This window comes from Dreissena polymorpha, chromosome 9, assembly GCF_020536995.1.
Source record: "Dreissena polymorpha isolate Duluth1 chromosome 9, UMN_Dpol_1.0, whole genome shotgun sequence".
NCBI classification, from domain to species: domain Eukaryota; kingdom Metazoa; phylum Mollusca; class Bivalvia; order Myida; family Dreissenidae; genus Dreissena; species Dreissena polymorpha.
Window position 1 is genome coordinate 97,684,152 of NC_068363.1, and position 126,532 is coordinate 97,810,683.

At 36.0% G+C, this 126,532-nt stretch overlaps 5 protein-coding genes and 2 long non-coding RNA genes across 13 annotated transcripts; 2 read left to right on the forward strand and 5 right to left on the reverse strand.

Moving 5' to 3' along the window:
• Nucleotides 1-1,920: 1,920 nt before the first annotated feature.
• LOC127845765 (casein kinase I-like) lies at nucleotides 1,921-4,287 on the reverse strand. The gene has a single exon (XM_052376894.1). The coding sequence runs from the start codon at nucleotides 4,152-4,154 to the stop codon at nucleotides 3,177-3,179; it is 978 nt and encodes a 325-aa protein (XP_052232854.1). The 5' UTR covers nucleotides 4,155-4,287; the 3' UTR covers nucleotides 1,921-3,176.
• Nucleotides 4,288-4,320: 33 nt separating this feature from the next.
• On the forward strand, nucleotides 4,321-108,115 carry LOC127845763 (lysophosphatidylcholine acyltransferase 2-like). 5 transcript variants are annotated; one of them, XR_008033381.1, is made up of 14 exons: nucleotides 4,321-4,500; nucleotides 6,542-6,684; nucleotides 20,060-20,280; nucleotides 30,972-31,145; nucleotides 37,389-37,447; nucleotides 39,150-39,184; nucleotides 46,502-46,556; nucleotides 47,077-47,159; nucleotides 48,065-48,190; nucleotides 53,083-53,236; nucleotides 57,024-57,122; nucleotides 58,381-58,522; nucleotides 59,559-64,725; nucleotides 106,922-108,115. XR_008033381.1 is itself a non-coding variant. In XM_052376890.1 (13 exons), the coding sequence occupies exons 1-13, from the start codon at nucleotides 4,402-4,404 to the stop codon at nucleotides 59,726-59,728; spliced, it is 1,560 nt and encodes a 519-aa protein (XP_052232850.1). In that variant the 5' UTR covers nucleotides 4,321-4,401; the 3' UTR covers nucleotides 59,729-66,628. The 5 variants fall into 5 exon arrangements, 2 of the variants coding, with proteins under 2 accessions (XP_052232850.1, XP_052232851.1); XR_008033380.1 differs by lacking the exon at nucleotides 106,922-108,115 and adding an exon at nucleotides 65,928-66,628 and having other exon boundaries at nucleotides 59,559-65,893; XR_008033379.1 differs by lacking the exon at nucleotides 106,922-108,115 and adding an exon at nucleotides 65,217-66,628 and having other exon boundaries at nucleotides 59,559-65,069.
• LOC127845769 (uncharacterized) lies at nucleotides 41,542-42,895 on the reverse strand. The gene is made up of 3 exons (XR_008033385.1): nucleotides 42,435-42,895; nucleotides 42,100-42,274; nucleotides 41,542-41,706 (listed from the first exon to the last, which is right to left on the reverse strand). It is a non-coding gene; the product is annotated as an uncharacterized LOC127845769 (long non-coding RNA).
• On the reverse strand, nucleotides 68,693-89,782 carry LOC127845762 (nudC domain-containing protein 1-like). The gene is made up of 9 exons (XM_052376888.1): nucleotides 89,624-89,782; nucleotides 86,356-86,507; nucleotides 84,358-84,549; nucleotides 83,186-83,375; nucleotides 82,308-82,490; nucleotides 81,506-81,722; nucleotides 78,867-79,008; nucleotides 76,594-76,722; nucleotides 68,693-72,722 (listed from the first exon to the last, which is right to left on the reverse strand). The coding sequence occupies exons 1-9, from the start codon at nucleotides 89,733-89,735 to the stop codon at nucleotides 72,276-72,278; spliced, it is 1,764 nt and encodes a 587-aa protein (XP_052232848.1). The 5' UTR covers nucleotides 89,736-89,782; the 3' UTR covers nucleotides 68,693-72,275.
• Nucleotides 75,199-76,133, reverse strand: LOC127845770 (uncharacterized). The gene is made up of 3 exons (XR_008033386.1): nucleotides 76,088-76,133; nucleotides 75,876-75,943; nucleotides 75,199-75,245 (listed from the first exon to the last, which is right to left on the reverse strand). It is a non-coding gene; the product is annotated as an uncharacterized LOC127845770 (long non-coding RNA).
• On the reverse strand, nucleotides 90,409-94,479 carry LOC127846300 (uncharacterized). Its single transcript, XM_052377468.1, has 4 exons — nucleotides 94,218-94,479; nucleotides 91,713-91,954; nucleotides 91,366-91,559; nucleotides 90,409-90,421 (listed from the first exon to the last, which is right to left on the reverse strand). The coding sequence occupies exons 1-4, from the start codon at nucleotides 94,477-94,479 to the stop codon at nucleotides 90,409-90,411; spliced, it is 711 nt and encodes a 236-aa protein (XP_052233428.1).
• On the forward strand, nucleotides 93,009-119,499 carry LOC127845761 (receptor-interacting serine/threonine-protein kinase 1-like). Of its 3 annotated transcripts, none has more exons than XM_052376887.1 (15): nucleotides 93,028-93,137; nucleotides 94,031-94,365; nucleotides 101,396-101,633; nucleotides 101,813-101,976; nucleotides 102,816-102,952; nucleotides 103,789-103,987; nucleotides 104,820-104,969; nucleotides 105,330-105,439; nucleotides 108,212-108,603; nucleotides 108,858-108,948; nucleotides 111,561-111,962; nucleotides 112,202-112,274; nucleotides 112,748-112,912; nucleotides 113,042-113,193; nucleotides 116,718-119,499. In XM_052376887.1, exons 3-15 carry the CDS (start codon nucleotides 101,434-101,436, stop codon nucleotides 116,835-116,837), a joined length of 2,355 nt encoding a protein of 784 aa, XP_052232847.1. In that variant the 5' UTR covers nucleotides 93,028-93,137; nucleotides 94,031-94,365; nucleotides 101,396-101,433; the 3' UTR covers nucleotides 116,838-119,499. The 3 variants fall into 3 exon arrangements, with proteins under 3 accessions (XP_052232845.1, XP_052232847.1, XP_052232846.1); XM_052376886.1 differs by lacking the exon at nucleotides 94,031-94,365 and adding an exon at nucleotides 99,270-99,371 and having other exon boundaries at nucleotides 93,041-93,137; XM_052376885.1 differs by lacking the exon at nucleotides 94,031-94,365 and having other exon boundaries at nucleotides 93,009-93,137.
• Nucleotides 119,500-126,532: the final 7,033 nt, after the last annotated feature.

The window sequence follows — 126,532 nt, forward strand, 5'->3', positions numbered from 1 at the left end:
CAACGCCAAGGTGATGACAATAGCTCATCATTTTTTTTCAAAAAATAGATGAGCTAAAAATGAATTTTGCATCAAGACAATTACTGACTGGTTGTTCCTTAAAGCAGCCATGTAGTTGAACTCGGCCAAGATATCATTAGGACAACATCTTCTGACAATGTTTCATGAGGATTGGACTTAACATAAGACTTCTAGGGTTAAGAAGGTTTTACTTTATCCTTACAAGGTAAACTGGAGATTGACATCACTTTACTAAATTTCAGGATTGTACTCTATTTACTTTACAAGTTATTCAATTTTCTGCACAAACTTTAAATGACAACCGTGACCTTTACATTTAATCAATTGTTGCGTGTTTAACATGACATGTTGTCTAGATATGATTTATACTTATGCTTATTTATATCAAAACCCCCTAATACATGACAAAGTTTTTGACCAGACAAGAACATGTGTTTTGACTATAGCTGTATAAATATTATGAACCAAAGTCCTGAGTGATTTTGAGAGAGTAACATGGTTGTTGTACGCACCTTGTCACCCTGATATAATTTGTTCCAATTTAATTTAAAATCCCATATTGCACAAACAAATGTTAAAACAAATAAACACATTGACAGGGATAAAACTGTCAGCCCTTCTGCCAGTATTAGGGAGGGGCTTAAAAAGAAGCCTGTGCAATCCGAACATTATCCTTTTTAAATTTACTCTGTATTATACAATTATCTAACATAACCTATAACAAGAGCACCGCATAACGGGTTCTAACGCTAGGCTGCGGGTGCAGTTTTGAATAAATGAAAGGTTGTCAGAATTATATTTTTTTTAATGAGGTCAGTGACCTTGACCTTTGACCTAGTGACCCCGGCATTTAGAACTCATCAAGGTGCATCTACATATGAAGTTTCAAAGTTGTAGGCGGAAGCACTTTGATTTTAGAGCCAATGTGTAGGTTTAAACCAGCCGACGCGGGAAGACAAGCTGGCTTTGACAATTCCTTAGGGTTTTTTCCAAAAACAGCCGAGCTAAAAACAAAATGCCAACAAACCAAAATGTTGGAGGGTAAACCTGTAGTCGCTTTCAGTGAAACCAAAATGGGACTAATACAACTCATTTGTTTACTCAATGTGTGCAGTGTTGTTCCTTCAGCATATGCTTATAACTGCTACAAATTTTAGATCTTTATACAGACTTAAAAATCCCAATCATGTCATCTGGAATTCTGTATTACAATTTTTCTTCAAGAAAAAACTGTATAATTTAATATTTAATTGCATAGCAACCAGTGAAATTTTAAAATTGCAATAATAGAATTTACTTAAAAACTAGTGACCTGAAAATCAATAGGGGTCATCTGCCAGTCATGATCAATGTACCTATGCAGTTTCATGAACCTAGGCCAAAGCGATCTTGAGTAATCATCTGAAACCATTTGGCGAATGGACTGACCGACCAACAGACCGACCGACATGTGCAAAACTCTTCAAAGAGGGGCACAATTATATTCTGGTTTTATATTGTTTACAGCTTTATATTAACGCATTTAATAGCAAGATTAGGATTATAATGGGTTAAATTTTACAGTTATTTTGAAGTTTTGCCTGTGTGTCTTTTTTTAAAATAACTGTGACAAGAATCTAGTCTCATGTTACTTGTATAAAACTCTAAACAAGATGTTTGAAAAAATGAACTGTTAAGATATGAACATAAAATAACAATTAACATGATTTAAAAAACTTAGAAATAGCATAAACACTTTATCCCATCAAATTTTTTGTTTCAATCTGATCTACCCTGGCAAAGGTGACCATATTTAATGAACCAGTTAAGGTAATTACCATTTATATTAATATGATGATTAAATCTTTAAACAGATGCATGACTTATGACATTACTTTTAATATGTAAAAGGCAATTGAGTTAACATTTTGACTTTTATTTCCAGCTTCAGCTAATTTACATTCTGTACCACTTGCAAACATATACAGAAAACATTTGTCTCAAATATGTCTCAACAAACACAAACATGATGTTTACAAGTTCAAACCTTCTCTACATACAAATATCTGTTTCTCTACGACACTGCATTAGTTTAGATGTACACTGCTTGCTTATTATGGTTTACATGTATACCATTTACGTTATAACCATGGTATATGGAAAAATACTGCAATACATTCGATATAGAATTCCATTTAAATCAGTTCTCAATTAAATTAAGATGTTATACTTTTCTCAAGTATCCATGAAAATTTAGGGATAAAAAAAAAATATTCAGATAATTTATCATGGAGGCAGATTATACATTACAACAAATTAAGTATTACCATTATTAAACTAGTGGATTGCAAGCGTGTCAGAAAATGATATTGCTAAAACCTGTTTAATAACCAACATTCAAAATATTTATTTAAAAAAAAACACTATCATAAAGAAGTTAATCAATACAAGTTATAATACATTCATAACCAGTAACAGCATTAACTGTTATAAACCACCAAGTTAAACACAAACTTATCCTTACAAATGCCAATCTGTTAGCAAAACACTATAATCTGACTATTTACACAACAATAATAAAATGAAGATACTGATCACAAAATAATTCAGAAATAGTGACATGTAATAAAGCATTTTATAACATTTTGGTGTTAAGAATTTCGTACTGACAGCAATTTAATGAAATATACAATGACAAGAGCACTAGTTTAAATGTGAACATTCTTAACAACATCAACAAGTTCATCTTTTTTTTTTTTTAATATAGGCTACATTTGTGTAGTTGATCACCTGTTTTTAAGTCAAATAAAGTTACTGACATTTCTGTAGCTTGTGCATGTGAATCAGTGATCACCTAACCGAGCTTTGAAGACTGTCTTACCATTATAACCAGTATTGATTTTTTTTATAATATACCATTTTTAATCAAAGTAACCTGGCAAAGTGCTTATGACAATATGTCTTTCACAACAGAAATTCGGTACAATCTTCTCTCATATATTGTAAATGAGCAGGAAATACAGACATAATAACTGCATTACTCACATAAAGCAATATAAGACATACAATAAATATTTGTACATTTATTACAAAAAGGTTAATGAAAATTTCGCACAGAATTTCTGCTGATGTTCATTTTTACCAAATCATGCTTCAACAATTGTTCAATGAAATTTTCAACGGGCCCCAGTGGTCCCTTGTGTGACCGGATTACTGGTTGACTGAGCAACAGCTGCTGCTTTCTGCTTCAGCATTGTCCAGTCAAATGTGTAGTCGTATTGGTAGTTCAGTGTGCGGAAAAGAATTCTGAAGAGCTGGCGTAGGTACATGTAATCTGGAGCCTCCTCAAAGCGTAATCCTCGACAATAATTGAGGTACATGGCAAACTCGGCAGGAAAACCTTTGCAGAGCACCTCAACTGGAGTGGACATTTTCTTTTCACTGATTTTCTCATACTTCTGCTTCTTTGTATTGGCTTTCAGACCTTGCCATGGCAGACTTCCCCTGTTGAAGTACATCAGGACATATCCAAGGGATTCCATGTCATCCCTCCGACTCTGTTCGATACCCAAATGAGCATTGATACTGGCGTAGCGTGCTGTGCCTGTCAGATTCTTGTCTTCTCGGTAAGCTATATGTTGTCTTGTACGACTGTCCCGGTACTTTTTCGCCAACCCGAAGTCGATCAAAAAAACTTTGTTGCAATGGCGACCAATACCCATGAGAAAGTTGTCAGGCTTCACATCCCTATGAATAAAGTTTTTGTTGTGTACGTACTCAATGCGACCTATCATTTGGTCTGCAAGCATGAGTACCGTTTTCATTGTGAATCTTCTTGAACAGAAGTTGAACAGGTCTTCCAAACTTGGTCCTAATAGGTCCATTACAAGAACATTGTACTCTTTCTCATTTCCATAGTAACGTATGTGAGGTATTCCCACTCCACCCTGGAGGATTTTATACAACTTACTCTCATACAAAAGCTGCGGATGCCTGGCCTTTGTTGATTCTAATTTCACAGCAACTTCCTCGCCGTTGGTGATGTTGATACCAAGATAAATGTCACCAAACGAACCACTTCCGATTTTTCTCACCAGACGATACTTCCCACCGACCAAAAAGTCTCCTGATTCTCTTTTCGCTGCGCTGTCCATTTTGTGAAGTTATAAGGTCTAAAATTGATGGCGGAAACTTTAATGGTCGATGAAACCTGTTGAAAAACCAGTTTCTACTTGGTTGCCATCTTGGGTGGTTGCATCGCAATATATTACCCACAAAGCTATAACAGAGTTGCGCGCGCTTCAAAACAGCTCCATTTCCTGTTCCATTTTTGGATACGTATGAAGTGGAAGGAGTAGCACTTTAAAATTAAAAGTTGCTGAAACACAACTCTGCCAAAATATGAATAGAATTATACCAAGACAGCAATCGTTGATTGCTCCAGAAATACTGAACCCGTTTGTCCACAAATTACATCTGGGATATTTAGACATGATAAAGGTTTGCATTTGTATTTTTGCTCAAATTATCAATTGCATAGATCTCGGACAGTTAAAGTGCATGTATAAGTACGGATATATCGGTATAAGTCTATAAATAGTCGAAATACCTACAGGATTTACTGTTTGCATATGTGATCTCCATGTCTCAGTCTGCAAAATTAACTATTTGGTCATTATCGCCTTAGTGGCAAGAAACGTTTAACTTATTTTCCAGAGTTCTGCATCAATGTAGTATTTTTTTAAATCTAAATTCAGTCATTATCATCACTGGCATCATCTGCGAAATCGCCAGTCTCAAGAACTACGTCATGATCTTCTTATACTCCCTCACCCATTTTCAAATAAACTGCCTTGTAAACAGTTGCAGTTCCCGTGTTCCTTAAGAAATATTGATTGGGTCTGAAGTACATCATTCAGTGCAGTTCAGTTATCATAAGCATTTGAAAATCAAGCTCGGTACAGTACACTGTCTATAACATCTGCGGAAAGAAAATTATCACTCTGGATCACAAGACAGAGGTTGCGGAGATAGTCGATGTATCACAGTTGTAAAAATATATACTAAACGTAGCTAAGCGGTGTCACTGTCAACATTTTTATTGAAATGTGTAAATCCCATATTTTTTAGTGTACTTTTCAACTTTTGGGGTTCATTTTCTGTCTTTCTGGTTTCTTTGTCAGCGTTAATTATATGCGATCTGAGAGCTGAGATTTCATCGCATTAGTGATCAGGGGTTGGGTTAATTTTGAAGACTGATGTCTGAAAATATATGTAATGAAAGAACAAGTTTCACTGTCAAAACGAAGTTAATTTATTTACACCATAAAAAATATCCTCCAGTTACCACGTATCCAGTGGTAAAGGAAAATATGTAACATAATAAGAATTTTTCTGAATTAATGCAAACAAATCAGCAAAAACGATTTGACTTCAAAGATGTATTTATTTCGGTTAAATCCATGTCAATTTTTTTGTTTAATCACACAAATCAATAGTTCTTATTCACCTATTAAAAGATAGGTGCAATTAACATCCAATAAGAACAGGGGTATTCCCACTGAACACACGTATATTGCCTAACTTAATATGTTTGCACTGCTCTCATGCTAAAATTAACGACGATTTCATGCAACATTTTCTGAAAATGAAGAGAAAGTGAAAGTAATTGTTTTGAAATGTTGTGTTGCCAATGCAGTAGTGCAGTCAGAAGATCCACTTTGCAATTTATGTGGAAATCTAATTAAGAGGAAAATAAGTTAAATAACATGTATGGAATATGGTAAAAGTGGATTATTTTGATTATTTTGAATTTTAAAATGCAACTATACCTGTTTTTCTTCATTTTGATTGTGTTTGTATTTATTTTCAAGCGTAGTACTCTTTAAGTGTTAGTGACGTGAAATACTCTTAGGGCATGCATATGACGTCATCACTAGAGCCTTGTTTGTAATGATAACAAAATGATCGATACCATGAGATGCTCTATACTAGGAAATCATATGATATGATATTTGCTGTACAATATTGAATGGATCAGATTTAAAATCCAGCATGTCAGTGAATCCAATGGGACAGTATGCCCCCGGTAGGGTGGCATATAGCAGCTGAAGTGTCCGTCAGTACATCTTTCCGTCTCTCCGAAAACTTTAACATTTGCCATAACTTTTTGCAATTTTGAAGATAGCAACTTGATATTTTGCATGCATTTGTATCTCATGAAGCTGCACATTTTGAGTGGTGAAAGGTCAAGGTCATCCTTCAAGGTCAAAAGTCAATAAATACAATCCAAGGGAAGTTATAAGCTTTTAAAAGGAGATCATTTCTAAACCTGCCAAATGATAAATTCAAATTTTATTTTAAAGCAGTACAATAGGGGGAATTGTGTTTCTGACAAACACATCTCTTGTTGAAATTGCTTTGCACAAATTTAAACCTATATATGAGATGGTCAGGTGTATTATGTTATACTCTAAACTTGCTGGGTACCTGAAAAGGGGCAATGTCAAAATATTTCATGCTATGTGTCTTCTGTTCACAGATTGGTGTGATGTCAGTGACAGTGGCTCCACTGCGCCTATTCATGGTGGGGTTGTGTCTGGTGCTGGCGTGGCCCTTAGCAGCCCTTTGTGTGCTAGGGAGGACTCCAGAAGAGGCCAAGCAGCCCCTGTCCGGATGGAGAAAGTAAGGACCTGTCTAGCAAGCAGCTCCCTTCTCAATCTTTCCATATTTAGCCATCGTATCATACCATGTTGAAACCTAACTGATTCTATCATTTAATGGTTCTTAAGGTCGTAGTGGTGTAGTTGATATTGTTTCCAAAAATGGATCTCGGCTCTGAGAGCTTTCTTCTCTGAAGTCAACAAGTACTGGTTCTACCCAGAAAAAGAACTAAATAGTGTTTCAATAAGCTTTGTGCAATCAAGCTGAAATAAATAGGTAGTATATTACTTCTTCTTACTTAAATATTCACAAAATATGTGTCCTGGCTGGGGATTAAATCAGCAATCTTCAGATTTTTTGTCAAGGTGTCTACCAACTGAGCTTGCTGTCTCTGTTTAATGTTTTACATGGGTTAACTCTTTCATTGCTGGAACCGAATTTTGAAGGCCTTTGCAAACAGTTTGGTTCCTTATGAGACGCCACAAAACGTGGCGTCTCATCAGGATCCAAACTGTTTGCTATTCTGATAGTATTCTTTGAAAAAAAAATCAAAGAAAATTCTAATTTTAGAAATTCAGCAGACAAAATTTTAGCAGACTACATATTTCCCAGCATGCAAATGGTTAAGAAAGTCATCAGCTGGGAACTTGGGTTAGTCTGATGTTCTTTTAAGTATCTATACCAAGGTTTTAATGTGAACATGTTGTATCTGATTATGGAAACCGCTCCACCTTAAACCATTGATTTATTAATTGGGTGTATGAAGAATTGAGTCTATGTATTGCAAATATCTGTCTTAGCACTGTTTTATTAGGAAAATGTTTAAAGTGTGTGTGTGTGTGTGTGTGTGTGTGAGATATACTTCAATACAATAGTTTTTCTTACTCGCCTGTATATCGGGAACTCACAATGATAAGAATTGTCTAGGGTGGACTATGGTGGACTTCTACCTGTAGTTTTTTACAAGTTGGAAGTATTTTCTGCTTTCCTTAGTTTAAAGAAGGACAAGTACATGTTATTGTCCTTAAAATTTGCAGACTGTTTCGGTTTACATTCTTGCATTCTCTGTACTTGGCATTTTAAGTGTCTGTTATTGTTTAATGTTTTTTCAGAAGCATACAGGATTCTCATACTTGAGAATAAGAGCTCAGAGTCTGATGAAATGTCCACATTTAAAGCAATGTAGTTGACCGTTAATAACATGTTTATGACTGTCTCAGTGTTTTATTGCCTATTTTTAGCTCACCTGAGCGTAACATGCTCATGGAAGCTTTTGAGAGATCGCCTTTAGTCTGTAGTGTGTTGTCCTTCTGGCATATTGCGTTGTCAACATAAAGTTTTGTTAACACGGCAGAGGCCACATTTATTGTCAGATCTTTATTTAACTTTTGCAGAAACTTTTTTCCATTGATATCTTGGCACTGGTTGGCAGAGATTGCAAATGGGTCACATGAAGTTTTAAAAAAACTAGGTCACTGGGTTAAATTTAAGAAAAACCTTGTCAACACTCTAGAAGTCACAATTTTTGTCAATTGGTCAGATGATTTGTTCTAATGACATCTTGGCCGAGTTTTAAAATGGTTCTGGTAAGATTTTAAACATATCCCCAACAGGGTGGTGCAGTCTTCCTTATATTGCTGTCCCTTATATTGCTGTAGTTAAACTCCAGAAGTCACGTTAATATCCAATCTTCATGAAACTTGGTCTGAAAATTTGTTCTTCTGATCAGTGCTTTCCACAGGATTTTTGTCAGGCGCCCCGGGGCTGATAGGGGTGGTTCAGGAGGGGTGTCCCTTCCCGACGTTGATTTTTTAAATTTAACATGTCAATTAACGCTCTGTGGTGCGTTTTAACTCAAAGAAAAACAGCGTCGAAAGACGTCATTTGGTGCGCTATGACTCTTCAAAAAATCCCACTGTCATTTAAAAATATATATACTTTTTTATATTGTTTAATTGTTTTAAAATTTTCCCGTACTGACAGTAAAATCCTGACTCGAACGATTCTCCAATACATCCGTTTCAACCTGACTATTACTGCATACTTACTACTATTCAAGTTTCTATTTATTATCCGATAATCCCGTTTATTCCGTTTTTATAAATCACTTTCTGGTAAATGTTTACGATAAAAGCTCTCAATTATTTCTTTTGAACAAACCTTGCCATTTTTCTATAGTATCAAATAAATTTTAAGTGACTATTTATAGATTTGATGAAATATTGCCTCTGAACATGCGTCAATCCTCTGACATGTTGTGTGCTTGTTAAAACAATACACGCGACGTTGTACATGTTGCATAATTTTCGCGCTCTTTTTAATTGAGAAAAAGATTCGACAGAAAATAAATTTGCACTACTAATTTGAAGCAAGAATATTTTAAAGTTGCGGTAACATTAACATTCGGAAGCGTGTTTCGGATTAAAAACGCGTTAACGTCGACATACGGGAAAGGGTTTCGGATGACAAATTTAATTATTCCCATTTGAGATTTTAATAAATATTAACAGTTGCGTTATGAATTTAACGATAATTTGTTTTAACACTTAAGTCGAATACATGTTTTGACGGAATTATGCATGAAATTCACGAGGATTACGGCCGGTTGCCATCATCAGTCTTCTAACTATCGATTATCGGACAAAAAATTTACTAGTGTGCGTAATTAATTTAACGAAAATTTGTTAACGCATTACGTGTCGAACAAATGCCAGAAAAACGTTATAAATGGACATGATGAAATATACATGTACTGGAATTAAATTGTTATCGCATAATTGTAACCGGGAGTTATTTGCACAACTTACTCGCTATAAGAAATTATTTCTTTACCTCTTTCAGTTAATTTCTTGTATTAAATACAAAAGTCATAGGTAACACTTGTTTACAGTAAAAAGGTGTGATGATGATGCCCGAAACCGTCTTTAATGTACTTTTTTATTACGTAAATGGTACAAATTCTTGCTAATCAAGCTGCAATAAACTTTTACATCGTGCCCGACGTCAATAAAAAATAATGGTCGATAGTTAACCCCGCCCTCATAAGCATTCGCGTAACCGATTGGACAATGAACATCACAGTTTGACGACTGGAAAGTTACCTGATACATCATTGTCAGCATTTAAATGACTGTGTAATGTGGCTAGAATAATCTATACCCGCGTCATGCTATTCTCTTATCAGTTGATTATCCATTACCCCATGTGGTGTTTATGGCGATTACTTGTGAAAGTAGGTACCGTGTGCTCTTTTAAAACAGGGAATATTGATACACTGATAGAGAAACCTTTGTTTTTTTTTACAATCTCCACTTTCTTTCACTGAAAAACACACAGGTCGGAAAATTTCAAGCGCCCCGGGGACTCTGATTTCGAAATTCAAGCGCCCTGGCAAGGGGCGCTTAAACGGCCTGGGGAAAACCCTGCTTCTGATATATTGGCTCATTTTGAATAATATTAGGTTATATTAAAAACATGTCCATCAGAGGCTGAGCAAAAGAGCAGCTTTCCTTATATGGCTTTAGGGAGACTTTTTAACATATTTAGGTTGAATCGTTATGAAACATTTGTTCTTATGGTATCTCAACTTAGTATGAAAATGGTTCTGGTCTATTGAAAAATATTGCAACCAGGAGGCAGGGCAATTTTCTTTATATGACAAGATTGAAACCTTGTGAACAATGTATTTCATAATTTGTCACATTTTATATCCACTTTTCCTGAAACTTGCTCAGAATATTTGTTCTAATGATATCTCATGTAGGGTCAAAAATGATTCATGTCCATTGAAAAACATGGCTGCTATGCGGCCATGCAGTTATCCTTATGTGGCAATAGTTTATCACTGTGAACACTCTAAAAGTTTAATTTAATCTTCAGGAAAATTGCCCAGAATCTTTGTTCTAATGATATCTTGGCTGAGTTCAGGTCCCTGGGAAAACAGGACCTCCAGGGTGTGGGGAAAAAGTCACATTTTTTGTTTAATCTTCATGAAACTTGCCTAGAACATTGAATTTTGCTATTACGATATCACTGCCAAGTTTTAAAATGGTTCTGGTCAATTGAAATACATGGTGGATGGGGCATATGTTTTGGCCCTAAATGTTTTGTAAAAAAATTATTCTAATGATATCTCAGCCCCTTTCAAAAATGGTTTCAGGTAAAAAGCAAGGACTTAAAACACATTTACTACACATTTATCACAGAGTTGCTTGAATTTGTTTAATTTCTAAGGTTCTCAGGTGAGGGACTTAGGGCCACTAGCCCTCTTGTTTTACTTGTATTTGTATTGGTCAACTATTTTCATTCAAATTAAAGTCAGCAGTTAAATAAGTTTTATTTGTTTGATGTGTAATTCTGATTGGATACTTGGGTATAAATACTTTGAATTGCAGCTAAAAAATTTTTAATTGTATTTTATCAGTGAAAAAATCATAGAAAACTTTAGCCATACACTTTGTGCCTATTTTCGTCAACTATTCAAGGCTGACTGGACAGAGGGATGTATTTTGTTGCATATTTTTTTGTCTGAATGGGTTTCTATCTATAAATAGCTTTTAAAAATTGAAATCACAAAAGGTGAAATGTTTATGGGTTAAGGAAATGTTGAATGTGGACAAAACTCACAACTTCACTTGGAATTTCTATTATTTTTAGAGACGTATCAAAAACATTGTAAAATAAATCATCTGTGGAAATTAATTTCCTGAATAGCTACTTTAAAATAACATTTAACCCTTTACTTCATGAGAAGCAAAGTGAAAATGGCTATGTGCAAACAGCATAAAGGCAGAACAGCCTGCAAGTGACGAGCAGTCTGTTCAGGTTTTATGCTGTTTGCTGCTCATCATAATCTAAGGGTTGTAAACGAAGCCTTAAAAACTTGAACCTGGTAAGAAAGGTCTTTAATTCAATGTAACTTTCTAAGGGACTACAAATGCGTTAAGATATGTATCTACTGTGAAACCATTTATTTTCGTCAGCACGAAATTTCGTCCTTTTTAAAAAAAAATGACTATTTCGTCAGCACTTAAATTCGTCCATTTCTGGTTTTGAAAAAAAAAGCGTCCGATTTGTTTGTAATGTTGGTAATACATGTAATACGCGGTTGCGAAAAAATCGTGCTGGGGAAAGAGGGGTGACACTTGGTAGTCACTTGCAGGAGGTGGGCCTTGTTTGGCATATGCCAATTAACAAGTCTGTTATTTCAGGTGATAGTAACTGTTCTTTATTATTTTATGTCATAAATTGACACGTTCTTTGTTATGATTAGCGGATAAGTGGGACTGAATAACCTTTAACAAGTGTTCTTTATTAATTTGTAATAAAAGCGCAGAATATATTTCATATATATATATATATGATCACACATCGTCATATTTTAATTGCGTTAAATAGTATTGTCTTTAATCCGCATTCACTGCGTGTTGGCTGTATAATCTGCAACACCCCTGAAAAACACAATACACACAATGGGTAATAAAGTTGTTAACAATTAGCGCTAATCAACACTATTCTACCTAAACGAAGTCGACGCATTCGATACAGCCTTATTGCATTCGCGTTTTACAGGAAATGTCAGTTGTCAGTACACTGTATAATGTACACCCCTTTGTGTCAAAACCGGATTTAATTTGAGTGTGAATAGTCGACTGTTTCATGTTCTTTGTATCAATACAATCCGGGTATCTGTACTATAAGTATACCAGTCTACAAACAAGGTGCGCGCTTCCGCATATGGGTATTCGGACGTTCAAAAAATTGACCTACTGTTTAGAGTTCACGCCGTCGAACGCATTAAGCAATATAACTCGTTTTTTTCACTATTTCTTACATGCAAAAAATACTAGTGGCTTATAACTTACCTTGCAATCTTTTTTTACTCGCATTTTGCGAGTGTGCGAGTGTTAATTTCGAGCCCTGTGTATATGCGTGGATTACGCTGGATTTAAATGCCTCATGCCTACGGTAATTCAGTCTTATTTGTTTCAAATATGGGACATGATTGTTCGTTAGGATCTTGAATTCGTCCATCGGTCGAAGGACCAAAAAGACGAAAATTAATAATGGTTTCGCAGTATGTGGTAAAGGGTTAAACATTTCAGATATTTAAAAAATGGCACATCACAAAACTGCACTGAGTTTAAATGTTTAAACATGAGGCACTTACTGCATTCATTACAGCACAAATGCACATGTTTCTGTGGTTTTAAATGTTTTATGTATTTTATTTTATAAATGTTCATTACGTTGGAGATTATCAGTTTTTATGTGACGACCAAATGCATGGTTTGAGTTGCACATTAAGTTTTACCCAGTATTCAGAAGCATTCTAACTTATTTGTTAAATTGGTATGTACAAATTGCAGACTTGATTCAATTTAAATCAGAACAAACAATCAGACAGCTTGGTTTGTGCTGACTAACACAAATCATAATAAATTATTGATTTATGACATATTCTATGTTTTATTTATCATGATCATGCTTTCAAGCACCATTAAATTGCAGGAACAGTAAGTACAGCTTAAAGTTGAGTTTATACTAATTTTATTGTTCATACAGTACAACATGTCTGATTGTTGCTTTTAATATTTCTCAATGTCTGTGTTTGTACTTTATATGGTGTGTTAATAAATTGTTACTTTTCATGTACATGCACTTTTACAGTTGTCTTCCCGGCTGTTATCATTTATAATAATCTAATGTTTGTTTCTGGCATTTTAGCACCCTGTTGAGGCCCGTTATTGTGTTTTTATCCCGCTGTGTGTTTTTCGCGGGTGGATTTCATCACGTAAAAGTGAAGGGAAAGCGAGCCCCTGTCCAAGAGGCTCCCATTCTGGCTATGGCTCCTCATTCATCATATATGGATGCTCTGCCTGTTGTGTTCCTAGACCTTACCAGCACTGTTGCTAAGAGTGCAAATGGGGAGGTGCCCGTGTTTGGAAGTATGACATAACAAGGCTTTTTTACCCCTTTTTTATCGGGAATGCAGTCCTCCTTGTTTGGTGAATGTTTTTTTTTATTTGTTACCGTAGTTTTAAATCATTGTTTAAAGTGGAAAGAGCATTCATTATGCAGTCCATTGTTAAGCATTGATTTGAAATCTATGAGCATGATTGTTTTGTGATGTCTTCATAATGAACACATTGGTTTTTGAAGTACTTGTAATAAGAATGGGATACTGATAAATGTACCCATTGTTTCCTAGAACATGAAATTTATAAAGGCATTTACAATAGTTATTAGCCACACATTTATAATCAACTACAGGCCTTTGATGGAATAAATAAAAAACCAATGTAACAATAGATATTGTAATGATAATTTCTTTCTGTTGGTGCATGTTGAGCCATTGTTTGCTTTTATTTGAATGCTGTATGGTTTGGTATAGGATTTCATTTAGTGACAATTTGAAATAGTGTGAATGATCCAGCTTTCCCATCAAACCAGATCAATACTGTACCATACAAGTAATTTGGGAAACCAGTTGTTTGCATACCACTAATCGTCAAGAAATCTGAAGTTATTCATTGTATCCTTTTAGCTCTTGTACCTACCTTATAAGAATTTCATGCACAATCTCCCCATAACTTTTCTATCCCTGAATGTTGAACAACACACAATGTTTTTGTAGCTTGCTTAACATAAAAAATGCTGCTTCCGAAGTGCTTATTGATCAGCCATGCTGATTAATTTTGCCAGTTTTGTATAAGAAATAACCAGCTTCTCATCGTGTCAAGTGTCTACATTATTTCTGATCAGATATGTTCCTGTTGGTGACTTTTTACAAGTATTTTGATGTTTTGATTGAGTTCAATCTTGGTTAACCATAAATAATTGCTGTTTGTGTTGTTAACTTCATATTTTCATAGGACATTGACCTGGAACTTGCAAAACTTACAATTAACATAGCTGAAAATCAATGTATACATGTACAGTATATTAAGTGAAAAAACATTTATATCCACCCACTAGGATATTATTTTCATAAGTTAGACCCAGCTTTTGATCCACAGCCTGTTCCATTCAGTCATTAAATTATGACAGGATAACATGTAGCCGGTTTTATTCAGTTATTTAATTATCACATGATAACATGTAGTCTGTTCCATTCAGCCATTTAATTATGACAGGCCAGAAAGTTACATGTATTTCATGACCAAAGGTCCTGTTACCGATGAACGTATAAAGACATAATTAGATACCTGGTACTTCCAGACCTCATTAAATAGTATTCTTATGGACTATTCACTTAATTGGCTGTTTACAATTATCCATGTAAGTTTAGGGGAAGAAAAAGCAAACAGAAAAATGCTTACTTTCCCCCCAATAATTTATAGTGATAATTACAACATTATAATCCGAACAATAATCTTATGTGCTTGTAAGCTAAATTTTTCAATCTATTTTTATGCCCCCGGATCGAATGATCGGGGGTACATGTATATTGTTTTTGGCCTGTATGTCTGTGTGTCTGTCACTAAACTTTAACATTGGCCATAACTTTTGCAATATTGAAGATAGCAACTTCATATTTGGCATGCACGTGTATCTCATGAAGCTGCACATTTTGAGTGGTGAAAGGTCAAGGTCATCCTTCAAGGTCAAAGGTCAAATAATAATTTAGCTTCAAAGCAGCGCAAAAGGGGCATTGTGTTTTTGACAAACACATATCTTATTTTCTTATTTTCACTGTTGTTATGGAGGTACATGTAGTTTTGACTCATAAAACTTGTTTATCAGACTGAATTTGTTTAACAGACAGAAGATCCTGCAATGTTGGAAATGTTATTGAAACTGGACAATTTTTTCAGATTTGTCTGAGGTTCGATGTCCTTTGCATGGGTTGTTTTTAATTAGGTTGAAAACTTTGGTTTTAGACTGGTGTTGTTTGTTTGGCAGATAGTGGCATCAAACTTTAGGTATTAGGTCAATCACTTTGATCACTAAAGTGCGTGATGATCTTGATGAACCTTTTGATATAGCAAGCCTGAATTGAAACTGACAGTATTGTTCACATTTCTAAATGTTCAGGTAAGCCAATGGGCCACAAGAGTCGTAACATTTTCAAGGACTAATGATGGCATACCACTGAATTGTCAAGAAAATGTCATATTTTATGCAAATTTACCTAAATAATTGACAGTCTCTCCAACCTCAACTGTTTACAGTCTCTTAATTATTCCTTAACTCTTATACTTATGCAAATAAATTTGTCACCACTAATCAGTGTGAGTGTTTAACAGCTCTTAAATGGACTCAAATTGATATATTTCCCTTGTGCATGTGCTTCGTTTGGCTTCCATAGTAATTTTGTGACAATCGTTTTTGCAAAGAAGGTGTTACAAAGTCTAAAACAAAGGCATCCAAAATCAGATTCATGATGTCATAGCACTTGTTGAATACTGAGCAATCATGGTTCATTGTATTTATAGGAGGGTTGAAGTTTTTGTGTATGATCAATCACTGATTAGAAACATCAATTAATCAATCAATTGGATTACAATCCATTTCAGGGTCATTGATCCAAGGTAAATCTGTCATTATACTTGGCTTTCAATGATTGTGATTAGCAGACACCCATTGGCGCATGGAAGTTTCTATAGCACAACTGAAAATGGTGATTTTGGTGTGAGCCCCCAGGCTGCAGGTCATGTATTTGTCCCACACATGACCTACTGCTAGTTGGGGATAACATAACATGACAGGCTGGTCAAGGTCAATGTAATGTTGAAAAATTACCCCTTCTCAATTACTCTAATTAGGATATGGTCATCAGAGATAGAGTGACTTTTTGAAGGTACATGCAGACCTAGCTTGGGATTAAATTTGGTCAAGGTCAGTTTAAATTGGGTCAAGGTCAGTCTTCCTTAAAAATAAAATAATGTGTATTTGGCTTTAGATAGGGGAAAATTGTTGCTCTATAAATAACTTTAGTTTGGATGGAGGTATTGCTCTGAAAGTATGTGTGCAGGTAGCATAGTTGCAGATCTACCTTGGCAGGGGCGGATCCAGGATTTCTGGTAAGGGGGGGGGGGGGGGGCGGGATATTGAAAGCTTTGCTGGGGACAAGGGGGCCCCTATTGGGTGCAGGGCAAACCCCTGCTGGGTGTCCAGTATGGCACAGCCCCCCGGAAGCATCCATCTTTGTTGACATAAAATGCAGCAAAAAGAGAATCAATGTGCAAAAAGAGGGATACATCAGAATCGCAAAGTTCAACTTGAAAATTCAGGTGATAAAGAGTCTGAAGTTGAAAAAATTAGCCATTGTCTGTGATTAGTGGGAAATGTTGTGTACAGAAAAGAAGAAAAATAAGTTTAAATAGAATAGGTGATTTAGATCTAGTTAGCTTGAGATTGCACAATTGATTAATGAAAAAAAAAATGTAAATGCTTAAATCCATGTTAGGTGGCATTGAGACATTTCTAGTTAAATTATATAAATGATGTAGTTTTAAGCAAGTTTAATTTTTCTGTTTCACTGAGTGATGGACTTAAATTAAGAAGCTGTTTAATGAAAATGTGGAAGCAACAGATTTTATCCAATAGGGCATCTTCAGAGATTTAAGTATTGGCAGGAAGTCAACTTACGTTATTGTTTTCTCATCACTGGTACATGTATGCGGTGACTTTAGCCTCACGTTTAACACTATGTGAATTTGTTACCAATATAGATATACTGTCAGCTTTATTAGGTTTAGCAAGCTACATGTATTCTACTTGCCAAAGGGTCTCTGTTGTAGCTAGTTTTCATAAGATAGTTACTCACTGGAATCGCTTTAGGGATTTCCTGTAACTTTATAATGTGTATTCAACTCATTAAAATAGGCCAAGATTAGAAACTCTTGTTTAATTTTTTTCTAAATTAAGGACTATTTCACACACAATATATACATTAATATAATAAGGTACACGTTTGCACTATAAAGGAAGTTTTTTTTCAGTAAGCTTCTGTCTCTGTTATGGCTTAACCCTTTCCAACTTAAATAAGTATTTTCAATCATCTTTAGTCCCATAGAAAGTTAAATTGAATTTTAGACCTTTCTTACTAGATACATGTTTTTAAGGCTTCAACTCCAAACCTTAGATACTGATGAGCAGCAAACAGCATAAAACCTGAACAGACTGAGGTTCTTGCAGGCTTTTCTGGTTTTATGCTGTTTGCATATAGCCATTTTCACTTTGCTTCTAAGCAGGAAAGGGTTAAAACTAAAAGATGTACATTTGTATCCTCCATATGACAATGGACCAAGGCAACATTTGCAACTCATTTCGAGGAGGCATTGTAAAAATTTGGGACTTTTTAAACTAATATTTAGTAAATACACCATATAGGATGTTTTTTGGTAAACTCGTTGCTACATGTATTAAATGGCGTGAAGGATATTGTTTAAGCTTAAAACATGTATTCCTCATGTTAAAATGACCCAATACGCCACGTTTGGCAACTACTATTTGAAGTGTCATCGCTCAGGGCCTTGTTACGCAATAAAATTTTACATATATTTTACATGTATGATATAGAAACAGGTTAGATCTCATAAATCTTATCCATTTCCATCAAACTTCATATGTGCATAGTTTGCAAAAGGACCTTTCCGCGTTTAGCTTGTGCATTGGATGGGTAGAGGTCAAGGTCAATTTACTAAAAATAACAAAAGGAGGACTCCACTTAATTTCTAAGTATCAAATAGATTTTCTGTAATGAAACTTCAAACATTAATATTTGTTTATCATATGGGTCAAGGTTGTCACTGTTTGTAAATATAGAAAAATGGTTTCAAGTTAAAATTTTAGTTTATATCTAATAGGATATTTTGATTATATGAATAATAATTACTTGTTAGATAATATAGGTTACTTATTTCTTGACAAAGCACATTTAAGTCAGTTTTATTGATATACTTGTTTTAACGTTAAAGTACTGCCCTTAAAGCAAACAATTTGAAAATATAAGTCAGAAACGATTCTAACCAGGGCCTTTTTCAGTATGGTACGTAATTTTTCCCTAATTCTTATAGCATAAAATTTATTTCCATGCTGATGCAGTTATGAGTTTCTATGTACATGTATGTGCAGTATAGATCATAGATGCTTCAAGCAAACTAAGGTCTCTTTATATTGATGGGTTTCCTTTTCCCCAGACAGTCAGGTGCATGTGCAGGATGGGACTATATATGCAGCCTTGCTTTCAGCGATTTTTTTCCTTCTTTATAAAGTACACGTTAAAGGTACTTTCCCAATTGAAGAAAAAATACAAAATTCCCAGTTGCCGTTTGAAAATTTCCAAAAGGAAGGCAAATTTTGTTCAGTCTTCAGAAAAACATTATCTATGAATTTTTCAAGCCAAAATGCATGTAAATGAATATTTTAATTTGTATGTGTAATTTATGCCGAGCAATTAAAAAAATCCATAATTCCCAATTGGAAGATTTCGCAACGCCAATAATCCCAATGTCAAGGTTTTTCGTGCTTATTATCCCCCACCAGAGGCGGAGGGATATTGTTTTGGCGTTGTCCGTCCGTCCGGCACTTTTGTGTCCGGAGCCATATCTTGGAAGTTCTTTGGTGGATTTCATTTAAACTTGGTATGAGTATATATATGCATAAGAGGATGATGCATGCCAAATGGCATTGTACACCAGCTGTTAAAAACAGACTTATGGCCCTTTGTATCTTGAAAAAATGCTGTTAGTGTCCGGAGCCAAATCTTGGAAGTTCTTTGGCGGATTTCATTGAAACTTGGTATGAGTATATATATGCATAAGAGGATGATGCACGCCAAATGGCATTGTACACCATCTGTTAAAAACAGACTTATGGCCCTTTGTATCTTGAAAAAATGCTTTTTACTATAGGCACTTTTGTGTCCGGAGCCATATCTTGGAAGTGCTTTGGCGGATTTCATTTAAACTTTGTATGAGTATATATATGCATAAGAGGATGATGCACGCCAAATGGCATTGTACACCATCTGTTAAAAACAGACTTATGGCCCTTTGTATCTTGAAAAAATGCTTTTTACCATAGGCATTTTTGTGTCCGGAGCCATATCTTGGAAGCGCGTTTTTGTGAAAACACACGACTTATTAATTCACCTAAATAAATTGTGAAGGCTTAAGAACCTTCCTTTGTCTTAGTTTTGTGTTATTGTCCTCCGTCCGTCCATCTATCATTATGTTCATCCGTCCAATTTGCACCCATCCTCAAACAAAGCATATGTTGCGGGGGATACCTTGGGCCTTTCAGGCCCTCTTGTTTTTCCCAATAGGTAGGGTACAGGTACTTGTTCCGATTGGACAAAAAATCGCTGGCTTTAGTTAAGTGCATCAAGCATGCCTAGCAATTCAAAATCCAGCATTTGTCGACATTTTTTGCTTTGCATTATTCGTAGGTGCTTTGACCGGCCTCTGATGACCCTTGGAAGAGTCATGATGTTCTTCTGGGGTTTCCAGAACGTGAAAGTGCGTGGAACCCCCTCAGAGTCGCAAGAGGCCTCTGTGCTAGTGGTGGCCCCACACTCCTCCATATTTGACCCTTTAGTTCTTTTCTACTGCTCTTGCGTGCCCAGTGCCATATCAAAGGCTGAAAATAGCAAATTACCCATTGTTTCAGGTACTTAGCTGTGCTTATAGTTGCATAGATATAACTGTATTCATTCACTGATTTTCTGCATTAATTCAACTTGCTCACTTTTGCTGTTTTGATTGTTTTTTTAACATTTTCTGCCAATGAATTGTTGTTCTTAATCAATTTTGTTTTGGAGTTATTACTTTCTTCTTCTATTAAAATCATTATTTTTAACCAGGTTTTCGGAAGGAAAAAACTGGTTATTAGATTGGCGAATGCGGGCGGGCTGGCTGGCTGGCGGGCGGGCGGAACAAGCTTGTCCGGGCCATAACTATGTCGTTCATTGTCAGATTTTAAAATCATTTGGCACATTTGTTCACCATCATTGGACGGTGTGTCGCGCGAAATAATTATGTCGATATCTCCGAGGTCAAGGTCACACTTTGAGTTCAAAGGTCAAAAATGGCCATAAATGAGCTTGTCCTGGCCATAACTATGTCATTCATTGTGAGATTTTAAAATCATTTGGCACATTTGTTCACCATCATGGGACTGTGTGTCGCACGAAAGAATCACGTCAATATCTCCAATGTCAAGGTCGCCACGACTAAAAATAGATATTTTTAAAAAACAAACTTACAAAGGGGGTTAATTTTGTTTGTTCATTTCAAAAGTTCAGTTTGAGTTTTCTCCCTTTATCAGATTTTTTTTTCACAATGAAAACCTGGTTTTGTGACAATTTTGTCCCTTGTTAAATAGTTCTGTGGCAATAAAAATTTAATCAATATACAGATACATGTAGTTAATGAAGTTGAATTATTGAAAAGAATAGAAAAGTTCATGTAAAAGCTTTTGATTGAAAGCAATAAATAGGGATAAAATAGTTCACGTAAAAGCTTTAGATTGAAAGCAAAATATAGCAGCAGTCAGATGTGGATGCTGTCAATTATAACTGTTGACACGCATCATGCAAAAATAGGTCTTCGGCTACATGCACCCAGCGTAGCTCCAGACCAGCCTGTGCATTGAGCGCAGTCTAGTCAGGAGATACCCTGTCTGTGAATGATACCAGTAACCCTTTGGTAACTTAACAGCAGATAATGTAGCTCATTACTGAATTTCAGTTTATGCACAGGCTGGTCAAAAGCTACCATTTCAAGATATGGTATAAGACCCATTTTTGCACGATGCAGGTCTATAAAAGGTGGTTTATGACCAGCGTGTTAACTGCATCATAAGTATTTGTAAAAATACAATTTTCGGACATGAAAGCACTACTGACACATGATACATGCTATCATTTCTATGAATGCTATAGGCAGTAAAGGCCAAACAGTTGAGATGTGCCAATCACGTTAACTGCAAACAATGGCACCAATCTTTCCACTATTGATCTGTTGCACCATGTATACTTTTGCATAATAACATAAAAAATAATCAAAAACTCTTATGATACAAATTCCCATATTTACCTTATTTTACTTGAGAATTTTCTCAGAAATGAATAATGCAATCTCAGTTAAATGTCATTCTGTCTTGTCTGTTTTCTTATGTGTATGTGGTTTATACTCATTTGGAACAGATTGACATGTATTGATAGTGTTCTTGTCTTATTTGATGGTATTTACCTGGAATATTATGAACTGCAAGAGTCATATATGTGTATTTCAATCTTAAAACATGCTGTACTTTATTTATGCATTATTTAAGTTCTTGTTAATCATCCTGATATTTATATTTGATATACCAACAGAACAAGGGACATGAACATCACTAAAAAAGAAAGCCTGAATGTTTGTGCTGAAAATACTTAATACTTGTGACTGCAAGATGATGATAGTAAACCCTTTCCCACTCAGAAGCGAAGTGAAAATGTTTATGTGCATACAGCATAAAGACATTAAAACTGGAATCTATTAAGAAAGGTCGTAAATTAAATTTAACTTCCTAAGGGACTACAAATGTGTCAAAATGCGTATCTAAGTGGTTAAAGGTTATATTACAAAAATTGTTGTGTTTAGATCATATTGTTAAACTGTTTTTAAAAGAATTAACCTTGTGAAGTAAAATAAAATGGTTTAATTTTGCTCTTTGGAGATCCTGTCTTTAAGCATTACCCTATTTCTCAATAATAAGGAACACAGAAATATGAAAAAACGTATTTTGTAATATGTTTCGTACACACAGTTCTATTTTATTTTCACACAATATAATACTTTTGGCGTCTTATAATGCAATTTGAGCCGCATCAATTTTATGAACACGCTTGAGCTGTTTTATAAAAGACGAAGAAAAATCAACAATATTTACGTTACCTACTCGCTATGGCCATGTTTAATCAATTTATTTTATTTGCTTCTTTTGTATTCTTGAAAAGTTTTTATCAAAATGATTTATAATGCATCGGCTGATACATCTGCCAAATTTCATATAAGCAAGTCAAAAACCTATTCGCTTATTGTTTGCGCAAAAGTTTTGTTAACAAAAAAAAATGTGTTTGAACATTAACATCTTTAAATCGAATATTTGTCAATACACTTAATATATTAGACATTCATTATAGGACTATTTCAGATGTATGTTCAATAAATTGCATACTTATCGTTAAAAAATAACACATATTAACACCATTAAAAACTATTTTATTTGTTATGTTTTAACATCACAACATAAGAGTAACGTAACGTATGTATCCAACACAAAAATCATGGTAACTTAAATCCAATCAAATCAAAGTAAACGACAACATAAACTCACAAACATACAACTGTTAAACATTTAAACAATGCAAATGGTTTAAATGGTAAATAAAAATATCGAGAATTTTTTGCACTTTTCGTAAAGCTAAAACCTGATAACGTAAATTATATAGCTTAATAACTTTAGAATATCTAGCGGTATGTTTTGCCACTTAAAGTCTGGACATAATGTGCTTAAAATATGTCATTTAGAATAACAATACATCTTTATACAGTCTCCAAGGATGATGAATACATTCCAAAATTGTAAATTCATATGCAAATATGCTATAAAATGTATGGTAACGTAGGTATGAAGTAGTAAGTAACGCATATATCTTTATTCTGTCATTTCTGGTTTTCTTGTACTAACTGATACCAGCTGTTCTCACCATGTACATTCTTACACAGTTCAGCCATTTATGATGTTTTTTTCGTTGTCACGGATACTAAACAGTCGTTTCGATCTTCTGGTTGATTTTGGTGTTTCCAGCATCATTATTATATCTTCGTTTTTTACCCATATAATGTCAACCGATTTTGGCCACCTATAACATTCTTCGTTGGCCTTTTCCATGAAGGTAACTTTACAGTCTTGGTCCACCTTATCAATCACAAGCACCTTTCCAACATACGCACTCCCTTCATACCAAGCTGCTACAAAATCTCCAACCTTCAATCCATGTATAATGTCACTTGCTTCATGTTCTGTTCTATTTTTTTTGTCACCATTTTCTTTTTTTTCGCCAACTTTGATCGCATTATCTTCTGCCGATTTTGCATTACATTTAGCATTCTCACTTACTTCAACAGGAGTAACCTGTTGCTCCTGCATTTTGTTTTTGCAAACTTTGATCACATTATTTTCTGCCGATTTTGCATTACACACAGCATTCTCACTTACTTCAACAGGAGTAACCTGTTGCTCCTGCATTTCGATATCACTTCGACTTTGGACATCAACCCATTCACATTTTTCTTCAATCCATGATTCACAGAAACGACCAGAAATACACGTTGTGTAGTAACAAGATGTCGTCCTTGTCTTGAACACCTTGTCAGTTGCACATAGAGCAATAGCATGCAATTTCATGGTGTTCTTCACTGGTTTTATGTTCAGCTTTGAGAATAGTTCTTGTTTGGCTTCACACTTTGCTTTGTCGACATACAAGAATTTTATGTCTTTCATAGTTGAGTTTCGGGCCCAATTGTAAAAGTCATCTGCGCCTTGGATGAGTGACTTACCCTGACGTGAAGCCTCGTCTGCCATGCGTTTAGTTGTTCCGCCAATCCCATCGCATGCACTTTTGCCATGCCCAGCCTCAAAGAAATTCATTTGAGCGTCGCAGCCGTACATTTTTTTGTGATTAGCCATGGTATAAAACATGAATCGATTCCTGTATGGGCTCGACGGACTGTCTGTCCAATAATGAATACGCTCCAGGTTTGGACAAATTCGTTTTATTTCTGGAACAGTTGTGTCCATGAACGCAACAACAGTACTTGCTGAGTGGGTCAGAGTGTTTGAGATGACAACGTAACTTTGATGTTTCAGCATGCCGTTTTCTTTGTAGTACACTACTGTCACCAGGGTGCAATGTGACATATGTTAAACTCCAATATGCTGTTTGAACTTCATCAGGAGTTCGGCAAGTGTAATTTTCAGCGAAATCCATCTGGACGATTACTTGGTTATCTGGCAGGTTTTCCTTATTTGTTTTCAGTTGTTTGTATTGAGTTCGCAATCTTGTAACATGTTCGCAAAAGTCGGCCACTTCATTTTTGATCATCGTAATGAAGTTTGTTTTCTCTAATTCAGATTCTACAACCATCATCTTCGATTTTTTGTCTAGTTCTACCCTTTTCCATTGCCGATAGCGTATTTTGGTTATTGAAATGTCTACTGAATTGAACAGAACTTCAACAGTTCCCTTGTGTACACATAGATTTTCAGGATTTTCACTTATCTTAACACCTACTTTCCGCATCGCCTGGACTTTCAGTGCCATGTTTTGATGTTTAAGACATTGACATGCATTTCTAGTAATGAATCTGGCTAGCAATATTTCTCGCGGTCTGAGACGGCAAAATGTCGCCAATGACACTTTCTCTTCTGGGTTTTCGGCGGTGTACTTTTGCCAAAGGTTACGCATGTAATCAGTGAGTACTTTCGTCTGTTTTCTGTTTTTCACATCAGCTTTTCCTGGTTGAACACGGCAATTATCTTCTCTACTTAGATATTCTTCCACTTTTATAGCTAGTCTCTTGGCAATGCTCTTTCTCTGTTCTTTCTTATGACGTAGTGTTTTGGAATTGCTCGAACCTAGTGACCTTCTGGACAATCCAGTTTCATCACTTATAAATTTTATACATCGATATTTCTTTGCTATTCGTCCAGCAACAACTTCATGCAAAATGTTGCGTTTCTTCTTAGTGCATGACTCCCTTGTCTTCTGTATTTCAGCAACCAACACGTTCTTGAGCAAGAGTTTTCTTGCTACCTGTTTTCTCCTCTTTGGTGTAAGTCTTAACATCTGTAATTCATGGTTTGTTTTGGATTTTGGTGAAGAATACATCGGATCATGTATTGCAGGTGATTCTTCTGTTCTTGGGTTTTTTATTTTCATCATTCTCTTTCGGAACCTTTCAAGCTGCTTAGACTTGGTTTTCAATTTTCTTTCTAATTCCCTTTTCTGCTTTTGAAGTGAAGTTATTGACCTGTGCGCTTTTGCCAAGGCTCTTGCCCTTATTTTTCTAGTCCCATTGCCTCTTGCAGCAACTGTTACAGCGGGCAGGCATACAATCATCTTGTCTCTGCTCACTACAGCAGCTCCTGTGTTGCAGTCACTGAGGCTACCATAACCACTTTCACTTGTAATGTCGGGGATAGGCAGTAGTTCTTGTTTTTCTTTTTGTCTTGCTCTACACAATCTATTACGTAATTTAACCCTTTCATTCCTCTCTTTTCTTTTCTTGTTACTAAGTTCGCTTGCTGGAATGTAATATTTTCTAACTCGCTCACGCTCTGCTTTGTGATAGTCTTCACCCAACTTAGCTTTTTTTCGTTCACGGTATTCTCATTGTATTTCCGCTCGTGATTTCCCCATCTAAAACAATAACATAATTATGTAACGTATGAATGATACCTACGTTACAAATTTAAGTATGTGTTTATATGTACAGTCATGCGTAAAAGAATCAACTTGTAAAATGGAAATTGTTGATAATGAATATTTTATAAAGTATTTGTTTCTATTTTGAACTTTTTTTAAAGACTATAGTTGTGTACTTGAAAGCAAATGGTGTAAATATCCCAAATGGTTTTCATGGTAGAACAGAAATGGGGGTTATTTCTGTATATAATAAAAACAACCATCCGTTCAAAATCAATGATCAATATTTTGCGGGTTTAATGATTAACTGTGGAATGATTAATGACATTTTATTTTTTTCTGCATTGAAAGTGATTTATTCACATAAAAAAATATATCCTAATAAAATGATTCCTACATTACTACTAAGTAACGTAGGTATCGTTTTATGTAAGGCATACTACGTGTTTATTGTAGGTCTAAATTACAAACTTATTGCAATTAGGCCACGACTTTTTTTTTTATTGGTTTACAAAAATTATTTTGAAAATGGTCCATAGGGCGGTCGAAAAAAAAAAAAAAAAAAAAAAACATCATTGGAAAAAAAAGTTAATACTAATAACATCAGAACAAAGACAACATATCTTTTATAACCTTAACACAGAGACAAAAAATCAAATTATGCAATGAAACACGTCTATATCTTCAAATGAAATGGGTCCTAACAGCACCTTATGTAACATCAGGCAATTTTAAACACTCCATTACATGACATGCGTTCTTCTCCCATTAAAACGAAAAACTGCGCTTCATTTCCATAATTGGATGCGCACCATTACGCAATGCGATGCCCGTTGCATAAATCTTATATAAGATAAACTACTCATACACAAATTACCCGGTATGTGTTTGCTCTTACTCGCCTTATGAGATCGTACATGAAAAAAAAATCGAGGTAGATCGATCCATGCGTCGTCGCGGTAATGTTTGTCAAAGTTGTTGTTGTCATGAAAACTCGTTGATTTACAACGCAAAACGTCTTATTTGAACTGACGCGAATTAATTTAATCATATTTGTTAACTTCGCTTGCTTTATTTTGATAATTTAATCCAAAGTTTAATGTTAGCAAGTGTTTTTTTTACTGGAATTGTAAACAAGGAGTCAGTTAAAGTCTTCCGAAAATGTGCAGTCTGTGTGAATTGACAGTTTGACGTCATCAAAGGAAAGCCGCTTTCTGTCGGAAGCAATAAAGCGACAAATTTCGCGCCGAAAAAATTGGCTTCCTTTGTCTAGCAATCAACATGCAGAACCAATCGTGTGTTTGTTTCTCAATTGCAATCCTCCAATTTAATAAAAGCACGTGCATAGCTCCGCCTTCGAATCTTTTGCAGAGAACGGAGGCGGAGTTTAACGGTTAATTGAGCTAGTGTTTTACACAAGTTGAGTTCCGATTTGCCGAAATTACTCAACCCTAAGCATTGAAACGACAAATACATTTATCAATGATTTTCCAAGATATACCGATTTGTTCCGATTTCCAAACTTTCTGTACAGTTCCTATAAACTATGGCGGACGTGTTTACAAAATTCCTAAACACATATATCGTAAATAATGGCAGTGTTTTATTGGATTATTTATACATATTATCAAATACTATCGGGTTTGTTTAATATAATTAACATGTTAAACAATATAGTTGCGTCACAGACACGGAAATAAATTTTGATGGGGTCGACATTTGACTGACGCTGATTTTCTTATTGTCTGTAATTTTTACCCGAAATAAATTTTGAGAAGTGCCCATAAAAGGACTGGTACATAATGTGTCACATTGAAAAATATCCCGATCTCTGCAATATATGTAAACCAATCGTTGATTGTACTTACTTGATTTTATTCGCAACCGTACTCAAACCGGATCGTTTTTTTTCTCATTTCGCTCATTTTGCAGTGCGGTCGGGAATAAAATATTTAAAAAAAAGACGATTTTCCGATTTTATTTTTTTTCCCATTTTCCAAAAATTAGGGTCGGCGGTTTTGTAAACCAAGAAATATAAAAGTCGTGGCCTTAATAAAGAAAAAATATTTCGGGAAGTGATTTTCTTAAACAATTTTTCTTCAAAATAATAAAATACAAATCTTACCTTAAGATCCAGTGGCTAGGGAAAACTCCTTGTTTTTGTTCAATAGTTTATATAGGGACAACTTTGAAATAACTTTTCTCAAAAATCAACTACAAGGAATTTGTGGACTTGATGACGTTTTACTAAAATGATGACGCATTAACTACGTAATCAACACTTAAACCGATTGCGAAATTATGTAGTAACGTATGTATTGGTAACGTATGTATTTCAAATGATAATAATGAACTATCAGATCATAAATGAAACATCAATTTTAGATGTTTGCACTGTTTTAGAAATATAGTTATATATTAAGGCATTTTTCTTACTAAATTTCAGTTTATGTTTATATCAATTTGTCATAAACCCGGTCACGTTTGTATTGAGCTTAAATATACGATTCCAGATAATGAGTGTTATTGGCTTATTTATCTGGAAAAAATAAATCAACGGCGTTGATTTGTGCATTTATTTTATTTATAAGTCTTTATTGTCAGTATGAAACACTTTTATGTGAAGTTTATAATGCAGATAAATGTGATTATTGAAAGAACTAAGACTCAGTAACGTTGGTATCATACTTTTAGCGACACTATAAAACATAAAATATAAACTGACAGTAATGCATGCACCAAGTTTATAGTTTTATAAAAGGTATATTTCATTGTAACCTAGGTTAGAATGTGTTATATCCGATTCCATCAGTCCTTGTTAAGTATTGAGTACACCTGATTCGACCGGCGACAAGTAACGAAAGTATCATTGTTATTAACATTCGCAGTTAGTTCACTAACATAAAATAGACGTATAACATTTGAAACTGTTTGTTTTTTTCCAATACATATGGTTATACTATTATATCAATAGAACATCTCTCAAGTGAAAGCAAGTTTGGTTTCATTCTACAGCGACATCGAAAATAAAATATGTTCCTTATTACTGAGAATTGGCGATTATGTTAATAATGACCTGAACTTGAATGTCTCCTCCCACTGTATGATGAGTGCCCCCTATGGTTGTATGAAATACCACTTTTGTAATATGTTAACTTGTGCTTGTAATTTTGATATCCGTTGATATAATATGTTTGCAGTTTTGTGAATAACATTTCTACATTATACTTCTGTTTTTGTGTTTTTTGGATATCTAATTATCAAATAATATCCATAAATTCTAGTAATTTTGGCATAGAACTTTATATTGTGAAGTTAGAATAAGGCATCAATATTGAAATAAACTTTGCTTTTTCAACAATTCATTAAATGCAGTTTTATCTGTTGGATTTATAAATTTTGATAAGTTAAATGTTGAATAGACACTTGCATATATAAATGCAATTTATTATAAAATTGATTCTACTTCCAAACTGGATGCTTTATTGTACATGTACCCATGTATGAATGGAGTTTAAAAATACAGTCAACATTATAACAAAAAACCATCCATGTTAATGAAAAATGTGAAAAACAAGTTCGACAAGTATACACATAATATTACAAAATACATCCAGAACATTAAATGAACACTTTTGGATGAGAAAACCGCCAAAATTATATGGGCTGTGCTCTCTGAAAAGGGGGTTTAATGCATGTGCGTAAAGTGTTGTTCCAGATTGTCCCAGATTAGCCTGTGTAGTCATCATAGGCTAATCAGGGATGACACTTTCCGCTTGTATGGTATTTTTCGTTTACAGAAAGTCACTTCCTAGAAAGATCCACCAGTTTAGGTGGAAAGGGTCATCCCTGATTAGCCTATGCGGACCGCAAACTAAGGCTAATCCGGGACAATACTTTACGCACATGCATTAAACCCCTTTTCACAGAGCATAGCCCATATCTATTTAATGTTTGATGTCTTATTCCAAATTCACATAATACAACACTGTTGCATGGTGTTTGGGTGTAATGCAATTGTTAATTTACATAAATATTGTAATTTGATCCATATAGTACTAGGTTGCAGTGTTGTCAGGATATCGGTCTGTTTTGAAACAACCATCGGGGGACATCCATGATAGATGTCTGGTTATGTATCATGAGTGGTGTGTGTGAAACTGTTATAACTTATCCCTGAATATGCGCATTTATATAAAAATGACAAATTATATCAGAAACAATAAAATAACCATATCAGTAACTCTTTTAATGTTTAATTGTTCCAATTGCAGTTTTATGATTATATTCTCTAAGTTTTGCAATCACTCATTTTACTTTAATCTTTCTGTTGCGTACATTATTTGCTTGCTGGGAATGGTGGCTTGATGCATGTTGTATTTTGGCATGGTGCCTTTGTTATAATCATTCATGTACATGTATTAACAGTCAAAAAAAATAATCATGTAATCCTTAAAGTTGCAAACAGTGACTTAATTTGAAGTTGTTATCAAAATTAATATTTTGCTCAGTCTGTAATTTGCATGAATAACCGTAAATTGAATTACATTTTAGCTGAACTAACTTTTGAAATTTCAATATATAAAAGTCATTATACGCATTAAATTTATAAATTAAAGTTATATTTTTTATGAACGTGGAATAAATAAACAGCTTCCTACTGAAAAGGTGAATTCTTAAACAATTGCAGCTTGTTCTGGCAAAAAAGGGCTTAATGTATGCGCAAAAAGACTTTCTTAAAATACAGTTAAATATAGCTGAAAATGTCCCACCTGATTTGCCTGTGTGGCTTATCTTGGATGCAACTTTATGCACATGCATTGAACCCAGTTTTTCAAGGTTCAAGGAAGCTGCTCATACATAAACAATTGTTGGCGTGTTTCAGCTTTACTTGCGTTTACCCAGCCAGTGTTGGTACAGAGAGAAGATCCCAATTCACGTCAGAATACGATAGCTGAGATCCAGCGGAGAGCAAAAGAGTGCGGGAAGTGGCCCCAGATTATCATTTTTCCCGAGGGCACTTGCACTAACAGATCATGCCTTATATCATACAAGCTAGGTAATAACAATTGATAGTCATTTTTGTAGAAAGTTTCTTTAAGTTAATTAAGTAAATATTTGATTTTTTGTGTTTGGACTGCAGTAGATGTTATTTTTTAGCATAGTGATAAAACTTACTTTATTCATAAGAGCATTTCTTACTGCTTTATTATGCCCCCCGGGGGTATATTGTTTGCAGATGTGGGTCGGTCCGTCCGTCTGTCGGTCCGTCCGTCCACCAGATGGTTTCCGGATGATAACTCAAAAACGCTTAGGCCTAGGATCATGAAACTTCATAGGTACATTGATCATGACTGGCAGATGACCCCTATAGATTTTCAGGTCACTAGGTCAAAGGTCAAGGTCACAGTGACTCGAAACAGTAAAATGGTTTCCGGATGATGACTCAAAAATGCTTACGCCTAGGATCATGAAACTTCATACACTACGCGGCCCGCGATTTTTGCCTAAATCACCGACACGCGGTGGTCATTATTTATTTTGGGTGAAAAATCACAACAATCTCGCGCGTTTCATCACGCTAGGTCGAGCATGATCACCGCGAATGCGATAAATATAATCTCCGCGGTGATTCACCGCGATTCACCACATTCCCGGTCAACGTGGTGAAGAACGATTTTCCTATGTTACATGTACATATATAATCTTTACAGAGATTATAGCAATATGGAGTTATTAGCATTGTTGGCAGATATAATCAAGTATCCTTTTTAAAATTTCAACATGTATATCACACCCATGTTCCTGACAGTTTTTTTTGTCTTTTTAAATGCTGCGTATAAAACAAAACAGTGTTCGCACCTAGCTGTATGATACCGCACCCGGAGGAGTAATAATTGCGTTTTTGATTATGCAATTAACAGTTTGAAGCCATAGAGAACTCATAACTGATTGTAATGTAATTGTCGTATTTTTCCGAGTCTCTCGATTCCCCGATACATACGTTTCAACTGTCTCAATCACATACATGCAACTTCTTCCGTCTTTATCCATAACTCGATAATCCCGCGTATGCCCAATTTCCATTTTAAAAGCGAATTCTGGTTAATATTGACAATAAGAGTCCCAAAGAATGTCATACACAAGCGTTCGAAATTTTCAAAGAATTTCGGCATATGTTTCTATTTAAAGATTTGATGAAATAAGCGCGCAATCAGATCAGTTGTATTGTACATGCGTAAATCACCTGACACGGTTTGCACGCGTCGTGTACAGCTATTTTCGGTTACAAATTCTAGCGACAAATACATAGTGCAAATGAATTAAATTAATTTCTTTGTTCTGATAAAAAGCGCGCGAAAATTGGCGTGTGTGTATTTATTTGTAAATAAACATTTCATAGTGGGTAAAACATTGATATCATTAATTTTAATTTCCATTAAAAGTTTCGTTGTGAATTTAAACTTAATTACCGGGGTACCTCGCGAAAAACTTGGCATTGACATTTCCTCTAAATAAAATATAATTAAAACACGCTGTATTGTAACCGTCACGCTGTTTCAGTTCCTTAATTATTGAAACGCATTGTATACTGACTACACACAAATGTCGTGTACAGATCATAATATTCTTCAACGACCAATAAACAAATTAATTAAAGTTAAGATTTAATGCAACATGTACACGTCATTTTCGAATCGAGAAAGGGAGTTAATATTGTGAAAATAAACCAATATCTGTTTATTGAAATTGTCAAACTTATAATATATATATATATATATATATATATATATATTAGCAATTCTTATGAAAATAAATATCGTTATTTTAAATGTTTTACGAAAGTCTGTTTCCGAGAGCATATATGGGAAGTAACTGAGTGAGCAGTTCAATATGTTAACAGCTATACATTCATTGTTTTGACAGACGACACATGCTTATCTGGTTTCTGGTAATACACAGGATATTGGATGTTCAGGGCTTGATTGGATAATAAAACAAAGACGCAGTCGGCGGTTTTCAATAGAACTTTTGTACTTACCAACTCAATCGATAGTGCACATGCTTATCTAACATTTAGAGATCATCAACACGGGTCCTAGCAACTTCCACGTACCATAATACACAGCCCGATGGTAACTTTCAGTAGCACACGTGGTCAGAAACTAACAAGTTCGAGTAATAAAGCACAGAGATTATGATCTGAACAATTGCACGAGGTCCGAAATTAAACAGAATGCCACCAAATCAAACGATTCACCGCCTAATTGTACGTGAAACAAGGGCTGTTTGTAAAACATGCATGCCCCCCATATGGGCTCTCCCTTGTAGTGACAGCCATTGTGTGAGTATGTTTTTGTCACTGTGACCTTGACCTTTGACCTAGTGACCTGAAAATCAATAGGGGTCATCTGCGAGTCATGATCAATCTACCTATCAAGTTTCATGATCCTAGGAATAAGCGTTCTTGAGTTATCATCCGGAAACCATTTTACTATTTCGGGTCACTGTGACCTTGGCCCTTGACCTAGTGACCTGAAAATCAATAGGGGTCATCTGCGAGTCATGATCAACATACCTATCAAGTTTCATGATCCTAGGCCTAAGCGTTCTTGAGTTATCATCCGGAAACCATTTTACTATTTCGGGTCACCGTGACCTTGACCTTTGACCTAGTGACCTCAAAATCAATAGGGGTCATCTGCGAGTCATGATCAATGTACCTATGAAGTTTCATGATCCTAGGCCCAAGTGTTCTTGAGTTATCATCCGGAAACCATCTGGTGGACGGACCGACCGACAGACCGACCAACAGACTGACATGTGCAAAGCAATATACCCCCTCTTGTTCGAAGCTGGGCATAACAAACTATGTTTGAAACATTTAAAATAACAATGATTCCGAATGATCACGGCTTCCATTTTCAAAAGTATATGCCGTTCAACATTGCTCGAGAAATAGTAAAGACAAACGTTTGCTATTGTTCCATCAAATGAATTTTACACGCTACTATTTTATTAAATAGATCTAGCAGCCCAGTCGGAATTGGAGACGCGTACATCATCTGAAGCAATGTGTAAATTTAAATTTAGATGCACATGTAAAAGTCATTTTCTGAAAATCGGGACGAAGTGAAAGTATTCATTTTACCAATGAACCATTTGATTTTATTCAAATGGTCTACATTTTATATATTTTTGTCGTCTGTGTATTTTAGCAAGTTTTATGCAAATATATATCGTTAATTTCAACGTTTAAAGCAATTCTCGTCTCCGAGATTAAACTATGTAAATTTCTTCGATATGGTTACTGACCTACACAATCATTGACAGATGACATCCGATGGTAATTGTATGAAGAATGCAGAGAAGCTGACGAAATGTTAAAACAATCGCGTAGAAGTAAAAATATCAGGTTATTTTCTGTACCTGTTTCTTATATCTGCGAATTATCGCCGACGGCCTCGGCATGATTCGGAGTGAATACTCGTTGTGGCTGCGGAGAAACTTCAAGAACAAAAGAATCTGTAGCCGCTAACTTTGTTGGTTTTGCGTGAGCCGTACTGTACAATTGTTATTTTAACAAATAAAGATATTGTTTGGAATCAGGATTCGACATTCAGCAAGTACGGTGTTTACTTTCATATTGGAATACATTTTCGCGATATAATGTGATCGTCAATAATAATGACATAAGTTAATAAGTTGAAATTTAAATACCGTAAAAAGTTGTGTATAAGGCGCATTTTTTTACCCCAAAATTTCATTTTAAAAACTTGATGCGCGTTATTCACAACTACAGCCATGCCAAGACATTTTTCGCTGTCAGTTACCCAGTAGCGGTAATTCGCATCATTCTGTTTTCCGGTGTTTTAACTGTAACTATGTTAATAATAGTGTTATATTGACGATCTGAATAAGATGAACAAACATTATAAAGTTAACATATATATTTGCTATCTTTTTCAGGTACGTACAGAGCATTGAAATCAAATAAATTTGAAGAAGAGAATGAAAAACGAGGAAGCCATTTTTATTTAAATGTTATTGTTTACTTTTCCCACAATATTATACCCTACTGCACTAGGGTTACACAATTTATTCGGGGCAACTTATCGATTTACAATTGTATGTCGGCAAGGTATTTCCCGATATATTTAAGATTATTTTTCTTGCTTTTCAAATGTGTTAATAAAATTGATGCTGTGTTTGTTTACACATTTTCATACGTCTTGTCAAGATTGAGGATGTGATTATTGAGCAATTTGCGTCACCTGTCAAGTTTTGTGTAGCTGGGCTATTATCAAAACATGCGAACCGGCAAACGGCTTCACACCTCCATTGTTTGTTTATCGCCGGTAATGTCGTGATGGTGTTGAGAAGTTTGAGTCGTTAAAGTCTCCTGTCAATTTTAGACACTCGAAAAGAACGCATGATATCGGCATTGTAAATAAAACGCGCGGTTGTGAATTAGTCATGCATGAATAACCAGGTGACAATACCAATCAATAATGTCAGTTTCTTAGTTATAACTAATCCATCCGTTATGTGTACTTGACGATAAAATCGTGGACAGTTACTTCGGAGACATATGATAAAAACCTTGATGGTATCCTCGTGGAAAGTGTGCATTTCATGCATAATTCATTTAAATCCAAACATTTATTTTTACGCATAATATGATTAAAAAAAAACACCAACTAGTTGTATTGTTATCGTTTTAAAAATAATTTATAATTGAAGCAATAAAAGAATAAGTAAGATCGGCAATGTAAATATAACGATTTTCAGTTAGCCTGCGGTACGGAATTTTTCCCCCGATTTTTTTGCTTCAAAAACTTTTTTTCCCGATTTTTTAGCTTTAAAAAGTAGATGCGCGTTATACATAAATGCGCGTTATACACAACGTTTTACGGTATAGTAGTCAACGTCAATCACTGCGATTTGCAGTGTTTTGCGATGATTCAACAGCTGATCTTTATCGCGAGATGGTCGCAGTGAAATCACGGCGGAATCACCCGTAGAGTGTCATAACGGTGAATCACCGCGATTTGTGGCGAATCACCGCGATTTGCCACATTGGCCCAAACGCGGTGATTGGTGATTTAGGCAAAAATCGCGGCCGCGTAGTGTAGGAACATTGAGCATGACTGGCAGATGACCCCTATTGATTTTCAGGTCACTAGGTCAAAGGTCAAGGTCACAGTGACTCGAAACAGATGACTCAAGAATGCTTACGCCTAGGATCATGAAACTTCATAGGTACATTGATAATGACTGGCAGATGACCCCTTTTGATTTTCAGGTCACTAGGTCAAAGGTCAAGGTCTCAGTGACTCGAAACAGTAAAATGGTTCCCGGATGATAACTCAAGAATGCTTACGCCTAAGATCATGAAACTCCATAGGTACATTGATAATGACTGGCAGATGACCCCTATTGATTTTCAGGTCACTAGGTCAACGGTCAAGGTCACAGTGACTCGAAATAGTAAAATGGTTTCCGGAAGATAACTCAAGAATGCTTACGCCTAGGATCATGATACTTCATAGGTACATTTATCATGACTGGCAGATGACCCCTATTGATTTTAAGGTCACTAGGTCAAAGATCATGGTCACAGTGACTCGAAACAGTAAAATGGTTTCCTGATGATAACTCGAGAATAATTAGGCCTAGGATCATGAAACTTCATAGGTACATTGATCATGACTGGCAGACGACCCCTATTGATTTTAAGGTCACTAGGTCAAAGGTCAAGGTCACAGTGACAAAAAACATATTCACACAATGGCTGCCCCTACAACTGACAGCCCATATGGGGGGCATGCATGTTTTACAAACAGCCCTTGTTACAATTAATTTTAATAAATTCTTGTCAATCAGTAGAACCATATCAATGACACAGTCATAGAAAAGGGGTATGAACAATTAAATGAATCTAGTGTTTGTTTTTTCCTTTAAATTTGGGGCTGGTAAAGGCCCCGATTCCCATGGAAAAAAGTATATATTTTTCCAAAATGGGGCCTTAAAATTCCGATTTAAGGTTTCCCCAAACCTGGACCCATTCCCAAATGGTGAAAAAAAAACACACTGGTTTAGTCATCATTTTTATTCAGAAGAAAATCATTTGATTTTTTTGGATCGGTAATGTTGCATGTGAAGCCCTAGTCAACCTTGTTACTTTGATAATGATTACCTGGAAACAACAGTTGTTCATTTTTTTTTTGGATATGTATTCTTTGTTCCATGTTTTACTGTAACCTCAATAACAGGCAGTTTTATGTTGATTGTATTGCAGGTGCATTTCACCCTGGTGTGCCTGTACAGCCAGTGTGTCTACGTTATCCAAACAAACTGGTACGCCTTGTATTCCATCCAGATTTAGAAAATTTGAAAATACAGTCTTCATAAACTTTGTCTTCAATACTATTTCACTAAATTCAACAACACAACTTTTGTTGAAATGAAAAAACACCGGGTACTTTTTACCTTTATTTGACATTTAATACTTCATATCTTTTTCCATGAAGTATTCCTTAGGTTATACAAACTCTATTTCATTTAACATTAATACATATTTCATAGACATTATATACCAACGCAAACAAAAAAATTGAAGGTTATATTGAGTCACTCTGTTGGTTGGTTTGTCCACAGTATGTCTGCATTTTGTTTTAAACATTTGTGGAGCAAACAACTTATACATTTCTTAAGGGATTTAATTGAAATGTAAAAAATGACCTTTACCATGATGTGTAGAATTACACGACACTTTTTTTAGGCCAATGATCCTGAAGCTCTTGTTTTATGTGGCCTTGGCCTTGTAATTCTACCTTTCCCTTGCAATGGAATTAAAACTTGAAAATGTCGCCACCATTTAATACGTATCTTAGTGGTAAAGGGTCGAATAGGTATCTAAGTGGATAAGGGTTAAATACGTATCTAAGTGGTAAAGGGTGAAATAGGTATCTAAGTGGTCAAGGGTTAAATACGTATCTAAGTGGTAAAGGGTTAAATATGTATCTAAGTGGTAAAGGGTTAAATACCTATCTAAGTGGTAAAGGGTTAAATACGTATCTAAGTGGTAAAGGGTTAAATATGTATTTAAGTGGTAAAGGGTGAAATATGTATCTAAGTGGTAAAGGGTTAAATACGTATCTAAGTGGTAAAGGGTTAAATACGTATCTAAGTGGTAAAGGGTTAAATACGTATCTAAGTGGTAAAGGGTTAAATACGTATCTAAGTGGTAAAGGGTCAAATATGTATTTAAGTGGTAAAGGGTGAAATATGTATCTAAGTGGTAAAGGGTTAAATACGTATCTAAGCGGTAAAGGGTTAAAATTGTATCTACATTGTAAGTGGTAAAGGGTTAATTACATATCTAAGTGGTAAATCTGCAAGACTCTTTTCATCTATAGTGATCCTCATTTTCCTGGGTTATGTGCCCTTGAACTTAGCCCATTGTATGACAGAAGCATTAACCCTTTACCGCTTAGATGCATATTTTGACCCATTTGTTGTCCCTACGAAAGTGAAATTAAAAATAAAGGCCTTTCTTACTAGATTCAAGTTTTAAAGGTTTCAGTTCCAACCCTTAGATACTGATGAGCAGCAAACAGCATGAAACCTGAACAGACTGTGAGTAACTTGCAGGCTGTTCTGGTTTTATGCTGGTTGCAAAAGCCATTTTCACTTTGCTTGTAATGGGGGAAAGGGTAAAATGTTCTCAGTAAGTGGAGCAAAGTAAGACACTTTTCTCAAGTGATTGAGTTGAAACTTGAAATATGTCATCACAATTTTTCTATAGCAGTGATATGTATTTTTGTGAAGCATGTTCCCATGAACCAAGCCATGTGCCTGTAATAAAGCAGTGCAGGGGTATTTTTAGTCAGGTTTTGACAAAGCTCTAGTTATTTGTAAGTGTAAAAAAAAGAAGAAGTTTGTGGTGTTCAACAAAATCCTTTTCAATAAGTTTGTGAAGAGAATAGAAATGCTGTGTGTGTTTTCTCCTTTTAAAACATGTAATTCATTTACTGATATCTCTCTTTTGTTATTCCAGGACACTGTGACATGGACATGGGAAGGCCCTGGCGCGTAAGTTCCAATACTTTATATGAGCTGTGCTCTGTGAAAAAGGGTTTTAATGCATGTGCGTAAAGTGTTGTCCTAGAATAGCCTGTGCACTCCGCACAGGCCAATCAGGGCCAACACTTTCCGTTTTTATGATATTTTTCGTTTCAATAAAGTCTCTTATTAGCAAAATTCAAGTTAAGGCGGAAAGTGTCGTCCCTGATTATCCTTGCAGACTGCACAGGCTAATCTGGTATGACATTTTACGCACATGCTTTTAACCCCCTTTTCACAGGGCACGGCCAAAATCAATACATTTTAAGGATTATGATCTTCATGGATGTAGTTGAGCAAAGAAGGTCAACACATATTACAATTATACAATAAATAAGGAATATTACGCTAGTCAATTGTTCCAAGAGTTTGTATCACTTGAGTGGCTTGTGTGATGACTTATCACACAAGAGGCGGATTTGATGCGAAATTGCACAAGCCACGAGAGTGATACAAACTCTTGGAACAATCGACTAGCGTAATATTTGTTTTATTATATACAACAACTAACGAAAACAGTTAACAAGTGTATTTTTACTTCAACAAAACTGACAAAACAATGACTAAAACGGTACGCCATAGTTTATTTAAGACGCGTATGAATGCAGTTTATGTAAATTAACGTGCAAACATTCGAACCGGGAAAACACAGGTTTCCGATACGCTTACCTTAATGCCATTGTTAATCCAATGTTTATAACAATTAAGTCGACAACTATTATCCGATGTTTATAACAAAAACGTTGGAATGATATGCACTTCCACTTCTATTCTTCTATGTCCTTATCGAAACTTAGTTTTAACCACACTATTTTAATGTATTCCTATCGAAATACATTTATGCATAATAAACACACACTCCAAAATATGTTTTGAATTTGTTTTAACAAAAAGTTTACTGTTAAAAGACACCACGTCCGACATGTCCTTAAATTACCCTTGTCAAAAAAGTGGGCAAAACCCGGTTTTAATCCGTGTTAAAACCGTGTTAAACCCTGCGGTATTGGCACCGGGTTAAAGCGTGTCTTTTAAACACACTTTTTGCTTACCGACTTGGTTTTTTGTAGGTAAAACCTGGATTTCACTCACATAAACCAACACGCTTATACCTTCTTATACCAACTAAAACTAACTTAAACCAACTTAAGTGGGTTAAAAGTGAGTGTGTTTTCCTTCTCTTTGTTGGCTTTTAAACCCGCTTCTACACATCAAGTTGGTTTTTCCTGTTCTAAAGCGAGTGAAAAGTGGGTTTTTGTTTGAGCGTTAAGTGAGCTAAATGTGTGCTTTTCACAGATTAAGCGCAGTTTAAACTTACTTTAAAACCGTCTTATACCAACTTAAGTTGGTTAAAGTGAGTGTGTTTTCCTTCTTTATGTTGGCTTTTAAACCTGCTTCTTCATATCAAGTCGGTTTTTCCTGTTCTTAAGCGAGTTAGAAGTGGGGATTTGTTTGAGTGTTAAGTGAGCTAAATGTGTGCTTAACTCAGATTAAACGCAGTTAAAACACGCTTTAAAACCGAGTTTTACCAACTTAAGTTGGTTAAAAGATAGTGTGTTTTCCTTCTTTATGTTGGCTTTTACACCCGCTTCTACACATCAAGTCGGTTTTTCCTGTTGTAAGCGAGTTTAAAGTGGGTTTTTATTTGAGCATTAAGTGAGCTAAATGTGTGTTTTTCACAGATTAAACGCAGTTAAAACTAGCTTTAAAACCTGTTAAATGCTCAGTAAAAACCCACTTTTCACCCACTTGAAAACTGAACAACTTTATTATGAACAAAAATATCATAAATTATATTCTAATTACTTTTTTAAACGCTAAAACATAAAACTTTACATATATATCCATATACACAATATGATAAAACTATTTTGACAGACATGGCATTGTTATAATAAAATATAATAGTGTTATAACATAACATTGAACACAAAGAAAGAACTGAAAAAAGTAAGATTGTATGGAATAAATACAAACAAGAGATGTGTTGGTCAGAAACACAATGCCCCCTACTGCGCCGCTTTGAAATAAAATTTCTATTTATCATTTGGCAGGTATAGAAATTTTCTCTCTTTGCTTATTACTTACATTGGATTTTGACCTCTGACCTTGAAGGATGAACGTGACCTTGCACCACTCAAAATGTGCAGCTCAATGAGATACACATGCATGCTAAATATCAAGTTGCTTTCTTCAATATTGCAAAAGTTATGACCAATGCTAAGTTTTCGGACGGAAAGACAGACAGATTAAGGATCAGACAGATCAACTGCTATATGAGACCCTACCGGGAGCATAAAAATATGTTAATGTTGTTGAAACAGGTGCAAATCTATATAACAAAGTGAAAACAATGGTTAAATAATCATTTTAACAGCACATTTTATTTACAAAGACTTCAGTCTAGTTGTTCATCAGCCGCAGATGCCTTAAACAACCTCTCATCTTTTCTTCAACATCAACCAGAGGCTTGTCAACGGTTTTGGCTATGACATCTGAAAAAATATAATAGACTATTCATTTTAAAAACATGCAAAAAAACAACAAAATCTGATCTTAAATAGAAAATACTCTAGCCAGAAAAAGAGGTTAAATATTTGCATATTAAGGAAGTCAACACAAATGGGTTTATTACCGATTGTCCTGGAGACAGTGACTAGAGACACGGACAAAGTTTTTCAATCCCTGTCTTCATGAATAAAAAAAAACCTATTGTTAACTGTCACTTGGATTATAAAAACTCCCCCTTTTCACAAAATTTAATGATGTAATATAATGATCATTTATGCGACTGTAAACAGTAAGTGATCTGAAAAATATTTGTAGAATGTGTATTTAATTTCTATATGGTTAACTGGTACTTCAAATTTTTATGATGAAGAAAATACCAATGATTGCATTTCTCTCAGCAGCGGGGAGGCTTGGTCTTGGTGATCCAGTTGTAGTTGTTGCTCCCTTCATGGAGCAAGTCACAAGCTGGTGGAAAGTGAATAGTTGGCACATGGCCTGTGCGATGGCCATCACCTCCCTGGTTTCATGCTGGATTTCAGCTTAAATGATACTCTGGAACCAAAAAAAGAAAAGGAGTTTTGACAAAATATTTACGATTGGTAATTTTCCAAAGCTTGTAATTTACTTTCATCACATTTCAAACTCTAAAAATATTTGTCACATTGGTCAGAATTGTGACGCTTTTAAAATGCAATAACCTGTATAGTTTTACCTCTCAACAAATCCAGCTTTCTTGTTCAAGGACATGGCGAGGTTTGCCCACTTCAGTTCCCCTCAAGTTGGCCAGCTCGTGCAGGGTAAAAGCCTGGTGTAAAAGTCCATACATCAGGTAGTATGATTACCCCTTTTGCTCTTGGGGCAAGAGTTTAACCTTCAAAATTAAAATATGAGGGAAAGAAATCTGTTCAGTAATAACCAGAAATATCTATAAATAACAATAAAGATGAAAATAATCATAAAACACAACCACAATAATTCACTGTACACAACATTTACACTTTGTCATGTGTATGTTCATCTATTTTTGCATCAAATTGTGTTGTTTTTCCTTTAAGTTGCAATACATTAACTTATCAATTTACATTTCCCAGTGACAATACATAAATATAATAATGATCATAATTAATTCAGTAAACTTAATAAAAAAGGATGAAGAAATGACAATACAAACCTGTTAAAACTGTTCTTCAGTATTCCAAAAAAAAAACAGTTGAACTTCTTTTCCAACAAACTTATTGTTGATTTCCATATTGTAGTAAATACACATTGTTTTCATCACACAATACTTCATGCTGACAGTATTTCAATACATTTTACAGAACAATTATAAGTCTTAATGTTAATTTAATTTAGCTCAATTCAATTGCTGGAACCAGCTTGTTTTTCAAAAGTTGTTGTTTTCAAATAATTTCCTGTGCAAAAAATTGAACCAATCAGAAGTCTTATACCTCATTCCAGCCTTATGTCTGGGCAAACCCTATCAGTAGCCTTATCTGCCCCTGATAATCAGTACCCTGTTTAGCTCTGAATGCCTGACAGATTGTTATCTGTTTATTGTTGGTGGTGTGAAAAGGGGTGTTTTTAGGTATTGTCTTGTTATTTTGTTGACTGTTTATGTAACACAGGTCATGTTTGGCATCTTATTATTTTATTGCAAATTAAGAAAATGGATATATTGGTATCATATGAAAATATCAAAATCTTGCATAACTTATGAACACAAATTAATAGATTATTTCCAAAATAATGTTTCCAATACCATAATTATTTAAATATGCAGAACAAGTAAATACTGTTTTAAACAAATATAAACAATCATATAAGATTGTTTTAAAAATTAAAAAAAATAAAATAATTTTAAGACATAAAGCAATCATTAGATATTGTTTATAATAAAAACAAATATAAAGAAAAAAATCTAAGCGAAAACACAAACTCTTTCATTTTCAGGTATAAAACTAAGTTTTATCATTTTTATAGTTTTTGGCAGTGATACTTGTTGTCCATCTGTGAACCTGTGATGTTCTGAAAGAGCCATTTTCATCCAATATTCACTAAAAAATTATGGGGAGCACACACATTTACAATAGGGACAATGGCAAACAAGCTGTAAAAAAGCACCTTTACAATTGACTTGTATTATATATGGCTATAAACATGAAACAAAGACCTATTTGAAGAATTATTGTTTTATTGATCAGTATTATTTATAAACAAAAGACCAACTTATTGAAAAGTGTGTTAAAGTGAGTCTTTTAGCCTGGTTTCAGCTCTCAAATTATTTACAAAAAAACCAATTTAAACTCGCTTAAACCCACTTCTGTTTAAAAAGGATCAGCTCCTGTTGTAAAAGACTCGCTTATAAAACAAAAAGACACACTTAAACACACAAAAACCAACTCATAAATAAAAAGGCTCACTTTTGACACACAAAAAACTGACTCCTTACAGAAAAAAACTCGCTTAAACACACATCTTCTTAAAATAACCAACTTTAAACTCAGTTAAGCACAGTTTAGCGCACATAAAACTCGCTTTTAATAGCAAAAACCAACTTCCTCTGAGAAAAACTCAGAATAAACACAGTTTTATGTTGGTTTAAGTGTGTTTTGGTATGAAAGTGGGTTATTTTTTTGACAAGGGTACAGAGAGTTTAGATAAAAATATTGTGTTTCGTCACAGAAATGACGTCACACGATGTACTACGTAATATATTTCGTAATATAAAATATTTCTATTTTGGGTGCGCGTAATGTGACGTCAATAAATGGGTCGAAGTAGTCCGGCTAGTATGGTAATACGGAATTGGAAACAGCGGGATTTTTTATTTCAACAATTGATACAACCCGTGTTTTGTTAAAAGCATTAAACAGGTATATAATAAAGAGAAATAACATTAAGTTGGAACTGATGTAGAGATGGACTGAGCAAGCAACATAACACATCACAACCTTTTGGCTAAGAACATGCATCATCAATGTACAATATTTATATCCAAAAATTCGATGTCTTCAAAGTATTCAGTTTTGTAAATTATCAAACGCAATAGGACAATTGTTGCAAGTAATCACTGAAAATCTACATAAAACATGTAATTTCTCACCAACAATTTTCCTATTGAGCCACAACAATACAATATCGGCTTGGGTCATTAATAGTTGGTGATTTATTGTTGAAATATTTGTGATGGAAGGCTGGGAAACAGACTAATCTTGTTGCCTCTGGTAGCCCAAATCAAGGAGCACACTGTTAACCCATTTATGCCTAGTGGACTCTCTCATCCTTCTAAATTGGATCAATTTATTTCCAAAATAAGGGATGTCTAGTATATTTATTTCTATATTTAGAATATTTCTTACAGAAATTCCATTAAGCAAACTGCGCAGACCCAGATGAAGTGCCGCATCATGCGGCGTTTCATCTGGGTCTACGCTGTTTGCAAAGGCCTTTTTTCTTGACGCTAGGCATAAATGGGTTAATGTAATATACATCTGTATACAATCGATTTACGTATAACAGATACTAATAAAATATATATGATGGACAGAATGTCACAGAAATCAATATTTCAGTGTTAGCTCTCAGAAATTTGCAGGTTATTACATATAATTTTGTAATATAAGAAGTGATAATAATAAGTACAATTGTTGAGTTACTGGTCTTTTCATTGGTTTCTTGATATTTTTTGCTTATTAGATAATAACCCAGAAATTAGTGAATGATCAGTAAATTTTAGAATTTCTGTAGAGTTTTCTTGTGTTCATATTTACATATTTGCCAGTTTGTTCCATAAATCCCGTTTAGTTATATAATTTTGTAACAGTTTTATTAAATTCATTACATTTATACTGATATGAATCTAAAAACATAATTACATGTCTATCAAGAGGAAACATTTAAATGCAATCATAAATTCGGGAAATATGGTGCTCATTTCAGTTCATTATGGTAGGTGCTTGGTTCTATACTAATTATAGAAGGTGCGCAACAGTTACCTTTAATTATAAAATGTTCTAAGCCACTACCTTATTATAGTAGGTGCACAGTCCTTAACCAATTGAAGTAAGTGCTCAGCCCTTAAGTAATTATAGTAGGTGCTCAGCCCTTAACTTATTATAGTAGGTACTCAGCCCTTAACTAATTTTAGTAGATACTCAGCCCTAAACTAATTATCGATCAGTTTTTAGCATGAACATGGTATTTCTAGTCATTTTTAGCGAGGCTGTTTTCAGAGAAAACCCGAGCTATTGTCATAGCCAGCTCATCCGCCGTCCGCCGTAGGTGTCATGCTAAAACCTTAACATTGGCTCTAAAATCAAAGTACTTCCACCTACAACTTTGAAACTGCATATGTAGATGCACCTTGATGAGTTCTACACGCCACACCCATTTTTGGGTCACTAGGTCAAAGGTCAAGGTCACTGTGACCTCTAATATCAAACTTTAACATAGGCTCTAAAATCAAAGTGCTTCCACCTACACCTTTGAAACTTCATATGTAGTTGCACCTTGATGAGTTCTACATGCCGTACCCATTTTTGTGTCACTAGGTCAGAGGTCAAGGTCACTGTGACCTCTAATATAAAACTTTAACAAAAACCTTAACATTGCCTCTAAAATCAAAGTGCTTCCACCTACAACTTTGAAACTTTATATGTAGATGCACCTTGATGAGTTCTACACGCCACACAGTGTACAGTTGCAACTATGCATGAACATGTTTAGAAGCTACTTATACTGTTTAGCTGATATTTTAAACAGTTCTTTGATACCTTACAGATTGGCAGTGCTATGGCTTACTTTGTGCCAGTTTAATACCAGTCTAGAAATAGAGGTAAGTGAGATACCAGTCTAGAACAAGGGTTAAGGTAGGAAGAGAGAGAGCAGTTTAATACCAGTTTAGAATAAGAGGTAAGGGAGAAAGAGAGATGCTAGTCTAGAAATAAAATTAAGAGGAAAAGAGAAATACCAGGCTAGAACTAGAGGTAATAGAGAAAGAGAGATAATACCTGTCTAAAAATAGAGGTAAGGGAGAAAGAGATACTGGTTTAATACCAGTCTAGAAATGAAGGTAAGGGAGAAAGAGAGATAATACCAGTCTAGAAATAGAGGTAAGAGAGAAAGAGAGGTACCAATTTAATACCAGTCTACAAATAGTGGTAAGGGAGAAAGAGAGATATATGTTGCTCATTTGTGATACAAAACATTTTGCACAAGGTTAAGACTCAAGGGAAATTCTTGTTTCACATGTTAAGTCTCAATTAAAACAATAAAAAATTAAATGAAATTTCCTTAGAGAGAAATGTAACCTATGGTTGTATGCACACATGCATTTTACAGACCCATGTTTTCAGTTCCTGCCAGTGTACAGGCCAAGTGCTGAAGAAATTGCTGATCCTAAACTGTTTGCTCACAATGTACGGGAGGTGATGGCTAGGTAAGATGGTTTTGAGATTGTTAAACAAACATAGAGGTACATTTCAGCCCCTTGTTCATAGGAAAACAGATTTTTAGAGAACTTTCTTCCAAGGTTGAACTTGAATGCTGGTTTCTATCATTAAGTACTAGATACACATAAATAGGCTTGTTCAATTGTAACAAGTTATCACACATTGGAGGTACTTTAAATTATAACTATTATTATGTCCCATTCCGTTGACAGTATATCTAAAGGCACTGGAATGATAAATTACATATTATTTCTCTTTCTGTTGGTAATTATAAAGCATATTAATTATTTAAAAAAGCCTTTTGACAGCTATGTCAGGACCCTGGAATATAATATAACCTAGTATGTCTCTTTCTGTTGATCATTATGTAGCATATTGATTGTGACTCTTACATCAGGGCTATCCAATTACAAATTAATTATTATATGTCTCTATCTGGTGACATTAGAATGCATAAATATAGGATCTGGCACGAGTTATCATATCATACCATATTTTATTAAACGAGTTCAGGAATTTTGTTAGTAGCCTTTGGCTCGCTTACTAACAAATTTCCTGGACGAGTTTAATGAAATATGGTATGATATGACGAGTGTCAGATATTTTTTATCACATGCTTTTAAATGAGCAAATTAAATAAACATTTACGCAAACATAATGATAAATCCCGAATGTTGTTTACATTTCATGACGTCATTTAATGTTGCAACGTCAGTTCAGCAAAATAACCAAATGCGATTGGTCGGTAAACAAAAACTAAGCCAATGAAAACGCTTAAAAATGTTGTATTACACATGTGTAATATGAAAAATATGTAATGGTTGTATTACATGGGAAACAGGTTATAGCATGTGATAATAATTTTTAACATGCATTTTGTCTGCTTCCACAGGGCGCTGGATGTACCAGTGACAGACCACACATTTGATGACTGTCGTCTGATGGAGAAGGCTCGCCTGCTCAACCTGCCCATGGAGACGGGGCTTGTGGAGTTCCAGAAGCTGCACAAGAAACTTGGGTAAGACTGGCAACGATTGTTACTCAGGCAACAAAGTGATTGAAATGGAGACGGTAAACACATGGGGGATCTCGGTGTGAAAAATGTGATATTTTACATGCTGGAGACTTATTACATGTTACTATAGCCTGGCAAGAAAGTGTTTGACAAAGATTGGAGGTGATCTGTGTGTAAAATGTGATAAACTGTATAGACTGGAGAATGATTAGTCTGAACAGAGACTTATCAGCGTGGTTGGCAGTCTTTTGCCAAGGTTCATTTTGCTGGACTTAAGTTGTTTAACAGATCATTTTCATTAGTGCTATACAAATAGAACCATTTTTTAGATGAAAATCTTGTTATTCAAGGTGCCACATTTTATAAGATCACTTATGTGCTAAGAAGTGCTTAAGGTGAGCAATTGTGATTGCCATATGTAAGGCATCGTGCTGTGTGTGGTGTGTGTCGTCAACTTTTAGCACTCTAGAGGCCACTTTTTTTCATCCATTGAAACTTGTTTAGAATGTTAATTTCAACAATATTCAGGCCAAGTTCCACTCTGAGTCATGTGCATCAAAAGACTAAGTAACCACATTAAATCTTAGAAAAACCTTGTTTATGACTCAATGTTTATAATTGTTAAAATGTTTTATCTTTACCTAATCTACTCTGATCTGGAATAGGGGTTACATGTGTCTATGAAACACTTCACCTGGTCAAATGTTCAAAAAGTTTATCACTCTAGAGGCCAGATTTATGAATCAATCTTAATAAAACTTGGTAAGAATTGTTATTGAGACAATATCTAGTTCAAATCTGAATCATTTGCATCCAAACACAAGTTCACACTTTCAGATCTTAGAGAAAACTTGTTACCATTCTAGAGGTCACATTTATGAATCAATCTTTATGAAACATGATTTAAATGATTATATTGACTAAATTTTGAATGAGTATGAATCTGTCCAAAAAGTTTACTAGGTCAAATCATATAAAAAAAACTTGTTAGCACTTTAGATGCCACATTAATGAGTTAATATTTAAGAAACTTAGTCAGAAAGTTTATCTTGACAATATCTAAGCAGGTTCAAATTTGGTCTTGTGTTTTCAAAAACTTGGTCACCAGTTCAAATATTAGAAAAGTCTTGTTAGCACTCTGAAAAAAACAACTTTGTCATCATGACAATACCTATTCAAAGTTTAAATATTGGTGACGTGCGTTTAAACACTTGGTCATCCTGGTCATATCTTAGAAAAACCTTGTTATAACTTTAGAGAAAACATTTATGACTGGATCTTGATGAAATGTTTATCTCAATATTTTTAAAAGGCTGAGATAGAATCTGAGTCAAGTGGGTCTAAAACCTAGATCATCAGGTCAAATCATAGAGCAACCTTGTAATCACTCTTTTATTTTCATAAAACTTGGTAAGAATGTTCATTTTGGCAATATCTAGGCTTTATTCAAGTCTGGGTCATGCGCACAATAAACAAGGTAACCAGGTCAAATCGTAGAAAAGCCTTGTTACCACTATCGGGGCAACATTAATGACTCGAGTTTGATGAAACTTGGTCACATTGTTATGTTCAATTTCTAAGCCAAGTTTTTATCTGGGTCAGATGCATCGAAAACAAGGTCACTAGGTCAAATCATTACCAAAAAATTGATATTACCACTCAAGGCCAAATTAATTGTCTTGATTAAAATTGTTCAGAATGTTTATCTTGACAATATGAAGGCCATGCTTGAATCTGGGTCAAGTTTTGTCAAAAAATAGATCCCCTGATCAAGTCTGTAGAAATGAGTGTCCTGAAATCAGGTGTGCGCTAACTGGGCCTTCATGGCCCTGTTGTTTTATTATATTGTCAATCTGTATTGTATATGTTCAATGAAAGAAGAGTTCTGAAAATGAATGAATTGATATGTGAGTGCCTGAGGTTATATACAACTTTATTTAGAGAGAATGAAAGTTGCGTACAAAATTGGAATATTGTTGTTGTTTTTTCAAGTCTTTATTCCAAAAATATGTTGTATTTAATGGTTATGGTAAAAACAAAGACTGTTCATGTCAATTTGACTTTATAATTTAAGACATAGACACTTATGATTTTACAAGAATACAGACTAGAATAATGTCAAAAACAGAAAGCCAGTTAATTATTAAGTTTTCCGGTTAATATGCCATCAAAGTTTTAATCATCACTTAATACTTGTTTGTTTTATCGTTATGTTTTATAATGAAATAGGTTATTGCCTGATTGTTAACGATGTTGTTTTTCAACATTGCAGTAGCACTGTTATTATGAATGAGGCTGATTGTAAATTGAAAGTAAGTAAATACTCCTGAACACCCATGATATGTTTTCCCAAATGCACAAATTCCAGGGTTCTCCTTGCAAAACAAACAATAATGCAAATTAATTAGCTTTCATGTGCATATTTTCTTAGCCGTTTTAGCTTCCCTAAGCATGAAATGCTCAAGGTGAGCTATTTAATCACCTTTTTGTCCAGGGTCCATTGTGAAATGTGTGTTTTAAAGCGCTCTAAAGCCCCATTTTGTCCAATCTTTATGCTTCTTGGTCAGAATGTTTAGCTGGACAATGTTTAGGCCTAGTAGGAGTCATTTGCATTTTCAAAACTAGATGACCAGCTCAATTCAAAGAAAACTCTACAAAGCCATATTTTGAGTCAATATTGATGAAATTTTGTCTGAGAATGTTTATTTAAAAAATATATACCACGGTAGGCCGAGTTCGAATCTGGGTTCGGTGGTTTACAAACTAGGAGACAGTACATCTTAGACAAACCTTACAACCACTCTAGAAGCCACATTTATGACTCAATCTTATGTTTATCTTGACTAAATCTAGAGCAAGTTTGAATCTATGTCTATTGCATCCAACACTGGGTCACCAGGTCAATTCATAAAAAATATTGACATCACTCTAGAGGCCACATTTATGACTCAAACTGTACGAAACTTTGTGATAATGTTAACCTTGACAATGTGAAGGCCATGTTTTAATTTGTGTCAGTGTGCTCAAAAACTACATCACCTGGTCAAGTCTTCAGCTATTGTTTTACATGAACTAAGGTGAGCACTTAATTGTCATATTGTATTGCCCTCTTGATGTATTAATAAGCTCAAACCATGAACTGTTTTGCTAGATTTAAGTTGATGCACATTTGGTCCATTTTCATTTTTAAAATCTAGTATTGTCTTACAAAACATCCGATCCTTTCTGCATATTTTGCACTTTCAAAATCACAACTGTGTGTTCAATTTTTTATGCCTTCGGTAGGGTGGCATATAGCAGTTGAATTGTCCGTCAGTCAGTATGTCAGTCTGTCCCTCCGTCCGAAAAAACTTTAACATTGGCCATAACTTTTTAAATATTGAAGATAGCACCTTAATATTTGGCATGCATGTGTATCTTATGGAGCTGCACATTTTGAGTGGTAAAATTTCAAGGTTTACATCATCCTTCAAGGTCTAGGGTCGAAAAAACAAAGTCAAGGGAAGTAATAAGCTTTAAATGGACATAGTTATCTGACCTACCCATGTATATATTTTTGTTAAATAAATCAAAGCGGCGCAGTAGGCGGCATTGTGTTTCTGACAAACACATAGTGGTAAAAGGTCAAGGTCATCCTTTACGGTCTACGGTAAAAAATACAGATTTAAGGGCAGTAATAAGCTTTAAAAAGGGAGAAAATTATTCAATATTGAACATAGCCACTTTATTTATTTGGCATGCATGTGTATCCCATGGAGCTGCACATTTTGAGTGGTGAATCTACAGTCACGGTAGTGGCTTTTAATTATTTGCTACTAAAAATAGAGATTTGTTAGAGACAATTATTTTCAAGGGAAGTAATTTATATAATTATAAATCGCATATTATATATTTCCTTACCAAAAATTGAAGTTCTTTTCACAGTTACTGTACAGATTTATTATTTTGATTATTTATAACCCAAATGATTAATTGTTCAAAGTTTTTTTTAAATGATATAATTATAATTTCTTTGATGTTCATTACATATCTGTGGACTTGTGTCCATAGATACAGGATCAACTCTGGCTATGATCTTTTTTAAACCACAGGCCTTGGTTGTCAGTGATGTCTGACCCCACCCCAACCCCCCTACCCAACTCCCCCCCCCCCCCCTCCCGGTTTTATTGGACAAAATTCAAGGGAAGTAATAACCTTTAAAGATGATTTCTATACCTGCCAAATGATAATAATTATTTTATTTCAATGCAGCGCAGTAGGGGGCATTGTGTTTCCGACAAACACATCTCTTGTTTGTGTTATAAAATAATATTGCACATTTAATAATCTAATGGTAATAATATGTGTGTTTTTTAAGACACTGATCATAATAGTTGCTAATGAAGATGTGTTACGTTGTTTTGTTTTTTAAGATATAATTAAAAAATCACACAAAAAAAGAGAGACCTTGCTGATACCTTCTAAAATCACACAAACACCAATTACAATTAGACCTTACTCAGTGCTCCAGCTAAGCCTTAATCGAAGGGCACCGCGCCCTGCCCTCCCGAACCTCCGCCCTGCCCCCCCGAACCTCCGCCCTGCCCTCCCCCCCCCTCAATTTTTTTTTTTTTTTTTTTCATAAATCTCTTATTACATTGTAATTAGTTTAATCCTCATTGTAGACATTATATTTAAATGGTTTAATAATAATGGGAATAATACAATTATTTATATCATATAAATTAACATGCAATAGGAAGCATTCCAGAAACACCCGCCCGCGTCGAAAGTGCCCTTTTGACAAAATACTGCGCGTCGAAAGTGCCCTTTTGAAAAAAAAGCCCCCCTGCCCTTTTCAAATCCTAGCTGGAGCACTGCTTACTAATACCATCTATGATTGTGGCCAATTGCAGGGTGAGTCTGGACCAGATGCAGACAATGTTGGAGAAGTTCAGTAGTATCGCCATGGGGACCAATAATGGGCAAGTAAGCCTGCACAAGTTCTCGAAGTACCTCCAACTGCCAGAGTCGTCAGCCTTGAGGGATGTGTTTGCACTCTATGACAGGGTAAGGGCAATGTTCCAATTTCCAAAAAAATGATCCCTTTTTCCCCTACATTCATAAATCCATAAGGTCTGAAGTGTGAAAATTAAATGTGTCATGCTCTGTGAAAAGGGGATTTAATGCATGTGCGTAAAGTGTAATCCCAGACTTGCCTGTGCAGTCCCCACAGACTAATCAGGGACTACACTTTAAAGGCTCTTTTATATGTTTTAAATAACTTTTTACAAGATTTTTGACTTGTTTGTGTCATAAATTGATAAATTTAAGCTTTGAAAATATATAGTCCAAGCACTAGAAGATCAGTAGTAAAAAAAAGTTGCTCCCGCTAGGATTGGAACCCAGGTCTCCTCAATCAAAAGTAAGTCACCAATTGTTCCGAGCCTTAATTGCATTTTTTTTTCCATTTATTTATTTATTTGCCAATATCAGGGCTCGAAATTAACTTTTTTTTCTACTTGCAAAACATTGCGAGCAGCTTTAATACCAACTCGCAAAATCAAAAACAGTCTTGCAAATTTTGCAGGAAACATAAAAAAATTTGGACATTAATTTAGTACTATTAAAACAAAATAAAAAGTACTTAACATACACATTTTATTTCGGCAATCATACAAAGATATCAGTTCCTTGGACCATAAGCGTATTGTTTTCAAATATAAGTGTGTCGTGTTCACTCAGAAAACAAAGTTTAAGTGTCAGTTTGGGATATTTTTAATGGGTTTTCAAATATGGAAAAAAATCAGCTATGATATCGTGTGTTGAGTGCAACGTCACCAAAATACAAATCAACGGTTAACTTTGCTTTATCTTTCATATTTTTATTTCCTTCTGTAGGCAAAAAGAAACTAATTATGTTTTGCTTCGACGCCATGTCTGTTCAAGTTCAATTAACAAATGTGAATAGTCGACTGTTTCACGTTCTTTGTACCAATACTATCCGCGTATCTGAACTATAACTATACCAGTCTACATACAAGGTGCGCGCTTCCGCATACAGGTATTCAGACGTTCTATAAATTGACCTACGGTTTAGCATTCATGACGTCGAGTGCATTTATATTACTAATTTTTTTCCCACTACTCGCACAAAAATACTAGTGGCTTAAAACTTAACTCGCAATCAGTATTTTTGTGAGTGTTAATTTCGAGCCCTGCAATATGAATTTTACAGTTAAATACAAACAATGGAATAATAATAAATTGAATTACGGTACAATCAGTCATGTTACAATAATGTATGCCAATTCTATAAAAATACAACACAAAAATACTAATAATTATGAAGGTAAATTAGTATTACAAAGTGATTCGAAAAATACCCACGAACTTTTATAACTATTGGCTAAATGCGTGTTTTGTATAACTGCAGAGGCTATTTTGCAGCTACTTCGGAGACCATGAATTGTAGGGGGTTACCATTCTACGTCTACAGTTATAAATAAAGCGTTTTATTTCGAAACATAAAACTTTATACTTTTCTAATTGGTTACCAACTGATCCCAGTATAAATGTTTTACAAACAAAACTAAAATTGGTATCAATGTTTTTAATAGCAGATGTGATGTGATGTAAAAACGTTTGTATGACATTACAACTCCAAAATAAATGGACGAGAGTCTCTGTTTCTCTTTTACAACAAGAACATTTGTCTGAGTCACTTATTTTACATTTCGTTTAACAAATTATTTGTGGCTAGTATGTTGTGAGTCATTCTCACTTCGAACCATTAGTTGTATGAATCTTTTGTGGTTTTAAATACCCATGCATAAAGACTTCTCCATTCTGAGCTTTCAATTCTGAAAAGGCTGTTCCATTTTACTTGGCCTGTTGGAATTTCATTGTTGTGTATTAATACGTTATATATATGTGGGTTATTTTTGTTGTGTAATAATATAGGCTTAATATATCCCGGGATGATTGGGAAACAATAATCATTATTCATTGTTGAGATTGTATCAAGTTTAAGCAATCCTAAGTATTTTTTAATCGCCTGTAGTATTCCTTCAAATTGTAGAAAGTTCACACTAGCGCCTAGTTTTTGTTCAAATTCCGTTTTAGTTAAAAGTGTTCCATTGTAATTCATGATATCTTTAACAAATCGTATTCCTTTATTATACCAACTAGGAACATAAAAATGTCCGTGTCCAATTGAAAACTTATGGTTAAAGTATAATGTAAGTTCTTGAAATTTCGTGATATTGTCTATTGGAAAATGGTCGATAAAATCTGCGAAAGATTCTAATACGTCTTTCCAAAAAAGAACATCTGTCTTAAACATAACTCAATATACTTTTTCCGAAGTTAACTATTTGTTCTAATACAAGTATATTTTTAAGTGCAAATCCATAGCATGTACTACTATAACATGAAATAAGTCTGTTTAACCATAGAATTTTTAACTTTTTAACAAACGAAAAGACATTCATCATTTTTAAACCTCCATTGTCATAATCTTTAATAAGTACTTTACTTTTTATTCTTGGCTGGCCTTGCCAAACAAATTCTTAAAACATGCTATTTATTTTATTTAATATTTGTTGATTTGGGGTTGGTAATGTAGAAAATAAATTTGTTAGCAGCGGTAATAAAAGAGATTTGACAACTGTTATTCTACCAATTGGAGTTAGCGCTCTTCTATTCCATTATTTGATGCAATTTGCAATGCTTTGTATTTTATCATTAAAATTTAACGGCACCATTTTTTCCAAGTCAATATGAAACTGTATGCCAAGTAGTTTAAAGTTATTGTTACCCCAATCCAACTTCCATTTCGTTTTTATCTGCTATATTTTAAGGAACCTATCCAAATAACATGGGTTTTCTTAAAGTTAATTTTTAAACCTGAAAATTTAGAAAAGTGATAAAGGATATCGAGGGTTTTATTAACTGTGTCCTAACTTCCATCTAGCAGTAGTGTTGTATCATCTGCAAATTGTGAAATTTCATATTCTATGCGATTGATACAAATACCTTTGATATTCCTGTTATTTCTTATTTTAATTGATAAAATTTGAGCACATAAAATGAATATTATGGACTTATGGGATCCCCCTGTCTACAGCCACGACCTATGTTAAAGAATTTGGAAAGAAAACCATTCAACTGCACAGCAGTAAAAGTATTATGATAAAAAAGTTATATCCATTTAATGAAACTGGGACCGAACTTTTAAAAAGTTAGCGTTTTAAAAATAAAATCAAATGAGAGAGAGTTAAATGCTTTTTCAAAGTCTATCATCATTAATAGTCCAGGTATATGATGTTTTTCAGTAAAATTCATAATATACGGGGCGAATGTTTTCTCCTATAAATCTACCCTTAACAAAACCTGTTTGATCTTTGTTTATCAGATGCTCTTAAACTGTCTTTAGTCTTGCAGCAATAGTACCAGAGGCTAATTTATTAACAATATTAAATTGCAGTTTTACTATTCAAGGATGCTACCCGGACTGCCAATAGACACTTAAAAATGTGATTTGCTTTAAGTAACCATTTACCACTTAGATTCGTGCTTTGACGGGTTTGTAGTTCCTTAGAAAGTTAAGTTTAACACATGACCTTTCTTACTAGATTCAAGGTTTAAAGGCTTCATTTCCAAGCTTAAATTATTATGAGCAGCAAACAGCATACAACCTGAACAGACTGCAAGTTATTTGCATGCTGTTCTGGTTTCATGCTGTTTGGCCATTTTTAATTTGCTTCAGAGTGGGAAAGGGTTACCCAGTAAATAGAGCAAAGCATATTTACCAACAAAACATCATTTTCCACATGTATATGTATTGGTGTTTCAGGATGGTTCTGGGACCATTGACTTTCGTGAGTATGTGATAGGCCTTTCCCTGGTGTCAACACCTGCAAACACAGACAGCACGATCTCACTGGCCTTTCAGGTAAGGCTACACACCAGTCAGTCCGCACAGGCTTATCAGCTACAACACTGTACGCTTATACACCAGTCAGTCCACACAGGCTAATCAGGGACAATACTGTACGCTTATACACCAGTCAGTCCACACAGGCTAATCAGGGACAACACTGTACGCTTATACACCAGTCAGTCCACACAGGCTGATCAGAGACAACACTGTACGCTTATACACCAGTCAGTCCACACAGGCTAATCAGGGACAATACTGTACACTTATACACCAGTCAGTCCACACAGGCTAATCAGGGACAACACTGTACGCTTATACACCAGTCAGTCCACACAGGCTGATCAGAGACAACACTGTACGCTTATACACCAGTCAGTCCACACAGGCTAATCAGGGACAATACTGAACACTTATACACCAGTCAGTCCACACAGGCTGATCAGGGACAATACTGTACACTTATACACCAGTCAGTCCACACAGGCTAAACAGGGACAATACTGTACACTTATACACCAGTCAGTCCACACAGACTGATCAGGGACAATACTGTACGCTTATACACCAGTCAGTCCACACAGGCTTATCAGCTACAACACTGTACACTTATACACCAGTCAGTCCACACAGGCTAATCAGGGACAACACTGTAAACTTAGACACCAGTCAGTCCACACAGGCTAATCAGGGACAACACTGTAATCTTATACACCAGTCAGTCCACACAGGCTAATCAGGGACAATACTGTACGCTTATACACCAGTCAGTCCACACAGACTGATCAGGGACAATACTGTACGCTTATACACCAGTCAGTCCACACTGGCTAATCAGGGACAATACTGTACACTTATACACCAGTCAGTCCACACAGGCTGATCAGGGAAAATACTGTACGCTTATACACCAGTCAGTCCACACAGGCTAATCAGGGACAATACTGTACACTTATACACCAGTCAGTCCACACAGGCTAATCAGGGACAATACTGTACGCTTATACACCAGTCAGTCCACACAGGCTGATCAGGGACAATACTGTACGCTTATACACCAGTAAGTCCACACAGGCTAATCAGGGACAACACTGTACACTTATTGTATTTTTCATTTGAAGTTAGTCTCTTAATAATAATCCAGTTTAAGCATCAACTGTTGTCCTTGATTAGAGGCTAATCTGGGACAACACTTAACGCTCATGCATTTAAGCCTGTTTTTGAAAAGGGAGGCTAATGTTAAAGTCTAATCAATTTTCTGTGTGTTTGCCAGCTGTTTGACTCAAGTCATCGCGGGTACATCAGTCGTGATGACCTGTGCCTCATCCTGCACAACGCCTTCAACATGACACAGGTGGATGTAGACAATCTGTTTGAGGAGATTGATGCTGACAAGGATGGCAAAATCACTTTCGGTAAGCACGTTGTATTTTGTACCTGTACAGACACACACACACAAAAGAAAAATGCTGGATAAATAATGTAAAAGAGTAGACATCCCTTCCAATGGATGAATTACTCTCAACAGCACACACTAGACCTGACTGGAGGAGGATTTTTGTATTGTTGTGCCTCATTTCCCCTCGACCACCAAACCGCTCAAGAGATTGATGATGATGACACCCACAATTTACTTATCCCTTTACTTCTCAGATACACATTTTAACCTGTTTTAAGTCCATAAGAAAATCAAATTAAATGATATACTTTATCTTAAGAGATTTAAGTTTTAAAAGATTCATTTCCAACCTTAAGATACCGGTACTAATGAACAGCAAACGGCGTATAAACTTAACAGCCTGCTATTACTGGTCAGAGTATTAATTTTGTCCAAATCAAATCTTGTCTGTGTTTGGGACGTCATCATTTGAGGTAAAAAAAAGGTCACTAGGTCAAATAAATAAAGCTTAATACTCTAGAAGTCCCATATAAATTCAAATCATCCTGAAACTTTGTTTCAGCCGAGTTTGAAAATAAAAAAAAATAAATATGTATGTGTCACAAAGTACCTTTATTTTTTAAGTCCCCCACCACTATTGTGGGGGACATATTGTTTTTGCCCTGTCTGTTGGTTTGTTCAAACTTTAACATTTGCCATAACTTTTGCAATATAGAAGATAGCAACTTCATATTTGGCATGAATGTGTATCTCATGGAACTGCACATTTTGAGTGGTGGAAGGTCAAGGTCATCCTTCAAGGTCAAAGGTCAAAAAAAAAGTCAAAGAGGCGCAGAAGGGGACATAGTGGTTCTGACAAACACATTTCTTGTCTTTAATTCAACCTTCTTATAATTATTTAGTTCTTTCGGGTCTTAGGTGAGCGCCCTAGGGCCCATGGTCCTCTTGTCTTGTTTAAGATGTTATATAACAATGGAGATAAAAATATTGGCATAGAATGAAAACAATATTTTTAGAATTATAAATTATGATGTGATCTCTTGTGATTTCAGAGGAGTTTCAGAGCTTTGCCAATGACAGACCGGAGTATGCTCCCCTGTTTGTTGCCTTTCAAACTCACCAATCTGAAAACATCAGCAGCAAGCCCTCCGTCACAGTAACCAAGACTAATGGCACCACCTTACCCACCAAAAATGACCAGGAGCATGTGAAATCAGAGTGAAGGAACAGTTTCCTTGTGGTGTCAGATGTTAAATAGTTAAAAGTTATAAATGTAATCATTTTAGCCTGGCTCTTGGGAAATGATGCTTAACCCTTTGCATGCTGGGAAATTTGTCGTCTGCTCAAATGTTGTCTGCTAAATTTTTAAAATTAGCATTTTCTTCGATTTTTTTCAAAGAACACCATCAGAATAGCAAACAGTTTGGATCCTGATGAGATGCCACGTTCTGTGGCGTCTCATCTGGATCCAAACTGTTTGCAAAGACCTTCAAAATTCGGTTCCCGCACTGAAAGGGTTAAAACATTTGCGCAAAGTGTCATCCAAGGTAAGCCTTTGCAGTCCACACAGGCTAATCAAGGTAAGCACTTTGCTCTTTTATGGGATTTTTCGTGAAAGGAATTCTCTTTTAAACAAGAATTCAGTCAAGGCAGAAAGTGTCTTCCTCAATTTGCCTGTGCAGACTGCGCAGACTTATTTGGGACAAAACTTGATGAATGTGCACTAAGCCCTGTTTTTGAAGAACAAGGGTTATATTTTATATATTATTATTATGTTTCATTATTTTTAGAACAGACAAATGTAGCATAGATTGGCCTTGGCAATACTATTATAAATTGGGAACTAGATTCTAGATACTTTTCTTTAGGGACCATTGCTGTAGGTTTTACAGCTTCAGTAGGTGTTTTCTCTCATCTGTTGTTAGGTGTATGTGAGAGTACCATAAAGATTTGTTTAATTCTCGGTCTTCCGTTAAACATGGAATGACTATAATTAATAAAGCTTGTGAAACAATTTGTAAGTTTTTGGAGATATTCATTTTATTGGTTAGGTGCAATATATATTATTATTTTAAGTTTGTTTGCCCACTTATTTTCATTTGTAGGACTTGTCCAACCCAATCTAAGTTTGCTAGTTAGTCAGTTTTTATTTATTTCGATGCTTTTGTATGATGTGGTCATTGACTTAGTATGAAAACAAACATTTAAGTATGGTCTCTTAACCCACCTTTGGCCTCCTCCTTTAATGTATTTTGATCTTTAAGGATAACAATTACTGCTGGCTGCATTCAGTATTGGATGAGCATAATTGTGTTATAAGCATTCATTATGTTAAGTGTATATGCATGGCATGTATGATTTGCATGTATTATCATATGTTCTATATGTGTCAGTATGCAGTGTATGTAAAATCTCGATCTATCTGTTTAAGCATCTAAGCTGGTAAATCCAATATCAAGTACTTGCTGACAGAATTGCCTTTGTAATTTAATGGGATCAGCGTCATATAATATAAAAGACCAATTGATATGGGCCATGCTCTGTGAAAAGGGGCTTTAATGCATGTGCGTAAAGTATCGTCCCAGATTAGCCTGTGCAGTCCACACAGGCTAATCAGGGACGACACTTTCCGCTTTTATGATATTTATTGTTTAAAGAAAGTCTCTTCTTAGCAAAATCCAGTTTAGGTGTAAAGTGTTGTCCCTGATAAGCCTGTGCGCACAGGCTAATCTTGGACGACACTTTAAGCACATGCAATAAACCCCATTTTCACAGAGCACATTGTATTGTTTTTAGGATAAACAACTGTTTTGTTTTGATTGTCTGGGTTGGTTCCTTGCGTAAGGTTAAATACTGACAACACAACAATATTTAGTACACAACAAAGTTGATTTTGAAAGGTGTTGTTTTTTTTTAAAAGAATTTTGTTTTCATAAAGAAGTTTTGGTGCTTACTTCTTTATTGTAGTTGGCTTGCTTTTTTTTAGAAATCCCACATGGTTTCTTTAACGTTTTCAATAGCACCCAATCCCCACGATTCTTGTGATATTTAATATTTTGTTTTGTCGGTAAATTTTTTTGCCTTTATTGTGTTACTTGTTTTATTTTAAATTATTTTGAAGAAATTTTGCGTGCCTTTTATTGGTACTTTGTATGTTTTTATTTTTTGCCAGTATGAGTTGAAATGTTGTCTGTTCATTTGCATGTTTCTACTTAAAGTTAATTTGTACTGTTGCATCATTGAAATGTCGAGAAAAAAACCCCCGATATTTATACACTTATTTTCCAGTTACTTCCTTTACAAATGCTAAAATATAATGCTTATTCAGTAATTGTAAAGCACATTTGATGTGTTTTTTTCTCCCATGAATCTCGAAATGTTCTTAACCATGCATTTGTCAGACCTGTGTTTATTAGCATTGCAGACATAAATTTATCACTTATTCAAACTTGATTACCAGCCTGATAAAGATTTCTTACAAGTCATAAGTGATAGGCAACAGTCTTTTCTGTTGTGTTTAACCTTTTTGATATGCTTTGAGTTACTTTTTCAAATATTCCACATGTAGATTTTTGTTTCCAAAAGCAGTCTTTGAAACGCAATTTTTGTATCATCTGGTCTGGTGTTATTGAAAGAACAGAAAAATAATTGGTAATGTCGCATGTGGTACGCTTTGAGGCATATTGCAATAAAATTACTTTTAATTTTCATTTGTATTTTTCCAGTCAGTTTTTGACGTGATCATGTTGAAACTGAGATTATTGCAGAATGATAGAAGAAGACTATCACAAGAAGGTCAGCTGAAACTAGCTCAAACTTTATCACTATGAGCCGTGCTCTGTGAAAAGAGAGATTAATGCAGGTGGGATAAGTGTTGTGTCAGAGTCCGCACTAGCTAATCAGGGACCACACTTTCTGCCTATACTTTTTTTTTTTACTCACAAGAGACTTTCTTGAAACGAAATATAAAAGCGGAAAGTGTTGTCGCTGCGGACTGCACAGACTAATCTGGGACAACACTTTATGCGAATGCCGGACGAAACCCCTCCCGGATAAAAACCCTCCCGTCAGTTTAATAGGGGCCGGACGAAAACCCTCCCATGAATAAACGGGGACGGACAAAAACCCTCCCATGAAAAAAACGGGGGAGGACAAAAACCCTCCCATGAAAAAACGGGACCGGACAAAAACCCTCCCGTGAAATCCGAGCCACGAATTCAACTATCAACAATTATTTATGAATTTTTAATCCGAAATCGGTCATTTCCGAATGTCATTTCCGACATTTGTATTTTGTTGTCGGTTATCGGAGATATTTATTTTTTGTAATAGTGACTTCACTTCAGTAGGTAACATTACACTATATATTGACTAATTAAAATATTTCCGAATTAAAATGTTGTTATTTTACACCCATTTGACGTCAATTATATATGTTTGAACTAAGATTTGTATTATTACTTAGTACTACGATATTCATGATAACTTAGTATGAATAACAAGTAGGGTGTTTATATAAAATATATAAAATATCAATTGTGCGCCGGCCAGTGCATTTAGAACATCAAAGTCGTGTTTCTTGATTAGTCATCATCGCAAAAATAACAGAGGCGGAAACAGGCTTCCCAAGACATTATTTATTTCGTTTTATAACAAGTATTATGAAGTCTAGACAGTATAATGTTACGTACATTGACAAATAAGCATAATCAATTGATAAACAAAAACCAACATTGTAGACACGTGTGTGCCTTTACACAAACAAATTGCTTTTTATATGTTGCCGATTTACAGTATGATATTTTGAACAAATGTTGTCAGCATTGAGTGATTATTTCGGAGTTATGAAAGCAACATTGTGTGAAGCAAATACATTTGTCGGCGTTTAATTGCTTTTAATTGATTCTGTGATTAAACTACTTAAAAACTAAAAGTAGTTGCAGATTCACAGTTTGCTATTTTGAGTAAATTTTGCGGATTAATGAATGCAACAATGTGTGAAGCAATCAAATTTTCGGTGTTTAATTGCTTTCACGGGAGGGTTTTTGTCCGCAGTTGCAGATTCACAGTTTGCTATTTTGATACATATTATTGTATGCCATTAACTAGTTAATTGTAATGATTAGCTGATTAGTGGGCCTAAATCACCGAATCATTGACATATTTGACAATACAGTATGCTTTATATATTGTCTGCAAAAATGCAATTGACAGTCAAAGGTAAATTAAATAAGTAATTAAGACAAATTATTTACATGCTAACGAATTGTTAGTTGTTAACAGAATTTAACTTTCATTTTCGCAAAGTTTTCAGAAACTTCCCGGAAAGCACGTTTTTTGCATGAATGAGCGTATGACGCGATTAAACGTTGCACCGTATCGTATTGCATTCTATCTAAATTTAAATTCACTTGTCTATAAATGGCCTCATGTTTTAATTGATGTTGTTATTATGTTGGATTATCGGACATATATGCACATTAGAAAGCGGTATGTTTACAGTTAATGGATACACATTTTCTTTCAATTTCACACCCCTTAAAACACAATACACAATACACACAATGGGTAATTTTATCGGATTAATGAATGCAACACTTAGTGTTTCTTTTACGGGAGGGTTTTTGTCCGGTCCCGTTTTTTCATGGGAGGGTTTTTGTCCGGTCCCGTTTTTTTCATGGGAGGGTTTTTGTCCGCCCATGTTTATTCATGGGAGGGTTTTCGTCCGCCCCCTATGAAAATGACGGGAGGGTTTTTATCCGGGAGGGGTTTTGTCCGTATTCCACTTTATGCACATGCATTAAACTCCTTTTTCACATAGCACGGCCTTGCAAATCCATATTAAGTTGTTTTGATGTGTGCTGGGAAATGGTACCTAAGTATTATGTATGTCAATCTAAAGAAAAACAGTAGATTTGATTTAATCTGTAAAATAATTTTTAGTAAAAATAAAAAATTGTTTATTGTACATACTTTATGCGTATCCGAGACAGCACTTTTCACCTACGTTCACTTTCCTTCTAGGTTAAGTCCAGTTTTCTCTGCATGCCTTATGTCATAAAAGTTTATGCAATTTATTCTGTTAATTTATTTGCTTATTTGATACTTTTGGTTTCTCACTGTTGCGTCAAATCCGATGGATGATTGTTGTTCATAACATGTTTGTATATGTTAAACTTATTTCTGTAAATATAAAGTCTCAAGGTCTGTTTTAACCAGGTTTTCCGAAGGAAAAAATTGGTAATTAGATTGGTGATGTCGGCGGGCGGGCTGGCGGGCGAAACAAGCTTGTTGGAGCCATAACTTTGTTGTTCATTGTCAGATTTTAAAATCATTTGGCGCATTTGTTCACCATCATTAGACGGTGTGTCCCCCGAAAGAATTACGCCAATATCTCCAAGGTCAAGGTCACAATTTGAGTTTGAAGGTCAAAAATGGCCATAAATGAGCTTGTCCGGGCCATAACTTTGTCGTTCATTGTCAGATTTAAAAATCATTTGGCACATTTGTTCACCATAATTAGACCGTGTGTCGCGCGAAAGAATTACGTCGATATCTCCAAGGTCAAGGTCACAATTTGAGTTTGAAGGTCAAAAATGGCCATAAATGAGCTTGTCCGGGCTATTACTTTGTGATTTATTGTGAGATTTTAAAATCATTTGGCACATTTGTTCACCATCATTAGAAAGAATCACGTCAATATCTCCAAGGTCAAGGTCGCCACAACTAAAAATAGATTGATTTTGAAACAACTATGTAACTATGAACAATCAGTAACAATGCACATTTTGATTTTGAGTTGTCTCTCTTTATCAGACTTTTTTTTCTAATTGAAATCAAGGTCAGTTTTACACGAGGGGGTTAACAATACACATTTTGAATTGTCTCCCTTTATCAGACTTTTTTTAACTGAAAACCTGGTTTTGTGACAATTTTATCCCTTGTTTGTAGTTGTGTAGAGGCAGGGTCCTCAAGTTGATGTTTTGTTTGTAGCCCTAAAAGCAATCCTGTTTGCACATGTACTTTTGATTAAAATGTATCAACAACATTTTTTTAATCATTAACAAATTCTGTTCACTTTGTCCACATTTTTTTCAGTTGACAGTCATATTTTATAAATAATTTGGAAATAACAGCCAACAGTTGATCTGCAAAGACCAGAGTGCTATAGATCTATAGGACATAGATTGAACCTTTATCCAAGGTGTTACTTTTTTCACTGAGCAACTTTTATTTCTAAGTCAAAACAATCTGTGAATATTATCGCTATTTTTATTGTTGGAGTTTCATTACTTTGCATATGTATAGGTTATTAGACGTTTCACTGTACAATACGGAAATATATCTGGACTCACACACAGTTTGAAGTCATATTGGACGAGCCGTTGTGTGCGAGTCCAAATATATCACGTATTGTACAGTTTAAACGTCTAATAAGCTTTTTATTCTATATCCCTTTCTTAAGCTCTTTGTTTCATTTTAATTTTGATTTTAAAATGCTTCATTTGCATCTATGCTACTTTCAAACAAGCGCCCTTGTGAATTGATTATTGCACGTTCTGACTTTTTCTCGGTAACGGCTTTTGTCTTTATAAAACATTTGCTTAGTGCACTTGTACTAAACTGTCCAATATGGAAAAAATACAGACTTTTTGGATCCAATACCGGAATATATTGGACGGTCACGTGGTACATACGAAGAATGCCCATTGGGTGAATTTATTGGATTTAGAATAAAAGTAGTATTAAAACTGAATTTAACAAGATCATGCAAGTATAACTGTTAAAACCTAAAATGCTTATAGTGTGTCTCATTGGAAGGATTGCTCAATCACCAAACAAGATGCAAATATATACACACATTTTACTGCTCAGATCTGTTAATAGATTTTTAGATAATTGAAAATATCAGCTATAATACATGTAATTATTTTTTAATATTTAGATTATGCTTGACTCTGTGAATATATAACTTTCTTTCTATTTGTATTTAGCAAAATATTTTATCTTTTGTATAGTACATTTTGTTGCACTTATATGTATACATGTATTTTTATGGCAAATATTTTTGTGTTTGGATCTATTATGTATGTGTATAATAAATCATACATTTTAGATATAAGTATTTGTATATTGTGCTTCTAAATCGTGGGATATTGAATCCCAGCTATTTCTCTATCCATAATCCAGTGAATTTGGCGCTGAGAAAGTCTATAAAGGTACTTCAGATGATGAATCTTTAGATTGGGATTTGCTCACCAAGAATTGAGCTGTGCTCTGTGAAAAGGAGCTTTAATGCATGTGCGTTATGTGTCATCCAAGATGAGCATGTTCAGTCAGCAATCTAATCTGGTACGACACTTTCCGCATAAACTGGATTTTTGCTAAGAAGAGATTTTCTTGAAATGAAAAATATAAAAGCTGAAAGTGGACTGAACAGGCTTATCTGGGACGACAATACGCACATTCATTAAACCACCTTTTCACAGAGCGCGGCCCAAATATTGTCCCCTACCGGTTTCACTGAAGGGGACTTATGGTTTGCGCTCTGTGTGTCTGTCTGTCAGTCTGTCACACTTTTCTGGATCCTGCGATAACTTTAGAAGTTCTTTATATTTTTTCATGAAACTTGAAACATGGATAGATGGCAATATGGACATTATGCATGTCATTTCATTTTGTTTCTACATCAAAAATTCTGGTTGCTATGGGGAAAAAAAAATTCTGACAATGGTGGAGCCGGTGGGGGACATATATTGCTTGGCAATAGTCTTGTTGTTTCTGCTATTAAAACTGTGACAGTATTTTTTTGCTGAACTCTTCATGAACTAGTTTGAGCTATACTACGCTCTTATGCTCCAATTAGGGTGAATATGAAACTTCTCCGTTACACTGTTTCTACATATTCAATTAAAACAAAATACATGTGTTTAGGATCATAGTGAGGTCACTTAAAAAGTTCAATATTTCAGACCTGCAATTTAACAGAATTATGCCCCTTTTTGTAATTACAAAATTTTGGTTTACTTCTGCGCGCAACTACTTCATACCTCCATATCTACTACAGAAATTGAAATAAAATTGTACATATGAAATCAAACTAACTTCCCATGCAATAGCAGTAGAGTTCCACCATCAACGGTTTTAACAATTAGAATTTCGCTTCCTCTCATGGTAAGCCTTACTGAATAAGTAATCTTAAAAAGATGAAAGTTTGGTTTTGATCAATTTTAGCGGGTGTTTGCACAAATGTGATGTAAAAAATACGTGTCTGTTGTACATCTACCGTATATGTCCGTATTGACGCACACTGCGCGTGTTTTTTCAAGACCAATGCGCGTTAAATTCAAACCACTATTACCTATTTCTCACATTTGAACAGTGTATCATTTTCATTACATGCAGCTCACAACATTGTTTAATCCAATCGTATGTCATAGTCTGCTGCAGACCTGCTACATTGTGAGGTCCAATTTAACGCAAATTGGCCGTGGATGCCATTTTATTTTTCATCACCCTAAATATTTCCCCATTAAGAGACGCTCACCATTAAATCCTGGTCTCGTGTTCACAAAACATTTTTTGCAATCGAAAATCAATTTTTTACTGACATCGATTTTCATTTTTGCCTAACAACGACAATGGAAAGCCATTTTCAATGACATCAAAATCTATTTTCAATTGAAAAAACTGTTTTGTGAACATGGGGCCAGTTTGACCCTGTATTTCACGCCTTCACTGCGTTTAGTTGATAAGTATTTATAGTGTGAAAAAAAAAAATACACCCGAGCGCTCAATACCATACAGTTGGTGTCATCGGCGTAAAGCGCACGTGCCGACTATGACAACGTTCTTTCACTGCTGCCTAGTACCCGAGTTACACGCAGTCCTCTAGGAATATACACCTGTGCTGATGACAATAATTATTATTATTGTTCGTTTGTAACCTACGTAGTATACTCGCATATTTACGATGTCACCGTGTTGCAAACAACATGGCCGCAAAAACGATGTTTTCATTCAGATGTTATGTGCCACTCTTTAATGGATTATGGGCTACATAGATAAGACAGCCTGCGCGTCTATTAGGGCAGGAGGGTCAATAAGGACATATACGGTATTTATGAACTTGATGTATTGCTGTAAACAGGAGTATTCCAAGGTCTGCAATTAAATATAACAATAATAAAATTCACCATGATTTGTATTTGTGGATTTCGGCAATAATTAGAAATTAAAATGGATAAATAACCACAACATAATTTTGATGATCCTAACACTGTGCTATGAAAAAATGCCAGTCTTTAACATGAAGTAAATGAAAATGAAGTAGTTCTTAGAACTTGGTATGTCTGAAAACAGACATTGTTCAAATTCTTAAACAAGAGGGCCATGATGGCCCTGTATCGCTCCACTGTTTTTTTTATGCGAAAAAAGCGTGCAATGCGCATGGGTTGAAATGTACTCAAGCATGTGACTTTCTCTTTCTATCCCTCGTCCCAATGGGCCCTCAAAGTTGGGAGGGTGAGCATTTTTATATATGAAAAACGTTACTACGGTGTTAACTAAACAGACTAAAAAGCCCGGGAATTGTCGCACAGGTCCTTTGCTTAAAACGTAGGTACATTTATCTCTCCAAAAGATATTGTCGTTCTTTCTATTTCACATATTTTTAGATGCTGAAGATCAAATCTACGCATGTTCTACAAGATTAATAAAAGTTCCTTCATTCAATCATGAATCTTTTTCCAAAATTCCAAAAAGTGTTTGTAGGTTTCAAAGTTTCTGTTACTTATATAGTTAATGACATATATTTATCTCTTACAGGGCTCGACATTAACGGTAGTCCAACTGTCTGGGACAACCAAATTGTTAGTCCGGACAAGTAAATAAAGAATTTGTTAGTCCGACGGGACAAGTGGTCATTATAATTTAATTACCTAGAAAAAATGCCCTTAAATCCGTTATTTCTGTGGAGTTACCACAAAACTTTTTCGATTATATTTTGTTTACGTTTAAACGACAAAGCACGAGATATTCCGATAGTTCCATGTGACACTACACCGTACTGTTCACAAGGGAAGCAACCCTTAACATTTTTCTTTGCCAAGATTATAACAATATTCTCCTTGTAAAGAATATGCATTTTACGACACCGGTACACACCGATCTTACATACAATTAACGTAGTGACGTCATCTCTATGTATAGAATGATTTTACAACATCATTCCCATTTGTGGTTTGTTCTCATTCGTACAAAGTCGTCTGCTTAAAAATTTTTAATCTGCTTTCCTTTGGTTTTTCGTCTTCAAAATCACAAGTTTTTGTCAGGTATTATGGCTTTGTATGTTTAAAAATCAATAATCTCGAGTTTTCCTGTTATTCTAGTCAGTTCTTTTTGTATTGAAATTGCCTACAATTATGTTAACATGTATTTTGAACGATTAAAGTCTTCATGATTTGAGCATTTTGTATAATTTCATTATTTTGCAAAGTACTGAGCAGAATAAGATATAATGGTTAGGACAAGTGAAATTTTGGTCTACTTGTCCGACCGGACAAGTGGCTTCAAAAGTTAATGTCGAGCCCTGTCTTATAGTTAAAAAGTTATTTCATGTGTTTTTTGATAAACTTTTAGTTTGAGAAGAAAATAGTTTATTCATCTCATAATTAATAAATAGCAAAAACGCATAAACATGCAAAGTTCAACGACTTCCTGTGGGCATGTTTTTTGACAAATCAAATTTTCTTGAACAACTTTTTAATGGGAGCCTTCAAGGGATCAATTTGGCCCCAGGGGCATAATTGGAACAAACTTGGTAGAAAACTATAAGATGTCACTACATACCAAATTTGGTAGCCCTAGGCCCAATGGTTATGGACAGGAAGATTTTTAAAGTTTGCACAAAGGAGGCTTTATATAAGCATATGTTCTGTTTTGTGACCCCCTGGGCAGGGTCAAATTTGAGCCCAGGGGAATAATTTGAACAAATTTGGTAGAAGACTATTAGATGTCACTACATACCAAATTTAGTAGCCCTAGGCTCTATAATTATGAACAAGATTTTTAAAGTTTGCACAAAATAGGCCTTTTTTAAGCATATATTCATTTTTGTGACCCCGGGGCATGGTCAAATTTGACCCCAGGGGCATAATTTGAAAAAACTTGGTAGAGAACTTTAAGATTTTAATACATACCAAATTTGGTAGAAATAGGCCCAATGGTTATTGACAGAAATTTTTTTAAAGTCTGCACAAAATAGGCCCAATATAAGCATATGTTCAATTTTGTGACCCCTGGGGAACGGTCAAATTTGATCCCAGGGGCTTAATTTGAACAAACTTGGTAGAGGACTATTAGATGTCACCACATACCAAATTTGGTAGCCCTATGCCATGTGGTTATGGACAAGAGATTTTTAAAGTTTACACAAAATAGGCCTTATTTAAGCGTATGTTCATTTTTGTGACCCCCGGGGCAGGGTCAAATTTGACCCCAGGGGCATAATTGGAACAAACTAAAATAAGTAGAGAACTATTAGATGTCACTACATACCAAATTTGGTAGCCCTAGGCCCTACGGTTATTGACATAAAGATTTTTAAAGTTTGCACAAAAGAGGCTTTATATAAGCATATGTTCAGTTTTGTGACCCCCGGGGCAGGGCCAAATTTAAGCCCAGGGTAATAATTTGAACAAATTTGGTAGAGGACTATTAGATGTCACTACATACCAAATTTAGTAGCCCTAGGCTCTATAATTATGAATAAGAAAGATTTTTAAAGTTTGCACAAAATAGGCCCAATATAAGCATATGTTCAATTTTGTGACCCCCGGGGCAGGGTCAAATTTGACCCCAGGGGCATAATTTGAACAAACTAAGTAGAGAACTATCAGATGTCTTTTTTTTTTTTTTTTTTTTTGGTAGCCCTAGGCCCTACGGTTATGGACAGAAAGATTTTTTAAGTTTGCACAAAATAGGCTTTATATAAGCATATGTTCATTTCTGTGACCCCCGGGGCAGGGTCAAATTTGACCCCAGGGGCATAATTTGAACAAACAAAGTAGAGAACTATTAAATGTCACTACATACCAAATGTGGTAGAACTAGGCCAAATGGTTATGGACAAAAAGATTTTGAAAGTTTGCACAAAATAGGTTTTATATTAGCATATGTTTAATTTATTGAACCCCAGGGGCATAATTTGAACAAATTTGAAAGAGGTTCACCCCAGGAACATTTTTTAGAAGTTTTATCAGAATTGGAGTTGTAGTTTAGGAGAAGAAGATGTTTAAAGAAAAAGTTAACGCACGGACGCACACACGACGGACACAGGACCATGACATAAGCCCCGCTGGCCTCTGGCCAGTGGAGCTAAAAATAATGAAATGCAAATTAACAAGCTCACAGAATTCAGGCATACAATAACACTGTATGTGCACCTGATTAATGTTATTGTTAGTACAAATGAGTGTAATAAAACACCAATTAACGCACATTGTTAATTGCTGAAAGTTAAGTGTGCCACACTGAAACTGCACTTCATGTTCAGAACACTTTTTACTAAGTTAGTACTATTTATACTAACTCTTCAAGTTGCAGTTTATTATAGGTCATATTGGTGCAGTAATCATCTTTTATATACCCACACAAATATGTAGCATTTTAGCATAAAACACTGTAGTATACAAACAATGCAGCTTATCAGATATAGTATTTGATACTACATTTAATACAAATGTTCACATTGCACCAGTTTGTCACGCCTATGAAGAAATCTTTACCATAAAAAGTTTATTCAATGTGGTGACATAGATTCTCTCATTGTTTGCTACCACTCCCAGAATATTATCATTGGTATCCAAGGCAACCACCTGCTGCTTAGCAACGACCTTCACCTCTTGACCAGTCTTCCTGTTGCGTAGTGGGGTCGACACTGTGAAAGCCTGCCTGTACAAGTACAAATGTCGCGAGTTGTCACATATCACAACATAGGATCTGTCGGGTGGACACAAGGAAAACTTTCTCTGCTGCTTTGAGGCCTGCACATATCCGAATGCGTTGAACGTGCTGGTGTGTTTGAATTGCATGTCACCTGACCCCTGCTCTTGTTCCCATAGCAACCCATCCACGTCGTGTCTCAGGCAGATCTGGGGCGAGGAGTTGAGGGGACCAGAGACGTTGAACAACCACTGGTGGCTGCCTAGCCCTGCCTACAATGTAAGTCAGCCACTTGAAACATATTTTGAGGAGAAATGTCACAACTTGAGGAACACTACCATAGTGGCTATCAATCATAGAATTTCTTAAATTGGGATGGAATCTACACTTAAATGAATGTTGAATTGACAACCAAGTGACAGAATGTTTACATAATGTAAATTTTGAGTCGTCTAAAATGTTGTATCTGAAAAAGTATGTTGTGGAGGTATACTGATTTTAAACTTGAGCCCTACTTACTACTGATAGAACAGCCTTGTTCTTGGAAAACTGGGCCTAATGCATGTGTGGCCATCCCTGATAAGCCTCTGAAGTCTGCATGAGCTAAAATTTCATTGAATTTTTGTTTAAAGGAAGTCTATCCTAAAATACAGTTTAGGCGGAATGTGTCTTCCCTGATTAGCCTGTGTGGACTGCACAGGCTTATCTGGTCTGACACTTAATGCAAATGCATTAAGCCCAGTGATCGTAGCATGAGGCTCACATACATATGCATGCCTGTGCACACCAAACTTATGTGTGACTTTGTGTGTGTTGCTATACCAAACCTTATGTGTGACCTTGACGGTCTTGCAATGCATACTGGCCTTATGTGAGACCTTGTGCGTGTCGCCATAATTACAGACCTTATGTGTGACCTTGTGTGTGTCGCTATAATTACAGACCTTATGTGTGACCTTGTGTGTGTTGCCATAATTACAGACCTTATGTGTGACCTTGTGTGTTTAGCCATACTGACCTTATGTGTGACCTTTTGTGTGTCGCCATGAATACTGCCATTATGTATGACCTTGTGTGTGTCGCCATAATTACAGACCTTATGTGTGACCTTGTGTGTATAGCCATACTGACCTTATGTGTGACCTTGTGTGTGTCGCCATGAATACTGCCATTATGTGTGACCTTGTGTGTGTCGCCATAATTACAGACCTTATGTGTGACCTTGTGTGTATAGCCATACTGACCTTATGTTTAACCTTGTGTGTGTCGCCATGAATACTGCCATTATGTGTGACCTTGTGTGTATGGCCATACTGACCTTGTGTGTGTCGCCATGAATACTGCCATTATGTGTGACCTTGTGTGTGTCACCATAATTACAGACCTTATGTGTGACCTTGTGTGTATAGCCATACTGACCTTATGTGTGACCTTGTGTGTGTTGTCATGAATACTGCCATTATGTGTGACCTTGTGTGTATAGCCATTGACCTTGTGTGTGTCGCCATACTGACCTTGTGTGTGTCATGAATACAGACCTTATGTGTGTGACCTTGTGTGTATAGCCATACTGACCTTATGTGTGACCTTTTGTGTCGCCATGAATACTGCCATTATGTATGACCTTGTGTGTGTCGCCATAATTACAGACCTTATGTGTGACCTTGTGTGTTTAGCCATACTGACCTTATGTGTGACCTTGTGTGTGTCGCCATGAATTTCTGCCATTATGTGTGACCTTGTGTGTGTCGCCATAATTACAGACCTTATGTGTGACCTTGTTTGTATAGCCATACTGACCTTATGTGTGACCTTGTGTGTGTCGCCATAATTACAGACCTTATGTGTGACCTTGTGTGTATAGCCATACTGACCTTATGTGTGACTTTGTGTGTGTCACCATGAATACTGCCATTATGTATGACCATGTGTGTATAGCCATACTGACCTTGTGTGTGTCGCCATGAATACTGCCATTATGTGTGACCTTGTGTGTGTCGCCATAATTACAGTCTTTATGTGTGACCTTGTGTGTATAGCCATACTGACCTTATGTGTGACCGTGTATGTATAGCCATACTGACCTTATGTGTGACTTTGTGTTCATAGCCATACTGACCTTGTGTGTGTCGCCATACTGACCTTGTGTGTGTCACCATGAATACAGACCTCATGCCTGACCTTGTGTGTATAGCCATACTGACCTTATGTGTGACTGTGTGTATAGCTATACTGACCTTATGTGTGACTTTGTGTGTATAGCCATACTGACCTTATGTGTGACCTTGTGTGTGTCGCCATGAATACTGCCATTATGTATGACCTTGTGTGTGTCGCCATAATTACAGACCTTATGTGTGACCTTGTGTGTATAGCCATACTGACCTTATGTGTGACATTGTGTGTGTCGCCATGAATACTGCCATTATGTGTGACCTTGTGTGTGTCGCCATAATTACAGACCTTATGTGTGACCTTGTGTGTATAGCCATACTGACCTTATGTGTGACCTTGTGTGTGTCGCCATGAAAACTGCCATTATGTGTGACCTTGTGTGTATAGCCATACTGACCTTGTGTGTGTCACCATGAATACTGCCATTATGTGTGACCTTGTGTGTGTCACCATAATTACAGACCTTATGTGTGACCTTGTGTGTATAGCCATACTGACCTTATGTGTGACCTTGTGTGTGTTGCCATGAATACTGCCATTATGTGTGACCTTGTGTGTATAGCCATTGACCTTGTGTGTGTCGCCATACTGACCTTGTGTGTGTCGCCATGAATACAGACCTTATGTGTGTGACCTTGTGTGTATAGCCATACTGACCTTATGTGTGACCTTTTGTGTGTCGCCATGAATACTGCCATTATGTATGACCTTGTGTGTGTCGCCATAATTACAGACCTTATGTGTGACCTTGTGTGTTTAGCCATACTGACCTTATGTGTGACCTTGTGTGTGTCGCCATGAATACTGCCATTATGTGTGACCTTGTGTGTGTCGCCATAATGACAGACCTTATGTGTGACCTTGTGTGTATAGCCATACTGACCTTATGTGTGACCTTGTGTGTGTCGCCATAATTACAGACCTTATGTGTGACCTTGTGTGTATAGCCATACTGACCTTATGTGTGACCTTGTGTGTGTCGCCATGAATACTGCCATTATGTATGACCTTGTGTGTATAGCCATACTGACCTTGTGTGTGTCGCCATGAATACTGCCATTATGTGTGACCTTGTGTGTGTCGCCATAATTACAGACTTTATGTGTGACCTTGTGTGTATAGCCATACTGACCTTATGTGTGACCGTGTATGTATAGCCATACTGACCTTATGTGTGACTGTGTGCATAGCCATACTGACCATGTGTGTGTCGCCATACTGACCTTGTGTGTGTCACCATGAATACATACCTCATGTGTGACCTTGTGTGTATAGCCATACTGACCTTATGTGTGACTGTGTGTATAGCTATACTGACCTTATGTTTGACTTTGTGTGTATAGCCATACTGACCTTATGTGTGACCTTGTGTGTATAGCCATTCTGACCTTATGTGTGACCTTGTGTGTGTCGCCATAATTACAGACCTTATGTGTGACCTTGTGTGTATAGCTATACTGACCTTATGTGTGACTTTGTGTGTATAGCCATACTGACCTTATGTGTGAACTTGTGTGTATAGCCATACTGACCTTATGTGTGACTTTGTGTGTATAGCCATACTGACCTTATGTGTGACTGTGTGTATAGCCATACTGACCTTATGTGTGACCTTGTGTGTATAGCCATACTGACCTTATGTGTGACCTTGTGTGTGTTTCCAAACTAACCATATGTGTGTGTTGCCATACTGACCTTATGTGTGACTGTGTGTGTGTTGCCATACCGACCTTATGTGTTGTCATGCATACTGACATATGTGTAACATTGTGTGTGTTGCCATACTTACTTTATGTGTGACTGTGTGTGTGTTGCCATACTAACCTCATGTGTGACCTTTTGTGTGTTGACATACTGACCTTATGTGTGACTTTGTGTGTGTTGCCATACTTACCCTATGTGTGACCTTTTGTGTGTTGCCATGCATACTTACCTTATGTGTGACCTTGTGTGTGTTGCTATACTGACCTTATGTGTGACCTTGTGTGTGTTGCCATGGAGGCGGACAAGGGTGGAGTCGTCGTCAGGGTACATGTCACACTCCTCCAGCTGCTGGGTGTTGAAAGGGCGATTACCAGCCTTTTCTGGGCATGGATTCTGAAAATATCAGGAAACATTTCAATGATGCATAACCAGGTTTTCAACATATAAGAAGTTAATTTAAATAATTGTGCAATGCCATGCTTGGTCTGCATGTAAGTTACCTACACACAAACTTAAGGCAAAATTCCTCCATCCAATCTTAAGTAATTTCGAGGAAAAAAGTTTGTTTTATTTAACGTTACAGTGACGTTAACCTTGATCCAACTGGTCCAACATGCAATGCCATTATAGGTTGCATATAAGCTACCAATATAAAAAAGTTTATAGCAATACCCTCATAAACAAGGGCTGTTTGTAAAACATGCATGCCCCCCATATGGGCTCTACGTTGTATTGACAGCCATTGTGTGAATATGTTTTTTTGTCACTGTGACCTTGACCTTTGACCTAGTGACCTGAAAATCAATAGGGGTCATCTGCGAGTCCTGATCAATCTACCTATCAAGTTTCATGATCCCAGGCATAAGCGTTCTTCAGTTATCATCCAGAAACCATGTTACTATTTCGGGTCACCGTGACCTTGACCTTTGAACTAGTGACCTGGAAATCAATAGGGTTCATATGCGAGTCATGATCAATGTACCTATGAAGTTTCATGGTCCTAGGCATAAGCGTTCTTGAGTTATCATCCGGAAACCATTTTACTATTTCAGGTCACTGTGACCTTGACCTTTGATATAGTGACCTGAAAATCAATAAGGGTCAACTGCGAGTCATGATCAATCTACCTATCAAGTTTCATGATCCTAGGCATAAGCGTTATTGAGTCATCCTCCGGAAACCATTTTACTATTTCGAGTCACCGTGACCTTGACCTTTGACCTTGTGACCTGAAAATCAAAAGGGGTCATCTACGAGTCATTATCAATCTACCTATCAAGTTTCATGATCCTAGGCATAAGCGTTCTTGAGTTATCATCCGGAAACCATTTTACTATTTCAGGTCACCGTGACCTTGACCTTTGACCTAGTGACCTGAAAATCAATAGGGGTCATCTGCCAGTCATTATCAATCTACCTATGAAGTTTCATGATTCTTGGCATAAGTGTCTTGAGTTATCATCCGGAAACCATTTTACTATTTCGGGTCACCTTGACCTTTGACCTAGTGACCTCAAAATCAATAGGGGTCATCTGCCAGTCATTATCAATCTACCTATGAAGTTTCATGATTCTAGGCATAAGCGTTCTTGAGTTATCATCCGGAAACATTTTACTATTTCGAGTCACCGTGACCTTGACCTTTGACCTCGTGACCTGAAAATCAATGGGGGTCATCTGCGAGTCCTGATCAATCTACCTATCAAGTTTCATGATCCTAGGCATAAGCGTTCTTGAGTTATCATCCGGAAACCATTTTACTATTTCGGGTCACCGTGACCTTGACCTTTGACCTGGTGACCTCAAAATCAATAGGGGTCATCTGCGAGTCATTATCAATGTTCCTATGAAGTTTCATGATCCTAGGCCCAAGCGTTCTTGAGTTATCATCCGGAAACCACCTGGTGGATCGACCGACCAACAGACAGACCGACATGAGCAAAGCAATATACCCCCTCTTCTTCGAAGGGGGGCATAAAAAACCAAGCTATTGAGAGGAATAGGTTTTCCTACTGTGAGAAACAGTGACCTTTATCTAGACCCCAAACTGGTTGATAATCCAATCCCAAGCTAGGTAGACATGTAAGCCACCTGCACAAACAATGTCAGCACAATATCGGCATCTTAACTCAAACTCATCCAAACTCAAGTTTATTTTTATTTTCAGTAGAAGTTACCTTGACCTTAACCCAACTAGTCTCAAACGATCTCACAAGATATGTCTGCATATAAGTACACACACAATGTCAGTGCAGGAACCGTTATTTATTTTAGTAACAGTGACCTTCATCCTGACCTGACTGGCCCAAAATGCAATCAAAGCAAGGTATTTGGAAATCTACATACCATCCAAACTCAAGTTATTTTTCTATTCATTACAACAGTGATCTTTACGTGTAACTAACATATCCAAAATACAAACTTAAGCTAGAGCTCTGCGCAAGCTTGTGACAACACTTTAAGCACATGCATTTCGCCCAGTTTTCTTATAACAGTGCTTAATTATTGATTTACCCATAACTACCGCAAGTACCTACCCATTGGTCGGAGGTGAGGTGTGCCAGTCTCTCATGTATGGACGCCACGTCTTCAGGGTTGAGCACCATCTCCCCCCGCGTGTCACCCTTGACAACCAGGGGCCAGGGGCCACTAGATTTCTTAATCAGATACAGGTCCACCCTGCAGGATAAAAAACAGAAACATTTCTGTTCAGTTCATTTCTACAGGTACATGTTGATTTGGGTATATTTACAGTCATGGTAAAACATGTTCAGAAGATATTATAGGACATGCATTGCTGGATATTAAACAGGAATACAGAACAACAATGAGCATGCAATATAAGGATTCTTATAGACAATTTGTTTTTCTTTGTATTTTTCAGCCTGAGCCTTTTCGAGTGGGATAAATAGTGTGCTAAAACATAGAGATGGGGAAAGTGAAACATTATTAATATGATTATAATTGACAGTGTTCCAATCGTTTATACGTGCATGTTTAACTGCATTTCTAAATTTATATTATAAGTTCTAAGGAATCATATAGCTGTATAATAAACTCAATAAACAAATTATTGAAAGTATTGGACAAGTTTGGCATGCTTTGGCAGCGTTCTCAATAAGAGCCGGCTGCCGGCCAAATCAGCCGTTTGAAATCAGATTTTGGCCGGTTGAAAATCGTTCAGATTCTAAAAATCGGCAATTGACTTTTCGAAATTTGCGTGTCTTTCGGTAATTTTGCTCCTTTTTGCTATTAAGCTAAGACGTCACTTGATTATCTCTCTTAACGCATTACAACAACAACAACAATGAAAAGGCGCAAATTGGAATCGGTCAAAAAGCAGTCTAATATAAAGCTTGTATTCGTACCCCCACAGGTAGAGGGTCAGTCAGTTGTTCTCTCCATCGATTGAACAGAGCTGCTAGTGGTGGGGTGGCACTTTTTATGTCCCCCAGTACATATTGTTTTTGCCCTGTTTGTTGGTTTGCGTCAAACTTTAACATTGGCCATAACTTTTGCAATATTGAAGATAGCAAATTGATATTTGGCATGCATGTGTATCTCATGGAGCTGCGCATTTTGAGTGGTGAAAGGTCAAGGTCATCCGTCAAGGTCAAAGGTAAAAATATATGGAGGGGGACATGTTTCACAAACACATCTTATTCTTATGTGGCAATTGTAAATATTACCAGCTTAGAACTGGTAACTTACTCAGATGAGCGCCTTAGGGCCTGAGTGTCTCTTGTTGAAATGTGATTTTTTTAAACCTTCAGCATGTACCCGGTATGCAGGGTGAAAGCTGATAAAAATAATTCTTAGCCCTTTTCCTAAAACAGTACATATTATTATAAAGCATTCATTTTATTAATCTAAAAAATGGACCTGTCATCTATCAGTAATTGATTTTGCCTTAAATTACAGCCCCTAACTGGCTGTTTCCAACTGCAAAAAGTAAAAAAAAATTCCCGAAAATCTGACCAAAATTTCCCCCAAACAGGGTTCTCAATAACTTTTGAGCCAAAAGGCCAAAATGTGAAACCAACAGGCCTTCTAGGGGGATCCGCATGCTCCCCCGTAAATTTTTTAAATTGAGCACTTGATTTTCTGCATTTTACCACTTACCTAACAAAAATTGATGAAATATAAACAACTTTCAGAATTTCAGTGTGCTTAAAAATTTAAAACATTTATTCCATCAATATGGAATGAGTGATGTATTGGACGTCATCATTGATGACGTTCGATTGAACGAATGATAAAGGGGGCTAAGTTTCATTAAGCTGAGGCAAATCACTGCGATTTGAGGGTGTTGAAAACTGGTCCAACACGTTTGCTGAAATTTGACATGTATATGAACCAGAATGGGATCTACCTGTTGGCGTAGGTGTTATATCTGGGAAAAATCAAGTTTTGGAGTATTTTGTGTTTAAATTTTTTTTATGGGAAACCACACGAGCGAAGATCAACATTGTGACGTCACGTCATGAAAAGCGCTTAGGCTAGCTTTCATCTTGTTACGAAACAAAGAAACTGACGTTACGCGTTATTAATTCAATATACAGTTAGGTGTTAAATAGATAAACAACGACGAAATAATTGTGTGTGAATATCAATACAAAGTACAAATGCATATCTTTTGTGCAGAGTGTGGTTGTTTAGATATGCATGACATAAATCTATGTGTTATTGTGTACCTGTCCGACGAGTTGAAGAAACGTTTACATGGCAAGGCTTTCCGATACGTGTTGGATAAATGTAAGTACACACTGGTATTAACGATGGTATTCTATTTATCTGATAATATCTTTAATATAAATGATAATGAGACAATATTAGGGTTAAATTATTAAATCGATAAATAAAAACAGCCATAACATTTGAGCTGCGCTCTGTGAAAACGGGTTCAGTGCATGTGCAAAAAAATGTCATCCCAGATTAGCCTGTGCAGTCCCAAATGCTAATCAGGTCATTTCCGTCTAAATTGGATTCTAGCTACAAAGAGACTTTCGTATCAAGATAAATATTATAAAAGCAGAAGGTGTCATCTCTGATAAGCCTGTGCGGGACAACACTTTACGCACATGCATAAAACTCTTTTTCACAGAGCACTGCCCATTGCAAGTAAACTATATCTTTTGTACTCTAATATAATTTGTATTGGAGTACATGTTTATACCTCCTTCCCTCCATGGTCCATGTTGAGCCTTCCACGTCCACCTCACCACAGAGATCCCCCACCAGTAGTTCCGGCGCCCTGTTCTTGACCCCGAACTCCACGTGGTTGAAGGTCAAGGTCATGTAGATGTCCTTGTTGGACACGCCCTCTGGAACAGTGAACTGCACGTTGACGTCCTCGTCTGTCTGATACCATGTGTAGTCTGGAGGCTTGATGACTGCAGACAAAGTACTACTTGTGTACATAGTGTAACTATCAATTTTACCAAAGACATGACCAGTCATGAAAAATATAATTTTTTCCCAATAAACCTTCCAGGCTTAATGAAATTTTTGTAATACAAAAATTTGAATAGATTGAAAAGATTAATCTCTTCTTCAAAGGCTTTGGAGTCTTGATGACTGCAGACATAGTCGGCTAGGTATAAGGAGCACTTATACTGCCTTGCTATATAAGCTAGCTTTTATAGCCACGCAGTAGTGTCTGCTTTTGGTACCTGGAGGACCTGGGCTCAATCCCCATTTTGGCTGTTGACAATAATACTTGACAATACAACAATAAATTTTTACCAAACTCATGACCAATCATTAAAAATTTATATAATTTGTTCCCCAATAAGCCTTTCATAGAAGCTTAATGCTACTATGCAGCAGTACATTATAAGACAATTTTGCACTGCTGAAAAGATTAATTTAAAAAAATAAATGTGAAGCAAACTTTTCATTTAATTACAACAGAGTTTTCTGACATGGACAATTGACAACAGAAACCCGTTCAAAACCAACATGGGACTCTTCCATACCCGGTTTCTCCACCTCTTTCTCTTCATCGCTGACCACCGGCTGCTCCGAATCAATGGTGAACACAAAGTCCGCTTCCCCGGCTATGGTAATGGACTGACCCTCCCTACCCAGGGCCACATAATGGAATGGTTTCCTGCTCAGCAGCTGTCTGGTGCGCTCCAGGCACCAACTCTTCCTGTCCACTGACAAACACAATACAGATAAATAGGACAGCATAATTATTTATGTACTGTAATTAATCATAAATTAACAACGATTTTAAGTTGTTCATTAATAGACAGTGATAATAAAAACAAAAAATTTGGTTCAAACATGTTTTGAAACCTTTTTTTGCAATTAAACATGATACACTTATTCTATTATGCTGCACTGAGAAAGGAACATTGCTTTTGTTTGGTTTATTTGGGATTAATATTAATTAATATTAATTAATATTTATTTTGAATACAGATAAATCAGTGAGTATCATTTTAGAATTCAAAAGTAATATCAATCAAACATCAGTGTTTTTTCCACCATTTTGGGAATGGGGCCAGGTCCCTTTGGATTGGGAAAATGTGCGGCATTTAGACTAATATTGGAAAATTAGTGTTGTTGTTATTTTGCTAATAAATACTTCAAATTGAGAATACAAGTGTTTTCAGTATTATATTTACTGATAGGTAAGGTTGAACTTATATGGATGGGAGATGAACAAAATATTGAGATCTATAAAAAAAAACATTTGGTCCCATTTGGGAAATATATATACTTTTTTCCATTGGGAATGTGGACGATTACTGGACCAGATTTTGAAAGAAAAAAACACACTGTACATGGAAACAAATCGTTCATTTTGGCCAATTATTATATTTTCAACCCACTCTTCAAGTCTCACCTGAAGTGAAGGTGGCCCACTCAATCATGGTGAGATACTGGCTCTCATATTTGTCCTTCTGCTCAGCCGTTGCCTCGGTAACATGAGAGAGGATACACTCCACTCTGTGAGCTTCATTCTCAATCCAGTACACCCCGTCCACCAACAGAGAGGGCGTTCCTTCTCCCGGAATAGTCTTCGTCAAAAGCGTCTGATAAAAAATGAGAGCAATGGCACTGTATTCCCGAGAAAAAACCATCAAACCATGTTTATGTTTAAAGAAATTATTTGCTTTAACAAAGGTTACCATTGTGCATATATATCAAGGTTTGACATCAATGTGTGACCTTGACCTTGCCTCAAGTGTTATGGGTCTAGCATGTGACTCAGCCTCAGATGATTGAGAACAACTGTGGTAAGTTACATGGTTGTGGCTAATATGTTATTGGAGAAACAGCTGAAGACGGGAAAAATCCAATTAAAAAATGGAATGTTCAAGTCAAAAAGGGCCATAACTACGATATTGAAAAATGTTTTGCGTCACAATTTGAAGTGCATCATCCTCCAATACTTATAGTGTCCTACCAAGTTTCAATGACATCTGCCCAAGAGTTCCAAGATGTGGCTCCAGACAAAAATGTGTCCTTATTTTCAAGTCAGAAAGGGTAAAAACTCTATTATTTGCGAATGGATTGAAACAGCATTTGACCAGCATAATTCTCTTATCCATATCTACACTCATACCAAGTTTTAATGAATCCGCCCAGGCAGTTCTGAAGTATGGCTCCAGACACAAAAGTGTCCCAGACAGATGGAAGGACAGTGGGAAGGTCAAGGCCAAAACAACTGAGGGGATAATAACACATAGTGACGGCTATGTGTCATGAAGTACATACCATTACAATGAAAATGAATTGATTTATACAGATTTATGAGTAAGAATTGTTTAACAAAAGGCCCCATAAAAGGTTTATAGCATCTTTAAATATGATGAAGTGTGGTTTGGTTACTTAAAAAGATCACCACGAATAATGTATTTTATTACAAAGGACAAAATAATTTTACCACCGAAAATATCATCTGTTTGTAATGTTTGCTTATTTCTTATCCCTTTTATAATACTACTCAACAAGTGTAATTTCACAGTAATTATTTTATCAGATATCAATCAAGTTATTACTAGAAATAGCAACCTTCCAAGGAACATCGTTCCCGGTCTGTCGGTCCCCTGTCTCTATAATGTGTACCCGCCCTGCACCGTCGCCTATGACAACCAGGTCAGCTGACAGGAAGTGAACACGCACTGCGTAGTGGCTGGGGACCAGCTGTCTGTCGTCTGCATCAGGAATCCTATACACAGGTGGGCTGACACTGACAGAAGTGTCCTGGAATGGATGAAAACAGTTGGTTTTACCCCTTTCCCACAAAGATACGCATTATGACAGGTTTATAGTCCCTGAGAAAATCAAATTAAAGTAAAGACCTTTCTTACTAGATTCAAGTTTTAAAGGCTTCATTTCCAACACTAACAAACTGATGAGCAGCAAACAGAATATCAAACGTTAACAAACTGCGAGTTCCTCGCAGGCTGTTTTGGTTTTGTACTTCCGGTAATTGCATAAGCCATTTTCACTGCATCTGAGTGTGAATGGGCAGGGCTTAACACTAAGGCACGTCCGAACGACATTCACTGCCTGAACCAAGGTCCAGGCTAGCTAATGTCCCAGTAACATTCCCGACCAGTCGTGTGTATTTTGGGTGGGATTATGTGTTCTATATCAATAAACTGCGTTTTAAATAAGCTTTTGAAAGATGCAGAAATCTTAATACAGTATGATCAGATGACAATTAAATCCCAGAGTGAAGTCGGAGACTACAAACAGATCGTAACTCGAAATAGATTTGGAACCCCCTGATTGCAATTAAAAAGAGGCTGACAATTCAGAAAAACCCCGGAGGTTTTCCTGGTAAAACACGTCAGTTCCTATTTTTAAACAGAATTCCGATAGATACGGTTTTGATTGGTTTCCTCGAAGGGATTTTCTCGATAAAAATAGGTTTTAAACTAAAAGCCGGGATCGCCCAGGATTGTCCGGGATCGATGAAGGTATACAACTCGACATTAACACAAAGTTAATATAAAATTATTATTTATTTATCAATTTTAAATAATTTTAATTTGATTGATCAATTAGAAGTGTTTTGAAATCTTTTTTACGCAATTCAATTAGCAAAACTAATATTAATGGTCAATCCCGGCTTTTAGGAGAGAGTTAACCTTGTACAATTGTTACTACTACTTTAACACTTTATTTGTTATTTTGCGACACCTAAGATTCACTTACCATTTGTTATCAGACGGCAACCGCGGCAATCTATGTAAAAAGGTTTTAACGTTCATGTTGTTGTTTAAGTTTGGCTTTACGGGTGGGGATGGGGTTTCCTTGGATAAGAAAAGAAAAGGGAAGGAGGAAGGTAAGAGAAAGTATGAGGGAAAAAAAACAAGAAAATTTCTCCCGAAATGGCGTGAAGATTACAAAATAGATGTCTTAAATAGATGAATATTGAATTCATTAGCATTAGTAAGGCAAGCTAATAAGAATGATTGAATCATAATTGCATATCTCCACGCACAAGAAAATACAAGTTAAATGATAAGTATAAAGGTTTTGATAATACTTTGGTCGGGGCACATGAAAGATTGGTCAGGGCTAGTAGGTTCTGCATTCCCTAGCCCGAATGGGCTAGCTGAAAAAAAAGTTAGTGTTAAGCCCTGATGGGTTACTTGTTTTTTTATCAGTTTGATAAGTCAAAAAACATTAATCAAATCAAGAAAATAATTACACCATTTGTTATCAATTTTTACAAGATTGCAAGTATTTGAAGTCAAACACAAATGTTAACTGGTATTATTCATTAATTTCTAAGTATGTAATGAAAAATAAAACAATTTGCTAAAATCAGGTTAAGAGTAAATTTTATTGGCATCTTTATTTGACAAATACACTGTCTCTGTGTATACATTAGAACTTAATTGGTTCACTGTGTGTATATGGAGATTACTGTTTTGGGAAGAGATCCACTGTGTGGGGCCTAGGATTGACTGTGGGGGAAAGAGGGTTGACTAAAAATCCTCAGTGTGATACAGTTTACAGTGTGTCTGAGATAGCAGAGATCTTGAGGTAACTTACTGTTGTCAGGCTGTGTCTCACATTCCAGAGCTTGTCCACCAAGTAGACATTGTCTCTGACCCAGGGGTCCACCATCAGGTGGTTATGGTTCCCCAACAGCTTGGCATGGTGGTAGGAGAACTGGTCGTCTTGAAGCTCCACAGCATACAGAACTGGCAAGAAAATTACAGAGTATTAACAGTATATTATACTTGCAATCAACATAATGTAATACACTGTAGTTTCACAACAGGCTTTATATTTAACAAAATAAAGTTTAAACATAAAAAACAAATGTTTCTTATAGCAATAGTCAAAATTTCAACGCTAGATGTGGTCTGGTAACATAGATTTTACAAGATACAAAATGCTCTTTTTTGTATTTTGCTGGACAATATATTCAAAACATGTCAGTGTTTTTTTTTGTGGAAACAGAGTCTTGTCATATTGGGATTTTTTTCAATCGCTAAAAGTGGCAAATTTGGGAAACTGTTATCTACAAAAATGACCTAATTGGGATTTTTGTATCAACAAAAACAGGTCCTGGCCATTTTGGGATTTTTTTTATAGATTATAGTTATATATTATGTAGGATGTTTAAAAAATAAATTTGAGATAAAGAGTCTAATAATCATAAGACACTTCTTTCTAAAAAAAAAATTAAAAAAAATTGCTTTTTATTTATTTTTTTGGTGCATGCACAGCATGTTGTCATTCAGGTAAGTTGAATGCGTTTTTGAAGTTCATTCATTCAAAAGACCTCTGATTAGGGATGCATACTGATCAGCTGCGTTTATGAAAGGTACATATGGACTCTCAGAGCCATCACAGCAAAAATTATCTAAGGCTCTGGGCGTCCGTATAAATGGATTAAGGAGTAGTTGCAATAATTCAACTCTCAGCTTTTGTAACCCAAAGGGTTTCTGAGAGTTGCAATGTGCTGTCTTTTGTCCAAAGGTGCACAATTTTATCACCACTGAAAATGCTAAGGAATACTAATACTGCTAAATCTTATCAACGTTTACCTGTCTAAAGCACAAACTAATGGTACCATTAAAGCAAGAAATAATTGCTTTTTATTAACTTTGTTATCCTTTCAAACGTTTTTGCCACCTTATTTGGAAACAGTTGTAATGTTGCCGACTAAAATATAAAATATAGCTACAGGTTAAGTCGGAGTACATCAATCTTTTGCGCATTGTGATATTCGATGTAACCTAAGTCAATAACAATGTCGAACAGATGTTGAATATTTCAGTGTCCGACAAATCCATTGCCCGGAGCCCGGGGGCTACCGAAATTTTTCATCAGGCTACTGAAATTTTCCAGCTGACGCCCGCCGGGCTACTATAAATCTATAAGAGCGGTAGCCCGGTTTATTGACAGACATACGTAGAATAAACACGCTGACCATGTGTTTGTACACTGTGTATTGCTTATAATCCGATAACAAAGTGCAATCAATTATCTAATCAGTCACCGATCTCTTGCGGTAATGTCTTAAACAGTAACAGTGTATTTTAATCATCCAATCAGAATCAACATTTGTCGTCTGCTAATAATATAATGAGAGCCAGTTGGATAGTTGGCGCACATGATGCAACATCATTTCGCAGTTTGATATTCTTTGTTCACCGCAACAATGAGTAATGGCGACAACGTTTTTGATGTCGTTAAATATCCAAGGACGCCAAACATTAAATAAATCAAAACAATAGCGGATTCTTCAAAACGGTAACGAAACCGAAAATGAATATTAATGACAACTTTGTGAACGCGGTTAACACCTGCTAATTAGTTTGCATTGTCAATTAATAATTGGATTAATCGACTGTTAATCAATAATCCCATAGGCATATATGCCCTATTTATATTTTTAAAACCAAATTATGAATGGGTAATATAGACGATAAGAGTCATAAACACAAACGTTTGAAATTTTCTAAAGTGTCAAATGAATTTCGGCATATGGTTCTATTTAAAGATATGATGAAATAAGCTCCCAATCAGGACCGTTGTATTGCAACATGCGTAAATAACCTGCCACGGTTTACACGCGTTATGTACAGCTATTTTAGGTTACAAAATTCTACATTTAAGAAATGAATTTCTTTGTCCTGATAAAAAGCGCGCGAAAATTGGCGTGGGTGTATTTATTTGTAAATAAAAATTTCGTAGCGGGTACAACATTGAGATCATTTAATTTCCATTAAAAGTTTCGTTGTGAATTTCAACTAAAGTACCGGGGTATCTCGCGAATTATTTGGCATTGACATTTTCTCTTAATAAAATATCATGTAAACACGCTGTATCGTTACCGTTACGCTGTATCAGTTCCTTCAATATTGAAACAATTATTTATTGTATACTGACTGCACACAAGTGTCGTAACATACGGATGCAATACGTAAATTCGGACAGTACTTAAAGTTGGACACAAGTAAATAAATGATTTAATACTCTTGATTTCTTGAAACTCGGTATCTGTTGTTAAAAAGGGCAATTGCATTGATTAACACCATACGAGTCAATCGTATTGATCATCTAAACGCTTTATTTACGTTTACGACTTAACGTGCTGTCCGAATTTAAGTACACGTACATGTGCACATACATGTAATATCTACATGTAGTATATGATTTTCTTTGGTACATTTACATTTAAGTACACGGTGCCTGTACTGTAACATTAATTTACGATATTGACTGTGTACATCAGACTACTTGCTGTTTAATGTATATGTATGTATACATATTATGGATATGTAAATGCAGAAATAAAATAAATATGAAAACCTGCCTCTTATCATTTTGTAGGAAAATTTTATGGGCTACCAAATATTTTTATTGGTAGCCCAGTGGGCTACCTGAAAAATAAGAAATTTGTCGGACACTGATATTTACACTGTTGCAAATTTCTAAATGAAAATGTCAGCAAGTTTTGTCATGTTTATAGGTGGGTTGCCATTCAGGTAAATTGAATGTGTTTTTTAAGTTTATTCATCGCTTTCCTTGATTGGTAACAGCGATGTGTCGTCAAACAGTGATGCACACGAAATCTGTGCACAGAACTGCGATTATGTTTATGAAGGCATGCATATGTACTCCCAGAGCCGCCATAGGAAAGTTTATCACAGGCTCTGGGAGTACGTTTATATGACAGATGGACTAATTAGGGGTAGGAAAAATGTTCCTACTAATGTTCAATTTGATAAAATTTCTCTAAAAACATGTGCAATATAACGGCTTTAAACATACATGACATAAGCTAAATCTGATTATAACCAACCATTTTCTAAATTCGATGTATATATTGGCTGTTTGTCCAATGACAGTTTGTAACCCTCGAAATTCGGATTTAACAAATCTCGGTCCGGCTTAAGTTCCATGGAGGCTTTCATGTTTCTTGATGAATAAAAAACGCCACCGTACTGTCTAGTATTTTTCTCGTTTGGTACCTGGCATGTCATTCACGTCCAATTTCAAATCGAAAACCAGTCTATGATGGTTTAGGTCCAGAAAGGCCGAAAACCAAAAAGGCCGCATACCAAAAAGGTCGAATACCAAAAAGGCCCCAAAGCGTACCAAAAAGGCCAAAAATGAACCAATAAGGCCTTAAAGCAATTATTGTTATTTTAGGTTTCAGATTGTGTTTACAAAGAAATACACATAAATCAAAATGGAATAGGACATTTTTGTAAAATAATATTGTTAAAAATGTGAATTCTCTTTTTTATTAAATCAAAATGGAGTACGACATAAAACATGGAAGAAGCTTTTTATTTTCTTTATAACAAAATTTACATAACTTAAATTAATTTCAATTACACAATAATATTTTAAAACGTTTTTATTACAAAATATACATAATTTATTACAAAATATGCATTATTTCCATTAATTTCAATTACATAATAATATTGTGAAACATGTGCATTCTTTTTTCTATTAAATCAAAATGGAGTACGCTATAAAACATATATGAGCTTTGTTTGTCCTCTATATAGAGAAATTAGAAAGGAACATTTAAAACCATATGTTCAAAGGTTGCCGACGTTTAATAAATTTGACATTCTAATGCAGTCGGCTAATAAAAAGACATAATAAACTTTGCAAAATATATTTTTAATGCTAATGAAATGCGTAATTATATAGACAATCAGTGATATTTTGTCTATAATATCACATAGAATAAAGCATGTTTATTTCTTTCGGTTTAATTCTTCCGAATGTAATGTAGCTAGTTTTATATCGTTAAACGTTTTAAAATGCGCAAGTAATTATCAAAAGGTGCCAGGTGTCATTTTACACTATACGTGGGCTTTATACTAATCCGTTATCAAAACAGATGACGCAAACTGTGAATGACTCTTGACACTTGGATACCCGGTCTGATTAACGACTTTGTTTGTACATGAAAAGCGCCCCCCCGGAGAACTGCCCCCCGGAGAACTGCCCCCTTATTTTAAAGGTGGCGGAGAGGTGCCCCCCCATCAAATCGGTAGGGGCGGAGAACTGCCCCCCTGTCAGAATTTAGTAGGCGGATATCTGCCCCCCCCCCATCAAATCTGTAGGGGCGGAGAACTGCCCCCCCGGTGTCATATTAGTTATTAGTTACGTAGTGAAAACAATACGTAACAGTACACATTTTATCCGGTAACAATTTAATTTCATTGCAAGTATATTACCATTTATCGAACTGAATAACACAAATTGTCTAGAGGCATATGATAATACTGTTTAATGCCCTTGGTACGCATCTGCACCACTCACTATACATGAATGCCTTGTAAAAGTCGTGTTTTAATAAGAGCGCGAAACATAGTCGAGATCCACACAGGAAACGCGTGCGTGTTAATATTGGCAATGTGTTGCAACTAAATATAGACGTGCAACTCGGTACTTATGGAGGAAAAGTTACATCGGAATTAATTCACAGTATAAAGATAGTACTGACCCATGGAAAAAAACGTAAATTGACATATAAAAAAGTAAATTAATAGGCAAGGCAAAGGCAATAATTTAGCCGACTTGAAGAAAAACGTTGAAGGGGCCGTGTCCTTTAAGATGGCCATGCCTTCTAGCACCTTATCCGTCGGCAGCAACGCCAGACCGTCGAGTCGTCCGCAGAACTGTCTTATTTCTTCATCCTCTCTGTATAGGACCTGCAGGCCGTCCCCCTGTATACGACGCCATGTACTCTGCGTAAGGTGGTAGAAGCAGCCCTGAAAAACACATTTACAAATATGTGCAATCGTTACGTAAAATCTGTTTGATCATTGTAAAAATTACATTGCTTTTATGTCGTTAGTTTTTTTTCTGGTATATACATTTACGTGTTTACTTAATTATTTTTAATGCATCTTAATGAAGCTTACCTGTATCTGGATATCGTTCGCCATAACCTGACGAACAGCATTATGGATGGCCACCTCGAAGTCGCACACGACCTTGGACGGAGTTGGACGGATGTCCCTAGTTAGACACGCATCCAGTACAGCTGTCATGCACTCCTCATACGAAGTTTGGTCCTTGGATGGCAGCAAGGCATATGCTACTGTCCCCGACGTCTCTCCAAGTGGCACACGCACGGTGAAAACTTGGTCGAACACATGTGGAGCTGAAATGAGAACGTATATTCGGAAAAGGTGTTATATTATTTTAGATTAAACATAATCGTACGCATTAAAAGTTGAAAGTATATACTTGAGACCAAATCATGCGTGCATTTTACACAGTATTTACCGGTAGAGAATCCTTCTTTAAACATTGCAAAAAATAGTTTAAGAGGAAAACAATTAATATATTAAATATTTGTCTTTTAGCAGTCACTAAATCATATGCGTATATATTTTATTTTATTTATTTTATTGTTTTGCAGAGTAATGAAGAATAACGTTGTACACTATATATTGTGTGTGTTACTTTTTTGACGATATTTACTATGTTATACGATAGGAGGCCATACTACAACACTCACACAATAAATTAACACTCGTGAAGAAATACCACGGACTCTAGATTACATCAATATACACTCCGTGGAAATACGTATACTGTAGTTTACACTATTTAAAAACACTATATTTCAAACGCCAAATAAAGTCCGGTATAGAGCTACTTTCCAATATAATGAATAAAAAAGCAACTACTATAGACAACTTTGACACATAAACGGGTTATATATTTCTCAATTAGTCTGGATCTTATATATATTTGGCCGCCACGAAAGTTTACACTACCTTCATTACTCGTTTGTTACACTTTTAGATGCAAACAGAAAGTTCAGAGAAAAATGTAATTTTCTTAAACGGATATTTCCTATGTGCTAATTGGCGATAATTATGCCGACTTTGATTACAAAATTAACGGCTTTTAATTAAAAAACTGAAGCATCAATTACTCAAGGAAAAATATTGTGACTAACGAACAATTCATACTGTATGCGATTATTCGCGATAATTTTGTCGACTTTGATTATAAAATCAACGGCTTTAAAAATAAAGCAGACTAATAAAACAGTTATGACTATTTAATAGATATGATAATTATATTCAGCAAAACTATTCAATGTTAATAAAAAATATTGAATGGCCTTTTTGGTAGCTATACCATGACGCCTTTTTGGTTCACTTATGCGGCCTTTTTGGTAAACGGCCTTTCTGGTACTATACCTCTATGAGAATGTTGTCTATTTATAGAATTGGGAATTCCAAACTTCACTAAAATTAGGATTTTTTGTCAAATTTACGTCTTCACTTCAAAAGTAAAACAAAACCATTGAATCTGATCGTTAGTGTAATGTAAGTATTTGACATAACATTTCAGTAAATGAAAGACTTATTCAATGTCAGCTTGTAAAATGTACTTTTGACTTGTGCTATAACTAAAAGTAAGACTCGCGTGTCTGAGCCCTGTGCCCCTGACTTAGTTGCAATAAAGCCCTGACTATGCCTATGGACTAACTAAGTCATTAGTTCAGCTCTTCCTGAATACTTTTAGCTTCTTTAAGTACATACGTACGGATGGTATCGATTCGGAGTGTCCATAGCCTAGATTATTGCATCTAACTCTGACTCAGTTACAAAGATAAAGTTTCACTTTAAATGCCAGTTCCAAAACTTGTTTCGATCAATTAAAAGTAGATCTAGTAATTTAGTATTCGAATATATGCAGATATCCCTATACTTTCATGACTAAACTAAAAAAACCTACTACCAACATCAAAACAATGTGAATACGTTTTTTATCTACATGTAAAAACTCTTATTTTTTTACATGATTTCTTAAAGGAAGTTATTTTATTTGTAAGAAAAATATAGAAGTCATAGGATATGTAACGTAATTTTATTTAAAAAAAACATCATTAAACTGAAGCAGACTGTACTAAGCTATAATATCTACATTCTATATACAGTTGATACATACATTGTAATTTAATTTCTATTAACTTAAAGCTGACCTACGTGTTTTGTTCATACAAATGATCACAACAGTGAACAATACACTAGGTAATAAATGTATCACCATTAATCATGAAATACACCATAAACATATTGATTGTCAATACAACAGTAATGAAATATAAAACTTTATTTATACTGTGTTTTATAACAGATAAATATTGATTTACCAAATTAAATAATTTGATTGGACAGAGCAAACGTTTTCACACTTTTGCATGTGTGTAATACAGTGGTGTCACTGCATCTGTCACCAACATCATCAGCCAGGATCCATCCATCAACAAGTGTACACTCTCCGTGTGGTGGATCCGCAGTGATGATCAGTCCACTACGTGTTGGTTACTGGCTTCCAGCTCCTCTCATCTCTTCGAGACTATAGCCAAGTGGACGCCCTTTCAGCTGATCGCTCTAGTCTGCCCACAGCAGTCCTTCTGTCATGGCCATTGAGCCCCATGCTGTCCAGCATCTTCAATAGTGAATTGGCTGGGAACCCCCTTGCTCCTATTTCAACAGGGAACAGCCAGGTTCTCCATCCTTGTTGTCTGCATGGGTCCACGAGATCAGAGTACATGGTTTTCTTCCTGTCATAGGCTTCTTCACACCTTGTTTCCCAAGGGATTATCAATTCAATCATCACCAGGTGCTTTGCAGTGTTGGATCTCTCGAAGTACTTGGTCATCTATATAACAGATAAATATTGATTTACCAAATTAAATAATTTGATTGGACAGAGCAAACGTTTTCACACGTTTGCAACCATTCATTACAGCCAAGTAGCCAATTGGTATCCATTATCAGGAAAAAATGACCATAAAATAAAACACAGATTCACAAGTGGGCAAGTAGGCCACTAAGCCATTATCACCAAGGTGATAATGATATTATCACCAAGGTGATAATGATAACGACGTATAATTTGATTTAACAAAAAATATATGATAAGGAACATAGTGTGTTTAACAAGAGGGGGGAATATTGTTCAATCAGGTATTCTGATCCTCATTTACTATTCAGATACTTGACCAGTATTCGAATATCCAGATATTCGTTACCATCCCTTATTAAATGAGATGATTTATTTTAAGAAAAATTTATATCTTCATTGACATACCAGGTTTTTTAAAGGTAAAGGGGTTGTTACAAAATTGGTCAAACTCATTATTGAGCCTTCTATCCTTTAAGTAAAATGTACAACTATTTTCATGGGTACTTCTCATGACATTGTTTCGATTTCAAAATATATCCGTGGTCGATTGTAATCAACCATTAAGTACAGTGCTCCTCTGGAGCATCGATGCTCTTTGACTAATGTTGTTACAAAGAGTCTTGGGCACTGGGTAGATTCAGTACTTAATGTCTTTTTCGGGAGATCTAAAGAATGCTCCCACAGTGGGGATAGAACCTGTGACCTCCCAATCGCTAAACAGCATATCCACTACACTAAGGCGATTCAACAAAAACATTTATTGAATACAAAATGAGTGAATATTGAGATAAAATTTGTAGAAAATTACATAGTGCAACATAAATAACATTTTTTGTATTTTCCTGAAAGTTTCAAACCTATCGATTACTCCCTAAAATTAGTTATTTTATATAGACTGTAAATGTGTTTGCAAACATGTTATATATGTTATCATTAACTGAGCAACAGATTTCAATTGACACTGTGTTAAGCCATTGAATTGATTACTAGTGTTACATTTTTACCTAATTATTTGTTGGAGATTTTTTTTCAAAATCATTTGTGTAATGTTAACAGTGATGGTCATAGATTGACCTGAGAGGTCAGGGTTTAAACCAATAGTGATTCGTCAATTATTGGTATGTAGAAATACAGAAATTCATGTACCGGTTAACATTAAACATGCTTGAGTGGACCCATGAAAATCTCTGCAACTATGAAAATTACAGTGTCGGACAACAGCATTTTTCCTTCTTTATAAAGTAAATACTCTAAATTTAGGAAAAACTCCCAATTGCTATCTGAAAAATTCTCAAAAGGAAGGGAAATTTCTTCCATTCTGTTCCAAAAGTGCATTTTCTGCAAGTGAACAAATTAAATGAGCACTGAAACAGAATTAATATTTGCATCTGTTTGTGTAAATTACATCAAGCAATTCAAAAGACTCATAATTCCCAACTAAAAATTTCACAATACAAATTTTTTCAAAGTTCAGGGTTTCTCGCACTAATTTTTTCTAATCGGTAAGATTACTTTTCCCAATTGCCAAAATATTGCTGGACAAATAATATTGGTTTCACTATAAATAGGGTTAAAATAATAAATTTGGTAATTCATCAATTACCGGTATGACAAATTTTTAATCAGTATTAGTGAGCGTCTGTAATGTACAGGTTTAAGCAGAATGTTTAAAAAAGATTGAAACAATTGTGAACACCTCATTAATAAAAAAAACACAAGTCAGGTTAAATATTTCTTGAGAAATTAAGCTTTTTAGCTCCACTGGCCAGAGGCCAGCGGGGCTTATGTCATGGTCCTGTGTCCATCGTGCGTGAGTCCGTGCGTTAACTTTTTCTTTAAACATCTTCTTCAATTTTTTTCAAAGTTCAGGGTTTCTCGCACTAATTTTTTCTAATCGGTAAGATTACTTTTCCCAATTGCCAAAATATTGCTGGACAAATAATATTGGTTTCACTATAAATAGGGTTAAAATCACTATAAATAGGGTTAAAATAATAAATTTGGTAATTCATCAATTACCGGTATGACAAATTTTTAATCAGTATTAGTGAGCGTCTGTAATGTACAGGTTTAAAGGGATCTTTTCACGCTTTGGTAAATTGACAAAATTGAAAAAAGTTGTTTCAGATTCGTAAGTTTTCGTATTAGTTATGATATTTGTGAGGAAACAGTAATACTGAACATTAACCATGCTCTAATATAGCCATTATATGCATCTTTTGACGATTTTAAAACCTAAAAATTATAAAGCGTTGCAACGCGAAACGATTGAATAATTTGGAGAGTTCTGTTTTTGTCGTTAAATTTTGTGAAACTTCGAAGATTGCTTATATAAGGTATAAAATACGTTACTATTGTGTACTCGGCGGAATAGCTCAGTAGGCTAAAGCGTTTTTACTTCAGGACTCTGGCAGGACTCCAGGGGTCACTGGTTCGAAACCTGCTCCGGGCAATGTTCTTTTCCTTTTTTTATTTTTTTTCTTGATTTTTTACTGGAGCTTTTATGATCCAATGTTTACATTTATCAATATAAAGCATTTAATGAATAAGTTAAAAAAAATGCCAAAATCTGTGAAAAGGCCCCTTTAAGCAGAATGTTTAAAAAAGATTGAAACAATTGTGAACACCTCATTAATAAAAAAAACACAAGTCAGGTTAAATATTTCTTGAGAAATTAAGCTTTTTAGCTCCACTGGCCAGAGGCCAGCGGGGCTTATGTCATGGTCCTGTGTCCATCGTGCGTGAGTCCGTGCGTTAACTTTTTCTTTAAACATCTTCTTCTCCTAAACTACTGGTCCAATTCTGATGAAATTTCTCAGGAATGTTCCTTGGTTGAACCCTTTCCAAATTTGTTCAAATTATGCTCCTGGGGTCAAATTTGACCCTGCCACTGGGGGTCAAAAATTGAAAATTTGCTTATATAAGGCCTATTTTGTGAAAACTTTAAAAATCTTCTCGTCCATAACCATTGGGCCTATGGCTACCAAATTTGGTATGTAGTGACATCTTATAGTCCTCGACCAATTTTCTTCAAATTATGCCCCTGGGGTCAAATTTGACCCTGCCACGGGGGGTCAAAAAATGGAAAATTTGCTTATATAAGGCCTATTTTGTGAAAACTTTAAAAATCTTTTTTTCCATAACCATTGGGCCTAGGGCTACCAAATTTTGTATGTAGTGACATCTTATAGTCCTCTACCAAGTTTCTTCAAGTTATGCCCCTGTGGTCAAATTTGACTCTGCCCCGGGGATCACAAAATTGAAAATTTGCATATAAGGCCTATTTTGTGAAAACTTTAGAAATCTTCTTGTCCATAACCATTGGGCCTAAGGCTACCAAATTCGGTATGTAGTGACATCTTATAGTCCTCTACCAAGTTTCTTCAAATTATGCCCCTGGGGTCAAATTTGACCCTGCCCTGGGGGGGGGTAAAAAAATTGACAATATGCTTATATAAGGCCTATTTTATGAAAACTTTAAAAATCTTATCGTCCATGAGCATTGGGCCTAGGGCTACCAAATTTAGTATGTAGTGACATCTTATAGTCCTGGACCAAGTTTCTTCAAATTATGCCCCTGGGGTCAAATTTTACCCTGCCCTGGGGGTCGAAAAATTGAAAATTTGCTTATATAAGGCCTGTTTTGTGCAAACTTTAAAAATATTCTTGTCCATAACAGTATGGCATAGGGCTACTAAATTTGGTATGTAATGACATCTAATAGTCCTCTACCAAGTTTGTTCAAATTAAGCCCCTGGGATCAAATTTGACCGTTCCCCAGGGGTCACAAAATTGAACATATGCTTATATTGGGCCCATTTTGTGCAAACTTTAAAAATCTTCTAGTCCATAACTATTGGGCCTATTTCTACCAAATTCGATATGTAGTGACATCTAATAGGTCTCTACTTAGTTTGTTCAAGTTATGCCCCTTGGGACAAATTTGACCCTGCCCTGCTGGTCACAAAAATGAACATATGCTTAAATAAGGCCTATTTTGTGCAAAGTTTAAAAATCTTCTTGTTCATAATTATAGAGCCTTGGGCTACTAAATTTGGTATGAAGTGATACCAAATTTGTTCATGACTCGCAGATGACCCCCTATTGATTTTCAGGTCACTAGGTCAAAGGTCAAGGTCACGGTGACCCGAAATAGTAAAATGGTTTCCGAATGATAACTCAAAAACGCTTATGCCTAGGATCATGAAACTTCATAGGTACATTGATAATGACTCGCAGATGACCCAATTTTTTTTTCCACTTTTTGGGAAGATAGCCCATGGCTTTGGAATTGGGAATTTTATCGGCATTTTCATGAAATTGGGAAAATAAATTCATTAGCCTTTTTTTCCACACGAAAAGTCCACTGATTAGGGAAATACTAAGTTTGATATAACTCTTTATAATCATTCAAATTAAAAGAACAAAATCATAAAATACTTTGTTAGATGTAATTGAATTAAAATTGAGATAAAATACACATTAGACTTCTTTCTAAAAATTGGGAATTTTTTGCCACATTTTGGGAAAAAGTATACTTTTTGGGATTGGGAACATAGCCGAATTTTGGCTATAAAATCTGGCCAAAAAAAAACCTGTGACCCCTAATGATTATTAGGTCACTAGGTCAAAGGTCAAGGTCATGGTGACCCGAAATAGTAAAATGGTTTCTGGATGATAACTCAAGAACGCTTATGCCTAGGATCATGACACTTCATAGGTACATTTATCATGACTTGCAGATGACCCCTTTTGATTTTCAGGTCACTAGGTCAAAGGTCAAGGTCACGGTGACTCAGCTTAGAAAAATGGTTTCCGGATGATAACTCAAGAAGGCTTACGCCTAGGATCATGAAACTTAATAGGTACATTGATCATGACTCACAGATGACCCCTATTGATGTTCAGGTCACTAGGTCAAAGGTCAAGGTCACGGTGACTTTACACAGTGAGATGGTTTCGGGATGATAACTCAAGAAAGCTTATACGCCTAGGATCATGAAACTTCATAGGTACATTGATCATGACTTGCAGATGACCCCTATTGATTTTTATGTCACTAGGTCAAAAGTCAAGGTCACAGTGCCAAAAAACGTATTCACACAATGGCTGCCACTACAACTGACAGCCCATATGGGGGGCATGCAAGTTTTACAAACAGCCCTTGTTATATTTTGAGATGATTCTTTACAAAGAAAGATGCTACTATTGTATTTGTTATAAATGTGTTAAAGGCTCTTAAGAAGGAACCAGAGATTATTAACCCTTTACCAAACACTAACAGGATTTACAGGTTTGTAGCTGACAACTTTATCAATAATGGTAATAAAAGGAGAAATTGCTCAAGATGAACAATTTCTCCTTTTATCACAATTATTTCTACCCTACCTGATCATTTCCTTCAGGTTCCATTACAATTTAATTGTCGTCTGTAACCTCTTTCAAATTGGGAAAGTCCAAAATGTGTCGTTTGGTAAAGGCTTAAGGCATTTTGATTCATATGGGTCTTGTGAATCTGTTTCAAATCAAATGCGTAGATTTGATCTTCAGCATCTAAAAATATGTGAAATAGAAAGAACGACAATATCTTTTGGAGAAATAAATGTACCTACGTTATAAGCAAAGGACCTGTGCAACAATTCCCGGGCTTTTTAGTCTGTTTAGTTAACATGGTAGTAACTTTTTCCATGTATAAAAATGCTCACCCTTCCAACTTTAATCGCCCAGTGGGACAAGGGATAGAAAGAGAAAGTCACATGCTTGAGTACATTTCAACCCATGCGCATTGCACGTTTTTTTTCGCATAAAAAACAGTAGAGCGATACAGGGCCATCATGGCGCTCTTGTTTTTATTCAATAATACTTTTTTCCTTGACAAAATTTAGGGCAGAAATAAGGCACCATTCTCAGATAGAGGTTTTTATGGCCAAAATGGTGATAATATGTAGGTGGTTGTTATCTTCTATTTAGCTTTTTATGCCCCTGGTAGGGTGGCATATAGCAGTTGAACTGTCTGTCAGTATGTCAGTATGAGTGTATGTCAGTCTGTCCGTCTGTCCGAAAACTTTAATGGCCATAACTTTTTCAATATTGAAGATAGCAACTTGATATTTGGCATGCATGTGCATCTCATGGAGCTGCACATTTTGAGTGGTGAAAGGTGAAGGTCAAGGTCATCCTTCAAGGTCAAATGTCAAATATATGGCGTCTGTCCGTCTAAAAACTTTAACATAGGCCAATTTTTTTTCAATATTGAAGAAAGCAACTTGATATTTGGCATGCATGTGCATCTCACGGAGCTGCACATTTTGAGTGGTGAAAGGTGAAGGTCAATGTCATCCTTCAAGGTCAAATGTCGAATATATGGCGTCTGTCCGTCCGTCCAAAAACTTTAACATTGACCATAACTTTTGCACTATTGAAGATAGCAACTTGATATTTAGCATGCATGTGTATCTCATGGAGCTGAACATTTTGAGTGGTGAAAGGTGAAGGTCAAGGTCATCCTTCAAGGTCAAATGTCAAATATACGGCGTCTGTCCATCTGAAAACTTTAACATAGGCCATAAATTTTTCAAGTTTGAAGAAAGCAACTTGATATTTGGCATGCATGTGTGTCTCATGAAGCTGCACATTTTGAGTTGTGGAAGTTCAAGGTCAAGGTCATCCTTCAAGGTCAAAGGTAAAAAAATATATAAATAAATCAAAGCGGCGTTCTCATGAAGCTTCACATTTTGAGTGGTGGAAGTTCAAGGTCAAGGTCATCCTTCAAGGTCAAAGGTCAAAAAAAAAATCAAAGCGGCGCAATAGGAGGCATTGTATTTCTGACGAACACATCTCTTGTCTAGTAATGCTTTGAATTAAAATATACATGTATATGTCTTTTTAGGAATGCCTTAAAGCTACAGTCATAGTTGAACCATCATCATGGATGCCAAATGTAGTGTCAAGGAATGTGTAAATCAAGCAGACAGACTGGACAATGCATACCTTTTATGCAAAGCTGACATTAAACAAGGTAGAGGGCTTGGAAGCGGTGGATTTGGCATTGTGCATAAAGGTACCTACAAAGGGAGAGATGTGGCAATTAAGTTCCTTGCACCAGAGGGACGACAATGTTCAATGAGGCAAGTTATATCATATAGACTTACAATATTTGTTCATTAAGCATGTTAAGTACTCAGTGTATAAATTATGGCAATCACTTTGTTTAGTCCTAACATATGGTGAAGTTAATACTGGTAAATCAGATTAGGGTTTTTGTTTAAATTCAGTGAACTTTAACTATTATTTGCATTTTCTACAGAGATTTGCGAGACCTAAAAAAAGAAGCTCGGAGACTAATTGAAGCAAGTGCTCATGAGTATATTATAAACATCTATGGGGCAGTGTTTGAAAACGGCATGAACGCCATCATCCTTGAATACATGCATTTTGGAAATGCTGCAGAATTCTTACAGGATTATCAAGGTACTTTGTTTTTAAAATGTGTCTTGTTCTGTGAAAACTGGGCTTAATTCATGTGCGTAAAGTGTCGTCCCAGATTAGCCTGTGCAGTCCGCACAGGCTAATCAGGGACGACACTTTCTGCCTAAACTTGATTTTCGGTAAGGAGGGACTTCCTTGAAACTAAAAATACCATTAAAGCGGAAAATGTCATCCCTGATTAGCCTGTGTTAACTGCACAGGCTAATCTGGGAGGACACTTTACGCTCCTGAATTAAGCCCAGAACAAGACACATACATCCATGCCCAAGCCCCAATACCACAAGTAGTTTTTAGCTTAGTCTTAGTCTTAATAGAAGCAGAAAGAAAACAGGCACAATTCTTACAAGCACTATCAAGGGAATTTTCAGGAAACTTGACTAATATGTAAGGTCATTAATATAACATGTATGTGCAGAAGGCATTCAGTCTCACAGTCATGGTCACAATTGAAGGTAAAAGTTTGAGCCTATATGTTCAAGAAATATTGTCTGGTTCAAACTTGTCTATAGCAAAATTTACCTCGTTTTGTCCGATTCCTTATTATTTTGGATATTTGATGGGTGATTATAAAGAAAAACTTGTAGCCATATAGAAATTTCTTGAGCCAAATTTTCAAGGCAGTTCAAGCCATGTGGAAGTGAAAGTCACCACTTAAAGGTTAAAAGAAACATTGTGTGAGGCTATCTTTTGGATTGCATTGTTAAAATTCTAACTAAATGTAAAAAAATATACTACCAGTTGCTCTACTCTTTCTCTTCATATGTTAGTATATCATTTACAACGATTCCATGTGATGTATATTTTTGTGCTTAAATTTTCAGTGGCACTGCCGTTGAAGATGCGACTAGTTTGTCAGATGTGCTCTGCTATGAATTGGTTGCATTCAAAGGTTCCACCTGTGAAGCACTTAGATTTGAAAGCAGAAAATGTGCTAATCAACAATTACTTTGATGGGAAGGCAAGTATATTTTGATTTACGGGCTCTTTTCAAAATGTTGATTTATAAGATTTTCTAAAAAAATTATATTGCGCAATTAGATTGATTGCTTTTTAGAGATGGTGTGTCACTTTAAACTCCAACATCTGTGTCCACAGCTTAAACGCCAAGGGCACAATAAGAATTTAAATATGGTCATATCAGTTATGTAGCTGGTCTGGACTGTAATCTAATTGTTATTAAACCAACTTTAAAATAACTTGGCAGAAATGGTAAACATTTTGCGAAGATGTGTCTTGTGCAAAGTCTGGGTACCCAGCTCAAAGGTCTATTTTTTTATAACTTATTTTTTTTTAGCTTGATTGCATAGAAAGCCTAAGGTTTATTTTAAATGCTCTTGAGTCCATTCCTGGTACTTGAAGCAGTACTTGGTGTCTTTGTGGGAGATCAAGCCTGTCACCTCCTGGTTGCTAGGTGGACGCCATATCCACACTACACCACAGCAACTTAAGTCTATTTAATTCAGGCATATTTGACAACATCTTCACCTGTTGCCAAAGGGTATATACTTTTTGCAAGATACTTAAAGAACGCTTTTACCTAGTATAATCCTTGTAAGGTGGTGACTTGACCTATCAATTTTGAGGTCAACAAGTCAAAGGCAAAGGTCAAGGTCACATGGGGCTTGTAACATGAAAAAAACACATCATGTTTTGAGATTGCTAGAGAGCAAATTTTAATGTCACAGGGTCATGCAATATTAAATTATATGTGAACAATAACATATATATTGATGACATAGCTGCCAGTCAAAAAGGCACACATGTATTACAATTTGGTGTGCGTATTTTTTTCAGCTTTGTGATTTTGGCCTGTCACACTTGAAAACTCAAACTGTTACCTTAGAATTTGAAAGTACAAGTACAAGACGAGGTACCTTCACTCATGTTGCCCCGGAGGTACTTAAAGATATCAATCTGAAACCATCCACAGAACAAGATGTTTACGCCTTTGCTATTACCACGTGGGAAATCTTGTCAAGCCAAAATGCATTTGGTAAGAGGTTCTACTGAAATATTTAAATATATTAATGAATTTAAATATACATTTCTTTTTCTGACTAAGAGATATGAATATTTAATCATCCTATAATAAAACAGCTCTTGTCAATTAATGAAGAAAAAAACACATTAAAAGAACTTATAATAGTGAATGAATAAAAGATTCATGCTTAAGTGTTCTGCACATTTGACAGCAAAATTGGCAAACTAATGTTAAAAAATAAATTGATATAAAATTATTTAGAAATTGTTTATGGATATAATATGATTTCCTTATATTTCATGGGTTGAACTGATAAAGGCAAATATATATTGTTTCTACAAGATCCTTTCATGCCATTTAAAACTATGTATAACTTAAACACAACCATTACAAACGAAAGGATTGTGAAACAATATCAAGAATATTGTATATTTAAGTTGTGGAAAGGTTTTGCATTTGAATTCGGGGAATAAACACAGTGATACAGAAACGATGTCATCCATCAAAAATGTGTAAATTGAATGATTATTATATTCTATTTCATATTGAGTAACAGAAATGTACCATGTCAGCAACATCATTAAAATGGTGTCATCTACATTACCAGAAAAAGTAATGAACTTGTTTAGTTTGAAGTGCATGAATGGTCTATTTCAGCAATAAAATGAAAAAGGCATCAGTAACAAGTATACCCCCACCACCAATTCAAAACCATTAGGGTTTGTCTATTGCCATAATTGGTCGACTGTTGCAACTGAGTGTGCCAAAGTTGGGCTTATTTGATATTTGTTTCCACTAAGAATGAAAATCAAAGTCTCTTAACTACACAGATGTGCTCTTTCAGATGGGCAGCACAGAGATGCAGTTATGCTGTGCGTTAAAGATGGTCAGCGACCGGGCTTATGCGACTTGCCTAACAACGTACCTCCAAGTATTTGTGCTATGATTGCAAAGTGCTGGAATCAGAATCCCATGCAGCGACCAACATTTCAGAGTTTGTAGCATTTATTGAGATTTTTTCAAAACACACGGCAAATCCAATTGCCTTAATTTTTATTAATTTATCTAGAAATGTTCCTGTACCAAAGTTATTTCAATGGCCACAAACTGCATGAATTGTTTACCTTAAACAATCTCTTTTATGATGGTGTGATTCTAGATTAATATAATGGACACATTTGAGATGTGAAATGTTAAACTTTAGCATGTCTCAAGGCTCTTTTATTTCTTTGATTGTATAAATGAAGTTGAGCTTCGTATTTTTGATAATACTTGACCCACTTGGAATGCTAGAGATGAAGGTGCATGGAACATGAAATATTTAAACACATTATGTACATGTGCCTTTTTACAGATCTGTACCCTGAATTGAACCAACTGTACTGTGAATCCTATGAACCAAAAGTTTTATCAGCCTGCCAGGAGATCAGAAGGCAGATCTGTAAAAAATTTGAAGAGGAACCGGTAAGAAGAATTTCAAAATAAATGGCCAACAGTTGCGCTCAGTTGGTCCTTGTATTTGCTCAGGTAGAACTGTAAGGTACCCCCGGTACTTTTAAGGATACTGCAATACACTCTTGGTACGGAAAATACGCTAAAAGGCACCCAGTTGTACTCCGGGGTACCCTGAAGTAGTACTTGAGCCAGCAATGACCAATTGAGCACACATTGCTTCTCACATTGGCGACTGAATTTCTACACCCAGGCCCACTTACGGTCCATGTGAGACCACATTGAAATGAAGAATACAGTAGATTTCGCTTAATTGAATAGCCCACTTGTCACGTCCAAATATTCAATTATCCGGAGTATTCAATTATACGGAATCCGTTATATTTCCAATGTTATCACTAACCAGTTGTAATCCTTCTGGAAATTGTGCTTTGCATGCATAATCAAAACATCGTTTCGACACATAAAGCGTTTAAAAAAAGTTAATATTGGAATTAAATATTGAATCTATTATAAATATAATATAAATGTTTTGTTGAATTCCCAAATGAGAATACGAATTTTGTAATCCAAAACACACTTTCTAGCTTTAAATAAAACGTCCACATGTATTTCCTTTGCCCTCAACAAAAAGCTAGCGAAAACTATGCAGCAATGTAAAATGTCACGCCATACGGTGCGTGTAATGATTTTTCCCATTTTCATTTTATTGATTATCAAACGCTTACACTAGCAACATCTATTGCTCATGTATTGTCCTGGTAAAAAGCGCGTGAAAATTAGCGTGGGTGTATATACACTGTCGAAGGAAAACTTTGTAGCGAGGAGAATGCTGTATCTTTGACGTTACGCTCTTTCAGGTAGTTTAGTATATATTGAAACAGATAATGTACTGTGTACTTAAGTTTTTATCTAATTAAATGATCTTGAAATGAAACAATCAGTCATTTTCAAAGTTTTGATAATATTGGTATGAAGTTGAAAGTAGCTTCATCACTTGGAGTCTGTAAAAGTAATCACAGCACTTTATATCATTCTATGAAATGATTCTAATATTTCCGGACCTCGTGTCCGGTAATAAAATTATGGCGAAATTTGGAATTCCATAAGCTATTTCCAGAAAAGTTTCAAGGTAAAAGTGGGAATTAACCGAGCTATTTATGAATACTCAAATCATGTTAAACATTTTTTAATTGGTTGCATTTCTTGAATGACGTACGTGCATATACGGTATCCTAAGATTTTTGCTGCGTCGTCAATGCAAATTACACACTACGTCATCACTATATGAGTAGATTTGCAAAGGGAGAGAATCGATACCATATACTTTTGGTTCCCGTTATATCCGATTAATTCGTAAGCAAGCAGGGCATTAAAACAGGTCATTGTGATCTTCCCGCGATCTGTCAACACCTACACAGGAGTTCAAAGCGATCTGACAATATCTACACATTATCCAGATATATAACTGGTGATTTTGTTTTCATTAACCAGGTTTTCCGAAGGAAAAAACTGGTTATTAGATTGGCGATTGCAGGCGGGCTGGCTGGCTGGCTGGCTGGCGGGCTGGCGGGCGGGCGGAACAAGCTTGTCCGGGCCATAACTATGTCGTTCATTGTCAGATTTTAAAATCATTTGGCACATTTGTTCACCATCATTGGACGGTGTGTTGCGCGAAATAATTACGTCAATATCTCCAAGGTCAAGGTCACACTTTGAGTTCAAAGGTCAAAAATGGCCATAAATGAGCTTGTCCTGGCCATAACTATGTCATTCATTGTGAGATTTTAAAATCATTTGGCACATTTGTTCACCATCATGGGACGGTGTGTCGCACGAAGGAATCACGTCAATATCTCCAATGTCAAGGTCGCCACGACTAAAAATAGATTTTTTTTAAAAACAAACTTACAAAGGGGTTTAATTTTGTTTGTTCATTTCAAAAGTTCAGTTTGAGTTTTCTCCCTTTATCAGATTTTTTTTTCACAATAAAAACCTGGTTTTGTGACAATTTTGTCCCTTGTTTTATTTTTTAATATCTTAAAACGTTTCAATTAAAATTTGGTGAAGGAGCCAAACCAAACTCTCATGATGATCAAACTCAGCACTGCAGATGTTACAGCTTATGACCCTTCAGCAGCTGTAGACAAATGGCTATTAAGATTCGATGGTTTTATGTAAAATTAAATATTTAATGAGGTTTTTACGTAACAAACTCACACCTTCATTCAGGACCAACAAAGTTTTCTACCATAATTAAAAAAAAATCATCCAAATAATTCCCTCAAAAGCATTGGGATTGACTTTAAGACTAGTATAATACTAGTAAGGTATGCTAGCCTACAACAGCTTAGCAAAAAGATTAAGAATTATATGCTCATGATACAGGGAGATGGTCTTCGTTGATTTACTTATTAGCGCCCACCCAAGGCTATGCCTGATGGGTATCCAACGAAAGAAGATTAGTCAGAGGAGGTGTCTTCAGTAGAGGATTCAGATATCCAGGATGAAGAGACAAATGCTAAAGAAATCTTGGCAATTCTGAATGATTAAATGCATGATTTGTTTATTAATCTGATAATATTAAAATATTGTTAAAAATGTCATCTTTGTCTTTCGTTGTCATTTTTTACTTTTTGGGCCTGAAATAATCAGTCTAGGCCGGAAATGGCTGCATGATTATAGGACCTCATGGCCGGCAATAAATGATAATTTTGGGAAGGACTGTTATATTTCATATTTTATTCTCTAATTGCTTATGTCATGAATGTTATTTCTAACCAGGAACACTATCGGGAAGATTATGAGTGTACCAGTCATTTTGACTCACAAGTCCCTTCGACTGTTATGTTCCCTGAGTGCGATACTGCAAGGTCAATCACAGTTCATGCCAATGCCACACTGGTGGATAGAGATGAACACTCAGTGGACGCCCATCCTACACTTGATATGCCAGCATTGAATTACTATGATGGTATTGATGACCAACAGAGGGACACTGACTATGTGTATGAGGAGGCAATTGCAAACCTCACCATAGAAGATAATCAGCCTCAGGCAAATATAGATGACAATGTGGACTCAACACGACAAACTCCAACAGTGGTTGCTAATCAGTTTGGGGTAATGGCCTCTCCAGACCCTGACCGTTCACAACAGAATGTTGTTCCACAAAGGTAAATTAAAAGACAGATATGGGTTATTGTTTTTTGTTTTACTAGTGAATATTTATATGTGTTGACAAGAAATTGCGTAGTTAAGTTATAAATATCTGTCTTTATTTTGTTTATGGTGAATTTGTTTCATTCTTTGAAAAATAGTCCCTCATTTGCTCAACAGGGCCAATAAACTAAGAAACTGATTATGTTTCTATTTCTGTTACATCATCTGTACATACTCTTTAAGCTCGTATTTTGTTATTCTACTGCAGATTGGGTCCTGTATTGGATAATACACCTGTTACAGCACCACGAAATACAAGACCAGGAGTATGGTCTAATTTGGACAAAAGATCTTTGCAGGTACATAGAGTACACGTATATAAGGACAAATATGCATCAGTTATGTCATGATGATAAAAATCCTAGCAAATGCTTCAAACATCACACAGTTCATGTTGTTTGTACTGTTATATAATAAAGTCTGTGACACTGTCACATGATTGTGTAGTTAAAATGATCCTCTGGTCAAAAAAGTTGGTTGCATTCTATTAAACTTGGAAAAAAATTCTAAGCATGATGACATTAGATGGCAACTTAAAATCAAATAGAAAAACATAAATAGAACAAGAGGGCCAAGGTCCTAAGGTGCTCACCTGAGAACACAAGGAACTTAACTGCTCTGAGTAGTAGTGTTCACCTGTTTCACTTTAAAGCTGCACATACACCTGGCAGCCAACTTTTTTGTAAACAAATTACGTTTTAACTTTGAAATTGTAACAACACAATTTTAATATTGATATGTTTCATGATGAATGGGTTACACATGTTACACATTCAATGTTTTGAACAAGTTTCATTTAGATTTGACATTAAATATGGCCTGTAGAGTGGTAACAAGCTTTTTAACCAGGTTTTCCAAAGAAAAAATCTGGTTATTAGATTGGCGAATGTCGGCGGGCTGATGGGCGGGCTGGCGGAACAAGCTTGTCCAGGCCATAACTTTGTCGTTCATTGTGAGATTTTAAAATCATTTGGCACATTTCTTCACCATCATTAGACGGTGTGTCATGCGAAAGAATAAAGTTGATATCTCCAAGGTCAAGGTCACACTTTGAGTTCAAAGGTAAAAAATGGCCATAAATGAGCTTGTCCGGGCCATAACTATGTCATTCATTGTTAGATTTTAAAATCATTTGGCACATTTGTTCACCATCATTGGACAGTGTGTCGCACGAAAGAATTACATCAATATCTCCAAGGTCAAGGTCGCCATGACTAAAAATATGTTTATTCTGAAACAAAAGGGGTTAATTTTAAATAATCAGTTCAGTTTGAGTTGTCTCCCTTTATCAGAATTTTTTTTTTTTTTGAAAACCTGGTTTTGTGACAATTTTGTCCCTTGTTTTAATTGTCCCTTGTTTTAAATTTGACCTAAAACCTAGTTTTTTTAACCCAACATGACCTTATTTCAAATATCATAGGTACAAACATTTTGTCATGATTCATGAATATTAGGGAACAAACGTGGCATCTTGAGTGATCACAAGCATTTTCTTTTATTAGAAATATTGATTTTGTTTTTTTTTGCAAAAGTGACCCAGTTTCCAACTGCACCCAAATCACAGATTTCACACCGTGCAATCGACTAACGCATCGTCTGCGGTTCATCCATCGGCATCAGTGGTGAATTTTGTTTGATTTATGACCACATTCTAACGGATTTCTTTAAAAGTAAGCAGCTAGGAAGGTAAGGATAACGTTCACAAAGTCTTTCTTACTTAGGCTCTCAAAGAACACACGCAAATCTGCTCAATTCAATACGTAAAATATAAAGAATAGGGAAATACTTACACTCCGCTTTTACCCGACATGTATACAGTACCGCAGCCGATGGATGAACCGCAGACGATTCGTTAGTCAATTGCAGGGTGTGAGAATTGAAGATTTGGCAATAAATGTGGCCTCTAGAGTGTTCACGAGATTTTACTATAAATTAATAAGGAAATCTGCCATTTTTTCAACGGACTGGAACCATTTTCAAGCTAATCCGAGATATCATAAGAACACATGTTCTGAGCAAGTTTTTTTATGATTGTTGCAAAAAAAAATTGTGACTTCTAATGTTTTGACAAGGTTTTACTAAAACCATATAAAGAAAACTACCATGCCCAAGGCATGTTGCACTCAGGCGCAAAAAAAAAAATTCTTAACAAGAAACTTAACAATATTGCCTTAAATGAATGGTTAATTTCGTTGTTTGATATTTTAAATTTGTTATCCTTTTTGAAAAGCGTGGGGATATTGTGGTTATCTCCGCTGTCTGTCTGTCTGTCTGTCTGTCCGTCCTGGCCACTATCTCCTCCTACACAATTAGCACTACAACCTTGAAACTTACACACATGATAGCTATGAGCATATGTGCGACCCTGCACTATTTGGAATTTTGATCTGACCCCTGGGTCAAAAGTAATGGGGGTTGGGGTGGGGCCGGGTCAGAGATTTTCACTCATTTTTTTAGGTTATTTTACATTAACTTCTTCATTTCTACACTGATTCACTTCAATTTGATAGTGAACCTCTCTTTTTCAATACAGTCAATCTCAACTATGCATGGCCCCATTACCAACCCCGGGGCGCCCCGCCCACATAGGCCACACCCACCCAAAATTGCCTTTTACTATAACTTCTGCATTTTTACACCGATTCACTTCCACTTGATTCTGAACTTCTCTTATGACAATACGGTCAATCTCAACTATGCAGGGCCCCATTACCAACCCTGGGGCGCACCTAGGTCAAACATGCGGCGTGGGGATATGCGTCGGCCTCTGCAGCGCCATTTCTGGTTTTCATTGTCCTTTTTTTCTTGTTTTCAAAATGTTTAAAAATTATTTTGAGTTTCGGCCGACTGTGTTATGCAATTTAACCAATAGTATCAATTAATTGTTTGTATTTTACTTCTTTTGATACAGCTGAGAAATGATTACCCAATTCAACGGAACACCACAGACGACATTGGAATGTCAATTCTTGGTCAGACAATGCCAAATGCTAGAGTAGTACAGCCTGATATTCTAGGTCAACCTGCTCCAGGGCCAATAATACAGCCTGCAAATCTAGGACAGTCAGCCTACAGGTCTAGAGGACAGCCTGGAATTCTAGGACAGCCGGTCTACATGTCTATAGGAGAGCTTGGAAATCTAGGACAGCCAGACTACAGTCATATTGGACAGCCTGGAAATCTAGGACAGCCAGACTACAGTCCTAATGGACAGTCTGGAATTCTAGGACAGTCTTCTGTCCTGCATCGTCTTGAGAGCACTGTTTCTGTGGATCAACACCCAACAGGCAGATCAAACTCTCAACCACATGGGGTTGGTGCTACTTTTTCCTTTTCAGTGAAAAATATTTCATACTTGTAACTTCTTATAGAACATACAAATGAAAAGCTGCATAAATCTGTAAAAAATCAGGATCATGGTTCATCAGTCAACATCAAAGGGAACAAAACTGATTTGTATTGTTTAAGTGTTTAACCATGCTAAGTGTGTACAGTTTAATGCTCTTAAGAGATTTTCTTCCTGCCAACATAATTTTATTGTGAATGTTTCAGACATCAGAAAGGGACCATACTGGGGCCACTATTGTTGGAGCAGCAACACCACTGGTGATCAGTCATAAACATGGTACTTGTTGTTTTTGAGCCCATAAAGCTCCGCAATGGAAAGTATTTGGGTTATGTACACACTTTTTACATCAGTGATCTTTGATAACAAGTACCTTTAAAATAGGGATGTCAACGAAAACCGTTTTTGGTATTAGAATATTCCGTCATCCTTCCGAACAAATATTTGGATATTCGGTCAACATCTGTTGAAAAAAATCAACAAAATCAACTTTGTTTATCGTGCCATTACTCTGTGAATTCTACTTTTATTTTTACCGGAAATTCACCGGAAGTGACTAAATAAAACTGTTTTTAAATTTTAATATTGTACATCAACATTCGGATATTCATTGACATCCCTACTTTAAAAACACAAATTGTTGCTTATATGCTTAGAAAAATACTAGAAGGTCTGTAATTATCACTTCACATTTTAAGTTAAGATTTCTCTTACAAGCTATGAAAATACAGCCCCTGGTCTCTTATTATCAGCTGGCGGTGGCTTCACACAGATTGAGATCAGCCCAAACTCCATTGTACCCCCAAACATTCAGATAGGCAACAACAACAAGATGGTAATCAATGACAATGGCGGCCGGAAAAGAGAAAAGCGAAGAAAGTCTTCCAGCAAGAAGTGTGATGTTAATATACTAACAAGTAAGCAGTTGTATTGCTTGTTGTATGTTTTATTTTTTAGGATATAAGGTTTTTGTTTATGGATAAGATTGAAATGCTTTTAAAATATACTGGTACCATGATAGTTCACCCACTGTGCTGTTCTTATAGCATCAGAGGCTCAGCTAACCCAAGACCATGTGGACACTGTGGCAGCAGGCCTGGGCAAGGACTGGAAGACCCTGAGTCGACTCAAGTTGATGCTCACTGACCCAGAGATAGAGCAGCTAGAGCATGACTACCATGTGGCAGGCTTATATGAGGTATAGAATATAACTCGTTAGGAGATAACTGGGTTTAATGCATCTGCGTAAAGTGTCTTCTCAGATTAGCCTTTGCTTTCCACACAGGCTAATCAAAAAGGACACTTTTTGTCTAAACTGGATTTTCCTTTAGGAGAGACTTCTTGTAAATCTACATTTCTTAAGAGCAGAAAGTGTTCTCCCTAATTAGGCTGTGCTGATTGCATGCATTTAAGTGCAGAAAGTGTTCTCCCTGATTAGACTGTGAGGATTGCATGCATTAAGTGCAGAAAGTGTTCTCCCAGATTAGGCTGTGCTGATTGCATGCATTAAGTGCAGAAAGTGTTCTCCCTGATTAGACTGTGAGGATTGCATGCATTAAGTGCAGAAAGTGTCCTCCCTGATTAGGCTGTGCTGATTGCATGCATTAGGTGCAAAAAGTGTTCTCCCTGATTAGACTGTGAGGATTGCATGCATTAAGTGCAGAAAGTGTTCTCCCTGATTAGGCTGTGCTGGTTGCATGTATTAAGTGCAGAAAGTGTTCTCCCTGATAAGGCTGTGCTGGTTGCATGCATTAAGTGCAGAAAGTGTTCTCCCTGATTAGGCTGTGCTGATTGCATGCATTAAGTGCAGAAAGTGTTCTCCCTGATTAGACTGTGAGGATTGCATGCATTAAGTGCAGAAAGTGTTCTCCCTGATTAGGCTGTGCTGGTTGCATGTATTAAGTGCAGAAAGTGTTCTCCCTGATTAGGCTGTGCTGATTGCATGCATTAAGTGCAGAAAGTGTTCTCCCTGATTAGGCTGTGCTGTTTGCATGCATTAAGTGCAGAAAGTGTTCTCCCTGATTAGGCTGTGCTGATTGCATGCATAAAGTGCAGAAAGTGTTCTAACTGATAAGACTGTGAGGATTGCATGCATTAAGTGCAGAAAGTGTTCTCCCTGATTAGGCTGTGCTGGTTGCATGCATTAAGTGCAGTTTTTCTCAGAAGGAGGCTCATTATGGTGTCACAAAATATTGCAGCATTGTTATCTAAGAGATAGAACAGATAGAACATGTCCATGTGGCTGGGGTTTATGAGGTATGTAATTATATGGTGTCACAGAATACAGCTGGCTGTGTTATCTCAGAGATAGAACAGATAGAACATGTCCATGTGGCTGGGGTTTATGAGGTATGTAATTATATGGTGTCACAAAATACAGCTGGCTGTGTTATCTAAGAGATAGGACAGATAAAACATGTCCATGTGGCTGGGGTTTATGAGGTATGTAATTATATGGTGTCACAGAATACAGCTGGCTGTGTTATCTCAGAGATAGAACAGATAGAACATGTTCATGTGGCTGGGGTTTATGAGGTATGTAATTATATGGTGTCACAGAATACAGCTGGCTGTGTTATCTCAGAGATAGAACAGATAGAACATGTCCATGTGGCTGGGGTTGATGAGGTATGTAATTATATGTGTCACAGAATACAACTGACATTGTTATCTCAGAGATAGGACAGATAGAACATGTCCATGTGGCTGGGGTTTATGAGGTATGTAATTATATGGTGTCACAGAATACAGCTGGCTGTGTTATCTCAGAGATAGAATAGATAGAACATGTCCATGTGGCTGGAGTTTATGAGGTTTGTAATTATATGGTGCCACAAAATACAGCTGGCTGTGTTATCTCAGAGATAGAACAGATAGAACATGTCCATGTGGCTGGGGCTCATGAGGTATGTTATCATATGGTGTCACAGAATACAGCTGGCTGTTTTATCTCAGAGATAGAACAGATAGAACATGTCCATGTGGCTGGGGTTTATGAGGTATGTAATTATATGATGTCACAGAATACAGCTGGCTGTGTTATCTCAGAGATAGGACAGATAGAACATGTCCATGTGGCTGGGGTTTATGAGGTATGTTATTATATGGTGTCACAGAATACAGCTGGATGTGTTATCTCAGAGATAGAACAGATAGAACATGTCCATGTGGCTGGGGTTTATGAGGTTTGTAATTATATGGTGTCACAGAATACAGCTGGCTGTGTTATCTCAGAGATAGAACAGATAGAACATGTCCATGTGGCTGGGGTTGATGAGGTATGTAATTATATGGTGTCACAGAATACAGCTGACATTGTTATCTCAGAGATAGGACAGATAGAACATGTCCATGTGGCTGGGGTTTATGAGGTATGTAATTATATGGTGTCACAGAATACAGCTGACATTTTTATCTCAGAGATAGAACAGATAGAACATGTCCATGTGGCTGGGTTTTATGAGGTGTGTAATTATATGGTGTCACAGAATACAGCTGGCATTGTTATCTCAGAGATAGGACAGATAGAACATGTCCATGTGGCTGGGGTTTATGAGGTATGTAATTATATGGTGTCACAGAATACAGCTGGCTGTGTTATCTCAGAGATAGAACAGATAGAACATGTCCATGTGGCTGGGGTTTATGAGGTATGTAATTATATGGTGTCACAGAATACAGCTGGCTGTGTTATCTCAGAGATAGAACAGATAGAACATGTTCATGTGGCTGGGGTTTATGAGGTATGTAATAATATGGTGTCACAGAATACAGCTGGCTGTGTTATCTCAGAGATAGAACAGATAGAACATGTCTGTGTGGCTGGGGTTTATGAGGTATGTAATTATATGTGTCACAGAATACAGCTGACATTGTTATCTCAGAGATAGGACAGATAGAGCATGTCCATGTGGCTGGGGTTTATGAGGTTTGTAATTATATGGTGTCACAGAATACAGCTGGCTGTGTTATCTCAGAGATAGAATAGATAGAACATGTCCACGTGGCTGGGGTTTATGAGGTATGTAATTATATGGTGTCACAGAATACAGCTGGCTGTGTTATCTCAGAGATAGAACAGATAGAGCATGTCCATGTGGCTGGGGCTTATGAGGTATGTAATTATATGGTGTCACAGAATACAGCTGGCTGTGTTATCTCAGAGACAGTTGGCCGATTTATTTGGCTTTTGAAAGACTCAGGTTCAAGCTTTTCTAAAAAGAAAAGCTCAATTTTTATTCTACGAAATGCTAAGCAGACGACAATTGACTCATTCTTTAAGTAAACATCAAGGATCTTGATGAAAAGTACATGTACATGTATTTTCACTTCTTGTATGAACAACTTGAAATCCTATCTTTGCACAATCTATAAATGCAATGTATAAACTGATGACAGTTATATTTTATGCAAAAAGTCCATCAATTTCATGAAAACTCGGAATAAAGACCACCTCACTATTAAGACTACTTTTGAAAAGTCCCACAAGTGGTCTTAATAGCGAGTTTTCACTGTATTTGTTTACTGACCCTTTATCACAGTGTACTGGGTCAGTAAGAAGTGATGTAAAAAAAACTCTATACATGGTCTAGCATTAAAGTTAGGAAGTAGTTTTGCCCATATTCTTGGACTTAATTGTAAATTTTTTATTTATAACTGGTCAAGTCCTTTTTGAAGTTATGACATTTCATCCATATATGATGGTGTATTACTCGTTTCCAGATAACCTATCAAGCCATTCGCCGCTGGCAACAGAAGCAGGGAAGTGCTGCAACGCAGAAGAAGATGGCCCTGTATTTGTGGGAGATTGAAAGAGATGATCTGGCTCAACAACTTAAGTAACCATCTGGAAGCCTGTCCATCCTAATTAGTGAAACACGGAACACAATTGTAAATTGGGGATAAGTGCCTTCTGTGTTAATCATTCAATGTTAATTAGTTGACATTCATTAAGTTAAGTCCACACAGAAAAGGAAAATTTAGAACTTGAGAATGTTAAAGATGAACAGTTTCTGATCATTTTATTACTTAAATGCGTTTAATATACAAAGGAAAGGATTACACTTGAAAACTTTTTCCTATCAAAAGATAAAGCTGGGATTAATATGCAGATAGTGGCAATGATGTGCAAAAAGTTCTCTCCTTCATATGGCAATTGCATCATACATTATTACTGTGTTATTGTTTTTCATTTCATATTTATGGAAATGACAGTGTTTTTTTTGCAACACTTTTTTTCATATGTGTACTGAAAAAATTGTTTAGTTGTTTCAATTCACTTGTAATGCCAATGTAAACATTCATTGTTCATGCCTGTTGTTTTTTTTACTGGTTAATTTAAAATAATAATATTGTTTATATACATTTCTCACTTTTTATATACCATTTTGAAAAAAAAGTTCAAAAAAATATAATGGACACATTTATGTACCCTTGTACTCTATAAGCATTCAATGATTATTTTATTTTACTAAAGATCTATTGATTTATATGTAGATCATAATATTAATACTGGTACTACTTATCGGTTTAGTTGAGGTAATTTAATAGTGGTATTAAATAGTTCAATATAAAATCAAACAAGCTTCATTGAACCTATTACAATATAACTTTTATTCTTTTATTTAAAAAAATATGTTATCAAATTATGCTAAAAAACCACTGAAATTTTAATTTAAATCCCGACAATGGGCTAATATACACGACTATCTTGACCTAATGTCGTGGTAACTGAAGTTGTGGTAATTTTGTCTTTTGAAACTAAATACTTTCCGTGAGTCTTATTTCCACTTAGCATTTCATTACAGTTAAAATATTAAAAAAGTGAAGTATTTAAACAACAGGAATTGGTCTGTTTTTCAAGTATAGTGTGGCTTAACTTGTTCATATGACTGATAAACAGTACACATAAGACAAAAGCCTTCATTTAAGAAAACCTTCACACATTATCATTTCTTAGGAACTCTTTACACATTTCAAATTAAAGGTGCCATTCAAATAGAAATGAAACAAAAAGGTCTGAAAATGCCCCTCCCCTTTGCGCAATGCCTCATTGGAAGCTGGAGCATATTGGATGTATACACGGTGTGTAAATGTTATGCTCTATGCAGATTTCTATGTACAATGAAACAATTCACGAGGGTTATTATGTATTTAATGTAAGATGTCTTGTTGTTTTTCTGTTGTGATGAATATCATACAATTGTAATTTTTGAAGAAACAAAATTATTTTGTGACAGAGAAGTATGTGTATATCTATGAAAGTTAGATACATCAAAATTTCATGATAAAAATGCATTAAACATTTTTCTATTTAAATTTGGTACAAATATCAACCTTAAAGTTGTTGGTAATCTTTATGATTGATAATTTCATAATTGCTTAATTGTTGCGCATGTTTTGAAAATTGTATACATTGACATTGAACATAAGAATTTCTTTTGTACATTTCCATTCCATTTTTGCCACAGTATTATGCAACAATGATTGTCTATTTGTTTTTGCATATTATGTAAATAATTCAATTGTAAATGTATGTTGCATATAGGTCCTTGAATGCTTATTATATTTAGTTTCTAGAAAAATTGTGCCATTATTGTAGTTTCCAGAATAATTGCTAAATGAAGTTAAGTCCCCAAAAACATGTATTTACCAGGATGCTTGTTACATGTTGAATCCAGAATACTTGTTTCATAGATCCAATAAACTTTCTTGTGTGTCCCAGATTATTTATATTACTTGTTTTTCCCAAAAAACATGACTTGTTTTCCCAGATTACTTGTTACATAACTTGAAGGTCCGAGAATATTTCTTACATAACGTGTTGTTCCCAGAATACTTGTTGCATTATGTATAGTTCCCAGAATACTTGTTACATTATGTTGGTTCCCAGAATACTTGTTACATTATGTATCGTTCCCAGAATACTTGTTACATTATGTATAGTTCCCAGAATACTTGTTGCAGTATGTGAAATTCTCAGAATACTTGTTACATTACTTGTAGTTCCCAAAATACTTGTTACATTATGTATAGTTCCCAGATTACTTGTTGCAGTATGTGTAGTTCTTTGAATACTTTTTACACAACTTGTAGTTCCCAGAATACTTGTTACATTATGTATAGTTCTAAGAATACGTATTGCATCATGTGCAGTTCTAAGATTGCTTGTTACTTACCTTGTTGTTTAGAGAATACTTGTTACATTAGGTACTTTTTGTTACCAGAATATATGTTACATGTGGTTCACAGAGAATTGTTTTTATGAAGTTCCAGCAATATTTGTTACCAGTAGTTCCGTTTTTGTTCACAATAGTTCCCAGAATGTGGATGCAAACATGTATTTGCATCTTTTGAAATCAACTTTTTTATGGATATTTTAACCAATAATGCGAATATCTATAATGTTATTGAAGGTGATTCATTTAAAACGTAAAGATGCATGTTACTGTGATGAATTATGTTAAAACTGAGACTTCAGATACTATTAAATAAGATAAATGTCTTAGTTTTGTTTCTTATCATTCTCAATCAACATATTAAATCTTCTAAAGGTATGTCTTGAATCATTGCTTATAAGTATCTTTACAACAAAGTAAAAACAAAAAATTGAAATGTATACGCATTACCCGGGTTTGTGTAAGACATACCATTGTAGTAAATGATCATATGCAGTTATTTTATAAGTATCCAAATATTCAATAAGGTTGAAGGTTATGAAAGACGATTTTCAAAGTTTTTTTGAGGGTCCGATGATATGGGGTATAGGGAATGGTCACAAGCAAAAAGCAAAAAGTTCAAGATAAAATGGTAAATTGTGAGCAAATTTGGTATTTTCCAACAGACCAGTTAAAAGTGTTTATAAAGTTAATATTAATGCTATTTCAATAGTTTTCAAAAGATGAATTGGAGATTATTTGCTCACTTCATTTGTATTTCACAATTTTCCGAAAAAATTATCCAAAGTGTACAATAATGTTCACTTTCCATACTGGGTAGGCTAGCTTAGTTGGTTGGCCATTCATTCATTCATTCAATCCTCTCTGCGCCGTCTGGTGCTTTAGGCGACGGCAAGGGAGCGCCACTTTGGTCTGTCAACTGCTGTTGCGGGTGCTGTCTGCAGAGTGAGCTCTGTTCTTGAGCTCTCGCTCCACGGTTCGACGCCACGTCTCTTTCAGTCGTCCACGGTTTGTTTTCCCCTGTGGAGTCCATCTCAGTGCCACCCTGGGTAGCGAGTCGGGTGGCATTCTGCAGACGTGGCCTAGCCATCTCCATCTCCTCAAAGCGGTGGTCTCAGTGATGCGCCAGCTCTTCTACGCAGTTCCATGTTCGTGATCATGTTTGGGCAGAAGACTTTCATGATCCGTTATAGGCACTTGTTCTGGAAGACTTCCAGTTTGCACTCGATGGTAGCAGTGGTCTTCCAGGACTCAGACCCATATAGAAGGACGCTCAGCTCGTTGCTCTTGAAGATGCGGAGCTTGGTGTGCATGCCAAGACTTGTGGTCCTCCAGATGGACTTTCTCGTGTTGATCTCCCTTGCAAAGCCTCCATCTGTGGTTACCTTGCTGCCCAGGTAAATGAACTCGTCCACATCTTGCAGAGGCTGGTCATTGATGGTGATTGGGTCGCCCACTCTGGTGTTCTTACTCATGACCTTAGTCTTTCCAATGTTGACCCTGAGACCTATGGTGCTTGCTGACAGTGCCAACTGTTGTGTCTTCTGCTGGATGTCCTGGTTCCTGCTAGCAAGTAGATCGATATCGTCGGCGTAGTCCAGGTCATCTAGCAGCGATGTCCACTGTATTCCTTGCCTCCTTCCCTCTGTGGTGAGTCGCATGATACAGTCAATTGCCATTGAAAAGAGGAGCGGCGAGAGGATACATCCTTGCTTCACTCCAGTTTCCACCTTGAATGGTTCAGTGAGCTGGTTGTTGTGGACGACTCTGCACTCAACGTTTTCGTACAGGGACCTGATGACATTGACAAGTTTCTGAGGGATGCCATAATGTCGCAGAATCTTCCAAAGGGAGTCTCGGTGTAGGCTGTCGAAGGCCTTCTCAAAGTCCACAAAAACCACGTAAAGGAATCCATTCCATTCATGGGACTGTTCAAGGATCTGTCTCAGGACAAAGATGTGGTCGATGCAGGACTTGCTTTTCCTGAAGCTTGCCTGTTCCTGGTGAAGGATACCGTCCACTGCTGTTGAGATGTGTAGGAGGATGATGCGGTTGAAGACTTACTGGTGAGAGATAGTAAAGTGATGCCTCGCCAGTTGTTACAGTTCCCGAGGTCTCCTTTCTTGGGCAGTTTGACGATGGTGCCGGTCTTGTATTCGCTTGGCGCTTCTTCACTGTCCCAAATCTTTTGAAGAATCTGGCAAAGAAGCTGCGGTGTCACTGTGTCTTCTGCTTTCAGCATCTCAGGGCACGCTCCATCGTTGCCAGGCGCCTTCCCATTCTTCAGCTTATGGATGGCTTCATTGACTTCCATTACAGTGATGTTGCCGAGGTTGATGTCAAGGTCCTCTTCAGCTTCAGGAATGTCGGCTATGGTTGGTGGGTCTGGGCGGTTTAGAATGGACTCGAAGTGTTGCTTCCATCTCTTCAGCTTCTCTTCTTCCACAGTGATATGAGTTCCGTCTTCAGCTCTCACAGGAAGGTCATTGTGCTGGCTGTAGTCGCCCTTCAGCTTCCTGGTGTTCTGATACACTGTCTTCATGTAATTGTGCTCGGCTGCTGTTTCCGCCTCCTCTGCCAGCCTTTCTATGTACCTCCTCTTGTATCTTCTGGCTGATGTCTTCACCACCTTGTCTTTCTCACTATATTCCTTTGAAATTCTTTCCTTAAGTCTTATGGATTTGGTGTCCAACAGTTTATTTTTGATCTGTCTTCTTTCTTCTATATGAGAACATGTTTCTTCTGAGATCCATTCTGTCTTCTTGCTCTTTCTTAAGCCTAGAACTTCCTCTCCTGTCTCTTTCATTACTCTATTGAAACCTTTGATGGTCAGTGCTACCTCATCTTCCAAAATACTAAATCTATTCCGGCGGGTTAACCTAAATTCTTCTTTCACTTTTGGATCTTTCAGCTTGACCACATCGAAGCGTTGGTTCTTGATGTCTCCCGTCTTGGCTTTCCTGAGCTTCAAAGTCACCTTGGCCACCAGAAGACTATGGTCGCCGCCGATGTCTGCATGTCGCATCACACGCACGTCCTGCAGAGAGTGCCTCCACCGACTATTGATGATGATATGGTCGATCTGGTTCTGGGTCATGCCATCTGGTGATGTCCATGTAAGTTTGTGGATCTCCTTATGCGCGAACAGGGTCCCTCCTATGGCCAAGTCGTTCTGTTGGCAGAAGTTGACTAGTCTCTCCCCGTTGTCGGTTATCACACCCACTCCATGTCTTCCCATGGTCCTCTCTATGTCTTTGTTGTCGCAGCCAACCTTAGCATTGAAGTCGCCAAGCAACATCAGCACGTCGTGTTAGGGGATGTCCTCTAAAACACTTTGAAGGGCGTCGTAGAATACATCCTTGTCCTCTTCTTCCGCGTCGTCTATTGGTGCGTAGCCCACAACAACAGACAGCTTGGCGTACTTGGAGTTCATCCTGACGTACAGTAGCATGGTGTTGGCCTTGCTCTTGCTGATGATGACGGCAACTTCTTCCCGGTGGTCGTTGTCAGTTCTTCCTAACCAGATGATGACTTCTCCGGAACCTACCTTCTGCTTGCCAGAGCCAGTCCATCTTGCTTCTGTTACTCCCATAAGGGTCAGGTTGTATCGGTTCAGCTCACTAACCACTTGTACTAGCTTACCAGTCTAGTAGAGTGTTTGCACGTTCCAACATCCAACTCTGATCCATCGCTTTGGCGAGCTCCGCTATCGGGGTGGGGACGTCTTTGCGGCTTTGGTCCCCATCCTTCATTAGTCCAGTTGCCTGGTCTGCTTCACTCCCGGCTCCGTTTGTCGCTTGTTCCCTTGTTGTCGTTTCCGTAGCAAGCATTTTTTCACAGGATGGGGAAGCTTGCTCCACGCCCAACCCTCCTCCTTTTTCAGCGCGGACTTGGGACCGTCCTTGGCGGAGTTGTTGGTAGACCAATGGATTACAAATCTGATGGTCGTGGTTCGATTCCCGACCTGACTATATAACTTGTTAATTGATTTTTAATGGTATAATTTCTATGGATATTGTGTCCTTACAGCTTATTAAAGTAGGGCAGATGTGTTTGTATATTCACATGGTTATGGTAAACTAGCTTACCCAGGATTTATTTCCATCTCTTTTAAGTACCCGTAAAAGGTACTTTCCAAATTGAGGAAAAACTACAAAATTCCCAACTGCCATCAGAAAAATTCCCAAAAGGAAGGAAAATTTCATCAATTTTGTACCAAAAGTGTATTTTATGCAAGTAAACAAATATAATGAAAATAGATACTGAACATTTCAAGCCAAATGCATGAAAATGAATACTTGAACTGATTTGTGAAATTTATACCAAGCAATCAAAAAGACCCATAATTCCCAATCTGAAGATTTAACAACTTTAATTTTCCCAATTTCAGGGTTTTACGCACTAATTTTATAGTTGTTCACTTGCGAACAAATAATTTCAGTACCAAAAAAATCAAGTCAGTTCGCTCTTTACTACAATAAACCTGATAACTGCCGCATCTGCTCCATCAGCGCGAGAAAGTGTTTTATAATTTATGCAAGAGGTTTGAGTTCTTCAACTATATTCATTCTCAAATGGAAACAAAATGTAAATAACGTGTTAAATGGAATATTTTTTACGGGGCATATATAGAAAAAAATCAATAAACATTGTTTGTATTATATGTGTCGCGGAAGAGAATGTTTATGAATTATCAAAAAAGTCCACTTTCTGCTGCGTCTTAATGACTTAGTATTTTTGCTCAGCACAGGTCATTCATAATCTGAGACTATTAAGAGCTGAGGGAAAATAAAACTTCTGCTTATAAACAAGTATATTGGGATGTTGCGTAACCTCATTCATAGTGCATGCAGAGACGTTTTATCTACTTCTCTGGGGCATGCTACTACAACTACTATAAATTTGATATGTCTGGGAAAAGTTATTTTGTTCTCAACAGATAGCGGCGATCTTTTGTATTCACGGGTGCTCACAACGCAATAGTAGAATGTTAAATTTGTTTATATTCACAGATCTCAATTTATAAAACGTTGAACATGAGTTCACCAATTACTACAGGTATACTATAGACAACAACAAAAATGCTTTATAATCGCTAAAACCGAATATAAAAAACAACTTAATATAATAAGAACTATCTTTTAAAAAGTTAGCTGGCGTAAGTTGTTACTTTGAAATAAAGTTTTAAATTTACATTTCTAAATAATTAAATTGAAAACAAAAGTCTAACTATTGTGTTTTTTCACTTGTTAGTCGCATATTCACCGCATGAAATGTGTGTTATCATTATCAAACCACACATTAGTGTAAGTAGATAAAAATTATACTACGGGAGTGCACATCATGTGTCCTCACATGCCTTATTATGAGTGTATTTCTTTCTTCACTATCGAAATATATTGTATGTAAATATTTGATTTACAAGCAGTTTTCTTTCGACACATTTAGATCACACTTTCACAGCCGCGTCATGCGAAAATGGCTCTTATGCGTTTCGACCAGCGTATCTTAAGCCCAACCTGTGCGTTTGTGCAGCCTGGTTCGAGGCGATGCTGTTCGCTATAAAATCACTCAATATGAAAGGTCTCACTATGTATCTCCTGACCAGACTAAGAGATGCGCAGGCTGAGTGTGCTATATCTATGATGGGCGTATATGGAATAAGACCCATTTTCGCATGACGAGGGTCATTACAAATCACATTGCGAATTGTAAATGTCACCTTTTAGCACACTGCTTTTTGATACAAAATTGAATTCAAAATAGCAAACTTGTAAATAAGGGCACCATATCCAGGCGTTCAGGAACGATTTCCAGACGTGCTGACCGAGTACGGCAAACCTTTGTGGTAGGATAATTAAAAGATTTTCCTCTTATCGTGACACTATACTATATCGTAATGTTTGTTTACTTATCTTAAAAGCAAAACTTTGTTTATCGATAGTCAATTATATATTCCCCGGGCGATTTAGTGAACGAGTACTGACCCCGAAATTCTGCGAGATGGATTTTAACGCGTAATTGTAACTGGGCCACAATTTGTGTCGTTTGAACATACAGAGAGTAGTAAGGAATTCCTTACACTGAACAGTGCTACATCTTTTGCGCTGAGCACAGACCCAGTTATGTAAAAGTCATTTAAGGTGAAAAGCTGGGTAAAACAGCTATGATCTATATCCATGTTTAGGTCAGAGTAGTTGACACCGTGTAAACTGCTAGGGTAACAAGTAATGCATAACTAACAAAGTACGGGTCAACAGGGCTGTCTTTATTGAGTACCTAATTCGTGAGTAAAACGTATTGCTCACAGATTTATTAGCTCGGCTGTTTTCGGAGAAAACACGAGCTATTGTCATAGCCAGCTCGTCGTCTGCCGTCTGAAATGCGCTGTAGGCGTCGTGCTAAAACCTTAACATTGACCATAACTTTTTAAGTATTGAAGATAGCAACTTGATATTCGGCATGCATGTGTATCTCATGGAGCTGCACATTTTGAGTGGTGAAATTTCAAGGTGAACATCATCCTTCAAGGTCTAGGTTCGAAAAAAACAAAGTCAAGGGAAGTAATAAGCTTTAAATAGACATAGTTATCTGACCTGCCCACGTATATATTTTTGTTAAATAAATCAAAGCGGCGCAGTAGGTGGCATTGTGTTTCTGACAAGGTCTACGGTAAAAAATACACATTGAAGGAAAGTAATAAGGTTGAAAGGGAGATAATTATTCGATATTGAACATAAAGCCACTTTATGTATTTGGCATGCATGTGTATCTCATGGAGTTGCACATTTTGAGTGGTGAATCTACAGTCACGGTAGTGGCGTTTAAAATACTCTACTAAAAATAGGGATTTGTTAGAGACAATTATTTTCAAGGGAAGTAATTTATATAATTATAAATCTCATATTATATATTTCATATTTCCTTGCCAAGAATTGAAGTTCTTTTCACAGTTACTGTACAGATTTATTATTTTGATTATTTATAACTCAAATGAATGATTTGTCAAAGGTGTTTTTTAATGATATAATTATTATTTCTTTCATGTACTTAGTAGTTAATAGTAGTGTTCATTACATACCTGTGGGCATATGTCCATAGATACATTATGAACTCTGGCTATGATCTCTTTGATAAACCACAGGCCTTGGTTGTCAGTAATGTCAGACTTGGTCATTTTTGACTGTCTACAGATCCCCCCCCCCTCCCGGTTGGATTGGACAAAATCCAAGGGAAGTAATAAGCTTTAAAGGGAGATGATTTCTATACCTGCCAAATGATAAATAGAAATTTTATTTCAAAGTGGCGTAGTAGGGGGCATTGTGTTTCTGACAAACACATCTCTTGTTGGGTCACTAG

Excerpts from the sequence above, each read along its gene's own strand:
- LOC127845765 (XM_052376894.1), bottom strand. The coding sequence starts at position 4,154 with ATGGACAGCGCAGCGAAAAGAGAATCAGGAGACTTTTTGGTCGGTGGG.
- LOC127845763 (XM_052376890.1), top strand. The coding sequence starts at position 4,402 with ATGAATAGAATTATACCAAGACAGCAATCGTTGATTGCTCCAGAAATA. Across the intron at positions 48,191-53,082 it reads AAGCTGCACAAGAAACTTGG|GGTGAGTCTGGACCAGATGC; the intron begins GTAAGACTGGCA and ends GGCCAATTGCAG. Across the intron at positions 53,237-57,023 it reads TGTTTGCACTCTATGACAGG|GATGGTTCTGGGACCATTGA; the intron begins GTAAGGGCAATG and ends TTGGTGTTTCAG.
- LOC127845762 (XM_052376888.1), bottom strand. The coding sequence starts at position 89,735 with ATGAAAGCCTCCATGGAACTTAAGCCGGACCGAGATTTGTTAAATCCG. Across the intron at positions 86,508-89,623 it reads TACATCGAATTTAGAAAATG|TTCTGTATGCTGTGGAGCTT; the intron begins GTTGGTTATAAT and ends TTTTCTTGCCAG. Across the intron at positions 83,376-84,357 it reads GGAACGATGTTCCTTGGAAG|ACGCTTTTGACGAAGACTAT; the intron begins GTTGCTATTTCT and ends ATTTTTTATCAG.
- LOC127846300 (XM_052377468.1), bottom strand. The coding sequence starts at position 94,479 with ATGACCAAGTACTTCGAGAGATCCAACACTGCAAAGCACCTGGTGATG. Across the intron at positions 91,955-94,217 it reads TGACAGAAGGACTGCTGTGG|CTCCACATGTGTTCGACCAA; the intron begins GCAGACTAGAGC and ends TTCTCATTTCAG. Across the intron at positions 91,560-91,712 it reads CGAACGATATCCAGATACAG|GGCTGCTTCTACCACCTTAC; the intron begins GTAAGCTTCATT and ends TGTGTTTTTCAG.
- LOC127845761 (XM_052376885.1), top strand. The coding sequence starts at position 101,434 with ATGGATGCCAAATGTAGTGTCAAGGAATGTGTAAATCAAGCAGACAGA. Across the intron at positions 102,953-103,788 it reads ACAATTACTTTGATGGGAAG|CTTTGTGATTTTGGCCTGTC; the intron begins GCAAGTATATTT and ends TATTTTTTTCAG. Across the intron at positions 104,970-105,329 it reads GCAGCGACCAACATTTCAGA|ATCTGTACCCTGAATTGAAC; the intron begins GTTTGTAGCATT and ends GCCTTTTTACAG.